This window comes from Panthera pardus, unplaced genomic scaffold (genome assembly GCF_024362965.1).
Source record: "Panthera pardus isolate Hobbes unplaced genomic scaffold, ASM2436296v1 HiC_scaffold_17, whole genome shotgun sequence".
NCBI classification, from domain to species: domain Eukaryota; kingdom Metazoa; phylum Chordata; class Mammalia; order Carnivora; family Felidae; genus Panthera; species Panthera pardus.
Genome location: NW_026526732.1, coordinates 134741370 through 134885548, shown reverse-complemented (window position 1 = coordinate 134885548; position 144179 = coordinate 134741370). Strand labels below are relative to the sequence as shown.

The 144179-nt window shown below is 39.5% G+C and overlaps 1 protein-coding gene and 1 long non-coding RNA gene across 7 annotated transcripts; one reads left to right on the top strand and one right to left on the bottom strand.

The window, feature by feature from the left end:
* Positions 1-57375: 57375 nt before the first annotated feature.
* LOC109249498 (uncharacterized) lies at positions 57376-60769 on the bottom strand. Its single transcript, XR_002072610.2, has 3 exons — positions 60604-60769; positions 59982-60085; positions 57376-57687 (listed from the first exon to the last, which is right to left on the bottom strand). It is a non-coding gene; the product is annotated as an uncharacterized LOC109249498 (long non-coding RNA).
* A 5187-nt stretch (positions 60770-65956) lies between these two features.
* DUSP22 (dual specificity phosphatase 22) lies at positions 65957-138911 on the top strand. 6 transcript variants are annotated; one of them, XR_008423070.1, is made up of 9 exons: positions 66361-66578; positions 80832-80865; positions 89713-89795; positions 113857-113906; positions 123614-123688; positions 126562-126733; positions 127175-127247; positions 129003-129120; positions 129357-138911. XR_008423070.1 is itself a non-coding variant. In XM_053904950.1 (8 exons), the coding sequence occupies exons 1-8, from the start codon at positions 66289-66291 to the stop codon at positions 127544-127546; spliced, it is 666 nt and encodes a 221-aa protein (XP_053760925.1). In that variant the 5' UTR covers positions 65957-66288; the 3' UTR covers positions 127547-128294. The 6 variants fall into 6 exon arrangements, 5 of the variants coding, with proteins under 5 accessions (XP_053760925.1, XP_053760926.1, XP_053760924.1 ...); XM_053904950.1 differs by lacking the exons at positions 66361-66578; positions 129003-129120; positions 129357-138911 and adding exons at positions 65957-66309; positions 127389-128294; XM_053904949.1 differs by lacking the exons at positions 129003-129120; positions 129357-138911 and adding an exon at positions 127389-128294 and having other exon boundaries at positions 66358-66578.
* The last annotated feature ends 5268 nt before the right edge of the window (positions 138912-144179 follow it).

Sequence of the window (144179 nt, the reverse complement as noted above, 5' to 3'; positions counted from 1 at the left end):
TTTTTCTAGTCTTTCTTTCTTTCTTTCTTTCTTTCTTTCTTTTTTGTTTTTTCGCTTGTTTCTAGTTTATTTCTTTGAGATTGGAGATGATACTCTGCATTATTTTAATTTTTAAAAATTTATTAAGACTTATTTTGTGGCCTAATGTATAGTCCATCCCGGGAAATGTTCCATGTGCACTTGAGAAGAATGCAAATTCTAATGTTGCGTGGGGTGTTCTATATATGCATATTAGATCTAGTTGGTTATAATGTTGTTTGAATTATCTATTTATATTCATATTAATATTCTTTCTCTATGTTCTATCCATTATTTAAAATGGTATGTTGAAGTATTCAACTATTATTATGGAACTACTTCTCCCTTCAATTCTGTCAATGTTTGCTCCAGTGCTGTTACATTGCCTGATTTAATTCTCAGACTCCATACATATTCTACACCTCCTTCTGTATTTTCCTTTCTGTCTCTCTGGATTAAGCCATATAGTTTCTCTCTGGTCAATTTAACTTCCCCTTCTTTTTCCCTACCTCCTTCTTTACTTTCCTTATTCTCTCTCTGGATTAAGTTTTATAGTTTCTGTGTCTGGTCAATTCTACTTTCTTTTCTGTCTCCCCACCTACTTTTTTGTTTTCTCTCTTTCTGGATTAAGCCTTATAGTTGCTCTGTCTGGTCAATTTTTATTTTTTTATTTTTCCCCACCCCTGTCATTTCTCTCTTTGTATGTGCTCTTTCATCAGCACTACCTCCACCCTGTTGTTTACTTGTAGCTGGTGTTTATGTTTTTTTGTTTTTGTTTTTTGTTTTTGTTTGTTTGTGTGTTGCTTGTTTTCCTTTCCAGGGCTACTTCAATGTACAAATCAAAGCACACCTGGTAGAGGGTCTAAAGCATTACTACAAGTAAGGAGATAAAGTAACCAAAGTCACAATAACAGAGAGCAAGTAACACTCCCAAAACCACCTCCTGAAGGGCCAGGCCCTGGACAATGTATGACCCCTCTTTAATACAGTAGCTCACAGGTACAGGCTACATAGCAAGCTTTGAAAACACACAAGGGACAGAAAATTAGTCAAAATGATGAAACAGAAGAATTCTCAAAAGAAATTCCAGGAAGAAATAACAGGTAAATAATTGATCAAACAGATATAAACAATATAACTGAACAAGAATTTACAATCATAGTCATAAGATTAATCACTGGGCTTGAAAAAAGCATAGAAGACAGCAGAGGATCTATTGTTGCAGAGATCAAGGAACTAAAAAATAGTCATGATGAACTAAAAAAAATGCTATAAATGAGGTGAAAAATAAACTAGAGGCAGTGACAGTGAGAATTGAGGCAGAGGGGAGAATAGGTGAAATACAGATAAATTTATGGAAAAAGATGAAGCTGAGAAAAATAGAGATAAAAGCATTCTGGATCATGAGGGAAGAATTAGAGAACTAAGTGATTCAATGAAAGGGAACAATATCCATATCATAGGAGTTCCAAAAGAAGAAGAAAGAGAAAGGGGCTGAAGATGTGTTTGAACAAATCATAGCTGATAACTTCCCCAATCTGGGGAAGGAAACAGACATTGAAATCCAAGAGGCAAAGAAAACTCCCTTCAGACATAACTTGAATAGATCTTCTGCATGACATATCAAACTGGCAAAATACAAAGATAAAGAGAGAATTCTGAAAGCAGCCAGGGATAAACGGGCCTTAAACTACAAGGTAGACACATAATGATAGTAGCAGATCTATCTACTGAAACTTGGCAGGCCAGAAAAGAGTGGCAGGAAATTTTCAATGTGCTGGATAGGAAAAATATTCAGCCAATAATCCTTTATCCAGCAAGCCTGTAAGTCAGAATAGAAGGAGAAAGAAAGTTTTACCCAAACAAAAACTGAAAGAATTCATCACCACTAAACCAGCCCTACAAGAGATCCTAAGGGGAACACTGTGAGTGGAATGTTGCAAAGTCCACAAATGAATGGAGACATCACCACAAGCAGGAAACCTACAGATAACACAATGACTCTAAACCCATATCTTTCAATAATAATACTGAATGTAACGGACTAAATGTTCCAACCAAAAGACTTAGGGTATCATAATGGGTAAAAAACAAGACCCATCTATTTGCTGTCTACAAGAGACCCATTTTGGACCTGAGGACACCTTCAGATTGAAAGTGAGGAGATGGAGAATCATCTATCATGCTACTGGAAGTCCAAAGAAAGCTGGCATAGTCACATTCATATCAGACAAACTAGATTTTAAACTGAAGCCTGTAACAAGAAATGGAAAAGGACATTATATCATAATTATTGGGTCTATCCATCGAGAAGAGCTAATAATTATATGCATTTATGCACTGAATTCGGAAGCACCCAAACATATAAAACAATCACAAACATAAACAATCTTATTGGTAAGAATGTGATCATTGCAGGGGACTTTAATACTCCACTTACAACAATGGACAGATAATCTAGACAGAAAATAAAATAAGCAGAAACATAGACAGAAAATAAAGAAACAAGGACCCTAAATGATACACTGGACCAGGTGGACCTGACAGATATATTTAGAACTTTTCTTCCTAAAGCAGCAGAATACACATTCTTCTGAAATGCATATGGAACATTCTCCAATATAGATCACATACTGGGTCAGAAAACAGCCTGCAATAATATAAAATAATTGAGATCATACCATGAACACTTTCAGACCACAATGCTATGAAACTTGAAATCAACCACAGGAATAAGGCTGCAAAACCTCCAAAAGCATGGAGGCTAAAGAACATCTACTAAGAAGCAAATGGGTCAAGCAGGTAATTAAAGAAGAAATTAAAACTTCTATGGGAATGAACAAAAATGAAAACACAAGAATTCAAACCCTTTGGGATACAACAAAGGCAATCCTAAGAGGAAAATAGATTGCAATCCAGGCCTATCTAAAGAAACAAGAAAAATCCCAAATACAAAATCTAACAGCACACTGAAAGGAAGTAGAAGCAGAACGGCAAAGAAACCCCCAAACCCAGCAGAAGAAGAGAAATAAAGATCAGAGCAGAAATAAACAATATAGAATCCAAAAAATCAATAGAATGGACAATTAAACTAAGAGTTGTTTTTTTGAAAAGATAAAAAAAATTGATAACCTCCTAGCCAGACTTCTCAAAAAGAAAAGAGAGAGGACCCAAATAGATAAAATCACAAATGAAGATGAATTTGTCACAACTAATCCTTCAGAAATACAAGCAATTATCAGAGAATACTATGAAAAATTATATGCCAAGAAACTGGACAACCTGGAAGAAATGGAAAAATTCCTAGAAACATATAAACTACCAAAACTGAAACAGGAATAAATAGAAAATTTGAACGGACTGACAAGTGTGAAGAAATTGAATCAGTTATCAAAAATCTCCCAACAAATAAGTCATGGGACAGATGGCTTCCCAGGGGAATTCTACCAGACATTTAAAGCAGAGTTAATACCTATCCTTCTCAAGCTGTTTCAAAAAATAGAAATGGAAGGAAAACTTCCAGACTCATTCTATGAAGCCAGCATTACCTTGATTCCCAAACCAGAGACCCCACAAAAAAGAAGGATTACAGGCCAATATCCCTGATGAATATGGATGCAAAAGTTCTCAACAACATACTAGAAAACCAAATTCAACAATATATTGAAAAGATTATTTACCTGATTTGTTCGTTTTAGCTACTCTGACTGGTGTGAGGTGATATCTGAGTGTCGTTTTGATTTGTATTTCCCTGATGAGAAGTGACATTGAGCATTTTTCATGTGCCTTTTGGCCATCTGAATGTCTTCTTCAGAGAAGTGTCTATTCATGCTTTCTGCCAATTTCTTCACTGGATTATTTGTTTTTTGGGTGTGGAGTTTGGTGAGTTCTTTATAGATTTTGGATACTAGCCCTTTGTCTGATATGTCATTTGCAAATATCTTCTCCCATTCTGTCGGTTGCCTTTTAGTTTCACTCTTATGTGGATCCTGAGAAACTTAACAGAAGACCATGGAGGAGGGGAAGGAAAAAATTAGAGAGGGAGGGAGCCAAACCATAAGAGACTATTAAAAACTAAGAATAAACTGAGGGTTGATGGGGGGGTTGGGAGGGTGGGGAAAGTGGGTGATGAGCATTGAGGAGGGCACCTGTAGAGATGAGCAGTGAGTGTTGTAAGGAAACAAATTTGACAATAAATTTCATATTAAAAAAAAAGAAAAAAGAATTATTTACCATGATCAAGTAGGATTCATTCCTGGACTACAGGGCTGGTTCAATATCCACAAATCAATGTGACACATCACATTAATAAAAGAAAGGATAAGAACCATATGATCCTGTCAATAGATGCAGAAAAAGCATTTGACAAAATACAGCATCTTTTCTTAATAAAAACTCTTAAGAAAGTCAGTATAGAAGGAACATACTTAAACATCATAAAAGCCATATATGAAAGGCCCACAGCTAATACCATCCTCAGTGGGGAAAAAATGAGACCTTCCCCCCTGAGATCAGGAACACAACAGGGATGTCCACCCTCACCACTGTTGTTTAACATAGTGTTGGAAGTCCTAGACTCAACAATCAGACAACAAAATGAAATAAAAGGCATCCAAATTGACAAAGAAGAAGTAAAACTTTCACTTTTTGCAGACAACCTGATACTTTACTTGGAAAACCTGAAAGACTCCACCAAAAGGCTACTAGAACTGATACATGAATTCGGGAAAGTTGCAGGGTACAAAATCAGTGTACATAAATCAGTTACATTTTTATCCACTAATAATGAAGCAACAGAAAGAGAAATCAAGAAACTGGTTCCATTTACAACTGCACCAAAACCATAAAATACCTAGGAACAAACCTAACCAAAGATGTAAAAGATCAGTATGCTGAAAAGTGTAGAAAGCTTATGAAGGAAATTGAAAAAGACACAAAGAAATGGAAAAATATTCCATGCTTATGGATTGGAAAAATAAATACTGTTAAAATGTCAATACTACCCAAAGCAATCTACGCTTTCTATGTAGTCCCAATCAAAATTGTACTGGCATTCTTCTCAAAGCTAGAACAGATTAGCGTAAAGTTTGTATGGAACCACAAAACACCTAGAATAGCCAAAGTAATAATGAAGAAGAACACCAAAGCGGGAGTCATCACAATCCCAGACTTTAGCCTTTATTACAAAGCTGTAATCATCAAGACAGTATGGTATTGGCACAAAAACAGACACTCAGATCAATGGAATAGAATAGACAACCCAGAATTGAACCCGCAAATGTATGGCCAACCAATCTTTGACAAAGCAGGAAAGAATATCCAATGGAAAAAAGACAATCTCTTTAGCAAATGGTGCTAGAAGAGCTGGACAGCAACATGCAGAAGAATGAAACTAGACCACTTTCTTACACCATACACAAAAATAAACTCAAAATGGATGAAAGACATAAATGTGAGACAGGAAACCATCAAAACCCTAGAGGAGAAAGCAGGCAACAATCTCTTTGACCTCAGCTACAGCAATTTGTTTCTCAACACATCTCCAAGGGCAAGGGAATTAAAAGCAAAATGAACCATTGGGACCTCATCAAAATAAAAAGCTCCTGCACTACAAAGGAAACAATCAACAAAACTAAAAGGCAACCGATGGAATGGGAAAAGATGTGCAAATGACATGTCTGATAAAAGGTTAGTATCCAAAATCTATGAAGAACTTCTCAAACTCAACACCCAAAAAACAAATAATCCAGTGAAGAAATGGGTGGAAGACATGAGTAGACAAATTTTCAAAGAAGACATCCAGATGACCAACAGACACATGAAAATATGCTCAATGTCACTCATCATGAGGGAAATACGAATCAAAACCACACTGAGATACCACCTCACACCAGTCAGAGTGGCTAAAATGAACACATCAGCTCTTGCACTGTTTGTGGGAATGAAAACTGGTGCAGCTGCTCTGGAAAACAGTGTGGAGTTTCCTCAAAAAAATGGAACTACCCTACGACCCAGCAATAGAACTACTAAGAATTTGCCCAGGGGATACAGGAGTGCTAATGCATATGGGCACAGGCACCCCAATGTTTATAGCAGCACTTTCAACAATAGCCAAATTATGGAAAGAGCCTAAATGTCCATCAACTGATGAATGAATAAAGAAGATATATATATATATATATATATATATATATATATATATATGCTTATATCTACAATGGAATACTACTTGGCAACCAGAAAGAATGAAATCATGCCATTTGCAGCAATGTGGATGGAACTGGAAGGTATTATGCTGAGTGAAATAAGTCAGTCAGAGGACAGATATATGTTTTCACTCATATATGCATTTTCAGATACTTAACAGAAGACCACGGCGGAAGGGAAGGGGAAAATATAGTTATAAACAGAAAGGGAGGGAGGCAAACCACAAAAGACTCTTTTTTTTTTTAATTTTTTTTTCAACGTTTTTTATTTATTTTTTTTGGGACAGAGAGAGACAGAGCATGAACGGGGGAGGGGCAGAGAGAGGGAGACACAGAATTGGAAACAGGCTCCAGGCTCCCAGCCATCAGCCCAGAGCCTGACGCAGGGCTGGAACTCACAGACCGCGAGATCGTGACCTGGCTGAAGTCGGTCGCTTAACCGACTGCGCCACCCAGGCGCCCCCACAAAAGACTCTTAAATACAGAGAACAAACAGGGTTGAGGGGGGGGCGGGGGAGAGGGAGAGTGAAAATGGGTGATGGGCATTGAGGAGGGCACTTGCTGGGATGAACACTGGGTATTGTATTATAGATCAATTTGACAATAATTTATATTTAAAAAAGACTTGTATCTGGAATATATAAAGAATTCCCAAAGCCCAATAAAAAAACAACACTTCCATTAAAATGGTCCATTTTTATAGATATTTCAACAATGAAAGTTATACTGATGACAAATAAGTGAAGAAAAATGTATTCAACATCATATGTCAGTAAGGAATGAAATACCACTTTCCACCTACAAGAATATCTAAAATTATACAGACTGACCAGGCTTGGTGTTGGATTTGGAAAAACTGGAACTCATATACTTCTGGTGTGGACATAAGTTGAACATATTCAAAATGATCAAGCCATGTTCATACAAATACTTGTACATAAATATTTATGACAGTTTTATGTGTAATAGCCATAAAATAAAAACAACCCAAATATCCATCAACAGGTGAATAGAAAAACAAATTGTGCTATACCCACACAATTGAATACTATTCAATAATATAAAAGGAATCAATTATTGATATATGAATATTATGGATAAACCTCAAAATAACTATGCAGACAGAGTGAAAGTGACAGACAAAAAAATGTGTACAAACTACATGACTTCATTGATGTAAAATTCTGTAAAATACAAACTAATCTTTAGTGATGGAAAGCAGGTTGACTCAGGATGGAAGAGGGGCAGAGTGGGGCAGAAGACAGAGGAATTATGAAAGGGGGAGTGAAAAAACTGAGGAATTGTGGGTAAATTTATTCTTTATTAATCATTCTCCTAATTGTGGGATGGCTGTATGTATAAGCACATACATACATATGTCAAAACAACAAATTGTACACCCAAACATGTGCAATTTATTACCCAATTACCCAATGTCAATTAACACCAATGTCAATAAAGTTGTAAAAATACATATATAAGTTGAGAATTGGTATTTGAGTCTGTATGTTATCAGGGGGACCACTGGAAGGTTTGAAGAGAAAGGTAATGTCCATGGTGCTACATATAATTATCATTCAATTCATGAAACTGATTTTTCTGAAAAAAAAAATTCAAAGTCTTACCCCCTAAAATGAGTTATATGGTATTAGGTTAGAGTCAGAGACATCAGAATGAGCTCATGTTTAGCCTATTACAGATACCAGGTGATACAGAAATAATTATATATAAGTGAGACTACATGGGTTAGTATGTACATATGATATCCTAGTTCTGCCTACTAAGAGGAGCTAGAAACAATGGTACCCCAGTAGCAACAAGCACACCTAGAACCCAGATCTTGATTTCTAATACCATTCTCCAATAAAAGGAACCAGGGCTCTTAGAGAAATGGCTGATTCTAAGGATTGTGACAAGGAAAATAGAAGGTGAGTCTGGAACATTTAGCGGTGCCAACAAGAAAGGAAGTATCCAAGAAACATAATTATTAGAACATATTGAAGGGACATAATAGCTAATTTGAAAGAGCTTCCAATGTCCAAATTTGGAACAATTTGAGCAACAAAAACAATAACATAGTATTGGACTGTAACCCAAAGTGTAAAATAAAAATCCAGGAGTCCATACTGATATAAATAAGTGAATGAATGAATGAACTAATGAATAAATAAATAAATAAATAAATATTAACAAATGTTACATATAGAAGAATTTTAAATAATTTATGTAGAATCTTTGCCCTCCAAGACATGTAGCTTAATTCTTCCTCCCTACCCCAGCCTCCTCCTGTGTAAGGGCTTTGCTTGATGATTTTGTTTGATGACTTGCTTCCAAAGAAAAGGGTATGGACATGGGAGGTGTAAATTTGTAGGTAGGGACACCCGGAAAACACTACTTCACTTATTTAATCAAGGCTATTATTACTAATAAGTCATGTTAATAGCATGTAGCCTTAATATGGTATGATGAGAATGGCACTTCAACTCTGTGGTCTTCCTCCCCAAAACTCATAACCAGAGTCCAACCATGAGCAAACATCAGACAAGCCCAAATTGAGGAACATTTCTACAAAATACCTGACCAACACTGCTCAAAACTGTCAAGATTAACAAAAATGAAGAAATTCTGAAAAACTGCCTCAGACCAGAGGTAGATGACTAAATGTAATGGTGGTATCCTTGATGGGATTCTGGAGCAGAAAAAAAAAAAAAAAGAAAAAAAAAGAAAAGACATTGGAAAAATTAGTGAAATCTAGATAAAATGCAAAGATCAGTTAATAGTAATGTTCCAGGGGAGAGAGGGAAGATGGCAGCATAGGAGGACGCTGGGCTCACCGCGCGTCCTGCTGATCACTTAGATTCCACCTACACCTGCCTAAATAACCAAGAAAACCGCCAGAGGATTAGCAGAATGGAGTCTCTGGAGCCAAGCGCAGATAAGAGGCCCACGGAAGAGGGTAGGAAGGGCGGCGAGGCGGTGTGCGCTCCAAGGACTGGCGGGAGGGAGCCGGGGCGGAGGGGCAGCCCACCGGCCAAGCAGAGCCCCTGAGTCTGGCTGGCAAAAGTGGAGGGGCCGGACGGACTGTGTTCCCACAGCAAGCGCAACTTAGCCTCTGGGAGGTCATAAGTTAACAGCTCTGCTCAGAAAGCGGGAAGGCTGGAGGACAAAGGGAGGGAGAGTTGCTGAGCCCCCGGAAGACAGAGCTCAGCTTGGTGGGGGAACAAAGGCGCTCACCAGCGCCATCTCCCCCCGCCCATCTCCCAGCCAAAATCCCAAAGGGAACCAGTTCCTGCCAGGGAACATGCTCGCTCTGCGCAAACACCCAACTCTGTGCTTCTGTGGAGCCAAACCTCCGGCAGCGGATCTGACTCCCTCCCGCTGCCACAGGGCCCCTCCTGAAGTGGATCACCTAAGGAGAAGCGAGCTAAGCCTGCCCCTCCTGCCCCTGTGCACCTTGCCTACCCACCCCAGCTAATACGCCAGATCCCCAGCACCACAAGCCTGGCAGTGTGCAAGTAGCCCAGACAGCCACGCCACTCCACAGTGAATCCCGCCCCTAGGAGAGGGGAAGAGAAGGCACACACCAGTTCGACTGTGGCCCCAGCGGTGGGCTGGGGGCAGACATCAGGTCGGACTGCAGCCCCGCCCACCAACTCCAGTTATACACCACAGCACAGGGGAAGTGCCCTGCAGGTCCTCACCACTCCAGGGACTATCCAAAATGACCAAACGGAAGAATTCCCCTCAGAAGAATCTCCAGGAAATAACAACAGCCAATGAACTGATCAAAAAGGATTTAAATAATATAACAGAAAGTGACTTTAGAATAATAGTCATAAAATTAATCGCTGGGCTTGAAAACAGTATAGAGGACAGCAGAGAATCTCTTGCTACAGAGATCAAGGGACTAAGGAACAGTCACGAGGAACTGAAAAGCGCTTTAAACGAAATGCAAAACAAAATGGAAATGACGACAGCTCGGATTGAAGAGGCAGAGGAGAGAATAGGTGAACTAGAAGATAAAGTTATGGAAAAAGAGCAAGCTGAGAGAAAGAGAGATAAAAAAATCCAGGAGTATGAGGGAAAAATTAGAGAACTAAGTGATACACTAAAAAGAAATAATATACGCATAATTGGTATCCCAGAGGAGGAAGAGAGAGGGAAAGGTGCTGAAGGGGTACTTGAAGAAATTATAGCTGAGAACTTCCCTGAACTGGGGAAGGAAAAAGGCATTAAATCCAAGAGGCACAGAGAACTCCCTTCAGACATAACTTGAATCGATCTTCTGCATGACATATCATAGTGAAACTGGCAAAATACAAGGATAAAGAGAAAATTCTGAAAGCAGCAAGGGGTAAACATGCCCTCACATATAAAGGGAGACCTATAAGACTCGTGACTGATCTCTCTTTTGAAACTTGGCAGGCAAGAAAGGATTGGCACGATATCTTCAGTGTGCTAAACAGAAAAAATATGCAGCTGAGAATCCTTTATCCAGCAAGTCTGTCATTTAGAATAGAAGGAGAGATAAAGGTCTTCCCAAACAAACAAAAACTGAAGGAATTTGTCACCACTAAACCAGCCCTACAAGAGATCCTAAGGGGGATCCTGTGAGACAAAGTACCAGAGACATCACTACAAGCATAAAACATACAGACATCACAATGACTCTAAACCCGTATCTTTCTATAATAACACTGAATGTAAATGGATTAAATGCACCAACCAAAAGACATAGGGTATCAGAATGGATAAAAAAACAACACCCATCTATTTGCTGTCTACAAGAGACTCATTTTAGATCTGAGGACACCTTTAGATTGAGAGTGAGGGGATGGAGAACTATTTATCATGCTACTGGAAGCCAAAAGAAAGCTGGAGTAGCCATACTTATATCAGACAAACTAGACTTTAAATTAAAGGTTGTAACAAGAGATGAAGAAGGGCATTATATAATAATTACAGGGTCTATCCATCAGGAAGCGCTAACAATTATAAATGTCTATGTGCCGAATACCGGAGCCCCCAGATATATAAAACAATTACTCACAAACTTAAGCAACCTTATTGATAAGAATGTGGTAATTGCAGGGGACTTTAACACCCCACTTACAGAAATGGATAGATCATCTAGACACATGGTCAATAAAGAAACAAGGGCCCTGAATGATACATTGGATCAGATGGACTTGACAGATATATTTAGAACTCTGCATCCCAAAGCAACAGAATATACTTTCTTCTCGAGTGCACATGGAACATTCTCCAAGATAGATCATATACTGGGTCACAAAACAGCACTGCATAAGTTTACAAGAATTGAAATTATACCATACATACTTTCAGACCACAATGCTATGAAGCTTGAACTCAACCACAGGAAAAAGTCTGGAAAACCTCCAAAAGCATGGAGGTTAAAGAACACCCTACTAACGAATGAGTGGGTCAACCAGGCAATTAGAGAAGAAATTAAAAAATATATGGAAACAAATGAAAATGAAAATACAACAATCCAAACGCTTTGGGATGCAGTGAAGGCAGTCCTGAGAGGAAAATACATTGCAATCCAGGCCTCTCTCAAGAAACAAGAAAAATCCCAAATACAAAATCTCACAGCACACCTAAAGGAAATAGAAGCAGAACAGCAAAGGCAGCCTAAACCCAGCAGCAGAAGAGAAATAATAAAGACCAGAGCAGAAATAAACAATATAGAATCTAAAAAAACTGTAGAGCAGATCAACGAAACCAAGAGTTGGTTTTTTGAAAAAATAAACAAAATTGACAAACCTCTAGCCAGGCTTCTCAAAAGGAAAAGGGAGATGACCCAAATAGATAAAATCATGAATGAAAATGGAATTATTACAACCAATCCCTCAGAGATACAAACAATTATCAGGGAATACTATGAAAAATTATATGCCAACAAATTGGACAACCTGGAAGAAATGGACAAATTCCTAAACACCCACACTCTTCCAAAACTCAATCAGGAGGAAATGGAAAGCTTTAACAGACCCATAACCAGGGAAGAAATTGAATCGGTTATCAAAAATCTCCCAACAAATAAGAGTCCAGGACCGGATGGCTTCCCAGGGGAGTTCTACCAGATGTTTAAAGCAGAGATAATACCTATCCTTCTCAAGCTATTCCAAGAAATAGAAAGGGAAGGAAAACTTCCAGACTCATTCTATGAAGCCAGTATTACTTTGATTCCTAAACCAGACAGAGACCCAGTAAAAAAGAGAACTACAGGCCAATATCCCTGATGAATATGGATGCAAAAATTCTTAATAAGATACTAGCAAATCGAATTCAACAGCATATAAAAAGAATTATTCACCATGATCAAGGGGGATTCATTCCTGGGATGCAGGGCTGGTTTAACATTCGCAAATCAATCAACGTGATACATCACATTAATAAAAAAAAAGAGAAGAACCATATGATCCTGTCAATCGATGCAGAAAGGTCTTTGACAAAATCCAGCACCCTTTCTTAATACAAACCCTTGAGAAAGTCGGGATAGAAGGAACATACTTAAACATCATAAAAGCCATTTATGAAAAGCCCACAGCTAACATCATCCTCAATGGGGAAAAACTGAGAGCTTTTTCCCTGAGATCAGGAACACGACAGCGATGTCCACTCTCACCGCTGTTGTTTAACATAGTGTTGGAAGTTCTAGCAACAGCAATCAGACAACAAAAGGAAATCAAAGGCATCAAAATTGGCAAAGATGAAGTCAAGCTTTCGCTTTTTGCAGATGACATGATATTACACATGGAAAATTTGATAGACTCTACCAAAAGTCTGCTAGAACTAATACATGAATTCAGCAAAGTTGCAGGATACAAAATCAATGTACAGAAATCAGTTGCATTCTTATACACTAACAATGAAGCAACAGAAAGACAAATAAAGAAACTGATCCCATTCACAATTGCACCAAAAAGCATAAAATACCTAGGAATAAATCTAACCAAAGATGTAAAAGATCTGTATGCTGAAAACTATAGAAAGCTTATGAAGGAAATTGAAGAAGATATAAAGAAATGGAAAGACATTCCCTGCTCATGGATTGGAAGAATAAATATTGTCAAAATGTCAATACTACCCAAAGCTATCTACACATTCAATGCAATCCCAATCATAATTGCACCAGCATTCTTCTCGAAACTAGAACAAGCCATCCTAAAATTCATATGGAACCACAAAAGGCCCCGAATAGCCAAAGTAATTTTGAAGAAGAAGACCAAAGCAGGAGGCATCACAATCCCAGACTTTAGCCTCTACTACAAAGCTGTCATCATCAAGACAGCATGGTATTGGCATAAAAACAGACACATAGACCAATGGAATAGAATAGAAACCCCAGAACTAGACCCACAAACGTATGGCCAACTCATCTTTGACAAAGCAGGAAAGAACATCCAATGGAAAAAAGACAGTCTCTTTAACAAATGGTGCTGGGAGAACTGGACAGCAACATGCAGAAGGTTGAAACTAGACCACTTTCTCACACCATTCACAAAAATAAACTCAAAATGGAAAAAGGACCTGAATGTGAGACAGGAAACCATCAAAACCCTAGAGGAGAAAGCAGGAAAAGACCTCTCTGACCTCAGCCGTAGCAATCTCTTACTCGACACATCCCAAAGGCAAGGGAATTAAAAGCAAAAATGAATTACTGGGACCTTATGAAGATAAAAAGCTTCTGCACAGCAAAGGAAACAACCAACAAAACTAAAAGGCAACCAACGGAATGGGAAAAGATATTTGCAAATGACACATCGGACAAAGGGCTAGTATCCAAAATCTATAAAGAGCTCACCAAACTCCACACCCGAAAAACAAATAACCCAGCGAAGAAATGGGCAGAAAACATGAATAGACACTTCTCTAAAGAAGACATCTAGATGGCCAACAGGCACATGAAAAGATGTTCAACGTCGCTCCTTATCAGGGAAATACAAATCAAAACCACACTCAGATATCACCTCACGCCAGTCAGAGTGGCCAAAATGAACAAATCAGGAGACTATAGATGCTGGCGAGGATGCAGAGAAACGGGAAACCTCTTGCACTGTTGGTGGGAATGCAAATTGGTGCAGCCACTCTGGAAAACAGTGTGGAGGTTCCTCATAAAATTAAAAATAGACCTACCCTATGACCCAGCAATAGCACTGCTAGGAATTTGCCCAAGGGATACAGGAGTACTGATGCATAGGGGCACTTGTACCCCAATGTTTATAGCAGCACTCTCAACAATAGCCAAATTATGGAAAGAGCCTAAATGTCCATCAACTGATGAATGGATAAAGAAATTGTGGTTTATATACACAATGGAATACTACGTGGCAATGAGAAAGAATGAAATATGGCCTTTTGTAGCAACGTGGATGGAACTGGAGAGTGTGATGCTAAGTGAAATAAGCCATACAGAGACAGACAGATCCCATATGGTTTCACTCTTATGTGGATCCTGAGAGGCTTGACGGAAACCCATGGGGGAGGGGAAGAAAAAAAAAAAAGAGGTTAGAGTGGGAGAGATCAAAGCATAAGAGACTGTTGAAAACTGAGAATAAACTGAGGGTTGATGGGGGGTGGGAGGGAGGGGAGGGTGGGTGAGGGGTATTGAGGAGGGCACCTTTTGGGTTGAGCACTGGGTGTTGTATGGAAACCAATTTGACAATAAATTTCATATATTAAAAAAAATAATAAAAAAAATACCCCCCTCCCACAAAAATAGTAATGTTCCAATATTGGTTTCCTAGTTTTGACAAATTTATTAGGATTATGTACGATGATAACAGTGGAGGCTAGATAGGGCAACTCTCGGTCTCGCCCCTACTCTTCCTCAGCTCAATAAATATTTTGTATTAGTTTCTGTCCTAACATTACCACAAACTTAGTGACTTAAAACAACACAAATTTAATGGCTTACAGTTCTGTAGGTCAGAAGTCAGACATGGGTTTCACTGGGTTAAAATCAAGATGCCAAGAGGCTATATCCCTTTCTGTAAGTTGTAGGGAAAAATCTGTTTCCTTCTCACTTTGTTTGTTGATGGAATTTGGTGATTTGTGGTTGTTGGACCTAGACTTGTGTTTTATTGCTGGCAGTAAGCTGAGGTCTACTCCCAGCTTCCAGGGGCCTCTGGATTTGGCTCATGGTGCCATTCCTCCATTTTTATTTATTTATTTTTAAATTTTATTTTTTAAAATTTACATCCAAAATTAGCCTTTCCTCCATTTTTAAGGAATTGGAAGGTTGAGTCTTTCTCACATTGTATCTTTCCAAAGCATTCTTCTTTTGTCATCTTCCACTTTTAAGGATTGGGCCAGAATAATCTTCCCATCTCAAGGTCCTTAACCTTAATCACATGTTCAAAGTCCCTTTTGCCATGTACGGTAATGTATTAATAGGCACTAAGGATGGGGGACACAACATTATTCTGCTTACCACACATTTATTGAATGAATGTTGAATGAAAGAGTCAAAATTATAGGGTGAGGAGGTTTTTTTTCTTTTTAATACACTATACACTACAGAAACTTTGTTTTGTTTTTACTTCTATACTTTAAAAAAATTTGTTGTTACATCATTCCAGTAAGATTAATTTTGCTGTAATTGGCAGTGGCACCCTTAAAAACAAAAGAAGACAGTGTTCCACTATAGAAAATCAAATGATAAAAAGCACTTACTAAGCACTAAGATGACCCAGAGACTTGGCTAAGAGTTTCAGATGCATCAATTTTATTTAATTATCACAAACCCTAGAAAATGAATATAAGTATAATATCTTCATTTTGCAGATGAGGAAGCCAAGTTTTAAAGATTTAATACATCTCTCAAGTTTGTGCAGCTAGTGACTAGTGGAGGAGCTAATATTAAAAAGAAATTCTGACAAAAGTCCATGGCAGAAATATCTACCCAAGGAGCAACCTTGACTGGCATTAACAATTAGCTGAGTTTAGGAACTAGTAATTCTAAGAGGTGGAATAGATGGTGTCTACAGAGGGGGAAAAAGAGTCCTCGGTGGCCTTATTAAGAAAAAATTAGGAATAAGTGGGGCAAGGTTAAAACTGAGGGTAGATGAGAGGAGATGATCTGAGCCTGAGAAGGGATCCAGATACTGACCTCAGCCACTCTACTGACATTGTATATGGATATAAAATTTATTTTTGTCATTTTTAAACATTCCCAGCATTTTCCCCAACAGCATTATTGAATTATAATTCACATACCATGCTGATCCTTTTAAAGTGTACAATTCAATGGTTTTTAGTATATTTACAGAATTGTAAAATGATAGTAACAATCTAATTGCAGAATATTTTCATGACCTAAAAAGAAAGTACTCATCTGCAGCCACTCTCCATTCCCATCTCTTGTCCCCTATGCTAAGGCAAACACTAATTTACTTTTGGTATGTACAGATTTGCCTATTCTGGACATTTCACATGAATTGAATCATAACAATATTTGGAAGTATATGGAAGTCAATGAAAACAATAACACCACAACCCAAAACCTCTGGGATGCAGGAAAGGTGGTCATAAGAGGAAAGTATATAGAAAACCAGGCTTTCCTAAAGAAGGAAGAAAGATCTCAGATACACAACCTAACCTTAAAGAGCTGGAAAAAGAACAGCAAATAAAACCCAAAACCAACAGGAGACAGGAAATAATAAAGATTAGAGCAGAAATTAATGCTATCAAAACAAAAAAAACACACAAAAAACCCCAAACAACAACAGCAACAACAAAAAACAATAGAAAAGATCAATGAAACCAGAAGCTGGTTCTTTGAAAGAATTAACAAAATTGATAAACCACTAGCCACTTTGATGAAAAATTAAAAGGAAAAGACCCAAATAAATAAAATCAAGAATGAAAGAGGAGAGATCACAACCAACACAGCAGAAATAAAAACAATAATAAGAGAATATTATGAGCAATTATATGCCAATAAAATGGGCAATCTGGAAGAAATGGAAAAATTCCTGGAAACATATACACTATCAAAATTGAAACAGGAAGAAATAGAAAAGTTGAACAGACCCATAACCAGTAAAGGAATTTAATTAATAATCAAAAATCTCCCAAAAAACTAGAGTCCAGGGCCAGGTGGCTCCCTGGGGGAATTCTACCAAACATTTAAGGAAGAGTTTACACCTATTCTCTTGAAGCTGTTCCAAAAAATAGAAATGGAAGGAAAACTTCCAAACTCTATGAAGCCAGCACTACCTTGATTCCAAAACCCGACAGAGACCCCACTAAAAAGGAGAACTATAGACCAATTTCCCTGATGAACATGGATGCAAAAATCCTCAACAAGATTTAAGCCAACCAGATCCAACAATACATTAAAAAAGTATTCACCACGACCAAGTGGGATTTATACCTGGCATTCAGGGCTGCTTCAATATCTGCAAAACAATCAATGTGATTCATCACATCAATAAAGAAAGGACAAGAACCATATGATCCTCTCAATAGATGCAGAGAAAGCATTTGACAAAATACAACATCCTTTCTTGATAAAAACCCTGAATAAAGCAGGGATAGAAGGATTATATCTCAAGATCATAAAAGCCATATATGAAAGATCCAACGCTAATATCATCCTTAATGAGGAAAAACTGGGAGCTTTCCCCCTAAGGAAGGCCAGGAACAAGACAGGGATGTCCACTCTCACCACTATTATTCAACATAGTATTGGAAGTCTTAGCCTCTGTAACCAGACAACACAAAGAAATAAAAGGCATCCAAATCAGCCAAAAGGAGGTCACACTTTCACTCTTCGCAGATGACATAATACCCTATATGGAAAGCCCAAAAGATTCCACCAAAAAACTGCTAGAACTGATTCATGAATTGAGCAAAGTGGCAGGATATAAAATCAATGCACAGAAATCTGTTGCATTCCTATACACCAACAATGAAGCAACAGAAAGAGAAATCAAGGAATTGATCCCATTTACAATTGCACCAAAAACCATAAAATACCTAGGAATAAATCTAACCAAAGAGGTGAAAAATGTATACACTGAAAACTATAGAAAGCTTATGAAAGAACTTGAAGAAGACACAAAAAAAAAATGGAAAAAGATTCTATGCTCCTGGATAGGAAGAACAAATGTTGTTAAAATGTTGATACTATCCAAAGCAATCTACATATTCAATGCAATCCCTATCAAAATAACACGAACGGTCTTCACAGAGCTAGAACAAATAATCCTAAAATTTGTGTGGAACCAGAAAATACCCTAAATAGCCAAAGCAATCTTGAAAAAGAAAACCAAAGCAGGAGGCATCACAATCCCAGACTTCAAGCTATACTACAAAGCTATAATCATTAAGACAGTATGGTACTGTCACAGAAACAGACACTCATATCAATGGAACAGAATAGAGAACCCAGAAATGGACCTACAATCATATGGCCAACTAGTCTTTGACAAAGCAGGAAAGAATATCCATTGGAATAAAGACAGTCTCTTCAGCAAGTGGTGCTGGGGAAACTGGACAGCAACATGCAGAAGAATGAACCTGGACCACTTTCTTACACCATACACAAAAATAAACTCAAAGTGGATGAAAGACCTCAATGTAAGACAGGAAGTCATCAAAATCCTTGAGGAGAAAGCAGGCAGAAACCTCTTTGATCTTGCCCGCAGCAACTTCTTACTCAACACATCTCTGGAGGCAAGGGAAACAAAAGCAAAAATGAACTACTGGGACCTCATCAAAATAAAAACTTCTGCACAGCGAAGGAAACAATCAGCAAAACTAAAAGGCAACCGACAGAATGGGAGAAGATATTTGCAAATGACATATCAGATAAAGGGATAGTATCAAAATCTATAAAGAACTTATCAAACTCAACACCCAAAAAACAAATAATCCAGTGAAGAAATGGGCAAAAGACATGAATAGATACTTCACCAAGGAAGACGTCCAGATGGCCAACTGACATATGAAAAAATGCTCAACATCACTCATCATCAGGAAAATACAAATCAAAACCACAATGAGATATCACCTCACACCTGTCAGAATGACTAACATTAACAACTCAGGGAACAACAGATGTTGGCGAGGATGCAGAGAAAGAGGATCTCTTTTGCATTGTTGGTGGGAATGCAAGCTGTGCAGCCACTCTGGAAAACAGTATGGAGGTTCCTCAAAAAACTAAAAATAGAACTACCCTACAACCCAGCAATTGCAGTGATAGGCATTTTTCCATGGGATACAGGTGTGCTGTTTTGAAGGGACACATGCACCCCCATGTTTATAGCAGCACTATCAACAATAGCCAAAGTATGGAAAGAGCCCAAATGTCCATTGATGGATGAATGGATAAAGAAGATGTGATACACACACACACACACACACACACACACACACACACACACAATGGAATATTACTCAGCAATCAAAAAGAATTAAACCTTGCCATTTGCAACTATGTGGATGGAACTAGAGGGTCCTATGGTAAGTGAAATTAGTCAGAGAAACACAAATATCATATGACTTCACTCACATGAGGACTTTAAGACACAGAGCAGATGAACGTAAGGGAAGGAAAGAAAAAATAATATAAAAACAGGGAGAGGGACAAAACATAAAATACTCTTATGGAGAACAAAGGGTTGCTGGAGGGGATGTGGGAGGGGGAATGGGCTAAATGGGTAAGGGGCATTAAGGAATCTTCTTCTGAAATCATATGCTAACTAATTTGGATTTAAATTAAAAAAATAAAATTTAAATTTAAAAATTCAATTTTTTCCAGTATATATTCATTTAAGAGTTTAATCTATTTTTATTTTTAAACTATTTATTAATAAGTAGAAATTTGTTTCTGCCATTTTGCTTTTGTTTTCTTTAGGGTAATAGCTGTTTTGTCACTCATTTCTTGCATTGCTGTATTATTGTACTGAAGATTACTGTATTGAATCATTATTATTCTTTTCTCATTTCCTTCTGTGTACATACTATAGTTATTTTTTCTTTTTTAAAAGTTTATCTATTTATTTATTTATTTATTTATTTATTTATTTATTTATTTATTTATAAGTAATCTCTACACCCAACATACAGATCAGACTCCCAACCCCGGGATTAAGAGTCACCTAGTCTTCTGACTGAGTTAGTCAGGTGCCCTGTAGCTATTTTCTTTGTGGTTACCATGGGGATTACATTTAACATCCTAAAGTTATAACATTCTAATTTGAATTTATATTAGTTCGAGTTTAATAGCAAACAAATTTCTGCTCCTATACAGCTCCATCCTCACCCTTTCTAGTTATTGATGGCAAAAAATACATATTTATACATAGTGTGCCACAAACCATGACTAGAAATTATTTTTCTATGTATTTATCTTTTAAAATTCATGGAAAATAAAAAGTGGAGTTAAAAACCCAAATTACAATAATACTATGTATTACCATGTATTTACTTTCATTGAAGATTTCAATTTATTCATATGGCTTTGAGTTCCTGTCTAGCATCCTTTCATTTCTACCAGAAGTATTTCCTTTAGTATTTCTTGCAGGGAGGTCTAGTGCTAACAAACTCCTTCTGCTTTTATCTGGGAATGTCTTAATTTTCCCCTCTTTTTCAAACAAATTTGCTAAATATACAATTCTCAGTTGACAGTTTTCTTCTTTTAGCACTTTGAAAATCTCAACTCAGTGCCTTCTGGCCTCCAGGTTTATGGTGAGAAACATGCTGAAATTTTAATGAGGGTCCCTTGTATGTGATGAATAAATTCTCTTTTACTAATTTCAAGATTCTTTGTTTAGCTTTCAACAGTTTGATTATAACATGTTTCAGCGAGGGTCTTTTTGATTTATCCTGCTTGGGGTTTGTTGGGCCTCTTGGATTTCTAGATTTATAGCATGCTTCAAATTTGGGAAGTTTTTAGCCATTATTTTTTCAAATATATCTCTGTTTCATTCTCTCTCTCCACCTTTAGAGACTCCTAAAATGCTTATGTGGATCTTCTTGATGATATCCCCTAGTCATCAAAGCTGTATTTTTTTCTTTAATCTTTTTTTAAAATTTTTGTGCCTCAGACTTGATCATTTCAATTGTCCTTTCTTCAAGTCCTCCTATTACTTCATCATCCTGCCAAAATGTTTTTTTTTTTTTTTACTTTTTTTTAACTATTTATTTTTGAGAGAGAGAGACAGAAAGCTGGGGAGGGGCAGAGAGAGAGAGGGAAAGATGGAATCCCAAGCAGGCTCCATACTGTCATCACAGGGCCCAAATCAGGGCTCAATCTCACAAACCATGAGATCATGATCTGAGCCAAAACCAAGAGACAGACATTTAACTGACCGAGCCACCCAGGCGTTCCACAAAAAAAATCTGTTTCTAAATTGCTTAATGTATTTTTCATTTCATTTGTACTTTTAAAATTCAGAATTAAATTTTGGTCCTTTTATGTTTTCCATGCCTTTATCATTGATATTTCTATTTTGCTCACACATCGTTTTTCTGCCTTTGTCCATGTGTTCCTTTGCTCTTTCAGTATCTTTAAGGAGACTGTTTTAAAGTCTTGGTCTAGAGCTAAGATGGAGGCATATTAGGAGGACCTTAGGCTTGCCTTGTCCCTCAAACATAGCTAGATAACTATCAATCATTCTGAATACCCAATAAATTGACCTGAAGACTTGACCTCTCCCCACCACCTCTGCATAGGTGCAGAGACCTGCTGAGGGTGACTAACCAGAACAAACTGCACAACTAGGGGGAGAGAAGACACCACATTGAGGAAGGTAGGGAATGTGGAGACACGATTTGCAGAGAAACGGATTGTGAGTGTTGCAGAAGGCAGGGAGCCCTAGTCTCAGGGAAATACAAGAGAGAGTGGAGTGCATAGGGATACACACAAGGAGAACACTTCCCCAAAACCATTGACTGTGTAAACAAGAGAGGCTGATTTTTGTTTTTGCAACCATAGGAGCTCAAACACTGGAGTCTTAGAGGTCAGCAGGCTTGGTTGGGATAGAGACCTGAAGGCACTTCCCTACTCCTGGAGAGAAAGCAGGCAAGTAACCCCATGGTAGACAGAGCAATCTGAGGACCCTCTAGGTAGCATGGGGAGAAACTGTTCAATCTTCTTGGAGCACATCTGTGAGAGATGGTGTTTGTAAGACAGGTCTCCCAGACAAAAGAGCTGGTCAGCAGCATTTCTTCCCCCCACCCCAATCTCTGCATAGATGCAGAGACATGCTGAGGGTGACTAACCCAGACACTGGCTGTTTAGCCTGCTTTGCTCCAAATCTCATGCCTCTGTGCTCTGGCATGAGTGCCCTTCTGGGTCAAACTTGCATTCACACCAGCATGGAGACACCCTCCCCCAGAAGACCAGCTCAGGACCCTGCCACAGTATGTCCCTAAAGTCTCAATTCTTAAAATCCAGCAGGCATAACTGGTATAAGGCCAAAGTGCACTGTACTCCAGGAAGGCAAGGAACTGGAAGACAGACAGCATGAAAACAGTTATCTGAAAAATGCCTGGGACACAGGAGGGGAAATTATTCGCTCTTCTGAGTGTGTTTCTCTGAGAGCAGCAAGCACAGAGACCCTCTGCGGACAAAGGAGCTGGCTGACACCATTTCCCTCTCCCACCGTTCATCATAAACCAACCTCAGTAAATAGTGCCAATACTGGCTTCCTAACTTACTTACGCTGAATCCTGCCCCTTGCACTCCGCTAGTGCTGACTTTCCTGAGTAAGTGTGCCTAAGGACTAGCACAGTGGGCCCCTTCCCAAGAAGACCAGCTAAAAATCCCAAATACACCATATCTACTGACCATAGAGTTCTACAAGGCTTCAGTTCTTGTGGAAGTAGCATTAGGCCTCTTTTAACAAGCATACCAGAGCATTTCTAGTAAAAACTTGTCGCGCTCTGGACATCTCCAAGACTACCCAATGCAGGCAAAGAGAGCCTCTGCAGATGACTAACCTGAGGGACAGAACAGCCAAAACATAGCACCAGAGTGCACACACACACACACACACACACAACAAGTGATACTCCCTGACATTATATGATCTCTTCTTCATGAAGCCATTACTCTCAGGAGTAGGAAACATAACAAGATTTCCTAACACACATAAGAAGATAGAGCTCTAGATAAAATGCCAAGACAGAGGACTTCATTCCAAAAAAAAAGAACAAGAAAAGTTCATGGCCAGAGATTTAAGAGAAACAGATATAAATATTATACCCAATGGACAATTTAAAGCAACAATCATAAGGATACTCACTGGGCTTGAGAAAGGCATGGAAGACATCAGGAAGACCCACATCAAGTGATAAAATAGCTTAAAAAGTCAGCCAGAAATGAAAAATGAAATAACTGAGATTCAAATCTGACTGGAGGGGTGCCTGGGTTGCTCAGTCAATTGAGCATCCGACTTTGGCTCAGGTCATGATCTCGTGGTCTGTGAGTTTGAGCCCTGCGCTGGGCTCTGTGCTGACAGCTCAGAGCCTGGAGCCTGCTTTGGATTCTGTGTCTCCCTCTCTCTCTCTGCTTTTCCCCGCTCATGCTCTGTCTCTGTCTCTGTCTCTCTCTTTCTCTGTCAAAAATAAATAAACATTAAAAAAAAAACTGGAAATAACAAAAGCAGGCCACCACCAAGACATTTGTATTTAAAGTGGCAAAATACAATAATAAAGAAAATCATAAAAGCATCAAGACAAAAGAAGTCCCTAAATTACAAGGGAGGATGCACAAGGCTAGCTGCAGATCTCTTCACAGAAACTTGGCAAGCCAGAATACATGATATGTTCAACATGCTGAGTGGGAAAAATCTGCAAGAGATGAAGAAGGGCACTGTATCATAGTAAAGGGAACTATCAAACAAGAAGATCTAACAATTATAAATATTTATGTACCCAAAATGGGAGAACCCAAATATATAAAACAATTAATAACAGTCATAAAGGAACATGTTGATAATAATATAGTAATAGTATGGGACTTTCACACCCCATTTATGTCAATAGATCATCTAAGGAGAAAATCAACAAGGAAACAATGGCTTTAATTACACACTGGGCCAGATGGACCTAACAGATATATTCATAACATTTCATTTTAAAAGAATCTGAGAGATTCTCATCTGAGAGAATACATATTCTTTTCAAGTGCACATGGGTCATCCTCTAGAATAGATCACATACTAGGTCACAAAGTCCTTAAGTACAAAAAGATTGAGATCACACCAGGCATATTCAAGAAGCAATAAAAATATCAAATCAACAACCTAATCTTAAACCTAAAGAAGATAGAAAAGGATCAACAAATAAAGTCTAAAACCAGCAGAAAATGGGAATTAATAAAGTTTAGAGCAGAAATAAATGATATGGAAACAGACAAACAAACAACAACAAAGAACAGGCCAGTGAAGGGGAGCTGGTTCTTTGGAAAAAAAAAAGTCACAAAATTGATGAAACTCTAGCCAGGCTTATCAAAAACAAAAGAGAAAGGACCCAAATATATAAAGATCACAAATGAGCAAGGGGAAATAACAACCAGCATCACAGAAATACAGTTATAACAATGTTATGAAAAAATATATTGCCAACAAATTGGACAACCCAGGAAGAAATGGATAAATTCCTAGAAACATATGAACTACCAAAACTGAAACAGGAGAAATAGAAAACTTGAAGATAGAAATGACAAGCAAAGAAATTGAATCAGCAAACAAAAGTCTCCCAAAAAACAAAATACAGTGCCAGAAGGCTTCACATGTATATTTTACCAAATATTTAAAGAAGAGATAATATCTATTCTTCTCAAACTACCCAAAAAAATGGAAATGGAAGGGAAACTTTCAAATGTATTCTATGAGGTCAACATTACCCTGATATGAAAACCAGGCAAAGACTCCACTAAAAAAGAGAACTATAGGCCAATATCCCTGATGAACATGGATGCAAGAATTTTCAATAAAATACTAATAAATTATATCTAATAGTACATTAAAAGTTTCATTCAGAATAATAGAGTCGGATTTATTCCTGGGCTGCAAGGGTGGTTCAATATTCTCAAATCAATCAACATCATACATCACATTAAAAGAAGAAATAAGAATCATATGATCCACTCAATTGATGCAGAAAAAGCACTTGACAAAGTATACTTGACAAAGTATAACTTCCACTCATGAGAAAAACTCTCAACGAAGTAGGTTTAGAGGAAATATATCTCAACATAATAAAGTTTATATATAAAAACTCCACACTAATATACTCAAAGAGGGGGAAATGAGAGCTTCTCCTCTATAGTCAGGAATAAGACAGGGTGTCCACTCTCAGCACTGTTATTTAACAGAGTACTGAAAGTCCTAGATGCAGCAATCACACAAGAAAAAGAAAACAAAAAGGCATCCAAACCAGCAAGGAAGAAGTCAAACTTTCATTCACTATTTGCAGATAACATGATACTTTATAGAGAAAAACCAAAGGACTCTAATGAAATATTGTTAGAACAGATACACAAATTCAGCAAAGTCGCAGGATACAAAATCAACATGCAGAAATTTCTTGTGTTACTATACACCAATAATGAAGCAGCAGAAAGAGAAATCAAGCAATTGATTCCATTTACAATTGTATCAAAACCATAAGATACATAGGAATAAACCTAACCAAAGAGGTAAAAGATCTGTACTCTGAAAACTATAAAACAGTGATGAAAGAAATTGAAGATGACACAAAGAAATGGAAAAACTTTTCATGCTCATGGATCTCAAGAACAAATATTGTTAAAATGCCATACTACTCATAGCAATCTACACATTTAATGCAATCCCTATCACAATACCACCAGCATTTTCACAGAGCTAAAACTAATAATCTTATAATTTGTATGGAAACACAAAAGACCACAAATTCCAAAGCAATATTGAAAAAGAAAAGGCAAAGCTGCAGTCATCACAATTTCAGACTTTAAGTTACATTACAAAGTTGTAGTGATCAAAACAATATGGTACTGGCACCAAAACAGACACATAGGTCAATGGAACAGAATAGAAAACCCAGAAATGGACCCAAATCCATATGGTCAATTAGTCTTCAAAAAAGCAGGAAAAAATATCCAGTAGAAAAAACACCATTTTATCAACAAATGGTGCTGGAAAAACTGGATAGCAACATGTAGAAGAATGAACCTGGACCACTTTCTTATACCATACACAAAAACAAATTTAAACTGGATGAAATACATAAATGTGAGACAGGAAACCATCAAAATACTAGAGGAGAACACAGGCAGTAACTTCTTGAACATTGACCATAGTAACTTCTTACTAGACACACCAGTGAAGGCAAGGGAAACAAAAGCAAAAATGAACAATTGCAACCTCATCAAAATAAAAGTCTTCTGCACAGCGAAGGAAACAATCAACAAAACTAAAAAGCAACCTTCAAAATAAAAGAAGATATTTGCAAGTGACATAACTGACAAAGGGTTAGTCCCCAAAGTATATAAAGAACTTATAAAAATGAACACCCCCCAAAAAATAATCCAGTTAAAAATGGGCAGAAAAAATAGGCATTTTTTCCAAAGAAGACATACAGATGGCCACCAGATACATGAAAAGATGCTCAACATTATTCATCATCAGGGAAATGAGATATCACCTCACACCTGTCAAAATGGCTAAACTTAACAACATGGGAATTACAGATATTGGCAAAGATGAGGAAAAGGGGAAACCTTCTTACACTGTTGATGGGAACTGTTGTAACCAGTCTGGAAAACAGTACAGAGGTTCCTCAAAATGTTAAAAATAGAACTACCCTACGATCCAGCAATTGCAGTAGTAGATATTTACCGAAAGGATACAAAAATACTGATTCAAAGTGATACATGCACTCTGCTGTTTGTAGCAGCATATCACAATAGCCAAATTATGGAAAGAATGCAAATATCCACTCACTGATGAATGAATAAAGAACATGTGGCATACACACACACACACACACACACACACACACGCATGTGTGTGTGTGTGTGTGTGTGTGTGTAATGGAATATTACTCAGCCATAAAAGAGAATGACATCTTGGGATTTGCAATGAAGTAGATGGAGTTAGAGTGTTATGCTAAGCGAAATAAGTCAGTCAGGAAAGACAAATATATGATTTCGTTCATATGTGGAATTTAAGAAACAAAACAGATGAATGTAGGCAGAAAAAAAAGAGAGAGGCAAACCATAATACAGACTCTTAACTACAGAGAAAAAACTGAGGGTTGCTGGATGGGAGGTGGGTGGGCAGATGGGTTAATTGGGTGATGGGTATTACAAAGGGCACTTGTTGAGATCAGTACTGCGTATTGTATGTAAGTGATGAATCACTAAATTCTACACCTGAAGAAAAAATAAAATAAAATATACTATTGTAGCTATCAAGCAAAAGGAATATTATGTTAAGCAAATAAATCAGAGAAAGATAAAGACCATATGATTTCACTCATGTTTGGAATTTAAGAAACAAAACAGGTGAACATGAGAGAAAAAAAGAGAGGCAAACCAGGAAACAGACTCTTAACTATGAAGAGCAAACTGAGGGTTGCTGGAGAGGAGGTGAGCAGGGGGATGGGTTAAATGGGTGATGGGTATTAAGGAGGGCACTTGTTGTGATGAGCACTGGGTGTGGTATGTAAGTATTGAATCACTAAATTCTACACCTGAAACTAATATTACATTATATGTTAACTAACTGGAATTTAAATAAGAACTTCTTTTTTTTTTTTTTTAATTTTTTTTTTCAACGTTTTTTTATTTTTATTTTTGGGACAGAGAGAGGCAGAGCATGAACGGGGGAGGGGCAGAGAGAGAGGGAGACACAGAATCGGAAACAGGCTCCAGGCTCCGAGCCATCAGCCTGACGCGGGGCTCGAACTCACGGACCGCGAGATCGTGACCTGGCCGAAGTCGGACGCTTAACCAACTGCGCCACCCAGGCGCCCCAATAAGAACTTCTTAAAAAAGTCTTTGTCTAGTAAGTCTCTCATTTGGTCTTTCTCAGTAATCATTTCTGTCAATCATTTGTACCTTTGAATGAGTCAGACTTCCCTGGATTTTTTGTTTTTGTGTGCCTTATGATTTTTTGATTTTTGAAAATTGAACATTTATATCTTTTAATGTGGTAACTCTGGAAATCAGAGGCAAAAGAAAGAAAGGCAGACAGACAAACTTTTGAATTATTGGGTGCATTAGGGCATATGCCACACAGTCTGACACTTTTATGTGACTTTTTATTGCTAGAAACTATTTACGAAGTGGGATAAGACCCTTACCTTATGTTTAAAAAGTGCAATTGTATGATAGATTTCTGATGTTTGCTAGGATATTTTCTGAGACCTTTTCCATTTCCACAAACTTGCAAATATATTTGTACCATAGCAGTTGAGTTTATTTCGAGGCACTTTCACAAAGAACAAAATCAAGTCAGACACTTAATCGACTAAGCCACCCAGGTGCCCCTCCCAATGCTATAAAAACTTAATCTTTATAGGTTTGTTTTCTCTTTTCCCAAGATTTCTTCAGAACATCTTTGGCTGTACTGTGTTGTTTTGTGTAAATGGAAAAATATATCAAGAACTTCATTTTTGTGGCTGAATAATATTCTATTGTATATATATGGTACATCTTCTTTATCCATTTATTTATTGATGGACAGTTGGGCTGCTTCCATCATTTAGCTATTGTAAATAATGCTGCTATAAACATAAGGGTATATGTATCCTGTTGAATTAGTTTTTTTTTTTAATATTTTGGAGGCAAATACCCAGCAGTATGATTAATGGATCATACGGTAGTTTTATTTTTTTATAAGAGCAAATACATTTATTTGAGACCTAAATTGTTTTAAAATTTAAATCCACGTTATTTAACATATAGCGTAATAATGGTTTCAGGAGTGGAATTTAGTGATTCATCACTTACATGTAACACCCAGTGCTCATTCCAACAAGTGCCCTACTTAATGCCCATTACCCATTTAGCCCATCCTCCCGCCTCCCCTGCAACCCTCAGTTTGTTCTCTGTATTTAAGAGTCTCTCCTCGTATGTCTCCGTCTCTCTTTTTATGTCCTTCCCTTCCCCTATGTTCTATTTTTAACTTTTTGAGGAACCTCCATACCTCCATTCCAGAATGGCTGCACCAGTTTGCATTCTCACCAACAGTGCAAGGGAGTTCATTTTCCTCCACATCCTTGCCAACACTTGTTTCTTGTGTTTTTGATTTTAGCCATTTTGACAGGTGTGAGGAGATCTTACTATAGTTTTATTCAGCAATAATTGGAATGAAATCTTGCCATTTGAAATGACATGGATAGAGCTAGAGGGTATAATGCTAAGTGAAATAAGTCAGGGAAAGATAAATACCATATGATTTCAGTCATCTGCAGAATCTAAGAAACAAAACAAATAAGCAAAGAAAAATAAAAGAAAGGGAGAAACAAACCATGATGTGGACTCTTTATTACAGAGAACAAACTGACGGTTACCAGAAGGGAAGTGGGTGGGGGGATGGGTAAAGTAGGTGATGGGGTTTAAGGAGTTCACTTGTCATGATGAGCATTGAGTGATGTTTGGAATTGTTGAATCACTATATTGTACACCTGAAACTAATATAACACTGTATGCTAACTATACTGAAATTTAAATTAAATTTAAATTAAATTAAATTTAAAAAAGAAGTTCATTTTTGTAAACAATTCTAATTTTTGTTTCCTATATTTACCAGCTCCCCTTCCATTTCTCTAATTCTTTTTTTCAGTTTTATTGAAATATAATTAACCCATAACATTATATTAGTTTCAGATGTACCAGATAATGATCTGATATATCTATATGTTGCAAAATGAGCACCATAAAAAGTTTAGCTAACATCTATTACCGCACATAAATACAAAAATGTTTTCTTGTGATAAGAACTTTTAAGATTTACTCTGTTGGCAACTTTCAAATATACAATACAGTATTATTAAATATAATCAACATGGTGTATACTATATATCATATATATATATATATATATATATATACTGTATATCAGAACATATTTATCTTATAACTGGAAGTCTGTACCTTTGACCAACTCTATTCATTTCCACCATCCCCACCACCTGGTATCCATCAATCTGTTTTCTGATTCTACAAGTTCTTTTTTGTGGGTTTTTTTTTTTTTTTTTAGATTCCACATATAAATGAAATCATACAGTATTTATATTTTTCTGTCTGACTTATTTTATTTAGCACAATGCCCTCAAGGTCTATCCACGTAACCACAAATGGCATGAATTTTTATGACTAAATAGTATTCCATCATGTGTATGTGTGTGTATATGTAATATTTCTTTATGATTCATCCATCAATGAACACTTAGGCTGTTTCCATGTCTTGGCTATTTTAATACTACAGTGAACATGGGGGTGCAGCTATCTTTTTGAGATAGTGATTTTATTTTCTTCAGGAGGTGGAATTGCTGAATTATATAGTAGTTCTATTTTTAACTTTTTGATGAGCCTCCATACTGTTTTCTACTGTTTGTAGCAATTTATATTCTCACCAATAGTAAACAAGGGCTCCTTTTCTTTACACCCTTGACAACATTTGTTATGTCTTGTCTTTTTGATAACACCATGTTATCATGTGTGAGATGATAGCTCATTGTGATTTTGATTTGCATTTCCCTGATGATTTAGTGATATTGAGCATCTTCTCATTTGTCTGTTGGTTATCTGTATATCTTCTTTGGAAAATGTCTAGTTCCCATCCCCAATTTTATTCAGATTTTATGCTAGTTATGAGTTCATTGTATGTATTTTAGGTATTAACTTCTTGTCAGACATATGATTTGCAAATGTTTTCTCCCATTTGAAAAGGGTGCCTTTTCATTTTGTTGATAATTTTCTTTGCTGCAAAGATGCTTTTTTAGCTTGATGTACTCCTACTTGTTTATTCTTGTTTTTACTGCCTTTTTTTAAATCAAATTAAAAAAAATCATTGCTAAAACTGATGTCAAGGATCTTACCCCCAGTGTTTTCTTCCAGAAACTATGTGATTTTAGGTCTTATGTTCATTCTTTAATCCATTTTGAGTTTATTTTTGTGGATGGTGTAAGATAAGCATCCAGTTTTGCATATGGCTTGTTCGATTTTCCCAATACCACTTATTCAACAGACTATCTTTTCCCAGTATATATTCTTAGCTCCTTTGTCACAAATTAACTGACCATGTATATATGGATTTATTCCTGGGGTCTCTATTCTGTTCCTTTGATTTATATGTGTTTGTATGTCTTACCTGTAGTGTATTGATTACTATAGCTTTGAGTTATAGTTTGAAATCAGGAAGTGTGATGCCTCTGGCTTTGTTCTTTCTCAAGATTGTCTTGGCTATTCAAGATCTCTGATGGTTCCATATAAATTTAAGATAATTTGTTCTGTTTCTGTGAAAATTGCCATTGAAATTTTGATAGAAGTTGCATTAAATCTATGGATTGCTTTGTGTAGTAATAGACATTTTAACAATATTAATCCTTCCAATTCATGAACATAGTAAATCTTTCCATTTATTTGTGTCTTCTTCAATTTCTTTTATCAACATCTTATAGTTTTCAGTATGCAGGATTTTTACCTCCTTCATAAAATTTATTCATAGGTATTTTGTTCTTTTCAGGCAACTATAAATGGGGTTGTTTTGCTAATTTCTATTTCTGATAACTCATTGTTAATGTGAAAAAATGCAACTGCTTTTGGATATTGATTTTGTATCCTGCAACTTACTTAATTTATTCTAACAGTTTTTTTGGTGAAATCTTTAGGATCTTCTGTATATTATATCATGTCATCTGCTAATAGATGCCATTTTACTCCTTCCTTTCTAATTTGGATGTCTCTTTCTTTTTTTCTTTCTTTCTTTCTTTCTTTCTTTCTTTCTTTCTTTCTTTCTTTCTTTCTTTCTTTCTTCTTTCCTAAAGAAAGGATAAAACAGGCATCCTTATCTTGTTTCTGATCTTAGAAGAAAAACTTTTAGCTTTTCGCCATTGAGTGTGATGTTAACCATAGTTTTTATCATGTTGAGGTGCTATGCTTTGTAAGTGTTGAAGGGTGCTCTGTGCTGGGTATCAGCCTACAGTGTAAAATTAAGGTCTTCTCGGGTCTTTTCTGAACCTGCATCTTTCCCTGGGCATGTGGGGTAACTTTCTAAATTCTCCCATATAAGCAATGCTTTTGAATGTCCTAATTCTTAAAGTCAGCCAAGCCTTTCCCTGAAAGCTGCAGGCCTTCCAGTAGACTTCCAGAGTCCCACAATCTGCCAGTAAAATTATTGTCTAGGTGGAGAAGAGAATTCCTGGAGTTTTCTACTCCATCATCTTTCCTGATCTCTCTACATTGAATTTCAGCATCTCCCTACATTGAATTTTAGATCTCATCATCAACAGTGTGTATATATATATATATATATATATATATATATATGCCTAGTTAAAAAAATTACCATATATTTCATATATTACTCTGAGTTTTATACAATTAAACAAATATTAAAAATAAAAACACTTAAATCAGATTAATTCTTTTCTTAATATGAAATTTATTGTCAAATTGGTTTCCGTACAACACCCAGTGCTCATCCCAACAGGTGCCCTCCTCAATGCCCATTACCCACTTTCCCCTCTCTCCCACCCCCATTCTCAGTTTATTCTCAGTTTTTAAGAGATGGTTATGGTTTGCCTCCTTCCCTCTCTGTAACCTTTTTCCCCCTTCCCCTCCACCATGGTCTTCTGTTAAGTTTCTCAGGATCCACAGAAGAGTGAAAACATGTGGTATCTGTCTTTCTCTGTATGACTTATTTCACTTAGCATAACACTCTCCAGTTCTAACCACGTTGCTACAAAAGGCCATATGTCATTCTTTCTCATTGCCAAGTAGTGTTCCATTGTGTATATAAACCACAACTTCTTTCTCCATTCATCAGTTGATGGACATTTAGGCTCTTTCCATAATTTGACTATTGTTGAAAGTGCTGCTATAAACATTGGGGTACAAGTGCCCCTATGCATCAGCACTCCTGTATCCCTTGGGTAAATTCCTAGCAGTGCTATTGCTGGGTCATAGGGGAGATTTTTTTAATTTTTTTGAGGAACCTCCACACTGTTTTCTAGAGCAGCTGCACCAGTGTGCATTCCCACCAACAGTGCAAGAGGGTTCCCATTTCTCCACATCCACTCCAGCATCTATAGTCTCCAGATTTGTTCATTTTAGCCACTCTGACTGACATGAGGTGATATTTCAGTGTGGTGTTGATTTGTATTTCCCTGATGAGGGGCGACGTTGAGCATCTTTTCATGTGCCTGTTGGCCATCTAGATGTCTTCTTTAGAGAAGTGTCTATTCATGTCTTCTTCCCACTTCCTCACTGGATTATTTGTTTTTCAGGAGTGGAGTTTGGTGAGTTCTTTATAGATTTTGGATACTAGCCCTTTGTCCGATATGTCATTTGCAAATATCTTTTCCCATTCCATCAGTTGCCTTTTAGTTTTGTTGATTGTCTCCTTTGCAGTGTAGAAGCTTTTTATCTTCATGATGTCCCAATAGTTCATTTTTACTTTTAATTCCCTTGCCTTTGGAGATGTGTCAAGTAAGAAATTGCTGTGGTTGAGGTCAGAGAGGTTTTTTTCCTGCTTTCTCCTCTAGGGTTTTGATGGTTTCCTGTCTCACATTCAGGTCCTTTATCCATTTTGAGTTTACTTTTGTGAATGGTGTAAGAAAGTGGTCTAGTTCCATTCTTCTGCATGTTGCTGTTCAGTTCTTCCAGCACCATTTGTTAAAGAGACTGTCTTTTTTCCATTGGATACTCTTCCTTGCTTTGTCAAAGATTAGTTGGCCATACTTTTGTGGGTCCAATTCTGGAGTGTCTATTCTATTCCATTGGTCTATGTGTCTGTTTTTGTGCCAATACCATGCTGTCTTGATGATTACAGCTTTGTAGTAGAGGCTAACGTCTGGGATTGTGATGCCTCCTTCTTTGGTTTTCTTCTTCAATATTGCTTTGGCTATTTGGGGTCTTTTCTGGTTCCATACAAATTTTAGGATTGCTTGTCCTAGCTTCGAGAAGAATGCTGGTGCAATACAGACTGGGATTGCATTGAATTTGTAGATTGCTTTGGGTAGTAGTGACATTTTGACATTTATTCTTCCAATCCATGAGCATGGAATGTTTTTCCATTTCTTTGGATCTTCTTCAATTTCCTTCATAAGCTTTCTATAGTTTTCAGCATACAGATCTTTTACATCTTTGGTTAGGTTTATTCCTAGGTGTTTTATGCATCTTGGTGCAATTGTGAATGGAATCAGTTTCTTTATTTGTCTTTCTGTTGCTTCATTAGTAGTGTATAAGAATGCAACTGATTGCTGTACATTAATTTTGTATCCTGCGACATTGCTGAATTCATGCATCAGTTCTAGCAGACTTTTGGTAGAGTCTAACAGGTTTTCCATGTATAGTATCATGTCATCTGCAAAAAGTGAAAGCTTGACTTCATCTTTGCCAATTTGGATGCCTTTGATTTCCTTTTGTTGTCTGAATGCTGATGCTAGAATCTCCAAAACTATGTTAAACAACATTGGTGAGAGTGGACATCCTGTCGTGTTACTGATCTCAGGGGGAAAGCTCTCAGTTTTCCCCCATTGAGAATGATATTAGCTGTGGCATTTTCATAAATGGCTTTTATGATGCTTAAGTATGTTCCTTGTATCCGGACTTTCTCGAGGGTTTTTATTTAGAAAGGATGCTGTATTTTGTCATATGCTTTTATTCATCAATTAACAGAATCATATGGTTCTTATCTTTTCTTTTATTAATGTGATGTATCACATTGATTGATTTGCAAATATTGAACCAGCCCAGCACCCCAGGAATGAATCCCACTTGATCATGGTGAATAATTCTTTTTATATGCTGTTGAATTCGCTTTGCTAATATTTGGTGAGAATTTTTGCATCCATATTCATCAGGGATATTGGCCTGTAGTTCTCTTTTTTTTTTTTTCTGGGTCTCTGTCTGGTTTCGGAATCAAGGTGATGCTGGCCTCATAGAATTAGTCTGGAAGTTTTCCTTCCCTTTCTATTTTTTGGGACAGCTTGAGAAGGATAGGTACTATCTCTGCTTTAAATGTCTGGTAGAATTCCCCAGGGAAGCTGTCTGGTCCTGGACTCTTATTTGTTGGGAGATTTTTGATAACTGATTCAATTTCTTCGCTGGTTATGGGTCTGTTCAAGTATTTTATTTCTTCCTGTTTGAGTTTAGAAGTGTGACAGATATATTTAGAACTCTGCATCCCAAAGCAACAGAATATACTTTCTTCGGAATTTGTTCATTTCTTGCAGGCTGTCCAGTTTGTTGGCATATAATTTTTCATAGTATTCTCCGATAATTGCTTGTATTTCTGAGTGATTGGTTGTAATAATTCCATTTTCACTCAAGATTTCATCTATTTGGGTCATCTCCCTTTTCTTTTTGAGAAGCCTGGCTAGAGGTTTATCAATTTTGTTTATTTTTTCAAAAAACCAACTCTTGGTTTCATTGATCTGCTCTACAGTTTTTTTCAGATTCTATATTGTTTATTTCTGCTCTGATCTTTGTTATTTCTCTTCTTCTGCTGGGTTTGGGGTGTCTTTGCTGTTCTGCTTCTACTTTCTTTAGGTGTGCCGTTAGATTTTGTATTTGGAATTTTTCTTTTTTCTTGAGTTAGGCCTGGATTGCAATGTATTTTCATCTCAGGACTGCCTTCACTGCATACCAAAGTGTTTGGATTGTTGTATTTTCATTTTAATTTGTTTCCATGTATTTTTTAATTTATTCTCTAATTGCCTGGTGGACCCATTCATTCTTTAGTAGGGTGTTCTTTAACCTCCATGCTTTTGGAGGTTTTCCAGACTTTTTCCTGTGGTTGATTTCAAGCTCCATAGCATTGTGGTCTGAAAGTGTGCATGGTTTTATCTCAATTCTTTTATACTTCTGATGGGCTGTTTTGTGACCCAGTATGTGATCTATCTTGGAGAAGGTTCCATGTGCACTCGAAAGTATATTCTGTTGCTTTGGGATGCAGAGTTCTAAATATATCTGTAAAGTTCATATGATCCAATGTATCATTCATGGCCCTTGTTTCTTTATTGACTGTGTCTAGATATTCTATCCATTGCTATAAGTGGAGGATTAAAGTCCCCTGCAATTACCACATTTTTATCAATAAGGTTGCTTATGTTTGTGATTAATTGTTTTATATATTTGGGGGCTCCCATATTTGGTGCATAGACATTTATAATTGTTAGCTCTTCCGGATGGATAGACCCTGTAATTATGATATAATGCCCTTCTTCATCTCTTGTGACAGCCTTTAATTTAAACTCTAGTTTGTCTGATATAAGTATGGGTACTCCAGCATTCTTTTGACTTCCAATATCATGATAGTTAGTGCTCCATCCCCTCACTTTCAATCTGAAGGTGTCCTCAGGTCTAAAATGAGTCTCTTGTAGACAGCAAATAGTTGGATCTTGTTTTTTTATCCATTCTGATACCCTATGTCTTTTGGTTGTAGCATTCAGTCTATTTACACTCAGTGTTATTATTGAAAGATATGGGTTTAGAGTCATTGTGACTCTAGTAGGTTTCATGCTTGTAGTGGTGTCTCTGGTACTTTGTGGTGCTTGCAACATTTCACCCACAGAATCCCTCTTAGGATCTCTTGTAGGGCTGATTTAGTGGTGATGAATTCCTTCAGTTTTTGTTTGTCTGGGGAAACCTTTATCTCTCCTTCTATTCTGAATGACAGACTTGCTGGATTAAGGATTCTTGGCTGCATATTTTTTCCTTTCATCACATTGAAGATTTCCTGCCATTCCCCTCTGGTCTGCCAAGTTTCAGTAGATAGGGCCGCCACTAGTCTTATGGGTCTCTCTTTATAAGTTAGAGTGTGTTTATCCCTAGCTGCTTTGAGAATTTTCTCTTTATTTTATTTTGTCAGTTTCGCTATGATATGTCATGCAGAAGATTGATTCAAGTTACGTCTGAAGGGAGTTCTCTGTGCCTCTTGGACTTCAGTGCCTTTTTCCTTCCCCAGATCAGGGAAGTTCTCAGCTATGATTTGTTCAAGTACACCTCCAGCCCCTTTCTCTCTCTCTTCCTCTTCTGGAATTCCTATGATATGGATATTGTTCCGTTTGATTGCATCATTTAGTTCTCTAATTCTCCCCTCATACTCCTGGATTTTTTTTATCTTTTTCTCAGCTTCTTTTTTTTCTATAATTTTATCTTCTAATTCACCTATTCTCTCCTCTGCCTATTCAATCTGTGCTATGGCCACCACCATTTTACTTTGCACTTCATTTATAGCATTTTTTAATTCGTCATGACTATTTTTCAGTCCCTTGATCTCTGTAGCAATAGATTCTCTCCTGCCCTCCATGCTTTTTTCAAGCCCAGCAATTAATTTTATGACTATTATTCTAAATTCTTCCGTTATAGTACTTAAATCGTTTTTGATCAATTCATTATCTGTTGCTACTTCCTGGAGTTTCTTCTGAGGAGAATTCTTCCGTTTTATCATTTTGGTTATTTTCTGTCCCTTATGCATTTTAAAATCTTGTGTGCTCTGCACTTGCAAGCACTGCTATATTAAAAAAGAGGGTCATACACTGTCCAGGACCTGGCCCTCCAGGAGGTGTTTTCTCGGGGATTGTTACTTGCTCTCTGTTGTTGTGACTTTGGTAATTTTATTACCATACTCATAGTAATATTTTGTGCCTTCCACCTGGTGTGCTTTGATTTGTTCCTTGGAGTAGCCTTGTAAAGGAAAACAGATAGACAAACAGGAGACGATAACATGCAAACACACAGACAAATAACACAAATAAACAAAAACAAAAACCAAAGGCTAAAAACAAAAAAAACAAAAAGCACCTACTACAAGTAAAGAAGAGGGTGGAGGCAGTGCTGATGGAAGAGCATATACAAAGAGAGAAATGACAGGAGTGGGAGGGGAGGAGGATAAATGTTGATTAGGCAGAGAGACTAAAAGGCTTAATCCAGAAAGAGAGAAAGGAAAATAAAGAAGGAGGTGTGGAAGGAAAAAGAAGATAAAATTACCCAGACAGGGAAACTATATGGCTTGATTATTCCAGAGAGAGAGAAAGGAGTGTAAAGACAGAGGTGTAGAACATGTATCAAGACAATGGATTAAATATGCCTGTTTAGACAGGTCAATAACCAGAGTAACCAGCCTAGGGGAGGGAAGAGATAAGGAGGAGAAATGGGGGTGGGGTAGTGGTGAAGAATATATCTATATATCCAGAATTGACGTAGAGTTAATCCAGGCAGTGCTGCATCACTTGTCAGGAGGAGCTGTCCGCAGGGTCTCTGCTGCTCTGGTGGATAGCTTTTACCCAGTGCAAGGGGGTGTGGTTTGGCTTATTCTGAACCCACCTCCACTATGAGCCCCAGGAGTTGATCCCTGAGTCCCAGCCTTGGTGGTGGCAGTGGTGGCAGAAGCAGGGATGCCGGGGGGGATGGTAATCTCCCAATCTCTTCTCCACAGAGCCAGACCCAGTGGACTCCATTTGAGACATCCTCACTGTACTGCAAGCGCAGACAGGGTGGTCCTTCTTGCTCCACAAACCCTTCCCCCCCCCACCCCCCCCCACCCCCCCCCCCCGCTTGGCTAGGATTCAAAGTCCTGGTCCATGCTCTCTGGCACTGGGGAAGTGCCTCTCATTGTGGCTATATGTGGCCCTGGCTGGCTTTGTCTGTGTCACAGCACTTCAAGAAGGACTGACTTCTCCTATTGTGGAATGAGCCACCGCCCTAGCCATGAGCCCCCAGGGGTGGCAGAAGCAGGCAGGCTTTGTCTTTTCCCACAGCACTCCACAGAAACGGAAACGGCCGCCTTATCCTTCTGCAAACTGAGCCCTCCACCCAGCCACTGTCGGGGGCGGGGGGGGGGGGGGGGGGAGACGCAGACGCAGGCAGGTTCTATGCTATCATGCAGCCCTCCAGGGAGGGAACCACTTTCTCCAGCTGTGGACTGAGCCTCTGACCTACCTCCACACCCAGGGCTGGCTCCCCTTCTCCCCAGGTGCGTGAACAGGGAGGGCCCCAGGCAGAAGGAAGCCCCGCAGTTAGAGATCAGATCCCTCTCAGTCTCAGTCTGAGGTCTTTGTCCTGTCCAGCTATGGTCCTGCACTTCCCTAGCCACTCTTTCTCTTCCCTTTGTCTCTCCGCAGAAGGGGGTCCCTCCCTTCCATGCCAGCATGGCTTTTTTTTTAATCTCCCCCAGTTCGCAGTTACCCACCTATCCTTTTTCCAGCTTTCCTATTTTCTTCCTAGTAGATTCAGTCTCTTTTCCTTCCAGGCTCTGGTGTTCAAAGTCCTTTGGCTTCTACACTTCTTTGAGAGATGTAGGACATATGGATCCCCCTACTTCTCCACCAGGTTGGCCCTCTCTCCCAAAATTAATTCAATTATTTTTTCAACAAAACATCCCAGTGAGAACAGACTGCAATTTGTTATACAAGTTCACATGTCAATAAATGCACTCCACTGATGCCTCACAGCCAACTTACCAACAAATGTCTGCTATAGACCACTATCCAAAATCACCCATATAGGTAAATCATTTCCAGAGGAATAAATAAGCAACAGTAAAGTTATCACTTCTTAATTATTATTGTAAAAATTTATTCTTACACTTTATATTTTTGGTAGAGTCCTCACTAGATATTCTTTGCATTAGCACATTAACTTTAGTCCTCATTACATGAGTTATATAAGATGGTAACATCCATTTGATTTAGTGACTATATTCCAACATCATTTTGAAAAACTTCTGCTACTACATTATGTTGGCCATTATTATCACATAATAAAATCATTACACAGCCATATAGTCAGAATTTTAATTTTTAAGTGTCCTTTATCCATGTTTACTTTGTAAGTATAAGACATCTCTTGGTTAAAGGTCCATCTCATAATGACCATTTCTCTAAGAACAGTCCCCAAACGCAGACAGACTTCTAGGGTTAGGACTCATCTGCATAAATGCCCCTGACCTCAGAGCCATAGTTAATCAACCCAAAGGTGGGCATCTGACCTAACCTGAGTCAAATTGTTTCTCCCAGGGATTTAAAATCTGGAAGTAAGAATCCAGAGATGAGGAGTTGTTGGAGGAAAATCATGTAATTGCAGTATCCAGGGAGTGAAGCCTCATGAGTTCCTACTGATCAAATTCTTGGAGACATGCTGGGTATATCTCTTCTGACTCTTAGTTGCTTTACTTTTCCTTTGATTCTGTAAGATAACCCATTGTTCACTGCCTAGCCAAGAACTCTCCTTTGTTCTTCTTTGCCTAAAAACCCCAGATATTTCCCATGATAGTTTCATGAGATGACTTTCCAGGGTTCCCAGACAACATAGATTATCTTTGCCAGAAACTCTATTTTTCATACTTCCTAGAAAAAAAAGTGGCCATAAAATCCAGTTCTAAGCAAGGACACATAAGAGAAGTTTGAAGGAAGGATTCTAGAATGTGTCTCCCTTTTCTTTCTGGCCTTCAATGCAGACATAGTGTCTAGAACTGCAGCAGCAGCAGCAACAACAGCAGCAGCAAACACATTAAAGATGGTGGAGTAGACAGGGTGTCTAGGTGGCTCAGTTGGTTAAGCCTCCGACTTTGACTCAGGTCATGATCTCATGGTTCGTGAGGTCAAGCCCTGCACTGGGCTGTGTGCTGACAGCTCAGAGCCTGGCGTCTGCTTCACATTTGTGTCTCCCTCTCTTTCTGCCCCTCTCCCCATCCATGCTCTCTCTCTTTCAAAAATAAACATTAAAAAAAAAAGATGGTGGAGTAGAAAGATGAAAGAGAAAAGAAATAAAAGATCCCGATGGACAACCCAACTTTGATCTCACTGCCTCCAGATCTCATTTTATCACAGAAAAAATATATCCCTATTTCTTTAAGTCACTATAGTCAGGTTTTTTATTTGTAGCTGCAAACATTCTTCATCAATGCTTTATAGTAGCCAGAATAATAGTCCTTCAAAGATGCCCACATTCTAATCCCTGGTACTTGTAAATATTTTGCTTTACATGGCAAAAAAAATGACTTTGAAAATGTGATTAAGGTTAAGGACCTTGGAATAAAGAAATTACCCTTGCCCAATGTAAACATGTGAGTCCTTAAAAGTGGAAGATAATTAGGGGTGCCTGGGTGGCTCAGTCAGTTGAACTTCCTACTGTAGCTCAGGTCATGATTTCATGGTTCTTGGGTTTGAGCCCCACATCAGGCTTTGCGCTGGCAGTGCAGAGCCTGCTTCAGATTCTCTGTCTCCCTCTCTCTCTGCCCCTCCCCTCTTTGCTCTCTCTCTTTCAAAAGTAAATAAACATTAAATAAAAAGTGGAAGACAATTAAAGAAGAGCAAGTCAGAAAGATGCAATATGAAAAGGATTCAAGCTGTCAATGCTTTGAAGACAGAAAAAGCACCTAGTGACCTCTAGAAGCTGTAAATGGCCCTCAGCTTACAGCCAGCAAGAAAACATGAACATAGGCCCTACAACTGCAGAAAATGAATTTTGCACACAAACCAATGAGAAGGTAACAGATTTCCCCCTACAATCTCCAGAAAGGAATGCAGCCTACCAATACCTTGATTTTTGCCCTTTGAAACCCATGTCAGATCTCTCACCTACAGAACTGTAAGCTAATAAATGTGTGCTGTTTTAAGCCCCCAGGTTTGTGGTAATTTGTTAAAGCAGGGATAGAAAACTGACACATACATAGTATCAACTTAGTAAATTCAATTTATCTCCTCTAGAATGAAAAGAATCTTCAGTAATTCAATAATTTAGTCTTGTAAAATTAAATCCATATATTCTCTGAATTAAAAATAAAATATGCTCTTCCCAAACTCTCAGATATGTGCCTGGCCTTGCCCAGGTTTATCTTTCATTAGTCCCTACTCTAAGCAGACAAGGATAGTTCTATACTGTTATGTGTTGTTCTTCAGAATTAGATTTGGAGTTGTGGTTCCTCTTTGTTGCTTCCTCCACCAACGTAGATGAACTCAGCCAAAAAAAGGCAAATATTTGGCAGATGTTCTCCTTTTAGCAGAATTAAAATCACAGTAGATGTCTAAAAATGTAAGTGCATGAAATTTAAAAAAAAAAACAAAAGGTTCTAAATCTGTGATTCTGTTAGTTCAACATATAAGAACTCTGTTAATATTATTAAAAATTTAAAATAAGTTTATTATTAAAAAATAGTTGTTAGAATTCCATATGGGATTGTATGTGATTATCTATAATGAAATACAAATAGTAGGTAAGTATCCATACTGTAGAAAGAGTTCACATTAGAGTAATGGTCAAGTGCTATTGCTCTGAAGCCACACTGCCTGGATACAAATAACACTCCTTCCACTTACTCAGCACATGATGATGAAGATTTACCTTCTCTTAACTTCTCTTAGCTCTTAATTCCCAATTAAAATGGGCTTATAGTACCCAAATCATAGAATCATAAGTATTAAATCATTTAATATATTTAAGGCATGTAGAAGAGTGCTGGCCTACAACAAATAATTAACAAATATTATTATTTATTGAACATCTTATGAAGAATATATTATAAATGAATATTTCAAGTATCTTTAATGAGATTTATCATCCTGAATTGGCAAGACTATTTTATTTTACATCTGGGCATCATTAAGAAATATTATTGCCAAAACAATTGCTTTCTTATTGGCTATGATGCTTTTAGCTGCAACAAATAAAACTCAACTAAATGTGCTTAAATCATAAAGAAATTTATTGCTTATCCAATAATTCTAGTTCCCTTGGCTTTTCATATAAATTTTAGAACCAGCTTATTGATTTTTACAAGTAATCTTTCAGGGACTATAAATGGGATTTATACTGAATCTATAGAAAAACTTTGGGGACATTTTACATTTAACAATGTTGAGTTTTTCAATTCATGAACATGGTATACCCTTACATTTATTAGATATTCTTTAATTTCTCTCATCAGTGTTTTGTTAATTTTAAACACACAGACCTTACACATATTATATTTACATTGAAGTATTTCATGTTTATTGGTGCTATTATAAATGGTAGGTGCGTAGGGGGATGGTTTAAATAAGGTCATGGGGATTGAGAAGTGCACTTGTGATGAGTACCAACTGTTTTATGTTGAATTACTAAATTGTACATCTGAAACTAATATTACACTTGTATATTAACTAACGGAACTTAAAAAATATAAAAATAAAATACTTAAAAAAAGAAAATTAATGGCACTATTCTTTAAAATTTAAATATCCTGGGGCACCTGAGTGGTTCAGTCGGTTGAGTGTCCAACTTTGGCTCAGGTCATGACCTCACAGTTCGTGAGTTCAAGCCCCATGTCAGGCTCTGTGCTGAAAACTCAGAGCCTGGAGCCTGCTTTCTATTCTGTGTCTCCCTCTCTCACTACCCCTACCCCACTCTCTCTCTCTCTTTCAAAAATAAATAAACATTTAAAAAAAATAAAATAAAATTTAAATATCCAAACCGAGGGTTGATGGGGGGTGGGAGGGAGGGGAAAGTGGGTGATGGGCATTGAGGAGGGCACCTGTTGGGATGAGGACTGGGTGTTGTATGGAAACCAATTTGACAATAAATTTCATATTAAAAAATAAAATTAAAAAAATTTAAATATTCATTATTTCATTCCTATTTTATTTAAAAAATGATATTTTTATATTGATCTTGTAAGCTGTGGATTTGTTAAATTCACTTACTAGCTCTAGTGATTTTTTTGTATATTTTTAAAGATTCTCTATGTAATAATTATGTAATGTACAAACAGAAGCAGCTGTATTTCTTCCTTCTCAATCTCTATTATTTCTCCCCCTGCCCTTCTTTAGTGCTTTGTCTAGGATCTCTAGTATGATGCTGAATAGGAGCGGTGAGAGTGGACATATTGGCATTGTTCTTGATTGTAAAGGGACAGCATTTAGTCTTTCACCATTAAGTAAGTTTTTTTGTGTTTTTTTTTTAACAGAAATACCCTTTCTCAGGTTGAGAAAGTTCCCTTGTATTCCACGTTTGCTGAGAGTTTTGTTGGGAATGGATGTGGGATTGTGTCAGATGTTTTTGGTTTCTTTTTCTTTTCTTTTTTTTAATCTGTTCAAATGGTCATTTTTTTTCTGTAGTATATTGATATGGTGAATTACATTGTTTGATTTTCCGATATTGAATCAACATTGCATTCATAGAATAAGTCTCACTTGGTCATAATCTGTTATATTTTTATATATCAGTAAATTTGATTTGCTAACATTTTGTTTGGGATTTTCACACCTAAATTCCTGATAAATTTGGCCTGTGGTTTTCTTTTCTCATATTGTCTTTTCTGATTGTGATGCCAAGGCAATACTGGCCTCACAGAATGTGTTGAGGAATATTCTTTCTCTATTTTCTGGGGGATTCTGTGTAAGATAGTACTGTTTATTCATTAAATGTTTGGGATATCTAACTGTGAAGCCACCTAACCCTTGGAGTAATCTGAAGTTATTTATCAATTTTAAATTTTGTGGTAAAATATACATAACATACAATATGTCATTTTAACCACATTTAAATGCACAATTTAGTAGTGTTAAATATACTCACAACGTTGTGCCACCAAAACCACTGTCCATTTCCATAACACTGGCTTTTAAGGTTTTATTAAATTCCAGTTAAGTTAACATACTGTATAAACATTAGTGTCAGGTCTACAATATAGGGAGTAAACAGTTATATACAACACATGGTGCTTACCACAACAAGTGCCCTCCTTAATACCTACCGCCTATTTAGCCCATCCCCCCCTGCTCACATCCCTCTGATAGCCATCAGTTTGTTCTCTATTAAGTTAAGAGTCTGTTTCTGGTTTTCCACTCTTTTTAACCCTATATTCATTTTGTTTTGTTTCTTAAATTTCACATATGAGAGAAATCATATGGTTTTGTCTTTCTCTGACTGAATTATTTTGCTTAGCATAATACTCTCTAGCTCCATCCATGTCCTTACAAGGGACAAGATCTCATTTTTATAACTGAATTAATATTCTGTTTGTGTATATGGAATTATAACTGAATTAATATTCAATTTTGTGTATATGGAATTATAACTGAATATCCCATTTTGTGTATATATATATATCCTATTCCATTTTGTGTATATGTGTGTATATATATATTCCATTCTACTAGTATATATATATACATATATATATATATGTATATATATATTCCATTTTGTGTATGTGTGTATACATATATATACACATATACATACATACACAAATATATATATATACACACACACATATACACAAAATGGAATATACATATATATATATATACATATATATACTAGTGGAATGGAATATATATATACATATATATGTATACATATGTATATTATATATGTATATATTCCGTTGTATACATTGTATACATTGAATATACATGTATACATGTGTATATGTATATATATGTATATATTCCATTCCACTTATATATATATATATATATATATATATATATATATATATATTCTATTGTAAGTGTGTGTAGATATATATTTATATATTTGAATCATAGGATAGGTCTGTTTTTAGCTTTTTGAAGAACATCCATACTATTTTCCAGAGTAGCTGCACCACTTTGCAGTGCAAGAGAGTTCTTCTTTCTCTATATCCTCACCAACACCTCTTGTTTCTTGTGTTGTTGATTTTATCCATTCTTATAGGTGTGAGGTAATATCTCATTGTAGTTTTGATTTGTATTTCCCTGATGATGAGTAGTATTGAGAATCTTTTCATGTGTCTGCTGGCCATTTATATGTCTTTGGAAAAAATGTCTATTCATGTCTTCTGCCATTTTATAATTGGATTATTTGGTTTTTTGAATGTTGAGTTTTATAAGTTCTTTATATATTTTGGATATTAACCCTTTATCAGGTATATCATTTGCAATTATCTTTTCCAATTCTGTAGATTGACTTTCTGTTTTTGATTATTTCCTTCACTGTGCAGAAGCTTTTTCTTTTAATAAAGTCCTAATAGTTTGTTTTTACTTCTGTTTCCCTTGCCTCAGGAGACATCTAGAAAGAAATTGTTATGGACGGTGTCAAAGAGATTACCACCTGTGTTCTCCTCTAGGACTTTTATGGTTTCAGATCTAATATTTAGGTCTTTAATCCATTTGGAATTTGGTTTTGTGTATGTTGTAAAAGGAAGTTGTCGAATTCATCATTTTGCATGTTGCTGCCAGTTTTCCCAACACCATTTGTTGAAGAGGCTGTCTTTTTCCCACTGGATATTATTTCTTGACTTGGTGAAGATTATTTGATTCATTTGTGGATTCATTTCTGGGTTTTTTATTCTGTTCCAGTGATCTCTGTGTCTATTTTGCACCAGTACCATACTGTTTTGATCACTCTATCTTTGTAATATAACTTAAAGTCTGGAATTGTGATGCCACCAGCTTCGTTTTTCTTTTTCAAGGTTGTTTTGGGTTCTTGGGATCTTTTGTGGCTTTACACAAATTTTAGGATTGTTTGTTCTAGCACTGAGAAAACTCCTGTTGATATTTTGATAGGGATTTTTTTTTAATGTGTAGGTTGCTATGGGTAGTATAGGCATTTTAACAATATTTGTTCTTCTGCTCCATGAGCATGGAACATCTCTATTTCTTTGTGTTACCTTCAATTTCTTTTATCAGTGATTTATAGTTTTCAGAGTACATCTCTACCCCTTTGGTTAGGTTTATTCCTAGGCATCTTATGGTTTTGGGTGCAATTGTAAGTGGGATTGATCTCTTAATTTCTCTTTCTGTTGCTTTATTATTGGTGTATAAAAACGCCACAGAATTCTGTACATTGATTTTGAAGCTGGGGACATTACTGAATTTCTATATCAGTTCTAGCAGTTTCTGGTGGAATCTTTGGGTTTTCTCTATAGAGTATCATGTCATCTGCAAATAGTGAAAGTTTGATGTCTTTTATTGGATTTGATGTCTCTGATTTGGATGTCTTTGATTTCTTTTTGTTGCCTGATTGCTGTCAGTAGGACTTTCAGTACTCTGTCAAGTAACTGGTGACAGTGGCATCTCTGTCTTATTCTTGACCATACAGGAAAAGCTGTTTTTCTCCATTGAGGATGATATTAGATGTGGGTTTTTGTATGTGGCCTTTATTATATTGAGATGTGTTTCCTCTAAATGTATTTTGTTGAGGGTTTTTATCATGAGTGGATGTTTTACTTTATCAAATGCTTTTTCTGCATCTATTGAAATGATCATATGGTTCTTATCTTTTCTTTTATTAATGTGCTGTATCACTTTGATTGATTGTGAATACTGAACCATTCTTGCAACTGTGGAATAAATCCCACTTGATTGTGATGAATAATTTTTTTAATCTACTGTTAGATTTGATTTGCTAGTATTTTATTGAGAATTCTCGCATCCATGTTCATCAGGGATATTGGCCCATAGTTGTTTTTTTGGTGGGGCCTTTATCTGGTTTTGGTATCAGGATAATGGTGTCCTCATAGAATGAATTTGGAAGCTTTCCTTCCATTTCTATTTTTGGGTACAGTTTGAGAAAAATAGGTATTTTCTCTTCTTTAAATATTTGGTAGAATATATCTGTGATGCCATCTGGTCCTGGGCTTTTGTTTGTGGGAGTTTTTTGATCGCTGATTCAATGTCGTTGCAGGTTATTTACCAGTCTGTTAAAGTTTTCTATTTCTTTCTGTTTCAGTTTTGGTAGTTTATACTTTTTAGGGATTTTTCCATTTCTTCCAGATTGTCCAATTTGTTGAAATACAGTTTTTAATAATATTCTCTTATAATTGTTTGCATTTCTATGGTGTTGGTTGTTATTTCCCCTCTCTCATTTGTGATTTTATTTATCTGGGTCCTTTCTCTTTTCTTTTTGTTAAGTCTGGTTTATCAGTATTTTTTAAAGAATCAGTTTCTGGTTTGATTCATTGATCTGTTGTGTGTGTGTGTTGGTTGGGGGGGTTGTTTGTGTGTGTGTGTGTGTGAGTGTGTATGTTTTAGTTTCTATATCATTTATTTCTGCTCTAATCTTTATTCATTCCCATTTTATGCTGACTTTAGGCTTTGTTTTTTGTTCTTTTTCTAGCTCTTTTAGTTGTAAGATCAGGTTGTTTATTTAAGATTTTTCTTGCTTCTTGAGGTAGGCTCGTATCATTACATACTTCCCACTTGGGATTGCTTTTGCTGCATTCCCAAAGTTTTGGACCATTGTTTTTTATTATTGTCATTTGTTTCCATGTATTTTTAAAAATTTCTTCTTTGATGTCCTGGTTGACCCACTCACTGCTTAGAAACACGTTTAACTACCATGTATTTGTGGTCTTTCCAGATTTTTTCCTAAGGTCATTTCTAGTTTCATAGCCTTGTGGTCAGAAATGGTGCCTGACCATGATTTCAAACTTTTTGTATTCACTGAGACCTGTTTTGTGACTTAATATGTGATCTATTCTGGAGAATATTCCATGTGCACATGAAAAGAATATGAATTCCGCTGATTTAAAGTGGAATGTTCTGAGTCTATCTGTTAACTCCATCTGGTCCAGTGTGTCATTCAAAGCCATTGTTCCTTGTTCCATTGTTTCTGTTTAGATCATCTATCCATTGATGCCTATAGTAAGTCCCCTACTATTATTGTATTATCAGTTTGTTCCTTTATATTTGTTATTAGTTGTTTTATATATTTGGGTGCTTTCAAGCTGGGTGCATAAATATTTACAATTGTTGTATTTTCTTGTTGTATTGCCTCCTTTATGATTATATAGTGTCTTCTGTCTAGTGTTATTGTCTATGTTTTAAAGTCTAGTTTGTCTGATATAAGTATTGCTACTGGGGCATCCCTCACTTTCAATCTGCTGAAGTCCTTAGGTCTAAAATGATTTTCTTGTAGGCAGCATATAGATGGGCGGGTTTTTTTAAAATCCATTCTATCACCGTATGTGTTTTGATTAGGGCATTTAGTCCTTTCACATTCAAAGTAATTATTGGTAGATATGTATTGCTATTGTATTATTTCTTTTCTTGTTTCTGGAGATTTCTCTGATCTTTTATTGTCTTTGTCACTTTTGGTCTTTCTACTCAAAGAATCCTCCTTAAAATTTCATGCAGGGCTGGTCCAGTGGTCACAATCTCCTTTAATTTTTCTTTTATTTTGTTGGGGAAAATTTACTTTGCAAATTTAATTACAATATATCTTGATGTTGGCCTGCTTTTGCTGATTTTGGTAGGAGTTCTGTGTGGCTCCTCGATCTGGATGTCTGTTTTCTTCCCCAGATTAGGGAAGTTTTCAACTATTATTTCTTCAAATAAATTTTCTGCCTCTTTTCTCTCTTCTTCTTCTTCTGGGTCTTCTATCATATGAATGTTATTATGTTTGTTGGAGTCACTGGGTTCCCTAATTCTATTCTCGTGTTTCATAATTATTCTTTCTCTCTTCTGTTCAGCTTCATTACTTTCCATTATTTTGTCTTCTAGGTCACTAACTCATTCTTTTGCTACTTTCATTTTTTTCTTTTCATTGCATCAAGACTGTTTCCAGTCTCATTTATTTCATTCTTCATCTCTGATTGATTCTTTTTCAATTCCTTTATCCCTGTGGTAATGGTCTCCCTGATGTCTTCTATACTTTTCTTAACCCCAGTGAGTATTCTTATGATTGTTGTTTTAAATTCTCCATCAGGCTTGTTACTTATGTGTTTTGCTTAGATCTATGACTGTGACCTTATCTCATTCTTTCATTTGGGATAAATGCCACATTGGGATAAATGTCATTGCATTTTGTCTAAGTCTCTACCTTCTTAGTGTTACAAAATTAGTTATGTCTCCTGATTCTGAGTATAATGGTCTTATAAAGACAATGCCATGTAGCACCCAGGGCTTGGTTCTTCAGGGAGTGTCTCTGGTATATGCTGTGTGCACTCTGTTGTTGGGTTTTTGCTGCTATATCCTTCAAGCCAGTCATATGCAGAGTTTCTCTTGCCTGCTATGAGCAATGTTTGGTCCTTGGCTGAATGTGATGAGTTTTAACCAGGTGTGCTCTTGTATGCTTGTGAAATGAGACCTGACACTACTTCCACCAGAACTGAGGCCCTGCAGAACTCTCTGGTTGGGAGACATGATGTGGGCTAGGGTTTGTGCTGGTCTTCTGGGGAAGGAGCCCACCCTCCTGAGATTAAGGCTACCTTGACTGAGAAGAGCAATCCCACCAGGACACAGGGGGTTGGGGCCTACTGTATGCAAGTTAGGCATACAGTGTTGGTGTGTGCTGCTTCCCACAGGTGACACTATGTTTACGCTGAGGGGCATGGAAATAAAATGGCACCAGCCAGCTCTTTTTGTTCTCAGAGAGGTATCTTAGTGAACTCAGCCTCTCAGGGACATGCTCTGAGAAGAGTGAATAATCTCCCCATTATGTGTCCAACGTGTTCTTCAGATCTCTATTTCCACACTGTCTGCCCCTGGGTTGTTTTCCTGCCTTCTCTCCAGTAGTAGCATAATGCCCTCTAGGCTCTATCCCAGCCAAGCTTTTTGACCTTTAAAACTCCTTGCTTTAAGACCCTCTGGTTGCAAGAACTCTCAGAATTCATCCTCTCTCATTTCCCAAGTCCATGGGTTTGGGGAAACATTATCTTTGTATATTCCCGTGTATTTCTCTCTCTCTCTCTCTCTCTCTCTCTCTCTCTCTCTCTCTCTCTCTCCCTCTATCTCTCTCTCTTCCTACTCTGTGACCATGCCTCCCTCCCCTCCCTAGCACCTGTGATCCATTTCTCCCATAAATGACATCTCCACACTTCTTACCTTCTTCACTGTAGTCTCTACTCTCCCTTTAGCTGTGGAATTTGTTCTTTCAGTCTTCAGGTCTATTTCTGTGGTATTTAGGATGATATGATTGTTATCTAGTTGTGTTCATGGGACAAGGTGAGACTAGGGTTCTTCTACTCCACTGCCATCTTCCTCACCCAACCCATTTCCATAACTTTTTATCATTCCCAAACAGTAACTCCCCATTACTTCCTGCTCCCAGCCCTGGTAACCTCTATTATACTATCTCTATGAATTTGCCTATTCTAGATACCTTTTATACATGGAATCATACAGCATTTATACTTCTTTTCTGGTTTATTTTACTTAGTATAATGTTTTTAAGGTTCATCCTTGTATGAAAATTGCCTTCCTTTTAAGGTTGAACAATATCCCGTTGTATGTATAGACTACAGTTTGTCTCTCTATTCATCTTTGTTTTTCTACTTTTTTTAATGTTTATTTATTGTTGAGAGAGAGAGAGATAGAGAAACAGGTTGCAAGCTGGGAAGGAGCAGAGAGAGAGGGAGACACAGAATCCGAAGCAGGCTCCAGGTTCTGAGCTGTCAGCATAGAGCCTGATGCAGGGCATGAACTCACGACCCATGAGATCATGACCTGAGCTGAAGCTGGACGCTTAACCAACTGAGCCACCCAGGTGCCCAACTCTATTCATCTTTGATTTCATTTGAGTTGTTCTATGTTTGGGCTGTTGTGAATAATGCTGCAATAAACATTGGGGTACAAGTTCGAGTGCATACTTTCAATTCTTTTGTATATACACTCAGACATATAGTATCTATCCCTAGAAATGGGATGACTCTTCAAAGTATTTAATTCAGGAAGTTGAGTCAATCTGGTCAGGAGTTGAGTTGAATTTGGGCTTTGGTTATCTTCAGTACACCACTGGCTTCAAATTCCTCTGGTATTACATTGTGCTTAGGGTAGAATCTCAGGTCCTAGAGAGTTTTCTTTAATGTTTCTGCTCCATTCTCAGCTTTGGCATTCCCTGGGATCCCACACCACACACATATTCTCCATGCTTGCCACTTCCCAGTGGTAGACTAAGGCAGGCCTAAGCGTGAAAGCTGGCTTTAGCCATTTTTTAAATTTCTTTGAGCCTAATTTTCTTATCTATAAAAAGAGAAGAATAACACCAAACTTCCAGGATTGTTAGGAGGAACTAGAAACAGTAAATTTAAGAAATCTGGTGGTGAAAACAATAACTACAGTAACATATATCTATTACTATGGGCCAACTAGAATTCTAATTGCTTTATTAATACTAACTCACTTGTTATTCCAGACTTAGTTTGAGTCACCTCCACTAGGTCACCTTTCTTGATTTCTCAAGACTTCATTAAATGTCTTTGCTGATTATTTCTATTTGTGTCTCCAGATCTTACCATTCTCTGTCTTACAAGTGCCCTGAGAGACTGTACATATGGAACACATCTCTTGGGCACCTTTTCTGGCTTCCATGAGGGTTTGACTTTTAAGTGAGATCAACTAGCAGTTGGAGAGCAAGGCCAGGATGTTTCTTCCCCATGGGCTTACTGATTGAGTTATGTTTCTAGCAATTGCTGTTTCCTTCTCTGTATTAGTTTGCTAGGGCTGCAGCTGTAACAAAGTACTACAGAATGGGCCAAAAACATCTCTTATTTCTTTAAACAACAGAAACTTATTGTCTCACAGTTCTGGAGGCTGAAAGTCCAAGACCAAGGTGTCAGCAAGTTCGGTTCTTTGTGAGGCCGCTCTCCTGCGCTTGTAGATGCCACCTTCTCCCTGTGTCCTTATAAGGTCTTCTGTGTGTCTGTATCCTAATATTCTCTTCTTTTAAGGACACCACTCATATTAGGGCCACCTCAATGACCTCATTTTACCTTAATTACCTCTGTAAAGATCCTCTTTCCAAGTGCAGTCACATTCTGAGGTACTGGGGAGTTAGGCCATCAACATATGAATTTTGGAGAACACAATTTAACTCATAAAACTCCTCAACTACAGCTCCAGTCAAGGGGCCTTTGTCAACCTCCTTCCATGGCTGCAGCTTCTAGTAGGCTCCAATCAATCTAGTCTTCCTTTCCTTAATTCAGGCCTAGGGATTACAACAGCTTCCCACTGTACTGGTCTCCTACTACCTTAGCAGTTATCTTGGGTTCTGTTAACCTTGAAACCTTTCACTAAGAAATTCTTCATTGCAGTTACTTGCACAATCTGACTGGATTCCATTTCTTCCTGAGATACTATTGTAGTGCCTTCCCTGTGGATCCCCTTATCAACTTTCCTCTCCTGCTCCCAATACCTAGCACATTATGTGGCAACTGTCCAATTCCTTGTCCATGTGCCCTATGGAACTGCAAATTCCTTGGGGGTAAAATATGTGTATTTTCATTTTTATATATTTAGGGCCTAGTCTGGTATATGGTGTATAGTAGGTGCTAAATGTTTGTTGTACAATTAGTCACTGACTAATGACTCATTTCCCCCTCCCCCACCATCACTCTCTTTCCAGCATTACATTTATAGAACCCTAATACAACATCTCTAGACTATGAAAACAGCTTCCTAGTGGGCCTCTGTTCCATCTTCAGAACTAATGACAGATTAATCTTCCTAATAAATTATTCTCAGAGAGATGTACTATTCATTTAAGGCATCCAACTCAATCTTAACCTACCTTCAATTTCTCATTCTCCTACTATGCCCCTAACTGCCAACCACTTTCCAGATGCCAGCCTTTGTGCTACTGCTCACACAAAGCAGTTGTTACTCTCTTTGTCTTCAGCTGGAATCTCATCAAGCCTCTAAGGGGTGGATGTTCATAATATCCTTATATTGGTTCATAATATCCTATATGGTATTGTAGAAATTGCATAAGCAGCTCGGAGTAGGAGCAGGGCTTAAAGTCCTAAAGTCTTTAAGTTTAGGGTACCATGGGTAAATCTAGTTTCTAGGTAGTGGGAAGGTTAGGGTATCCCAGAGGAGGGGCCTGGGTAATGAGAGGGGAACCTGGAACAGCAAATAATTTCTGCTACTGCTTATCTGTGTAGCCCTAAGAAAATCATTTAATGTTTTGATACCTGAGTTGCCAAATGTCTTAGACTAGAATCTGATGATATTCAAAGGCCCTTTGAGTTCTACAATTCAATTTTCTTTAGTATATACCAAATATGATTTGCTGATTTGGCTCATTGTCAACCGTCTATCTCTTGAGGCCAGGTTTCCCTCAAAACGTATAGGAGAAAAGGCTTCCCTTCACAAGGCTGAATATTTCCCAAACCTACATACCTGTATTTATGTATGTATGTATGTATGCAAATATATATATATATATATATATAATTATGTATGTATGTATTTATAATTATGTATGTATGCAAATATATATATATATATATATATATATATATATATATATATAATTAAGCTGCTTTTATTTATTTGCAAATTCTATGAAGTTCAAAGTCTTCCCTTAAAGATGTTACCTGTAAGAATATGATAAAGGACAAGGTGAGAAGGTGGGAATTGGTGAGAGGTGGGAAGCCACTATAATCAGTTTGGCTTCGAAGGAAGAGCACATTTTGACACTGCCCTTATTATGTTTAGACATAAAGCATATGCATCACTTCCTATAATATCACTTTTGGAAATGACACCTTATGAACCAAGAATTTCAGAATGTGGCATTAAGACAGGTCAATCTTATATTGCTGGCTCTAAATAACCAAAATCATTGTGCTTGAAACATGCAAGAATGTATGTATTTGTAAAGAACCTGCATACCAGAAATAAGGAAATGTAAGAGCCAGCTAAGACAGTTCCATCAGTCCTTTCTGTAAGGTCCCAAAGCAAATTTTACAAACTCCATTATACCACATTACACGGAAATTATTTACATGTAAGACCTTTCCCATGGGCTTAGTGAATAAATGTGAGTTAAGCATGGGGGCAGTTTTGGGGTGCCTGCGTGGCTCAGTCAGTTAAGCATCCGACTTTGGCTCAGGTCATGATCTCACAGCTCGTGAGTTCAAGCCCTGTGTCGGGTTCTGTGCTGACATCTCAGAGCCTGCAGCCTGCTTCCAATTCTGTGTCTCCCTCTCTCTCTGTCCCTTCCTTGCTCGTGCTCTCTCTCTGTCTCAAAATTAAATAAACATTAAAAAAAAACACATTTAAGTGTGGGGAAGTTTTGTTTATATTTCTGTATCCTGAGCATCTAACACAATGCCTAGAATATAAGTTTTCAATAAATGTTGGTTGAATAAATAAATAAGCCACCTCAATTCTTGGATGGGGAACGTGCATGAGGACATCCAAGACCATGTTACCTGGAGAGCATTAATTGGACTCAGGGACAGTAGGAAGTGAGGGGATTTAAGAAGTGGAAGAAGATGATTCGTTAATGGATTTATGTACCCAAACCCTCCACTTTATGAAAATATAACCACTTTTAGAAGACTGTCCGTTTCCTTTGAAATAATTACTCATTCTTTCAAGCATTGTGATATCTTCAATTTAATATCATGAGGAAAATATATTAGGCTCTCATAGTTATTCTGAAATAGTTTCTAGGAAAATATTCAAATGGAACCTAACACAACTCTTGACTTATTTGGGGAAAAATAAAAATATATTTTTCTCCAGGGAGAAATACTAACATTGACTTCTCTTCAGCCAATATTTCCCTCTGGAAAGTATTGATCGCCCATTACAAACCTTTAGGAAATCCCAGTTCTTGCCTTTTGTGCAGCTTTCAGAGCTAAAAACAGCCTGGCCCTGCTTAGTGATGGGAGGCAGCTGCTCCTTTTCAACATAAAACACATAGAACTATTTTTAAATAAAGAAGAAGATGCTTAAATGATAAGTATTTGTTCTCATTTCAAATGAATTCATATTTCCCTGAAATACATCATAGCTGTAGGGTAACTGGCTGTTCTGGGTTGCCCAGGACTTAAAGGGCTTCTGGGGACACAAGACTTTCAGTCTTAAAAGCTGCAAAATCCGGGGGAAACTGGGACAAGTTGGTCACCTCACATGACAGATGCTTTATACCTACTCAGAGAACCAAATTTTCCCTTCTTTTTATGTGATGACTAAATATATTAGAAATAAGAAATTCTATAAATTTAAAAAGAACAGAAAGTGACTGATACAAACAAAAACCATATATTTCTTTAGGAAATAGGTAAAGAGGGCTAAGGGATTATTATCTTAAGTCCACAAAACGAGTACATTTAATAACTGGAAGCAAGCATGGTCTGTTTCAAGGTAGTTCTGCAATCAATTAATTAGACATTTTACCTCTGAAGCCCTAAGACAGACAGCTATGCAATTCTGGCAATTAGAATCAACACTTAGACTCATCCTGAAGTTCTAGAGTTGCTATTACTCAAGAAAAGAAAAACCCACAAACATACTTTTATCCAAAAAGAGTGTTCATACCATGGTTTGAATAAAATAACCACAATGAGGAAAGCGTCCTCCCCATTTGCTTGGTTATTATGACTTGAACAAAACCAGATTTTAAAAGCAAAAGTTCATTTTAAATTGGCCATATCTTAAAAATTATTGCAGTGAGGATGTATTGAAAATATCCACATAACAATATTTATTCTTCCAATCCATGAGCATGGAATGTTTTTCCATTTCTTTGTATCTTCTTCAATTTCCTTCATAAGTTTTCTATAGTTTCAGCATACAGATCTTTTACATCTTTGGTTAGGTTTATTCCTAGGTATTTCATGATTCTTGGTGCAATTGTGAATGGGATCAGTTTCTTTATTTGCCTTTCTGTTGCTTCATTATTAGCATATAAGAATGCAACTGATTTCTGTACATCGATTTTGTATCCTGAGACTTTGCTGAATTCATGTATCAGTACTAGCAGACTTTTGGTGGAGTCTGTCGGGTTTCCATGTATAGTATCATGTCATCTGCAAAAAGTGAAAGCTTGACTTCATCTTTGCCAATTTGGATGCCTTTGATTTCCTTTTGTTGTCTGAATGCTGATGCTAGCACTTCCAACACTATGTTAAACAACATCGGTGAGAGTGGACATCCCTGTCGTGTTACTGATCTCAGGGGGAAAGCTCTCAGTTTTTCCCCATTGAGGATGATATTAGCCGTGGGCTTTTCATAAATGGTGTTATGATGTTTAAGTATTTTACTTCCATCCCAACTTTCTTGAGGGTTTTAATTAAGAAAGGATGTTGAATTTTGTCAAATGCTTTTTCTGCATGGATTGACAGGATCATATGGATCTTATCTTTTATTAATGTGATGTATCACGTTGATTGATTTGCAAATATTGAACCAGCCCTGCAGTCCAGGAATGAATCCCACTTGATCATGGTGAATAATTCTTTTTATATGCTGTTGAATTCGCTTTGCTAATATCTTGGTGAGAATTTTTGCATCCATATTCATCAGGGTTATTGGCCTGTAGTTTTCTTTTTTTCTGAGTCTCTGTCTGGTTTGGGAATCAAAGTAATGTTGGCTTCACAGAATGGGTCTGGAAGTTTTCCTTTCCTTTCTATTTTTTGGAACAGCTTGAAAAAGATAGGTATTATCTCTGCTTTAAATATCTGGTAGAATTCCCCAGGGAAGCCATCTGTTCCTGGACTCTTATTTGTTGGGAGATTTTTGATAACTGATTCAATTTCTTCACTGGTTATGGGTCTGTTCAAATTTTCTATTTCTTCCTGTTTGAGTTTTGGAAGGGTGTGGGTGCTTAGGCAATCTACACATTCAATGCAATCCCAATCAAAATTGCACCAGCATTCTTCTCGAAGCTAGAACAAGCAATCCTAAAATTTGTATGGAACCATAAAAGACCCCGAATAGCCAAAGCAATATTGAAGAAAACCAAAGCAGGAGGCATCACAATCCCAGACGTTAGCCTCTACTACAAAGCTGTAATCATCAAGACAGCATGGTATTGGCACAAAAACAGACACATAGACCAATGGAATAGAATAGACACTCCAGAATTGGACCCACAAAAGTATGGCCAACTAATCTTTGACAAAGCAGGGAAGAGTATCCAATGGAAAAAAGACAGTCTCTTTAACAAATGGTGCTGGGAGAACTGAACAGCAACATGCAGAAGAATGGAACTAGACCACTTTCTTACACCATTCACAAAAGTAAACTCAAAATGGATAAAGGACCTGAATGTGAGACAGGAAACCATCAAAACCCTAGAGGAGAAAGCAGGAAAAAAACCTCTCTGACCTCAGCCACAGCAATTTCTTACTTGACACATTTCCAAAGGCAAGGGAATTAAAAGCAAAAATGAACTATTGGGACATCATGAAGATAAAAAGCTTCTGCACTGCAAAGGAGACAATCAACAAAACTAAAAGGCAACTGATGGAATGGGAAAAGATATTTGCAAATGACATATCGGACAAAGGGCTAGTATCCAAAATCTATAAAGAACTCACCAAACTCCACTCCTGAAAAACAAATAATCCAGTGAAGAAGTGGGAAGGAGACATGAATAGACACTTCTCTAAAGAAGACATCTAGATGGCCAACAGGCACATGAAAAGATGCTCAATGTCACTCCTCACCAGGGAAATACAAATCAACACCACACTGAGATATAGCCTCATGCCAGTTAGAGTGGCTAAAATTAACAAATTAGGAGACTATGGATGCTGGAGAGGATGTGGAGAAATCAGAACCCTCTTGCACTGTTGGTGGGAATGCACTGGTGCAGCTGCTCTGGAAAACAGTGTGGAGGTTCCTCAAAAAATTAAAAAAATCTACCCTATGACCCAGCAATAGCACTGCTAGGAATTTACCCAAGGAATACAGGAGTGCTGATGCATAGGGGCACTTTTACCCCAATGTTTATAGCAGCACTTTCAACAATAGCCAAATTATGGAAAGAGCCTAAATGTCCATCAACTGATGAATGGAGAAAGAAATTGTGGTTTATTTACACAATGGAATACTACTTGGCAATGAGAAAGAATGAAATATGGCCTTTTGTAGCAACACAGATGGAACTGGAAAGTGTTATGCTAAGTGAAATAGGTCATACAGAGAAAGACAGATACCATATGTTTTCACTCTTCTGTGAATCTTGAGAAACTTAACAGAAGACCATGGTGGAGGCGAAGGGGGAAAAAAAAGTTACAGAGAGGGAGGGAGCCAAACCATAAGAGACTCTTAAAAACTGAGAATAAACTGAGGGTTGATGGGGGAGGTGGGAGGGAGGGGAAAGTGGGTGATGGGCATGGAGGAGGGCACCTGTTGGGATGAGCACTGGGTGTTGTATGCAAACCAATTTGACAATAAATTTCATATTAAACAAAGAAAATACCCACATATCACACTGTCTTATATATCAGTTTTCTAGCTATCTTTCTACCCATCACTGTATTTGTCCACCTGTTGGGCTGCCCACAAAAACCTTACGAAGCAGAAAGAGGAACTGCCATTTAAAAGTCACAAAGTAGAGACCGATTTCATATCACCTTCGAGATGAACTATGCCTTTAATAGGGAAAAAGCACCATCACGGACCCTTTAATTACAAGAGAGGTAAAATAAGTACTTCCCTATATTTTGGAGCAGAATAGGGAATGAACTGATGTCATTATAAAGCCAAATATAAATGTTTTCAGATTGTGACATTGTTCTAGTATGTACAGTATGCAAGTTGTGTATCAGTGAAGCAGGGGTCGCTTTGCCTTTGACTTTTTTGCCCTTTTTAGGGGTTACTGGATGTATGAGTAGTCAAAGAGAAATATACCTTAACTTCCTCTGAACTGAATGTTCCCCATGCTATGACAGCTTGAACCTCTCTGCAGCTGTGGTTCTTGTGTTAGTCATTTGCACAGATCTGAAGTTGAAACTCTGCATAGAAAAGGCACACAGGTGTGACCAGCACTTGAAAAGTAATGGTCTTTGAATAACACAATGTGGCTCTAGGTGAGATCTTCTTGGCTGGGGGTTGGGGGTAGTTTGGGTGGTGAAGAGGAAGGTAGTCTCCTGGAGAACAGGTTTTCAGTGAGAAAACATCCTCACTTTGGTGTGGATAAGAAAGAAGATAATCCTGGTCTGTAGTCTAGCCTGAGCAGCTCTTTATGTATGACGGTTTTCTCATAATTCATAGGGTTTTAATGATGAATGACTAATCAAAATAATGATCAATGTTATCTAATGTAAAATCCAATAGAGTGTTAAATAATGACACCATTGTGTCATATGAAATGGACTTCCCCTCTCATGATAAGTGAAATTTCTTTTGGGACATTCCATTCTCTGAGGAAACCCCCTCCTCTCTCCAGCCCCCTACCCAGACATTTTAAGTATCTTCAGATATAGTTCAATTTCTGTTTCACACAAAAGGGTAAAAAACAAACAAAACTTACCAACACACAGCTTTTCACTGGAGAAAAACTCTAAAGGAACATTTAGCAGATGGATGTTATGTTTGCTAAGGAGGGCTGCTCTTGCCCAATCATTCCTCAGAGCTGGGGCTTCCCTTGCCATCTTCCTTTATATCTTCACTTCTGGGCTGCCCTAGGGCCCTTCAGGCATATTAAGAAGCAGAAGTGTGCCTTTAAGAGGGTGGCTGCCCATGCAGGTGTCATAAATGTGGACAGATGGGAACTCTGACCAGCGACATTTAGGGACCATCCCACTCCCCACTAGATATAAGGGTATGTGGTCACTTTGAATCAGGTTTTATGAAGATTTAGAATCCATTAACATAGTACTACATAGAAGGTAACTGATCAGAGCTCCTGGTGTATCTCTTCATGCCCAGGTGAGTTAGGGTAAGAAAGCAAGGCCCAAGCTATATTTTAGACCAGTACTGTCAGGCAAATTAAGAAGATGAATATTCTAGTGAATCTAAAAAGACATTAGTAGTTCAGATTTTAGTAGCTTTGGGCTTGGATCATCAACCATGAAAAAGCTTTCTTTTTTAAATCATGCAAATTATTTTTTTAATGTTTATTTATTTTGAGAGAGAAAGAGGCACAGAGAGAGGGAGAGAGAGAATCCCAAGTAAGCTTCATGTTGTTAGCACAGAGCCTGATATGCGGGGCTTAATCTTATGAACCGTGAGGCCATGGCCTTAGCTGAAATCAAGAGTTGGATTAACTGACTGAGACACCCAGGATCCCCTAGACCATGGAAGATTTTAAAGAACCTGTTTGTTGTCTCAGATAGACCTTTCTTGGCAGATATAGGGAAGAACATAGGTCAATTGCACACAAGGAAAATAACCATAGCCAACCTGAAAGATGGATATTCATAAACCAGGAATGGTTTCTTAACCAAAGCTCAAAGAACAACATGATATCAAGGGAAAAACTACAGAAAGTACTGGGCTCCACCAACTACAGCTATGGCTGCAACTCAAGCAACAGAGTACAAGAGTACAGAGTACAAAGAGCTATGCCACATGGAAACTATTCTAAAAAAGGAAAAACAGGTAGATGAGGTATTGATAGAGTATCTAGCATATAAAAGAATGAATTATTCTTGAGCCTCACATGACAAATGCAAAAACGTCCCAGCTGTTTTCTCTCTTTAGTTAAAAAAAAATCTGACAGTTTCCCCACATACTAGGAGCTATTATAGGTACTAGATACAAAGATTGATGACAACAAGTCCCTGCCCTCATGAAGCTTAGAATTTTGGAAGTTAGGTGTACTCACAATACACATGCATCCATGTTATGAGTTGTAAGCTGACAATAGTGTCACCTTCTACTTGATTTTTAGGAACCAGGGCTCTTATTTCCTCCTTTGCCTGATAGTCCACTCTATAAACTCCTTGATAACCCCATTCCTCCAACACTGGCCTTACCTCTGCCACCCCTCCCAAGAACTCTACATGTAGCAGATTTTATTGGCTCCCAACTATGTCTGATAGCATCTCTCCACTGGCCTCCTCCCATATTCTCCAACCCCATCTCTCTGCCCTGCTTACCTACCTGCACGCCCATTCCTCTGTTCTTCCCTGATCTCACCAAATGCTTGTGCTCTGAGGTCTGGTCTCTCTGAACCTCATAAGGGGAAGGAGGACACCAAGTTCACAATCAGAAGACTACTTGGAGGGCTGGAAATTGGTGGCCTTTTAAAGGTTGAAGTCATTGAGGAGCCTATCCTTATGGTCAGGATGAGGTTGACCCCAGTCAACTGGGTACCCTCTTTCTGGACGGTTTTGGAGAAACAAAGAAAATGTTTTGTGCTCTTGCTTAGTAGTCCTAGGCTCCAACTTTCTTCTCTCCACAATTTCTTAGCTTGCTTTTACTTTCAGTAATGCTTTGGTTATATTAGTTCTTCATCTCAACTTCTTGTTCTTAGATTGTTCTTGTTTTACAGCATAGCCTAAGAATTCTGTGGAGGATTAACATTATCTAATAGTATAGATTTAACTTGTTATAAAGTGAGAGAAAGAGAGAGAGGAAGAGTGACAGAAAGAGATTTCATCTCTAAAAGATCTCATCCTTGTGGCCCCATCATTCAGATGATAATGGCAGAAAGTGCCTTTTGCTCTCCAAGGACTAGAGATATTTCTCATTGTCACAACTGAGGGAATGCTACTGACATATAGTAATAGAGACCAGGGGTATTCCTAAATAGCCTACAATGCACAGGATAGCCCCAAAAGCAAAAAAAAAAAAAAAAAAAAAAAAATCCAACCCCAAATATCAGCAGTGCTGAGGTTGAGAAAGTCTGGACCAAGGAAGACCAAGGAAGATTACATAATTCCTTTTCACTTGGGCAGAGGTTTATCTCAATTCTCTGAAAATATCAGTAACACTCCTAATGATTTGGTTGACTATAATGATTGAGCTTCTGCTTGTGGGCTTTTGCATACTACTACCTTAATGTTCAGTTATTACTCACTAAATAACACCATTAACTGGTTGTCCTTCACCACATGTGTACAGACTCAGCTTAATAGACTACTCCTCTCTTGTGCACATGTGAAGGCTTTACTTATTTGGAGTCATTACCAAAATTTGTGGTTTTGATTGTGTTGAGAGACAGGAAAATGGCAAGAAGGAAAGTGGAAGTAAAAATCTTACTTGGAATGAAATTCCTCTAGGCTTATGATGACTTAAAAATTTTATGAGAGAGAATGTAAATGAATAGTTTCTACTTTAGATGTGAAACTTGCCAGCTTCATCTAGGAGTCTTCTATCTTCCCTTCTTTCTATAATCAGGAACTATAAAGAATAAAAGAAGACAGGAAGGCACTTGGAAATGGGAAGGTCACCTGTTAAGCATGAAAACTGAATCTGAAAATCTCTGAAGTGTTGCTATGAAAATGAAAAGAGAGAAAACCAGGATGTGTGGCCAAATTGGATAAGACTTTCCCTTTTCCATTTCTTTAGCCCCAAACTTGCAAGATATGACAAACTGTTAATTATTGTGTGCTGATGAAGAAAAGTAGGGTTAGGTTCTATGGTAGGATGGGGGAGTGCAGGCAGATAGTCTCCCCTCCCCGCTCACAAACGCACAAGAATATATTTTAAAAATCTGATTCTTCTGATTTCTGATGTTAATGGTCTCCTCTTTTCTCATTTAACCAAAAATAAAAACTTGCAATTGTGAAATGAGTTCTGGGCATGTGGATCTTGTGGGGCCACACTGAATGCAGGGCAGTGCACCCTTTTTGACTGTTAGGAGATAATCATTGCAGGTTCTGAGCCTAGGAGAGGTTGTAAGAAATGAATAAGAGAAAGGAAATATTCCAAATAGATTATAGAAGAAGAACTGGGTATGGATCTGCCATTTATGGGAAAATACTAACTTATGAACTTGTTGTGTTCTTCAAAGTTCATCTGACTCCCGGAACAACATCAGTAAAGTAGAGGGAAAAAGCAGTAGTTCATTTATTGCTAGATAGTATCTTCAAAAATTCAGTCAAATGCTCTCATTTTAAGGAGAAATAAAATGGTTCAGAAAAGTTGATTATCTTGCCCAAGATCACTCTGAGATTTAGGAACAAAGGTTGTTCTTGGGATTCCCCAGGCAGTCCGTTAACCATGCTTTGTTATTGATGAGCAGGAAGTCAGTAAAAATAGCGATTGTGAGGAGCAGAGGGATAGGAGTGACTTCCAAGTGACTGGAAGGTGGAGAGGAGAGGTGGACTGGAAGGTGGTAGAGAAGGAAAACTCCAGAAGCAAGGGTTAGGAAGGATGATGCCTGATCTGGGTTCTATCCAACCTATGGGAGCCAGTTTGGGTGTACACTGAGTGGGGGTTTCCTACATGTGGGGTTCTGGTCCCTGCTATTGCCCAGAAGATATGGAATATAAGGAGAGAAGTGGCTCAGATGGAATCTGGAAGTTCTTTTCAAAGTATCAGCATCCCTCAGAATATAACGGCTGTCTTCTCAGTCCCCTAGAATTCATTAATTTATTCAGCAAATATCTATGGAATCCCAATTTCTTGCCAGGTATTGTCTCAGGCCACATGACTATAGTAATGAATGACACCAAGTCCTTTTCATCTGGAAGCTGCTTTCTAGTGAGACAGATAAAATGTAAGAAAACAAATATGATAATGTCCAATTATGTTCAGTGCTGTGAAGAAAATAATACAAGGTAATATGACAGTGACTTGAAAGATCTACTTTAGATTGGGTGGTCAGGAAAAGCCTCTTTGAGAAGGTGACATTTAGGCTGAGACCAGAGCCAGCTTTGCAAAGAGCTAGGTCTGTGTAGGGGGCACAGTCCATATAGAGTGCAAGGTTCAGCCTGGCAAGTTCAAGAAGCACACAGAAAGCCAGTGTGGCTGTAACTTTGTGAGCAAGAAGGAGCAGCTGAAATGAGGTCATCAGGGGTGAGCCTGGCCATATTAGATTGATGCACATGCTCATTTAACAAACATTTAAGCTCATATTGTGTGCAGAGCATTGCTGAAGATATACAAATAAAACTGAGAAACCTCTACCTCAAGGATTTCATCCCCAGGGAAGAAAATTAAGAGTTTAGTAGGGGGTGACAGAATTCTCAAAACAATTCTGCCACAGCTTAGAAAGTGTTCCACTCTAGACAGAATCATAATGCAGACATTACTACGTTGCATAGCAAGGACAGGGGCTTTCCAGAAGCAATTATATTAACACAACTATGCACCTACTACAGTTTACAATCTGAAGATGGGCACACACTAGTCGTCCAAAGCCACGGTAAGAGGTCTGAGATCCCGCCATCTGCTCCCCCAGGGTAGGGAGGTTAAGTCATCCCAGAGATGAGTCATTGAGCCCACCTTTTCCCACCGGGTGAGCCTTCTCGGTCTCCGTGGGTGGGGCAGGGCCATAGGAATCCCCCAACCCGGGCCTAAATCTGTCGCACTCAGAAAACCCAGGCAGGGGAGCCGCGAAGACCAAGGTTAGCACCTGATTCACCGAGGGAATCGAGGCAGGGTGGTGACTACTGGTAACAGGCCCCCCGAGTCGCCCCAGGGGAAAAGGTCTGCGGGAGTTTTGGTGACCCCGATCTCGGGGGACCTGGCCTAGAGACGCGCTGCGGCCGGGTAGAGGCGGTGCCTGCGCGACCACCAGACCCCGCCCCCGCCCCCGCCCCCGCCCTTCAGTCTACCTCCCGGAACGCGCGCCCCAGCAGTCCCCGAGGCTTGCGCTGCGCGTGCGCTTTGGGTTTCGGCTCCCGCCGCCAAGGAGCTATGGGCCGCGCGGGGCGGGGCGAGCGGTTGCAGCTGCCGGGAGCCAGACTACAAGTCCCAGGGAGCCGGTCCGGCCAGGGAGGGGCGCTGGGGCGCACACGGGGCGTGCACAGGCAAAGCAAGACCATTTCCCGGCAAGGGCGCCAGTGCCTCTGCTCTGCTCGTCCGGGAAGTCCGGGTCGGACGAGCGGAAAGCCTTAGAGTCCAGGCCGGCTCCCTGGAGCAAACCCAGTGGCCTGGATGTCCCTGATTATTATTATTGTTGTTTATACTGCGAGCACGAAATTCTTCCCCAGGGCCTCCTCCCCCGCCCGCCCCACCTGCTCCCTCCTCCTCGTGTTGTAATATGCCTTTATTGAGCCTGCGACCTCATTACCAAGGGTGCTAGAGTTCGCATTCAGCCACCATGGGGAATGGGATGAACAAGGTAACGTGTCTTTCTTTCATTTGTTCTGGTTTTGCTTACACTTTTCAGCCTTCCCCGAGGCTGGTGTTTGCTGGGCAAGGAGAGAGCCTTCGACGAGTGCCCTGCTCTCGCTCCGACCTGTCTGGCCAGGTTCCGTTCCACAGCGACTTTGACACCTGGTGCGCTTTCCCCTGGTGGGAGCGGGAGGGCGGGGCGGCGCGCCTGTAGTGGTGCTCGCGATGTTTTTGTTTTTGAGGTGCCCCCGTCTCCAGCTTCCTGCGGGCTTCTGGGTAAGCAGTCTTCCGCACCTACCCTGCCATCCTGTGTGCTCTGCGACTGAGAGCAAGCCGTGCTCTTTAAAAGCGTTGACACTTGTTCCGCGGAGACCTCAGCTGAGCTCAGAGGGGTTGTGGTTTCTTTTTCTCCCTTCCCCTTCTCTCCCAGAGTCGACTCTTGAAGCATCACCACCCACATTATTAGTAAACTAGAGTAGCTATTTAATTCCTGTTTCTCCCATATTCTTCTTCTTCTTCTTCTTCTTCTTCTTCTTCTTCTTCTTCTTCTTCTTCTTCTTTTTTTCTTCATGTAGACAAAGAAGTTGACAGAGACCTAAGTCCTGAGGTGTTACCTGGCAGGGGAAGGAGTTGTTGAGAAAACAGATTCAGATTTGGTTTATCCTGGATTATATGGCTCCTGCAGCAAGGGCAACCTGTCTGACTGGCTGTTTGTGCTGATTTTGCCTCACAGAAAATCCATATTGGTCTCTTCTTTTTGTCTCTGTTTTGCCCCCCACCCTCTACTCTCCAGTGTCCCCAGAACCCCCTTCTCAGGTTGTGTTTTTCCTGACAATGGAAGATACCAGGTTTAGCCCTGTAGTTGAGAGTTGCCTGGGGTTCATGTCACCCACAAGGTTAAGGATTTTGTGATCTGGTACTAACTGGTTTCAAGGAGAGACTTAGAAAACTTTTAAAAGTCCTCACCAAAGATAAGTACCTCTTCATAGGCCTTTAAATGATCTGCCTCCATTGTATTCCACACACCTACATCTCCACACAGACTCAGCTTTCATAGTTGGTGGGTATAACAATGTGGCTGTCTTTCTTTTCTTTTTTTCTTTGTGCACTGCGGTCAGCAGTGGCTTGGTTCTTTCAGCTAGAGTGTGAAGTGGGATGGGGGAGTATTAGAACTCAAGGTTGGGAAGAAGAGTTCAGTTAGGCATAATCCTGTGTACCCAGTTAAGTTTTTTTCACCTGCCTGTTTCATGTTTATTGTGTTCTGCAGACACAGTTTATGGAAGAACTACTGTATGATTTAGGCCTGCATATCTGAGGCTTTTGGCAACCAGAATTGTATTCCTTGTGTGTACGTATGTGTATGTGTGTGTGTGTGTGTGTGTGTGTGTGTGTGTGTGTGTTGGGGGAGGGGGGCAGTGATCAAGATTAGAAACAGACTATTTCTCTCTTGGGTAAATACTTGCATTATGTCCCCATTAGCACTGAAATCCATCAGCACCATGAGCCTTCTGCTTGTTAAATGAAAACAACAATAAAGGTGCTTCCATAAATTTGTGGTCTCTTTTTGCCTTCCCACTAGTTGTAGTCATACCTTAGCTTTCCTTTAGTTCTTTCTACTTTTTTTCCACTTGACTTCTTCACTCTCCACCTTTTTCAGCATTTAATTTGTAGTATTTTAATATTATAAGTCAAAGAACATAATACCAATGATTGCCTGAATGTTCAAAATTAATTTAAGGCTTTTCAGCAAAAACAGTCATAGTCATGATTTTTATCTTTTGAAGAAGTAATACATTTCTTGTTATTATCTTAACCATCTTGTATTGTAAACAGAGCCATTATATCTAACGTGCTGTGCTGTGCTAGTTGTAAGGGCAGAGGGAGAGTATAGTGGTAAATGACACAAAGGTTTTTCATAGAACCTTTGGTATAGACTAGCAATTGAACCAACGGAGGTGTTTGCCTCCATTGTCACAAGTGAGTTTCCTATGAAATCCATGGACAGCTTGATTTCCACAAGGCAGGATGCTTTTGGAGGACACAGAGCAGTGAGGAAAAAAGGGGCAATCAGCTTGGGCCGCTGGGTTCTGAATGAAGTAAACCAACCCTGGCAGTCAGTCAGGGGTTAAGGTGTCAGAACCAGAGGGTCCTCACATCCTACCTATAATGGTAGTGCTTTCTTTATCCCACGTTTAGGTGAGTAATTCAGGTTGACCGAGATAAAAACATGCACTTGGAGAAGCATTTAGAGTGGATTTCTCTGACATACTGCTCAGAGAGACTAGATTTTTGTTTGTAGTGGGACATTATAGTACTTAAAATTAATAAGACAGTATAGGAGTTTCCGTTATAGGTCCTCACCCAAAAGCGTAGGAGGTTCAGACCCTTGAAAGAGCTTTGCATCAACTGGGAATTTTCAAAGACTCTACAGAAACATGACATTTTCATGCAATATCCTATTTAGTTTAACTCTAATCTCACTATAGATGTTTACTAGATTGATCTTTAGCATCTTAGTGAGGCACTCTGCATTGTAGCTATGAGCCAGACACCTGTCTTTGAGTCCAGGCTCTTCCACTTACCAGCTGGGTGATTTTGAGTAGGTGATTTATCCTCCGTGCACCTCATCTATAAAACAGGGATGAAAACAATAGCACTTCATGGGGTTATGGTGAAGATCAGATGAGTTGCTCTGTATGGTAAAGTCTTGAAATAGGGCCTGACACATCATAAACTTATTAGTGATTACAGTTTTGGCCAATTCAGAGAATCTATTTGGGAATTGTTTTAGTTGCCTGCCTTTCTCTCCTCCTTTTATGAATCTCAAACATGAAGGAAAAGAAAAGATGGCTTTTCCTATTTTGCAATTAATTTGGAGCTCTGGGGAGCTTTATCAAGTTATTTTTCAGAGTCTTTAGAATTCACTCGGGATAAACTGCCATCCTAGCACAAAGAAAAGACCTCCACTAACTACCTTCACAATCAATGGAAACTAGGTTCCAAACCTAGCATTAGGAATTTAGTCATGTTACTTAATCTCTCTGATGGTCCATTTCCCACAAAGAGGAAAAGACAGACCTCCCGGGGTTATAGTCAGGGTTAGACTTTTTATGCTAGAGGCACATGACATGAGGCTCAAAACTAATAGATCACAAATGCTGTGTTCTCTTTCTCTACATCCTCACATCTTTAACTGGCCAGAACACAGAAGCCTCATTCCCTTAAATTGCCTGTGTTATATGCTCTGTCCACCTAACTGAGACATGATGTTTACCACACAAGAGACAGGAAAGTATTGATGAGAACATCTTCCATGAGGACATGGAATATAAGTAAAAACTGCTATTCTTGGAGCAGTCGTAAGAAAATCTACATTGTTTAGTTCCTAAGTTTTCTTTTGCTTTGCTCTCAGCACAGAGCCTGCTTGGATCCTCTGTCTCCCTCTTTCTCTGTCCCTCCTCCAGCTTGCATGCATGCACTCTCTCTTTCTCTCTCTCTCTCTCTCTCAAAATAAATAGATAAATATATTTTTAAAAGATTTAAAAAAATAAAATGTGGCTAACTGCAAATGAGATGTGATTTAAGTTTAAAATACACACCAGACAGTACAAAAATTGTAAACCATTCTATGAATAATTTTACATATTGGTTACAGAAATAAGTTTGTATGTTGTGTATTATAAATATTATGAATATATATTCTGAATATATTCTGAATATATTTCAGTTAAGTAAAATATATTTTTAAAATTGATTTCATCTGCTGCTTTTTACATTTTATGTGACTACTAGAAAATTTTAAATAACATGTGTGGCTCACATTGTATTTCCATTGGGCCACCACCGTGGTAAAAGACAGAGGGGTAGGGCTATCACAAAGCCTGATTTGGGGTATCTCTACCACTCTGCTGTTTCATGAGTGTGATCTTGAACAAGTCACTTACTGTTTCTGAGCTTCAATTTTTTTACCTCCTTCAATTCATAGAGACGGTGGTTAGCTTATCTAGTTTTCTTTGCTCTAAAACAAATATGATGATACCTCCTCCAGATACTACCAAGATTCTTGAGAGAAGCAAATGAGAATTTATTAGAAGACATTCCTGCAAACTGTAAAGTACAAATATGCACTGCTATCAGTGTTCTTAGATTTGTCCCATTAATTGTTATAGTGATAACATTGGTTTAGGATAGCTGTGTTCTGCTTAGGAGGATAAGGGAATATAGTTGAGAAAGGAGTTTAGTTCAAGGGGAAAAGATCAAAGACATGAATATGCCTCCTTAAGCATATGGCAGGGTTCCTCAACTTCTACACTATTAACATTTTGGACAGGATCAATTTTTGTTGTGGGGGCTGTCCTATGCATTGTAGGAGGTTTACCAACATTCCAGGCCTCTACCCACTTGGTGCCAGTTGCCCCCTTCCCCCATTGTGACAACCAAAAATGTCTTCAGGTATTTCCAGGTGTCTCCTGGAGGGCAAAATCATCCCCCATTGAGAGCCACTGGCCTAGGCTTCTCCACTCAGAGGAGAAGGTGTGTGTGACTTAGGACTAGATTGTTATCAAAAGGTGTAATAGGGCCTTAAAAGTTGAGAAGCTCTGTTTTTGTATAGTAAGGGGCTGGAAGGTTAGACATCCTTGTGCTATGAATGCCACTGTTTCCATGTGACAGCACCTGACTTGGCCACCTTCATAATTTATTCATCTGTTCATCCCCCTGTTTATCATATTATATTATTGAACACCTGCTATTGTCAAAGCACTGTGCTAGAGCCTGTACTGGGCTTCTTGTCAAAGACAAGAAGACCCTGCCACCTGGCCCCAGGCAGCTTACAAGAGGAGTACTTCTGCAGGAGGTGAATATACCATGTACACAGCTGTACAGATAAAAACTGCTCTATGCTGGTAATCTCTGTCTTTGGTCCTCTGTACTACCTTCTGGATATTTTTTCTTTTCAACATTATATTTTTATTTTGTATTGAAGGAAAGATGCTTAAGGCAATGTTCTAAGTGCATACGAGAGTATTCTCAGTTTCTTCCTTTTGTAAATGCAAACTGGTTAAGTCCATGGCCAAATGGCATTAAGAAAGTGTGTGAAATTTAACCCTTCTGAGAGTCCACCAGATTCTTTGAAACCCAGAAATTTCTGACTTGGGAAGAATTAAGATTCTCCTACCCCCCACAACCTTGTACTGCTGCCTGATCGGGAATTTTATCTCTTAAATCTGTTTGGGTGATGTTCTTAGACTCCATGGCATCCTGAAACACTAAGAGAAATGTTTAAAAAATAAACTCAAAATATTTACTGCCTTAGAAGTAGAATTCTTTTGTTCATAAGTGCTTTTTTTGTGGCTAAGGATTTGGTTTTATGTATTTCTGTATGGCCAGTGTTAGTATAGTGTGGGTGTGAACAATATTGATGAAGAGGATCCATTAACCATGGAAAATATTTAGCATGGTCTCAAAGTATTTCTTCAAGAGTCTGCCTTCATTTTCTATTTGCATACAGTCTTTTATCAGAAAACAAGAATCTTTTTTGACTAGTGTAGTGCCAGAGAGCATCTTCTCTTGCAGTTCATGCTATGCTCCATCACCTTTTATTATCTCTTCATGTACCAGACTCTGTGGCAGGCTTTTGAGACAGAGTAGGGAACACAATAGAGACCTCCTTCAAGGTCAATCAAAAAAGCAAGCAAATAATAAAATAATTTTAAGTTCTGATAAATAAGATGAAGAAAATAACAGAGTGGTGTGATGAAGGGTGTCAGGGAGTTTAGTGGTCAGGAAAGCTGACCATCTCAGGAACTGTCATCTCATGGAGTATCTAAATGACAAGGAGCCACCCAGGTGAACAATGGAGGAAGACCATTCTCAGCAGAGGGAAAGAACAATTATTTTCCAGAAGGCCCAAAAATGATTAGGACCAATCTGGTTCTTATTTTAGAGTCATAGAACATTCCCAAATGCATATACACACTTCTTTCCTTGGTCTATGCTTTTCTTTCCTTCCAGGTGGTAATGATTTTCATGTGCTTTGCGTTCTTGCTTCTGGCTTGAGCTCAGACTTCATGAATTGACTGATTGATCAGCCACTTTGTCCCAGATGAACATTCTGCTCCTCCATGATCTCCTCTACAAGTCATCTTTATGCTGGAAAATGATTGTATTTCATTTTTCTCTTTCTCTGTACTTAAGGATTACCAGCAACAAGTGGATGGGTCAAATGTTTTGAGTTTCAAGTTTGAATTACGAAGCTGACTGGAGTAAAAGTTTAAATATTCATGGGGTTTTTATTTTTCTTGAAAACAAAACTGTAATTTCTCTTTCTGCCAATGGCCAGTCGTGTAGCCTTCCTTTATCTTGTTGTGTAATTCTATATGGAAGAAACTAAAGAAACTGGGATTGAGCTATTCACTTTCTTCTTTTTTAAAATTTTTTTTTTTATTTAACGTTTATTTATTTTTGAGACAGAGAGAGACAGAACATGAATGGGGGAGGGTCAGAGAGAGGGAGACACAGAATCTGAAACAGGCTCCGGGCTCTGAGCTGTCAGCACAGGGGCCCGATGCGGGGCTCGAACTCACGGACCGAGAGATCGTGACTTGAGCCGAAGTCGGCGCTCAACCGACTGAGCCACCCAGGCACCCCAGAGCTATTCACTTTCTATTTACAGCCCTTGAAACACTAGTTTACTCTCCTGGTCTTGAAAATGGAGTTAAAAGTTGACTGAAATAGCTCTGTCACCTCTTTGCATATGTGGAATTTAAGAAACAAAACAGATGAACATGGAGGGGGGTGGGAAAGGAGGCAGACCAGCAAACGGACTCTTAACTCTAGTGAACAAACTGAGGATTGCTGGAAAGGAGGTGGGCAGGGGGATGGGTTAAACAGGTGATGGATATTAAGGAGAGCACTTATTGTGATGAGCACCAGGAGTTGTATATAAGTGATGAATCACTAAATTCTACACCTGAAACTAATATTATGCTGTATGTTAACTGAAATTTAAAGTTTTTTTTTTTCAACGTTTTTTATTTATTTTTGGGACAGAGAGAGACAGAGCATGAACGGGGGAGGGGCAGAGAGAGAGGGAGACACAGAATCGGAAACAGGCTCCAGGCTCTGAGCCATCAGCCCAGAGCCTGACGCGGGGCTCGAACTCACGGACCGCGAGATCGTGACCTGGCTGAAGTCGGACGCTTAACCGACTGCGCCACCCAGGCGCCCCTGTTAACTGAAATTTAAAAACTTGAAAAAATTAAATCATAAAAGTTTAAATGCATGCAAAAAAAGTGCATCTTAAATTATTTTTAGTAAATTGGCTGTTTGATTTTGGTAAATTTAAGCCTTCCTCTGCCAGCACTCTGCTCTGGCATCCCAAAGGGATGCCACTCTCCTCCAACACTGGCCCCTGTGCTTCTCCCTCCCAATATTTAAGGTGTTTTTTTTTTTTTATGTAGTTGATAACAGTTGAAAATTGGGCTGTTTCCCTTAAAACCTGGATGCTGGAATTGGGGGTCCCGCTCTGCATCTTTGTGTGGTCACAAAGCTATGGGGAAGTTTGGGTAAAAAGCAGGCATGGGGCTGTGGCTGAAGACATAGCAACCTGAGTTCGTGAAGGTCTCTCTTGAAGTGCCAGATTTAGGCTTCATGGTGATAGATACTTGGAACCCTGAGAAGGTTTTAATCTGAAGAGTTACATACTCAACTTTGCACCTTAGAGGGGAGTTTGAGGATTCCTTTTGAGGGACAAGTCCAGAGGTAGGGAGATCTTTAGGCGGCTGTTACAATAAGCTAGAGGAAGTTGAACAAATGTAGTAAACAGAAGTTTCAAGAGGCAAATAAATTGGGGAGCTATTAAGGAGTAGAAGTAAGTGTTTAATGGGGTGCTAATAGAGTCCAGAGAAGGGAGGAATCTCTTGTCAGAGTGATCTCTAACTGATTCTGGGAGTGCCAATGGTGCTGCTGTTTACAGGGTGGATAGGACTTTGCTAGTCTGTGACTTGCCTGAAGGTCTGTGCAGCTCATTTGCATTTGTGTATTTTGTCTGGGTTGAAAGGCCTACATCAGGGGCTGTGGTTGTAAGCAACAAAAGCCAAATGTGGTTGCTTTGGGTATAATAGGTAGGATGGCCAGGAAGGCTGGAGAACCAAATTAAGGCTACCCTGCCAGAAGCAGATCCTAGAACTTGTCTGGGGAGAGCATTTCTGAGGCTACCCAAAGATACTGCTGCTGCTATTGTTAGGCTCCAGATGTGCCACCAGCCCTGCTGCCCCTAGTGTAGGAGAGAATGCTCTGGGTTATCTCTGGTTTCCAGTCTGGAGCAGCTGTGGAGACCTCTTGCACTTAGGTCACATTTCCATGTCACAGCAGCAAAGACAAATGAAAGTAGATATCTGGGTATTTGCAGCTTCTGTAGTAAAAGCTAGGCTGTGCTTCCCACCACTCTAAAGTGGGTGGTCGGGGGGATTCCTCAAACATAAGAAAGGGCTTCCGTGGCTAAGAAACCAATAAAATAAAATAATTGTCCATTAGAGTGTTTATAATTTTTTTAGTATAGCCAAGGGGGATGAGGGACCCCAAATAGTGGGGACTATTTCTCTGTTTATGTTTACAATTTTTTTAACGTTTATTTATTTTTGAGACAGAGAGAGACAGAGCATGAACGGGGAGGGTCATAGAGAGAGGGAGACACAGAATCCGAAACAGGCTCCAGGCTCTGAGCGGTCAGCCCAGAGCCCGACGCGGGGCTCGAACTCACGGACCGTGAGATCATGACCTGAGCCGAAGTCGGACGCCCAACTGACCGAGCCACCCAGGCGCCCCTATTTCTCTGTTTAAAGAGAATATTGAGAACAAAGAAATGTGACATTGCAAGGTAGGACCAGTAAGGGGTAATAGGAAAATAGGGGTTACTTGACTTGGCTGCATGTTAGAGAGAAATAGGGAAAATCCTTCAGGGGTAAGTTGGAACCATCCTGTGGAAGCCAAGTTGAAATTTTCAGTTAAAATTCAGTTTTGGAATAGAAATACCACATGAGCCAAGAATTCTACTATTGGGTATTTACCCAAAGAAAATGAAGACACTAATTTGAAAAGATATATGCACTCCTATGTTTACTGAAGTATTAGTCACAGTAGCCAAGATATGGAAGCAACCCAAGAGTCATAATAGACAAGTGGATAAAAATGATGTGAGATCTATCTATCTATCTCATGGAATATTACTCAGCCATAAAAAGGAACAAGATCTTGCCATTTGCAACAGCATGGATGGACTTAGAGGGTATTTTGCCAATTAAAATAAGTCAGAGAAAGGCAAATACCATACGATTTCACTTATATGTGGAATCTAAAAAGCAAAACAAGTGAATAAGCAAACGAAAAGCAGAATCACACCTATAAATACAGAGAAAACACTGGTGGATGTCAGAAGGGAGGCGGTGGGGGGGGGGGATGGGCAAAAATGGGTGAAGGGGTGTGGGGAGTACAGGTTTCCAGTTATGGAATGTGTAAGTCATGGGGATGAAAGGTACAGCATAGGCAGTATAGTCAAGGGTATTGTAATGGTGTCATGTGGTGACAGATGTTAGTTACACTTGTGAGTGTAGTATAATGTATAGAATTGCCAAATCACTATTTTATACACATGAAACTAATGTTACAGTGTGTATCAACTATAATCAAATAAACATATTTTAAAAAATAAAAATAAAATTCAGTTTTGACTTTCTTTTTTCTAGAAAATAAAGGGTTTGCTATGAAACATCTAGAAAATGACCCAGTGAGAATATGACATTTAAAAATTAATTTGATGGGACAGAGAAGTTAGTTCAATGGATACTACTCTAGCCCATATATGAACTGAGGCTCTAATCTGGGGTGGTGGCTTTGGGCCAAGGAGCCAGGACTGTTCTGGGAATTTGTAACTCACTGGGGAGAGAGAGGCACTAAGGAAGAGAGAGGGAGGTACTGTGGTGGGAGTAGCCTCCAGGTTTTCACTCTGGGTGACTGGGAGAAGGTGACATCATCAGGAGACTTGAATTGATAATGTGGGTGGGAAGATAATGTTTGGTTTTAGATAGCCTTGCAGGGAGTGGAAGCCAGACTGGCGTTGGCTTCTAAAGGATGGATTTAGGAATCATAAAACTGGGGCACCTGGGTGGCCCAGTCAGTTAAGAATCTGACTCTTGATTTCAGCTCAGAGCGTGATCTTGCAGTTTGTGGGTTCGAGCTCCACATTGGGCTCTGTGCTGACAGTGCAGAGCCAGCTTGGGATTCTTTCTCTGCCCTCTCCTGATTGTGCTCTCTCTCTCTCAAAATAAATAAATAAACTTAAAAAAAAGCAATCATAAAACCATGGCTCTTAGAGCAAGGAAGAGAGGTGATCTCAAGTTCTTGCTTTATTTTATTTAAAGAATAATATGAAACATATTTATTTTAAAAGAGAAAGTAGTAGAAGTACAAAAAAGAAAAGAAAAACTGGGCCATAATCTTTTCCCCAAATAACCCCTCTTGACTTAAAAAAGTAGGGGCACCTGGGTGGCTCAGTCAGTTAAGTGTCCAACTCTTGATTTCGGCTCAGGTTGTGATCTCATGTTTCATGGGATGGAACCCCATGTTTGGGTTGTGCTGTTAGCACAGAGCCTGCTTGGGATTCTCTGCCTCTCTCTCTGCTCCTCCTCTGCACATGCTTATGTGCACTCTCTCTCTCTCTCACTCTCTCTCAAAATAAATACACTTAAAAAGAAAAGTAAATTGAAGTAATGTTCGCATGAAGTTAGACCATCTAAACCATATAGAAAAGTGCAAACAGCAATACAAAGTGGCCCTACCTGGACCCTCCCCACAGCCCCCCGTGTTCCCTTTACAGAGGTGAACATGATAATGAATACATTGACTACATATACAACTTTACCTTTCCTGTATTTTTATCATGACATTTCCAAGATATGTTAAATAAAAATATATGAAAAGATATTGCTAATGGCTACACACATCTTAATCATTTTAGTGGTACTTAATCTAGAGCCCAGAAAGCTTTCCATGGCTGTCTGTGTCTGCTGCATGCAGCCTGGTCCACAATCTGGACCACAGCCTCCTGTTCTGCCTTCTCTGTCTCTGCCTCCCTCATGTTCTCTCCTGGTAGATATTGGCCTTCTTTCTCTCTACTGGCAGTTTCTGTTGCTCCCCTGCCTGTCCTTCCCTCTCTCCTGGCCCACTACCCTTGAGCTGCAGGTCTCCTAAGTGTTGCTGCCTCCTGGAAATCTTTGGCGATCCCAGAGTGGTCAAGTCACCTCCTCTTTCCCTAGGCAAGGAGTTCCACAAGGGAAGTAGGCCTTTGGCAGGACCATGTCTCTCTCCATCACCCCTATATCCTGAGTGCCAAGCATGCTGCCCACATGTGACCAGAAATCAGTAAACATTCATCTACTGTTATATGTTCTGTGATTTTTGGCAAATACACATGCTTACATTATAGTTCATTATAATTGTCCATTTTATGAATCTGGAGCCATTTGTGGTCAATGTTATAAAAGAAAAATTATTCTGACACTTATTAAAAGTGGTAAAGAAGACCTTATTTGACGCTATTGAAATAGGGGGAGGTACTATTGCAGGTGACAGAACTCAACTCCCAATACAACAGGAAAAAGTGGGGATTTCTAGCCAACAGGCAAGTTGAGGGAAGGATGGAAAATTACTGAAAAGAACTTGATTAAGTATAAAAGGTATGAAATGAGCTTGACTGGATATCAAGAGTGGGAGGATTCTTACTAAACAGGCTTAGCAGGATTCTTTGCCAAAACTGGCAGGCCACAGATGAGGCCTAGTCAAGAGGAAGGCTCAAAGGAGCCTAACTGAAGTTTGGTCAAGGAGGAAGTCATTGTTACTATCAGCCAAGAGAGCCATGTGACGATTATACCCTTTAGTATCTAATGTTACCTCCTAATAAAGATAGGAGAGACCCTGTACAACAGGAGATTGCATATGAAAAAGCTCTATGCAGCCAAGAGCTGCCAGAGACTATCAGTTTGATCTATCTCTAAGATGAACTTGTATTGTTCTTATATTTTAAAATAGGAATAATGCAGTATTTTCTCCACCCTTCCTCCCAGGAGAATCCCAAAGACTGATTATGTTTCAAGAAAGACCTGTCAAATGTTTTAGCTCCTTGGCAATGGATGCTGGTGTTTTCCCCTGAGATACTGTTTCACATGTTCCTGGTTACAGATCTAACCTGGCTTGCCTCAGTGCTGCGACTTCAGTCATGAATATAACTGACCTCTCAGTCCCCAAGGGAACTCTCCAAACTCAGTTAGCCATGGTGATCACACATCCCCATGCCCTGCTCACTTCTGGGTCTTGCCTATTGTCCTGGAGTACTGTTAATCCTTGAACAACACAAGTTTGAAATACAAGGGTCAACTTGTACAAGGATTTTTTTTTTTTTACAGTACTGTAAATGTATTTCCTCTTCTTTATTATTTTCTCAACATTTTCTTTCCTTTAGCTTACTTTATTGTAAGAATACAGTTTAATATACGTATAACATGCAAAATATGCATTTATAGGCTATTGGTCAGGCTCCCAGTCAAAAGTAGGCTAAATTAATAGTTAAGTTTTGGATAAGTCAAAAGTTATTCATGGATTTTCAACTTTGTGGATGGGGTTGATGCCCAATATCTTCATTGTTCAAGGGTCAGCTATAGTAATAAATTCTTTTTTCCTTCTCACAAGTATCCCTATTTGGTCGCTATGTTCTGTGGCCCCTCAGCTTGGCAACCTCTGTACCCCGGCACAGAAGCTAACCCTAGACCTGTATTGCTGTGTTCCAGCAGGCTGCCTTGACAGTGACACAGTACCTTCTGCCTGCAGTGACTTGCACAGATGCTATCAATTTTTAGCAAGGTAACTGGTTGTCAGGAAGATGCTCAAAGAAATCCAGGCATGTGAAGAATATTACCACATGCTGCTTTCAGCTTTCTTGGTGGGAGTGGATAAAAATAGGGAGTGTGAAGCAAATGGAGCTGAGGGATGGTGGAGCAAATGGAGCTAGGGTGTGGGGTGGTAGTACTGACAGGAGGGTGTCACCAGGGCACCAAGGGTCTGCAGTGGCCAGTATTCTGTATGCATTTGAAAATCATGTCAGCTTCCAAAAGCAGTGTCTGTATTTGGATTTCGAACTCTTTATACAAAGTAATGCCAGATAAGAATTAGCTTTGTATTTTGCAAAGTGGGGAGTTGCGTGTGAAAAACCCTGCCCTGGTTCTTATCTCAGATTTACTGAATCATTCTATATGGCAGCTGGGGCTGGGGCTTGTTCATAAATCTGAATTTTTAACACCTTCTGGTGATTCTGATGGATTGTCTTGTTTGAGAACCACTGCCTTAGGAGAAGTAGACATTTTGGAGCAAACATATGCTTTTATTAACCTGTGCATTTCTTTTTTTTTTTTTTTAATTTTTTCTTTTTAACGTTTATTTATTTTTGAGACAGAGAGAGACAGAGCATGAACAGGGGAGGGGCAGAGAGAGAGGGAGACACAGAATCTGAAACAGGCTCCAGGCTCTGAGCTGTCAGCACAGAGCCCGACGCGGGGCTCGAACTCACGGACCGCGAGATCGTGACCTGAGCCGAAGTCGGCCGCTTAACCGACTGAGCCACCCAGGCGCCCCTAACCTGTGCATTTCTAAATGCACAGTTGATTCATTCATTTAGTAATTCTTTATTGAATAGTAATCATGAACCAAGCCCTGGGCCAGGAGCTGGATATACAGCAGTGAGTGAGAGGATGTGTTTGCTGTCCAAAGAGCTTTCTAGCCTAGCAGAGGAAACAGACCTTCACCTAGCAATACCCCTGTGACATCATCACTATAAGGGGAATACCAAGGACTGTGGGTGCTGAAACTGGGGCCTACCCCAGACTCTGGACTCAGGAAAGGCCTCCCCAGGGTGTGAGTCAGAGCTGAGACCTGAGGGATGAGGAGAGTAGGAGTATAGCTTCCAGACTTGGAAAGAGCATGCACCAAGATCTCAGCAAAGGGAGGTTTTCTGGAGCTATGAGATAAGTTGGGGGGGGGGGGTATTTACGGTGTTATGAGAAAAGGAGGAGTAGAGGGGGAAGGGTAGGGAGGAGTGGTAGATGGCTTGGACTTGGGCCCCTTTGGTTTGGGGCTGTACTCTCAGAATGCTAAGGAGCATTGCAGGGCTTAAGTGAGGGAGAACATGTGGCTCTCTGTGAGGATCTGTGGGGGGATCTTGGTCTTTAAAGTCCCATGAGCTGATGGGTACCAACATGCAGCTATTCACAAGCTATTTGAGCAGGCTTTCTAGTGGCTGTGGGCAGGGCCAGAGCCCTGGAAACAAGGATGCCCAGTCATCTGTGCTGTCCATATAGGAAGGTGCTGGGAAGTGGGCATGGGAGGCAACAGGCCTGGGCTGTGCTCCCACTGCTATGGTGAAGGCCCAGCCTCTGTGTGCTTCAAGTCTGTAACACTCACATTTGATCTGTGTCTCTCTCCTAGATCCTGCCTGGCCTATACATTGGCAACTTCAAAGGTGAGTTATCTTTTATTATTGTGGTAACATACACATAATATAAAATGTGCCGTTTATACCATTTTTAAGTATAGACTTCAGGTGACATTAAGTACATTCATATTGCTCTGCAACCATCCGTCTCCAGAACTCTTTTCATCTTCCCAAACTGAAACTCTGTGCCCATTAGGCACTATTTCCCCCACCCTCAGCCCCGTAGAAACCACCATTCTACTTTTTGTCTCTTTGAATTGTACTGCTTTAGTGTTTGCAGTGTTTGTCCTTTTGTGTCTGGTTTATTTCACTGATCATAATGTTGATTCATATGGTAATATGTGTCAGAATTTATTTCCTCTTTAAGGCTACATATACATATATAGCCTTAAATATATATATGTATACATATGTATATATTTTTTATCTATACATATATGTACATATGTATGTATACATATATGTATATATGTGTGTATGTATATGTCTGTATATATATATATTACCTTTCATCTATTGATGAACATTTTGGGCTGCTTCCACCAAAGGTGAGCTTATTTCTTAAAAGATCAGCTTGAAGCTTCTCAAGCATGATTGAGTCAAGGTGTCGACTCAGTTTATACAAAATCTGATCTGGACATAGCCACCACTTTTGTCCAGGCCCCTTGCTGGGACCTCATACTTGTGCTCAACCCCTTAACCAATGGCTGACAGAGTGGTATGGGGCCACATAGGTTCCAGCTTACCTTTGATCTTCATTTTAATTCTGCATGCTTGCTGGAACATTATTATCAAAAGAAGATGGCTAAAAGGCACATTTAGCAGCCATGTAACTTATCTATAATCTTTTATCACTTTTGTTTTCTGGTTATTGTTAATACATTTTCAGAAACCTGGGAAAAATAAGTGGTAATTTTATCTCTGGTAGATTATCCTCTTCTTGTGTTGACTTTTCTTCTTACATATTTCTCTGCATCTTGTTCTATGTGTATTGATTCACTGTTAGCTACTGACTTTTTTTATTTTTAGTTCATCTGTCTCAAAATGCTCTTTAGCAGTAGAAGGGTGAACAGGCTTTTGTTAGTTTCCAGGGAGGGGCCTAGTTCCCCTTCCATGTGATGTTCTGAGTGTGTTTAAGTGAAGACACTGGTTCCTTACCACTGGAGATATGTATACTTAATAGAATGGAGTAGACCTAGGAAACTTGCAAAAACAAGCCTGCCTGTTGGAGAGAGCCTAATCTCCTCAGAGGGCTCTGAAGTTCCTCCCCCCTGGAGCAAACCAGAATACATTCCTGTCTGCTTTGAAGTTGTTGCTTAAATTTGGGTTCAAGTTCAAAATGACTGTTAAAACAATGTTTTTTTTCCCCAATATATTTTAAATTACTTTAATGTCATAGGAAATTAACCATTAAGATAATTACTGAAAATATGCATAAAGGAACACCTATCTTTCATAGCCATATGATGACTATATCCACAAATCACTTAACTGTGAGATCCCATTACTGTATATCTATTTCCCTGTGAATCTGTATCAGGTTTTCTCCCCCCAAACAATTCTGCATTAGTAAAAAAAAATGCTATAGCATGCTATATTTACTCACCAAAACCATCAAAAAAGACTTACCTCTGTAAAGTAAATCTTGCTAAAGTGGTATATGAGAAACCAATAAAACACACATAAGGACAACCCAGAAAATTTTAGGTTCTGTACCCACTGATTAATAAAAATGCCTCAGGAGAAACCACATTGAATGAGAAAATGCATAATGCTGCTCTTTTTTAATTCTCTGCATAATGTTTATTTCCTTCTCTTCTCCTGCCAACCACCCCTTTTGGCTCCTAGTGCTGTTAATTGCCCTCAAAGAGAATTGAGCATAGGGAGCTGACAGCTGCTAATTGCTACTAGAACATTTTAAAAATAGTACTGGAGTTCCTAAATTAGTAAGCTTTGTAGTTCTGAAAAAGCAGCAAGTACTTTGTGGTAGGTAGGCGGTAGTACTGGAATACATTAAGAAGCAACTATCTTTTGGGGTTACTTAGGGAGTTATTAACTACTTTCATGAAGAGAGGGGAATGTCTTTGTGTTTGAGAACAGAGTTTAGGATAAATTCTTAGAAGTAGAATTGCTATGTGAAAGTGTTTACAAATTACAAATTGTAATGAATACCAACCCAATTAAGTATGTCTGCCAACAGTTTATGATATTTTTATCCTTATTCATAGTGGGTTACTTTCTTCTAGAAGGTCATGGGCGCATAATTACAGGGAACATTTAAAACTCTTTGTACTATGGGGTGCCTGGGTGGCTCAGTCGTTTGAGCATAAGACTTCGGCTCAGATCATGATCTCATGGTGCCTGAGTTTGGGCCCCACCTCGGGCTCTGCACTGACAGCTTGGAGCCTGGACCCTGCTTCAGATTCTGTCTCCCTCTCTCTCTGCCCCTCCCCCATTCACGCTCACGCGCACGCTCTGTCTGTGTCAAAAATAAATAAACATTAAAAAAATTTAAGCTCTTTGTACTAAAATCTATACCTATTTTCTAAGTATTCAGTGTCACGGGAATCCCTCACAGTTCCTGGATTCTTGCTGTGGGTTTTACCCATTAGAGATGTCTACACCAGCCCATACCTCTCCTGTTCAGATGGTTGATATTTTTTCATTGTCTTCATTTATTCTGACATTAGTATGTGGCCGTTTTTTATTCACTCATTAATTCACCAAACATTTATTTAACACTTACCAAGTGTAAGGCTTATCTAAAACAAAGGAATAATGATACAGTGAATGGACAAGAGGCTGGAAGGAAGTGTTGCTCTCCATACAGTTGCCTGTGAATTAATTCATTAATTTCATAAACATTTTGCAAGTGCCACTGTGCTGGGAGTCTGACGTGAATGTACATTTTGGTCCTCAGTGGTTCAAAGTCAAGAGGAGCAAGTACAGAACAGGGGAGCAGGTCCTACCATGGAGAGAAGCAGTGAGGCAGTCTGCCTTGGAATCTGGTTACCCCCCCACCACACACGAGCCAGATGTTACCCTAAGACACATTACACAGCCTGGACACCAAGGGGGCTGTGATAAGGATGAACTAGACAGTGCAGCTGATACACTCCATTCAGTGTCTGGCACATAACTGGTCAGCAAGTGTCAGGCTGTTCTTGCCCTCTCTATCTGTGGAATAGGAACCACACACTTATTTCAGGATGTTGTGGAAAGGAGATAGAGCTCATACAGCACCCATGCCATGGTAGGTGCACAGTAGGCATTGATCATTGTTAGCTAGTAAGGGTGGAAGACCAAGGTGAAAGGATCATGACTGCTCCTGGAAAGTGAATCCAGCTGTCATAGGTGCTTTAGCATGATGTCTCATTTGTCGTTTTCTTCTCTTTTTAAACTACAAATAACACATGCCTACTGTAACACAGCAACCAATACAAAAATGTATAAAGAAAAATTAATGGAATTTTTTTTTTTTTTTTTTTTTTTTTTGCCTTTCTGAGAGATCTTCATTGTTTTACAGCATGGATTGGCACTGCTATTCAGGTCTTGGTTCTAATGGCTGTGGTCTCTTCAATCCAATCATTGAATGGTCTCCTGTCCTGGCTCCTTCCTCCCCTCCTTCACTCCCCCATCTCTTTTGCCTCTCTTCTCTTCCTTTCCTTCCTTCCTTCCTTCCTTCCTTCCTTCCTTCCTTCCTTCCAGTGTGATCCTTTACATGTCACCCAGAAACTTCCTCCTTTTTCTTTTTTAACTTTGCAATGAATCACAAATGGTTTTCCAACACCTGGTGATTTTTCTACCTAGAGAAAAACCCACAAACCAACCCAGCTTCTGGAGTCTGGTCTTTGATGAGGTTCTCTCAGTTGAGGTGTCTTAGCTGAAAGCTGGCTCTGCCTAGAAGCTAAGAGGGAAGGCAGGAGTGGAAGCTTGACGAGGAGCTCCAGGACAAGAGGCTAGGGTTATCTGCCACTTCACAATTTGGCAGATCCCAAAGTGGATGTGAACTGACAGAGGACATGTCCTTGTTTGAAGGTGTCCACAAACTTCTAGAAATGTGGGAAATAAGCTCACACCTTATGTGTGTGCTGGTTATGTACATAGAGACATGCTTGAGGTCTCAGAGCCTTTGTTCTTCTGCATCTGCCAGTGAGAATGGCCATGGTTCCCAGTGGTAGTTCCCCAGTTGTTCAGATAAGGCTGACCTGGTGAACACTGATCTTTGGTAATCTGCTGTTAACTGAGCCTAAGAGAATCAGATGGTGAGTGATGAGCATCAGGTGGTAGAGCAAGAGCTGGAATTCAGATGTCTTCAAAATAAGCATGTATTTGGAAACATTCAGTGGTAATGGAGATTGAAGCCCATACTGCAGCCTTGAAACTTAATCTGGTCCTAATGATAATAATAATGATGGCAATGATGACATTTACTACATGTCAGCCAAACACTATTCTAAGCATATCATTTAGTATTTCCAGCAGCCCTTTGAGGTGGTACTCTAACCATTTTCCCACTTTAAAGGTGACAAAAGTGAGGCATAGAAAAACTTGCCCAAGGTCAACACCAATAAATGTTACAGCCCACATTTAGTAAAGAAGGGAATAGGTAGGAACTGCCCCATTTTGGCCCTCAGCCCAGGTTGGAAATGTATCCACTTAAAAGTTGAACTCACTAACAGCTAATTTATAACTCTAGAAGGTATTGTGACATACAATAATTTGTAACTCTAGAATTCATTAAATTTCACAGTGGGAAGTAGAACTACAAAACAGATCAGAATCACTTACCCACCACTGAGCAGATCTCAACTTGGAAGGCAAAAGTTGTTTGGGAAATGACTCAGAACATGGCTTGGGGATCAGGGTCAGAGCAGAGGGAATTGGGCCCTTCTAAAACAGAGACCTTCGTTCTCCTCTTCGCTCACTCATCCTGCATGGCCATGCTTTTAAGTCCACAAATCAGTGTAGCAGGTACTCTGAGTATTGGAAAGGCATTATCAAAGAAGTTCTTTCCTGCCAAATATCTGTTTCTCTAGAGTGCTTGTGATAATGGTGTTATTTTCTAGTGCTTCTTCCAATATATTTTTGTTAATTTTTAAATAAAATCAAAGACAATTAGAGACAATTCTGCTTGACTTTGATGGACTAGCTTATTTCCCATGGCCACTCTGGCATTTTTCACATCTTAGGACTGGTTACCCCTGTTCATCTTCTGTATCAGTATAAGATCTAGAGCACTAATTCCCCTTCCTTAAGGAAGCATGTGGCTGCCACTTTACCTTTTGAAGACAGCATCTTTCAGGAATCCACATGTTCCCTTAGCAAGGTCTTACCAGTGATAGATGGGATCTTCTGCTGAGGGAATGTGCAACACCAAAGGAGAAAGATCAGGTAGGTGTTTCTATTTCAGTGCTCCCACTATGTAAAAATGACATTTGCTTCTTCTGAAGTCCACATGAAGCCTCAGGGGGGTAAACAGAAGCAGGTAGCAAGAGTGGGCAAGAGTCCAGGGGTCAGGGGAGATGTTGAGAGAGAGAGAGGAAAAGAACATAGTTAGCTGTTTTACCAATGAAGGATTGACTATTTGTTTTACTTATTAATGTAATTTATGTTGAATTTTGTGAGTAGTGTGTTTTTTAAGTTTTCTTTTCCTGATTATAAAAGTAATGTAGGCTCATCAGTCAAAATAAAATAAAAACTTTAAAAATCCAAATGTGATAGAAATATGTTAAATAGAGTGAAAACTTCCCCAAACTCTACATCCCAGGGTAACCATGGTCAGTGTATATTCTTCTAGATTTTTTTCCATGGGAATTCTAACTTGTAATCATCCAGTTGGCATTATTAATGCTATTGCATTAATAATGTTACATTTGTGATTGCAAGTGGCTGTGAGTTGTTTTCTGGCTTAGAAATGGCATTAAAATGGCATGCTACAGTGGGGAAGGGACATCATTGGCACCAAGTCATAGCTCACTCCCTGGAGGCCCTGCAAAGCTCCATATGTACAGGGCACACAGTCTTCTGGGGTTCTTATTCAGATGCATGTTCTGATCATGTAGTTAGGTAGTGGGCCTGGGAGTCTGCACTTCCAGCAGGTTCCCAGGTGATGCCATGTTGCTGCTTGACAGACTCTGGTTTGAGCAGCAAAGGACTAAGTTCCACTCTTTTGATTTTGTGCCCAAGGAGAGCTGGTGTGAAACTTCATATGCATGTGAGTGGGCTGATAACCCCATGGTCATGTCTTACAGCTGCATTCACAGCTTGTTACCACAGTGCCTATGGTTGTAAGTAGTCATCCAGAACCATCAATAATTTGTAGTCCTAAAGAGTAAGAGTTCCGATGTCATCATCCAAAAGTATTGGTTAGGCACTTTATGTACTCTCAAATAGTTAGAGCATGTGCTTATGGAATAAGGTAATCCCAGAGTGGTGTATCAGTACAGACGGCACTCTAATAAAACAGAAAGGAGCACAAAACAAAAGGAACATTATTGTCTAAGAGTTGCTTCTCCTTTCTTTAGAGCCCAACAATCTGTTGTCTCATATGTGGTGTCAAGTGGTTCTCTGTATTCAAAACAGCATACTTTTATTACCAAACCACATTTTTTGTTTATTTTAATTTGTGTTATAAAAGTATATTTATGAGGTAATGAAAATGTTTTAAAGTTAGATTGCAGAGGCATCTGGGTGGCTTAGTTGGTTAAGTGTCCGACTCTTGATTTGGGCTCAGGTCATGACCTCACAGCTTATGAGTTTGAGCCCTGCATCAGGCTCTATGTCGTCAGTGAGGAGCCTGCTTGGGATTCTCTCTCTCCCTCTTTGCCCCTCCCCTGCTCTTATTCACTCTCTCTCAAAACAAAGAAATAATCTTTAAAAAAATGTCTAAAAAAAAGTTAGATTGCAGTGATGGTTCAAAAACTCTGAATATACTAAAAACCATTGAATCATATACTTTAAAAGGGTGAATTTGTAGCATGTGAATTATGTCAAGGAAAGCTATTTTTTAAAAAAGGAAAAAGTATATTTAAACAAATATTTAAAATTCAAATTCTGGGCAGAATCAGAATCCAGAAGATCCTGCCCTAGAGTGTCAGGAGGCTGCTTTGAAGCACTCCACCAGCTGCTCTGTATTGTCCCACCCTGTATTGTCCCACCTTGTCTGGGCTCTTCTGTGAGCACCCAAAGCTCTAGCTTGATCTTGCTTTACCACTTGGCTAAAACATACATACTGGTGGTGATTAGAAAAATTGCATGTTGGTGAGAATGTGGAAGCTGACTGCCAGTGAGATCTTAAATGATTCTAGTTCCTATTTAATTCAAACTCACTGATGCCAAAACTTGTGATAGTTGGGGGCAGAGTGGGGGATGGTGTTTGGAATTGAATCCCCCAATGTTTGGTGTAGATGGCTGCTGTGTAAATCTGAATTTGAAACTGGAGATGGTTGATTGATGAAGAAAACCTTAAAACCAACATTTTAGTATTACTTTTAAAGATTTCTTGTCTGACTTTATAAAGTGGTGCATGTTTATGAAAGTGCAAAATGTTTATGAAAGTGTTTCAGTCTCTACATAATCATCAAGGCTTATTAAAACTGCAGATTCCTCAGCCTTGCCATAGACCTTGAACTAAATTGGAGCCCCGAACAAGCCCCCCAGATAGTTCATAGACATGTTAAGTTTTCAGAACCAGTTATGTTGAGTATACCAAAAAAAAACCCCAAAAAAACCCAAAAAAATATAAAAAAAATATTAAAACACGTAATTCCATCTTTTCAAGATTATCAGTATTAGAGCTAATTCCTTGTAGCAATTTTTCCATATATGTGTTTGTCTTTATTATGCTTTTATAAATTGAGCTCATATTCTACTTATTGTTTGGTACCTGCATTTACAGTCTGCTTAACATTATATCCAAAGCATTTTCCCATATCATTAATATTTTCCAGAAACATGAAAAACATTTGACTTTCAGTCTTTTTTAACTTTCTATCATTTTACCCTGTGTCATTTAAAAAAGCTTGTCCCAGATCAGGACATGGGCATAGGGGGAGCTGTTTCTTGGTGGACCCGTTTTGTAGGTTAGCAGAAGGGTTCCAACTTGAGGATATTCATTCAGTCTTTCTTGTACAGTATTAGACAGGAGCATTAGAAGAGAATGTAATTTGGTGTTTCCCTAGTTTCATACGCAAATAATTTAATAACCAACTGGTAACTTATGGACAATTCTGTTTGAGATTTCCAGAAAATGTTCCATTTTTACTTTGGCCCTGAAGTGAATTGTAGGTGTAAAACACAGTCTTATCTGCATTTAAACCCATCCCTGCCTTTAACATCAGGGTAAAGTCATCCCTAGCAGATTCCTATATGTTACATAGCAAGTGGCTCTTTTGTATTTGATTGTAACTTAGATTATTAATTATTAAGAGGTAATTTTTTAATATTAATACATATTAAACAACTTTATAGTTAATATTTCATATAAGACTAACCTGAGGGTCTACAATTTAACAAATGGCAACTATGAAATGACCTCATAGTTTCACTTCCCTTAAACAGCAACAATCATGATTACATGATTCTAAATATAAATATAAATCTACATAAATCTAAATATATTTCAAGTTTTAGGTGACCACTTTGTATCAAAAAAAATCTGCCAATCACAAATAAATTTAGTTATCTGCAAAATACATTAAAGCAATAGTCCTAAATTTTCCTAGATATAGATTATTCTAGATTGGGTATGGCCAATTATGAAGTTTCAAGAAAGAAATATGCAGGTCATATTGTATTTTTTCCTGGCTAAACTTTAGGATTAATTCATTTGCAGAGAAGAATAAAATGCTCATGTTCTTTCTTCTACGACAGATGCCAGAGATGCAGAGCAATTGAGCAAGAACAAGGTGACACATATTCTGTCTGTCCACGATAGTGCCAGGCCTATGTTGGAGGTAAGGGAGAGCTACATGCATTTATCTTTATTTGTGTTTCCTGGGAGTGCATAGGACATTAGTGAAGGCAACTACCTTCTCTCTGACTCAATGTGCCCCTATTCATGTTGTGTACCTGCGGGCATATTAATTTTGTTTCCAGGCCATATTTGTGTCTATGCCCTGTCTGTGGCATGGCAGAAGAATGTATTCTTTTTCTGATTATACTCCTGCTACATTGCTAGCTTGGCTTTCTTCGCTAAGTACCAAAGAATAAGTTGATGCCGCATTTACCTCTAGATGTTAAAGACATTTAAAACTCATTTGCATTCTTTAAAAAAATTTTTTTTTAAATGTTTATTTATTTTTGAGAGAGAGAGCATGTGTGCGCAAGCAAGCGGGGGAGGGGCAGAGAGAGAGAGACACAGAATCTGAAGCAGGCTCCAGACTCTGAGCTGTCAGCACAGAGCCTGACGTGGGGCTCAAACTCACGAACCATGAGATCATGACCTGAGCTGAAGTCAGACGCTCAACCGACTGAGCCACCCAGGCGCCCCTGTTTACTTTGTTTTCAATAATATCCTTAGCTTTAGAATCCAAAAAAATTCAGCCTGCTCATTTCCTGATTTTTTTTTTTTTTCCCCATTTGAGCTCAATTATCTACCATTTACATTTAAGGACAAAAGACAATGGAAGATAAATTGTCACTGGAGATTTTCCGGGGCTTCTGGTACAGGGACTATCAGTGTAGAAGCTCTTGTTATGGCTTAGGTTTTCGAGTAAACAGGGTGTGTCTGCCTGTACACTAATTCCAAAAGCACCTTCACGTCTTCAATTTTACCCTAATGGATGGTTTGAGCTGTTGGCCAGGAGTAAAATCTACTTCTATTTTTTAGCCTTGACAGAGCCCAAGTTACCTTTTTTTTTTTTTTAGAAAATAATACATGTGTGGTTGTGACCCATAGGTGTTCTTCTATTTTAGGATGGGGTATTGGAAGGGGAGGGGTTACTTGTTCTGGAAGAAATAATCCTAGTTCAAGCTGTTTTCATTTAAATTCACATTATGCAAGAGCAGGTAACATACTTTTATTTTAAATTTATTTTCCTTATCCATTAGAGCTGCCAGATTTCAGTTAGTGTAAAGACATGAGAACATAGTGTAATAAGTAATTCTATTAAATGTTATAGTACCAGAGAACCATTGATGGTGAACAAACCTCTGTTCACTTCTCCAGATCTGTGAGTTCATACTTCCTTCTGTTGTTTCAGCTCTGGTTTTTTGTTAAGGTGCTATAATTTGTGTTGCAGCATGATTTTATTGAAAACAATAACAACAGCACATCATTTTTTGGAGATTAACAGTTCCTTTGAAAATAGCTACTCTGTTTCTTCATCTGTCAACAATAGTTTTATATTTAAAATATAGCCAAGCTATGGTCAAGATAATAAGTTAAACACAAACTGGTCATGATTGACTTCCTCTTAAATCACAAGATGAGGCTTGAGGTTTCCTTTATTTTAATAAATTACATAGATGTTCTTTCCACTCTCATCCTCCGGGCCTGCCTCACTACTTTATACTCCATATAATGGAACACATTGCCATGCATGAACACGGCCCTTAAATCTGTTCACATTGTAACTTCTGTCCAGAACCAAGACCCGCACATTAGAAATAAAAAAGCTCTGGACCTTTTTTGTCCAATCTCCCCCACGTTACATGTGGGAAACAAAGGGCTAGAAAGTAAAACAGGTTGGATTATAACCCAATATAAAGAGACACTCTTTGTGTAAAAACCTCAGAGCTGTGGAAAAACTGTGTTTCCCCATCAGTATTCTTTTTCATTCCCTTACCTCAGTCTATAAGGACTGCCTTGGGAAAAAAAAAAAAAGAGAAATTCTGTGCCTTTTCTTTAGAGGTGGCTTGTATTTAGCAACATCCTGTTGTAGTCTTTGAATGCTGTTATTTACCTCAGCTTGATAATAAGTACTTTCCAAAGTTGCCTTTAAAAAATGGTGAAATAAAGACATGCCAGTCAAACTCAAAAAAAAAAAAAAAAAGTACTTTCCTGTGATTTAATATTCATTAAGAGTTAGACCATCATTTTATAGCATAATATACTTTAATGTTTCTCCTCTTATTTTGTTCAGTTTTAACTTCACAGGTAATTAATAAATACATTCCTATAAAAAAATTAAAACAGTAGTCTCTCTGTACAAGTGGGAAAACTCAGTCACCAAAAGTTATTTCAACTCATGTGCTCACATTAAGTTACTGGGATACAGGAGATTCACTAGGGTCCCAGAAGTTGCAGAACTTTGTTTAGCTCTCTGCCTGGTGCATAAAGGGACTCTTGTGTCTTAAATTGTAAATTCAGTTCCAGAAGCCATGATCTTACCCAGCCTGCGATGAATCAGGGAAATTGTTTGGAGTTGGTAGATTGAGGGATGGATTTTATTCTTCAGCAGCTCTGTGTTATGCTAGCCTTGATCACTGGAGAGAAGTAGAGCAGGGATGAAAGTGAGAGGGCAGGTTGTGTGCAGAGCCAAGCAACTGCAATAAGTTGAACCCCAAACTGGTAAGAAGCCCTAATATAAGGTGAAGGGATAAGGCATAGGAGACGAGATAGCTGGGACCTCCTTCGTGATCTGAAATCTTCAAAGCCATGCATGTTTATTGAATGGCCTCTAACTTACTCTGGGCAACACTAGTCTGGAGCTGGTCTGGGAGTGGCAAGGTTGTTATTATTGAAAATCGGAAGGGTTTCAGTGCTACTAATTCCATGCAGGAGTTTCCAAGCCCTGCTGCCATGTAGCCACTACACTGTAAATACTTCTTTTGTTCATTTCCAACAAATATTTGAATGGGTTTAAAAGCAATGGGTGCTTAGCATCAAATATCAAAGGCTTTTATAATCTTTACGTACGCTCTTATTGTAATGGAAGCTAGGTGAAGGAGGGTAGTCATATTGTGCAATATGGTTTCTAGTACAGAGCTCATAGGTCAAGGGCTTTGTGAAGATTCTAAAAGGGTAGATTGTTGAACAATAGCCCTGGGATGTGATACTTTGCAAAAAATAAAGAAGTTTAGGGAATTTAGCACACTATTGGCTCCTCTGGAAGATCCACATATTTATTAAAAGTTCTCAAGTTCTGCATTGAAGATACACACTTATCAATCTTTCTAAACAGGGAACCAGTTTGTGTGTGTGTGTGTGTGTGTGTGTGTGTGTGTTGCTTATGTAACACACTATCTAATAACATCCCATGGCACTATTTTCTGCTGAATAGAGTCATGGACATTTAGATTAAGGAGGACTCAGGAAAGGGGTCTGCTGGCCATTAGAGTCCAGGGTGAGCTTTCTGGGTGAGCACTTGTTCAGAGGGATACTTACACAGCTAGTAAGCTAAGGTGACTGTGATCAGGGAAAGGGTGCTAAACCCGATCTTATTACCAAATGGGGCTGCCTTAATATAGATTGTTGTGAGAACCTAATATTGGTAGGATGGAAAATTGCATAGTTTTTGTGCTTGTTACATCTTCCGTGGTCATAATGATTTGTAACCTGTTGTAACACCTGACCAGTGACCATTCTGGTGCATCTGCCATGAAAAGCCTCATGAATATGCTAAAGACATCTTTAGTTATGCATTTATTGATTTTACTTTAGGAAGGACTTTTAAGGAACTTGTGATTTGGTTGATTTCAGTTAAATTAGATGTGATTCTCTATTATTTAGGTACTTTTTAGAAGGGTTTCCCAATATAATGTTAGGGTGTTGTACTCTTTCTAACAATCCAAAGGCAGAAAAGAAATGAAAGAATAAAAGGTGCTGTTCTCAGGGTGGAGGGGCTGGGCCTCACCTCACCTCTGGTCATCTAGTAAAGCCAGGTGGTCTTTGGTGCTTCTTCAGTGGATGAGACAAGGTTTATTTATCTTTTGAATCATGAGGCAAGGTGGTCAGCCAAGATAAAGAGGTCCAAAGCCCCAATTTCTTTTTCTCCAGAAGAGTATCTGAGGAGTAGATTTTCTGGGATGATGATTCTAAGAAATAGTAGAAACTTGGGGGCCTATATATTCACTTGAGTCAGCCCTAAATTAACATCTACAATTCTGAAGAGCTCTGACTCCATTTCTATGCCTACTTTTTCTGTGTTTGACATAGGAATTCCAGATGAACAGGGTCCCAGAGATCACTTACTTTGATTCTACATTGTGTAGACAAAGAAGCTAAAGTTCAGAGACATGAAGGGACTTGCCCACAATCCCATAGTTGATCTGTGTAGCTTAATAGGAACCTGGATCTTCTTTCCCAAGCCAGAGATTTCCCCAGAGTGCCTTACTGCCTTGGTCCTCTCCTTGCAGGACTGATGCTTCTGAATCTGCAAGCAATATTAGTAGATATTGCCACATATGCTTTGGAAAGGGTTATACCATTTGTGCCTTTGCTGGCAATGTATGAAAGTTCCTGTTTTCCAATACTGCCACCAGCACAGAGTTCTATTCTTCATTACTTTTAATTGGCAATATTTTTTTTTGTTTGTTTTATTTGTTGTGAATGCTGTCCTCACACTGTTGAGTTTCTTTTCCAAACCGTTCTTGCCTTTGAAGGCAGGGAGTGATTGATTGATTGACTGATTGATTCAACTCCTGCTACGTGCCAGGCCCTGGGACAGATGCTGGAGATAACAGAAGGAATTAATCCCAGTATTTTCCCCAATGAAGCCCTTAGAGTGTAAACAAGATATATATTATGGGTATTTTATAAATACCAGTAATAATTAAGTCCAGTGCAGGAAGAGCTCTGGCTCAGGGTAGGCCCTTAGTACTAGGAATCAAGTAGGAACAGAGGCCAATGAAGATCAGAGAACAAGGTTTTTCCTCTGCCACATGAATCTGGAGACATTTGCAGTTGACCAGGCATTTGACTGGGTTTTTGGAGATGATAAGAATTTGAAAAATCTGGTCTGTTGCATTCCAGCCAGGAGGAAGCTGGTAGTCCCAAGACATGACTTTTGGTAGAGCTCTGATTCCATGACAGTCATACCAACCTCTTTCAATCCTCCAAAAAGACTGAGAGCCCAGCAAGGCGGATGGCAGTGTTCTGGTTCCTTCATAGCATAATCAGACCTGGTGACTTGCTCACATCACCTGTTAGCAAGTGGCAGGGCCAGGGGGAAAATCATTGCCACATTCATTAATTTCAAACAGAAGTTAAGTCCAGACCTGTAATTTAAATATTGAAGGCGGAAAAACCCCTTTGTCTATTTCTATGTGTAGGACTTGGTTGGGGAGTTGATTGCTTTTTCTGGAGTGTTTCCTTATCAGTGAGCTGTGTCTTCAGTGTCTACTGATTGCTCTAGATTTGAGGGGTAGTGAAAACTCCTGTCACAAAGATGGTGTTTTTTTCATATCAGGAACCCCATATTGTTTGTAGGTGCTAAGGAAGTAATATTGAGCAATGAAAGATTTCTCCCTTCCCCTGAAAAAAGAAACAGAACTCTATCTTTCTAATGTAAAAATTTCAGAGGTTGTTTCATTTTTCATTCTGTGTACTTAACCAGAGCACCTGCAGGAAACAAAACTATTTTTTGCTATTAACAAAAATGCTTTAAAAAGTATTCTCATTCCTTTGCTGAACTAATCCTCCAAATAATTTTAATTTTTAAATTATTTATATTTTAGGATTACTAGAAAAAAAACCAGTAGTTTATATGCAGATAGTCAAACCAGGGTATTTTATGTATACCAGGTAGGTTTTTTGAGCTTGAGTTCAGCATGGATATGTATTCTTTCCATTTTAAGTTTTGGCTTTTATACTTTGAACCACTTAAGTTTTTTTTTTTTTTAAGAATAAGATGTTTTCATAAAAGACATTTATTCTTGGTGGTTCTGTTTTATATTTCCTTTAACACTAAAGACATATTTTGAGGTGCCCATGCTCACAATTTCATTTTGTTAGTTTTGTTTATAGTTGGCCACATCTTCTGGTTCTGATACTTATTGTTATCTATATGTCTGTACTGCTGTCTTCATTACCCACTTATTTTGAGGAAACTCTCACCAAGGTGAGATATTCAGTCTACTTGGACAGTGGTGTTGGCAGACTGAGGGGCTCCTTGATGTACTTTGGTTGTCTGCTACATGTCTGTCTGGTGACCCTCCTCATTTCACTACCTCAAAAGTTAAGTTGGTTTCCCAAGTGTAAATCAAACCAGAAACAAGGTGTTAAGTGGCATTTAAAGTTTAAGAAACTTCTATATGCTCTTCTTTCTTCTACCCTATTGCCTGCTCAAGCCCTACCCTTCCTCACAGCTTGGCCCCAGCTCTCCTTCTGAGAAGGACACTCCCAGTTTCCTCCAACCTCAGGACTTCTTCCCTTTTTTCTGTAATATTTGTAGTTTGTACTCTGAGCTGGGTTGTGAATTGTATACACTCTGTGACAGCCTCTGTAGTCTATCAAATGGCTATTTAATCTCTGTTTGATATCTAACTCTTTACTGTGTCCAGGCTCCTCAACTGGCTTCAGGCCTACTGCAGGCAAGTACTACACTGAGATTTCTTTGGGGTCTCCAGTACTCAACCTGGGTCTGGTACACAGGAGTCCCTCTGCAGACACTTACTGATGAACTGAGAGCCACATGCATTTTCAACTCCATTCCAAAGTGGGAAATCAGGTCTTTGACCATTTGTAGTTCATTGAGAGGTGTGAAAGAAGAGCTGTGCCAAGAATGATTTATTAACCATGAGTTATAAGTGAAGCCAGAGGATCTGTTTAATACAGTGTAGCCTCATTTATGTGGTTTGTTTGTTGTGTTCCTCACTTGTCAGTAAGTGATAGCAAAACTTGATGTACTGTTTTGTGGAGTTCTTATGGACTCTAGTTCAGAATTATCTTTTGCTAAGTTATTATAACCAAGAATTCCCTGTGATACTTCTATGATGTTCTGATTGATCTCTTAAGGATCCTTTAGCCACCTTTGGTTTGAATTAGAAGCTTTGTCTTACAAGGAGGAAAGTACATTTTAAGACACAGACAGTGAATGATCAATTAGAAGGTTTGCCATACCCAAGGCAGTATGCTTGAAGTACAGGCAGAGTTGGTTGAGGCATTGTCTCAGACTTCAAGGACTTAATAGCCAGATCATGAAAAGCTGAGAGAACATTCAAGCATAGGGGCTTGTGTTCTGGCTCCTGAGAAAGATCCTGTGGTCTTCCTTTGGCAGCCACATAAGCACACTTGCAGGGTGTCACCCCCAGCTCTGCCTTTCTACCTGGTATCCATGTTGGTCCTCAGCTTTCAGGACCCAAGGGCCCACCCTGCCCATGACCTTCAAGTCACAGGAGCTATAGGACACATTTCCCCTAGGAGGATAGGTAATTAATGAAAGCCACATGTTTTATCTTGTACTCACAGAGGTATGGGCAACGATGTTCACTGCAGCTCTGTTTGTAATGGCAAAAAATTGGAGCCAACCCACACATTCAGCAGAAGGGTAGTAATCAATTATGATACAACCATGTTAAGAAATACTCTGCAGCAATTCAAAAAGAGAAAGGTTTATAGGTATACACAGGAAAAAGTTAATTGTTAAGAAAAATAAGCAAGTTGTAAAATAATATCTACAATATAATCCCATTTATATAAAATTAAATATCAATTATATATTTCTGTGTGTACATTTATATGCATGTAAATGTACAGGTAAGGGTTTGGAAGGACCATGCCAGATTCTTCAGAATGGTAAGTGGGGTAGGATGGGAAAAGAGGGTAGGAAGGATGAATTTCACTTTTGTGTCTAGTTTTATTTTTTTCACAGTGGGAGTCTCTTCATAGTTTCTTTTTGAATGAAGAAAGGTAGGGAAGGGAGGTAGGCAGGTGGGTGGCCATACCCCTGGTCTCTGTAGTAGTGACAAGTGGATATTGAGGCTTGGCCAGAATGGGTTCTGTGGTAAAAGTGTTCCCTATGGATTCATGTGTGCATGTTGGACATCAGACACATTACATCCTTGTTGTCCATGATCAGGGGATATAAACCATTCATTTCAGTTATCTTAATCTTGAAAGGGAGAAGGTAGCCCGAGACAAACCTTTCAACTGTCTAGATTTTATTTTTGGTATCAATTAACTTCTATTTGATTGTTTCAGTTAAATGAATTTATGTCCTTTCTTAAGATTCACAAATCCCCTAGTGCAGCTTGAAGCATTGGGTGAGATTTCCTATGTAGATTGGCCAGTGTATCCAATGTGGATGATTTTAGTTAGTTTATTGGCATTGCAGAACCTTCACACTATCAAATTGCTAATGAGGTCCTGGGCCTTTGAAAACAAATCATTGTTTGACCATGGTTTTCAGATTGACAATTGTTTCCAGTGAACCCCCATTGTTTTCACCTCTCTAGGAAAGTCTTTGATGCCACCCAAGTATCAGTGGCACCTACCATACCAAAGGCTTGCAGCAGCTTTCATGTGTTGAGGTAAATTTGTTTGAAGCCAACCCCAGACTTAAATAGAAATGACTCAAATAGAAATGATTATGGTAGGTATCGAAAACTGTCTAGTAATCGCTCTTTCTTGAATCAAGCTGTATCTGAGTTCCGTGTGTGTGGGCAGTCAAGTGCGTAAGAAAGTTCCATCTGGCTGCTGACCCCTCTGTGACAAGCTCACTTGCAAATGGAGTTATAAAACCAGAATTCCAGCATGAATGGACTAAAAGGGGCTTGAAATCTTTATTTCTTCTAGAGAGGAAACGGTGCTTTTTTGTCTTTAAGTGAAACAGATCTATGTTAACCTTTCTTTTCTCTGGCTTTCTAGAGCACCCTGCATTTCAGATGTGAACCTTCTCTTTAGTACTCATATTTATTGTGCAGCCTCTCCACATAACTGAAGACTTTTACAAAGCACTCTTCCTAAACTTTTCTCTAAATCAAGTCCCAGTTTTTTTAGTATTTCTTGCTGAGTGCCCTTTTTTGTCTTTCCTGTCCTGACTCCCCTGTGTGTTCAAGTACTGAGCACACTGTGTGTTGAGTGTTTCTGAAGTGGGTTTGCCTTGTTTGCATCCCTCCTTTTCTTCAATGGGGAATATATCCCATTGATCTGTCAATATCTCCAAACCATGGTCTCAGGAGAAGTATGTAACTTGTGGTCTCCCCTGTGTGCTTCAGCTGGAGTGATAGTATGCATTGATACAACTACATAAATTGCCTATAAATGCTGAAGCACATGGTAGAAATTCTGTCTATTTATGCAAAATATTCAGACTCATGGGCTGGGAAGTTTGGGGAAGACTTTGTAAAGAGGGGTGTTGAGGCAACCTTGTAGAACCAGTATGGTTTGGTTCAGTGGGGAGGTATGTCTCGACTAGGAGCAGCCCTTCGCAGCCCTTCCGGACTGGTCAGGAAGGGGGAAATAAGCCCTGGAGCCATAAGAGATGTGTGGAGATTGGCTGATTATAGAGTGGAGAAGGTGGTCAACATGGTGGGGTAAGGGTGGGGCCATACTCAGTTCTCCTTTTGGCTAAATTAGGAGTTATTCCTTCAGATTCAGCAGATGTTTACTTACCTTGTAACAAGGATTGGGGATAAAATACAAAGAAGTAAGATGGGGCCCAGCATTAAGAAGAGACAGGCACAGAAATCCTTGTAACAGTGCAAAGTTGTGAATGCATAACAGAGGTGAGGGGCTCTGGGGCACTTGTGAAAATGGCTAACCCAGCCAGGTCAGCCATGATTTGCCAAGGAGTTGACAATTTGGTGTGGTCTCAAGAGATAACAAAAGTTTTTTAGGTACTGATGGTGAACACAGACAGGGTGGGGGAATGAGATTTCTCTAGGCATGCAGAGGCACCAGATGTGCAAAGGCAAGGCATGTTCTGTGACTTGTGAAAGGCTCATCAGGGCAGAGTGGCCAGGCTGCAGAGACAGGCTCAGAGCAGATTGGAAAGTTTTTATTTGTCAAGTTGAGGAGTCTGAGCTTTATCTGTGAAGCAGAGACTCAGCAAAGATTTATGAACCAAGTCAGGTGACACATTCAGGTTCCTTTTCCAGGGTATTGACTAGGGAATGGGATGAATGAGGGTAATGGATATCAAGGAAACTTTAGGAAGCTCTTACAATAATCCTGGTCAGAAATGGTGACGGTTTGAACTGGGATGCTGAGAGTGGATTTTTCTGTAGAAGTGGAAGAGTCATTTCCACAACGTGACACAGCAAGGTTAAAAATCAAAGGATGAGCAAAGATTTTTCAGCATAAATGAACCAAAAGAAATGTGGCATAGGAATATTTTTATCAGACAAAATAGAATTGAAAGCAAAAGAATAAAATTGGATTAAGGAGGAACTATATAAATGAAACAAAGGAACAATCTGTCAAGAAATTTTAACAGCCATGAACTTGTAGGTACTTCATAAAACGGCTTCATAATACAGAAAGCCATTTCTAAGAATTGTTTATAATTAGATATGGGGAGTGAAGCAAGGGAGAAGCCAGGGATGTCTGAGGCCACAGCATGATGGGCTAAAAGACAGATGTACCACCAATGGATGGATGTGAGCATTCGGGGAGGCAGAGCTGGAATTGAAGAAGCAGCAAGATAAGTTCTGGGTGAAATGCTCATGTGATATTCCCAAATGAATAGAAATATATGTCCAGGGCTCAGGAGAGAGATCTAGGCTGGAGATGAAGGTTTAGCATCATCATTGTAGACTTGTAGCTAAGCCATTGAGATTGAATAAAACCATGCAAGAAAATGCTTCAACAGGATGAATAGGAGGCTAGAGAATGAACAGAATCCTGGGAGCATGGAAGCGTCTGACTTTTATGTGGTGTTAATAACATTGAAAGCATATAAACACATGCTCCCATCAGTCACGTGTCAGGTGAGGTAGATGAATCTTGATTATTATTCCTAAATTCACACCCCTTGATGGGTGCTAGTTAGTCTCAACTTTTTTGAGTACAGTCCTTGAGGTACTCTTTAGGGGCACCCCAGAGCACAGAGGGGTTAGAGAGAAAAGAGCTCTGGTGCAGATATAATGCAGTTCTGCAGTTCTTTGGCCATCAACCCTTAACAAGAAATTCTTGTGCATGGTTGTGCTAGATGCTAGCACTAGAAGGCAGGAGAACAAGTGACATAGGAGCAAACTCTGGAAAGCTTTTAATAGGGGCCCAATTTTACTAAGGAGTTTAAAAGGGAAGAGCAGCTTAATTTGGAAGATACAACCAAAGTAAGTATCCTCAGAAGGAAATATGTTTTTGGTTCCAGGTTAGGACAGCACAGCATGTAGCTGGCAGACCTTCAGGAAATCTGAGCATCATGGTGGTAATGGCAGAGGATGTCTAGCCCAAGGGAATTGGACAAATTGCAGGCTCCTTGGGTGAGGGGACTTTGAGTCTGTAGTCAGAAATTGGAATCAGAAGTTAAAGGTTATATTGGTTGGTTGGTTGGTTGGTTGGTTGATTAAGATCCAAAGCAGGGTATAATGGCTCTGTAGGCACTATTGTTTTTAGCCATAAGATAAAAAATATTTAAATGTAGTCTGGTTTACTGAAGATGGTTTAAGCAAATTTGCCATTTTTAGGTGCTCCTAGTAATTCATTGCTGGTAGGCACTGCAGGTGGACCTTGTGTCTGCCACAGCTGCAAGGGAAGTGATCCAAACTGACTTTAAAAGCCCAAGAGTAAACCAATGGCACCTAGCTAAGAGTCATCATCTCAGTTCAGGCTAAGTGGACAGGTCATGCCCATACTACTCTTTGAAATGTTTCCTCCTCTCTGTGGTCTGACTCCTGAGGTGTTTTACAGACCTTTATGTGTATGCTGGGGCAGAGAATTGTGTCAAACCCTGGGTTTGAATTGAGAAATTATTTCTCCTTTCAGTTATCACCACAACTAGTACAGATGTTGAGTTTCAACATGCATTACTTAGAAGCATCTTCAACTAGCTCTTATCTGCTTTTCTAATGGGAAAGCAAATGAAATACATGGTGAAAGTTTGAACTAGTCAAGCCATACCTGCTTATAGCACTGGTGAGGGAAAAGTAGTAGATGCATCCAAGATCTGAATTAGAGCCTTCTTCTCTTGAGGGCCAATATGGACATACTTATTTGCTTCTCAGATTTTTCCTAACTAAAGGGAAATGATCCATAATATTCCTTTGGTGGGAACCGTAGCCAGCTTCCAGAGAATGGAGAGGACATGGGAAAGCTGCCATCAGGCTATGCCTTTACCCTTTAAATGGCTGCAAAGAGACAGCTTTTCTAATATTGTGTGAGCATGGGGTAAGGCATCACAGACAAACAGAGCTGATCCCAGACCTCAAATTGAACCATGGAAACTATTCCTAAGCAGAGTAGTTTAGAAATCATCTCAGAATTTACAGATCTTTAAAGCATTTGGGGCTTCAAAATGGTGGAACTGGTCCAACTTGACTTTACCTATTTAGTGAAATACCTTGTCAAGGAGACCATCCCCACAGCTACCCAAGCAGAAGGTAATTTCAAAGCTACTATAAATGATTAATTTAAGCTGCATTATAGAATGCTCTGATACTATGCCCTAAAGAACAAAAATTATCAGGGCACCTGATCAGGGCATCAGTCAGTTAAGTGTCTGACTCTTGATTTCAGCTCAGGTCATGATCTCACAGTAATGAGATGGAGTCCCACATCTCTCCCTCTCTCTGCTCCAGCCCCGCTTGTGCATGCATGCACACACATGTTCATTCTCATTCTCTCTCTCTCTCTCTCTCTCCCTTTCTCCCTCTCCCTCTCCCAAAATAAATAAATAAACTTCTTTAAAAAAATAACAAAAATTATGTCATAGCTAACAAAGAATAACATTTCTAAGTATTTGGTTTTTTTTAAATGTTCCTTTACACTGAGGCTAGCCAGCTTTTCCAATGGAAACCTCTCTTGCTGTTGCTCCTGTATGTGTGGTGGCATTGTGGTTGAATAGTTCCAAACAGTAATCCTGAAGTCCTGCTGACCCCAATGAAGGAGGGACCTTTGACCTCCTTGGTGGCCAGTGCTCGATCTCTCCTTGTGAGTCCTACATGGGCTCTAATAAAAGTGGTCTGGGACTTCCTTCTGTGCCTAGTGCAAGAGGATGCAGCTGTCAAAATAAAAATAGCCCATCAGATTTCTTTCAATGGCAGCAGTGGGGGAGGGAAGATTTGGTAAAATGCTGCCCTTTCAAAGGAAGGCCATGAAACATTGGCCAGCCGATCCTTAAAACAGAGCAAGGAAAATGCACCCCCCCCATTATGTTTGGGTAATAGGACACCCCTTATCTGTTGTACATGAATGTTACATGAAACAGAAATTTAATGCAGTCTCTAATCCACATTTACCTTCATTGTAGAGGGATACTCTTCCTTATATTCAGGAGAAATGGGAGAGGTTCTGTTCTCTGCCCTACTCCTCTCTACCCTTCAGCCCATAGCTCTTTCTTACTGTTCTGAGTTCCATGGCCCTTCTTGTGTGGCTCGTGCACTGGCCTTTACCACCTGTAGCCTTTGCATGTCATAAACATTAGCCCTACCCATGTATGACTGGACAGCTCATAGGGTCAGTTTTGTTTCAAGAATGAAACCTGCTTGTTTTCATTCTTGAAACAAACCACTTCGAGGTCTGATCCCACATAGAGGAGGTGATGTTAGGCCCAAGAGATTGAGTGCTCTTTAGAAAAAGCTTCTTAGCTTTTTCAAAGCTGCAGATTGTATCCAAGACTGAAGACAAGTGGCAATCTACAAAGTCAGTAACTCAGTGTTCAGTGAATTTATTATTCTATCATAAGTGAGAGAGTCTGAGAATTCATTTGTTTAGTAATCTCCAAAAGAGGACACAAATAATGTTTGAAACAATGCTATGTTCCTCCCTGAGTAGAGAGATGTATTTAAGAAGGGAAACAGTCACCTTCTTGCTGAAAAGGTGAGGATGACTCAGGCAGGTGTGCTCATCCAGGCCTAGTAGACAAACAAGAGTGAATGTGGCTCTTCCCACTGGTTCTAGTGAGCTGTCTGCTAACAGCATTCTGAAGCCTGGTCTGTGTGACACTGAATTTGCTGGTAACCTGGGGCTGCAATCAAGATAGAGATGACTGACAACAAACTTGCCTTTTCCAGTTATTGAGCACCTACTAGCAGCACTTAGTGTGTTTCACATATTGCATCTAATTTCTTTGTTAAAAATGTCCTATATTAGAGGAAGATTCCTCTGTCCCCCTCTTTTGCAGAGAAAGAAGAGAACTGAGCACAACTAATGATTTAGAATATTGCAATTCTAAGAAGTTGCTGTGCTGTATCAGGAGCACCTGGGTGGCTCAGTTGGTTAAGCATCCAACTTCAGCTCAGGTCATGATCTCGCAGTTCATGAATTCAAGCTTGCATTGGGCTCTCTGCTGTCAGTGCAAGCCTGCTTTGGATCCTCTGCCTCCCTCTCTCTGCCCCTGCCACATTCACTCCCCACGTCTCAAAAGTAAATAAACATTTTTTTTTTAAAGAAGGTGCTATTCTGTATCGGATATCATTTAAATATAGAAGAAAAATTTGACATGCAAGATGAACTTGAAGCCATGAAAATGACTGTGAAATGTCATTGACTAGACCAGGGCTCGGCACACATTTTTATCAAGGGCCAGATAGTAAATATTTTGATCTCTGTGGGCCCTAAGTTTCCTGTTACAGTACAGTACTGTCTCCTGTACCATGAAAGGAGCTATTGACAATGTATAGATGAACAGGCATGACTGTGTCCCAATAAACACAGGCCTGTTTGCAAATCCTGCCAGCGTCATCCAGGAGCCTGTGTTGGGTCTAAAGCCTGGGGCCATTTATTCCCCAATTTAATGCAGTCCTGAAGATATCTGAGCATTTTTCCTGCCCTCACCTTAGTTATTATTTCCCATTGTTAGTGAGACTGTTCACAAGATTCTGCTGAGACCATTTAGAGCTGAGACCATTTAGAGCATGTAGTAAACTAAATATGGAGACCTAGACCTTAAAGACCATTTGTGCCTGGCCTGTCTGCACTGGGTCATGACTTTGGAGCCAACTGCAAGTGCCTCTGGCCAGCCTAGGGCAGTGCTCAAGGACATATATGGGCCATTCTAGTAATTTTTTAAATATAATTTATTGTCAAATTGGCTTACATTCAACACCCAGTACTCATCCCAACAAGTGCCCTCCTCAATGCCCATCACCCACTTTCCCCTCTCCCCCACCACCCATCAACCCTCAGTTTGTTCTCTGTATTTAAGAGTCTATTATGGTTTGCTTCCCTCCCTCTCTGTTTGTAACTAATTTTTTCCCCTTCCCTTTCCCATGGTCTTCCGTTAAGTTTCTCAAGATCCACATATGAGTGAAAACATATGATATCTGTCTTTCTCTGACTGACTTATTTTAGAATTAAAATTGTGAAAATGGATCTTCTTTCCCATGCATTTCTTCCTTCACTTAGCAACCATTCTTTGAAGAGAAGGGTACTGGGATACCGAAAGAAAGATGACTAAGATAGGATTAGGCATTTAAAGAATTTAGGGTCTATTGTGAGAGACCATTCATAAGACAGTTATGGTCCTCTATTCTGTGGTCTTGATGCCTGTGTGCCAGCCATGTTGTGTGTTGTCAGGGCACTTGGAACAGGGAGGTGGAGTCAGCCTGAGGTGGAGGGAGATGATGTCAGGGAAGGTTCTGGGCATGCGGCTGGTAGGTTACATCAGGGGAGGTTCCACCAAGGAAGTACCCCTGGGAGGAGTCCTGAAAGAGAAGGGTATTCCAGATATGAAAAAAAAAATACTGGAGAGAAGAAGGAAGCCTGGGGAGAAGTGGGCAGGAAAGTACAGAACATTTGGAGAGACTCTCAAGCAGCCCAGATACCGGGAGTTTGGTGAGCTGGGGGAGGTGAGCTTAGGAGGTAAGTTGTAGAGAAGTACTGAAGGATTTTGAAGTGGATCTTCTTTACTTTACAGATATAATAAGGAGCCACTGAATGTGTTTTAGCAGCTGAGGCATATGATCGGATAAAAATTTATCTTTGTATCTTTTACAAGTGGTATTAGAGAATGCTCCTAAAATATCTACTGCTGATTTCTCCTGATTTACAAGCATCCATTTTCAGTCATGGTAATTTTTTGATATGGTCATTTATCATTAACATTCGTTAAGTAATACTGCAGAATTACTTGGTTTAGAGAGTTTTCATGAGTCACACTGGGTACATCAGCAGTGCTCAGACACAACTGAAATCACAGAAAACGGCTTTCAGTGGTGGGTTAGAGCTGGCATGAATCTCCCTCACTACCTTCCCATAACCCACCCATGTTGGCTCACTATGTGTGATGTGCTGACTATGCCCACTTTAGCCTTCATTGAAATAGCTCGAGCAAAAATAAGCATTTGGGTCCTCATCGGTTGATCTGACGAGTCAGATGTATGTCGTTTTTTGACTAACCTGAAAGAAGCCAACAGGTGTTGGAGGTTTCTCATTTGCATTTTTTCTCACAAAATCAAACCAAGGGCTAAATCTTGTTTCTCCACTCTGACCTTCCCACCCCTCCCCACCCCATCAAGTACCACAGAGTTCTTGGAAGTTGTTATTTGTAGTAGTGTTTCCTAAATTTAGCTGGTGCAGGAAGAATCAGTGGCAAATGGGTGCCTGAAGAAAATGCATCTTCAGTTTAGAATCTAGACTCAAAACATTTATTATATAGCACAACAAAAGGATTGCATTTATTTTCTGTGGTGATTTTCTACAGTAATTCCTATGAGATTTTGGTTACGGTACAAACAAAAAGAGAGATGGCTGAGAATCTCATCCCCGGACCTTATCTGTTCATGTTTTTTTATGCCGACTTCCAGTTCTTAGTCCACAGACATACATAAGTTTTTCCATATGTAATCTTTCTGTGGATATAATTTTGTATTCTACTTTTTGCCCTTAAAATGCTATTGGCCATATGAAAATTATTAAATTGAGGAGAAATAATATTCAAAATGTGTGTGCCAGCTACTGGGTTTGGCATCCACATACACAAACTGGATGAAAATCTTCATATGCTTTCTCTGGAGTGAGACACTCTGTGAAGAGGTGGCTTTATAAAGGAGAATAAGGTTGTCAAACCTGTGTACATCTGAAAACAATTTCAAGTCAGCAATTGCCATCTCTTGGGTCTGTGACCTTCCTAGCGTGGCTAGACTAATTTTTTCAGAGTTTACTTTAGGTTTATATGAAAGTGCAGAAGCAGTCAAATTCATAGAGACGGAAAGAGAGTGGGGGTTACCAAGGACTGGGGGAAGGGTTAATGGGGAGTTAGTGTTTAATTGACATAGAGTTTCCATTTGGGAAGATAAAAAGTTCTAGAGATGGATGGTGGTGATGAGAATGTGAATATACATGATGCCACTGAACCATTTAAAATGGTTAAAATGGCAAATTTTATGTATATTTTACTACAATCAAAAAAAAAAAGCAGAATGTGACTTTCTCGAGTGGGAGAGACCTTTGTTTTTCACAGTGGTGTACAAACTGTGCTCTTCTGATCAGGTGTGGTACAATCTAAACTTAAATCTTTTAAAATTTTGTTTCTTTTTTGGAGTCAGATTTTTTGATAATTGGGTGAAATTAGGTCTTAATAGGGCCCCCAACTTATTTTGCTCAATTCAGTCATGGGTGTTAGATGATCAGTGTTAATAGAGTTCTGTGTGTAAGAATTACAGAGTCCGATGTCAGTGTGCCACACTGATATCTTGTAAATGTGATTGTCAAAGAAAAAACTGTCATCTCCTTCAGAGGACAACTCCATATTGCTACTAGTATTTGGATGGGATGAGATAAGAAACCAGGGTTTCTAATAAGGTCATTTTTATTAGCAGCTAAAATAACTTTTCCATCACATGGATTTCCTGATTCTGGCCCCTTAGTGAACTTCATTTCCTATTATGTTTCCTCTTAGTTTGTGAATAAGTCCTTACAGAAAATAGTTATATTCTATAACTGGTTTTTATTAGTTTTCCTGGGAAAGAGAGAACAGATTCTGAAGGGCTTGATCTTTCTTTAAAAAAGTAGAATGTCAGCTAGGTTCTTCAAAAGCCTCTTATGTTTCAGAAACAAAAGAACAGTGAATTTTAGAAATTGTACTTGAAACAAGCGAGAGTTTGATCTCTTACTAGTCCTGAAATCAGAATCTTGGCCCTGCTTTCCAAGTACTTGTCTATGTATCGTTTTAAGTGTAATCTTTAGTTTCAGCCCCAAAGAAAGGCAAAAACCTTACTTTTGGTGGTTACTATGCTTGTTGAAACAGAAAACAGAAAAATATTAGAACTTTTGAGAATATGGACTTAGAAAGCTTTAAACTTTGCTCAAAAAGAATATTCTGGAATACTTTCTAAACTTTCTTTTCAGTGAATTGATGTCTGCGGTGTCTTTCAAAACCTAACACAAAAGCTTTACCCAAAAAGCTTTCTTTCGATGATCTCATTGAAATGTAACCTCTTTCCTGTATTTTCCTAATTTTTTTTCCATACTATGTAATATTAATTGATGTGTTGCTTGTTATGAATATTCAGTATGTATGTGGTCAGTGTAAATATGAGGATTTTTCTTAATTCTTTGCATTCTTCCTCCCTCTAGTCCCCATCTTATCAGTATTAATAGCGTTCGCAGGATGTGTTAAGCCATTCAAAATGCCATGTAGTCAAAAGAAATTATCTGCTCTTTCTTTGTACCTCCTAGAAATCATGACAGTCTTAAAGCATATACTGAGCCCCTTTCCCTTAACTGAACTGTTTTTGTATTCGTGGGCCAGGAACCTAACTTGAAAATCTGCAACTTGATGCTTACTAACTCCATAAAAGTTTAATGGTAATTGGCTTTCCACCAATCACTTTTTTAAAACATTATGGAAAATACTGAATTTTTATTTATTTAATAATAATTTTATTTCAAAGGTAATAAACTTCAGTTTTATTTGTTTTTCTTTTAGCTTTAGAGGTAATATGTAGGAGTAGGAGTAAATATCACACAGTAAGTGCTATACTAATGAAAACATTACTGTTATTTTTTTTATTCCTTTATAGTTAACATACAGTGTCATATTAGTTTTAGGTATATAATATAGTGATTCAAGAATTCTATACACATTACTCAGTGCTCATCATGATAAATGCACTTTTAATCCACTTCTCCTATTTTACCCATCCTCCCACCCACGTCCCCTCTGTGTTATTTTTATTACTTATGAATTTTTCAGATTGTTCTAGAATTTTGTTCTAGAGTAAGATTTTTATTACTTTGTTTTGTTTGCTATGCTTTCCATAATTTATCTAAACACATTGTGCCCCTTTTCTCTGTCTGACCTCAACATTAGAGAATGGTCTTTTGGGGTTCTATTAATACTAGGATAATTTTAAGTCTATCCAGCCTTCTTGTAGCACTGAGTTCCTTAATGGTGTCAGCACTCTTGCTGCTTTCTGAATTAGTAATTAACTGCCATGAATTGTACACATGTGCAGGCATCTGAAGGCTTTTTTCAGGTACTTCATGTTCTGCAGTCTGTGGCCTCCAAGAGAGATACTTTTCGTGCTTTGTTAATGACTAAGCCAAGATAAATAGATGTTCTTGGGTGGTGAGCAGCTGAACCTTTTTGACAGTTTTGACTCCTTTCTTTATAGTATTTGCATAGTTTGTTCACTGTGTGGACAGGCAGGAGACATCTGATGTCTGGAGCTTGTGCAGGGAACATGCCCTTCCGTGGCATAGCTAAAAGTTCAGCTCCCTTGTTTTAGTGGTCACCAGGTTAAGGCACGGTCACTTTACAATATTTTTCTCACTTGTAGTATTCTTATAGTATGATCTTCATGTTAATTGATTTTCACCTTGTTCAACAGATATTTAGTGAGTGTTTACTATGTGCCAAGGTAGGTTATTGTTCTGTTTTTGAGAGAATATGATCTTGTGTTATATATTTTTTCTGTCCTTCCTTAAGAGTAGGGGATCCCCAAACTTGTGGCTGAGAGCTACTTTGTTCCTCCTTAGAGCTTCACAGATGGGAAGCTGTAGCTGCCACATGCCCATCCCAGTTAGTGAGGGTGAGGGGCCTAGCATGGCTGAAAGTCACCTCCTCATCATCTGTGGGCATGGAGGGAAGGATATCCTTTGCCATCTTCGTGCAGTTTTCTCCTGCTTTATAGGGCCAGTATCCTTTTCTTTTTTGCATTAGGCACCAAAAAGGGGAATGTGACCCCACTCATGGAACACCTAAAGGAAGTGAAGTACTTTCCAGTCACACTGATGTTGGCATTTATAGTAAATGCTCTTAATAAGCTAAGACCTATTTAGCCTCCTCTTCTGTCCATTCTCTTTATTTTTTTTTTCTTTCCTCCCATCATATGGGCTGGGCTGATTTTAGATTCTGTTAGAATTAAGTGGCTGTCAGCATGTGTGACAGGCATTTTTATATCTTATGTTAGAAGGAATCCACCTCAGCATCCTTGATTGATTGAAGGTACTCAGGCTATGACAGTCACAGTGGAAGGGAGCATGGAAACCTGAAAATCCTTCACATCCCTCTGGAAGTATTGGTCTGAAAGAGGTTGGAGGAAGTGTGTGGGAGGAAAGAATTTCATAAGCTTCTGGGCCCGATCCATGGCCAACTCTCACTTAAGAGTAAAAGAAAAGAGTAAATGAGTCATTTCAATGACGGGTGTATGAAATGACCAGCATGTGTATCTATACTAATAAGCTTTTTGACCTTGATGGAGGGAAGGAGTGAAATCACTTATTTTTACAGTATCATTTCCTTTTCCATTTTTTCCTTTTAAATTACTTCTTTAATACCTCTTTGGGTTTGGAGGTGCTTTAGAACTTCAAACAACTGCCTTAATATTTCCAGCAGAGCACAGTGCCCAGAGTCCAGGGAAAAATGAGGATAGAGAGAAAAGGAGGCAATTAGGGATAACAAAGCAAAAGTTAAATGAGGGAGAAACTGCTGCTTCACCATCCTCTAGCGCTGATCCTTAAACCTTACCCTTGACATGTTTAATTGTGTTTGGTCTCATGCTGAAGTGTTCTCATATGTATTAACAGTGGTAAAACTCATCTTCTTTAAGAGTCTTTGCTGGAAGATGTAATGATTGACTCAAAGCTGGAAAAACATGAATGTGTATATGAATTAAACAGGAAAAAAGGGTTTTTCTGACTTCTCATAATAGTGGGAGACAGGGAGGGGAATTTTAGGGCTCAGGTCTTAGTTACAGACAGCTGATTCTACTCTGAGCCAGTTTAAGCAGGAAGGGGTTTATTAAGAAGTTGTTGAGAGCTTATGGTCTCCTCAGAAGAGCTGGAGAAACAGGCTTTCAGCTGAAGTTAAAGGAACAACACTCAGACCACATCACACAACTGGCCCAGTAAGATCTGCTGCCACGTCTCCCCACCCACCCCCAGTACCACCTGCCTCTGCTGCCACCTGCACCTGCCAAGCAGGTGCTCTTTACCCATCTAATTCTTCCCATGTCTTGTTTCCAAATCCACTTCAAGTAGGTGTGTCAGGTGATGCAACTAAATCCTGAGTCTACACCCTAATAGCAAAGGAGATTGAGAAACATAATTTATGTGGATTCTGTATTGGAATAGTGGGATTCACAATGTTGGGAAGTATTGAAATGTGGAAGTCTGGAAGGGTTTGGGGTGGCTGCAAATTTAGATGTTCCTTATAAGACTACATTAGCAAATACAACACAGAAATGCCTCATAATATGAATTAACAGTAAAATTTTATGATCAACTGCAAAAAAAATGCAACTCTAGAAGACAAGTTCCTTTATGGCTTTATTTGCTGAGGGACTTTTGGTAGTCTATATCATGATTCTACATATTTCTCCTTCATTTACTCTCTTAGGTTGGTTATTTTTCTAGTGTTTGATGTGTTTCTTCTCCTATTTATTATCCTTGACATGGCAAGATCCCATCAGATTAGGCTATCAAAGGAGGAAGGATTTAAAAATCATTCATTTAAGTCCTCACAGAACCATATTCTTTTGAAGAAGTTGCTGAGATTTCTAGATTTTGTACTTCTACTTGACATTGAAGACCTTTGGAACTATACTTTCAATCCCCCTGAAGAAGAAACAACTAGGTTTTTAATAAAACAAATTTAGCTTGAGTTTTTGTAGCATGAATTTACACAGACACTTTTTTTACTCATATAATCCATTTCAGATCTTTATTTTACTTAAGTCACTAAAGATAGACTTTCCCTCTTCCTCATTATTTTTTATTTTTTTTAATATATGAAATTTATTGTCAAATTAGTTTCCATACAACACCCAGTGCTCATCCCAAAAGATGCCCTCTTCAATGCCCATCACCTACCCTCCCCTCCCTCCACCACCCATCAACCCTCAGACTCCCAGACCTACCCTCCCCTCCCTCCCACCACCCATCAACTCCTCAGTTTTTAGGAGTCTCTTATGCTTTGGCTCTCTCTCCCACTCTAACCTCTTTTTTTTTTTTTTCCTTCCCTTCCCCCATGGGTTTCTGTTAAGTTTCTCAGGATCCACAAACGAGTGAAAACATATGGTATCTGTCTTTCTCTGTATGGCTTATTTCACTTAGCATCACACTCTCTAGTTCCATCCACGTTGCTACAAAGGGCCATATTTCATTCTTTCTCATTGCCATGTAGTACTCCATTGTGTATATAAACCACAATTTCTTTATCCATTCATCAGTTGATGGACATTTAGGCTTTTTCCATAATTTGGCTATTGTTGAGAGTGCTGCTATAAACATTGGGGTAAAAGTGCCCCTATGCATCAGTACTCCTGTATCCCTTGGGTAAATTCCTAGCAGTGCTACTGCTGGGTCATAGGGTAGGTCCACTTGTAATTTTTTGAGGAACCTCCACACTGTTTTCCAGAGTGGCTGCACCAGTTTGCATTCCCATCAACAGTGCAAGAGGATTCCTGTTTCTCCACAATCTCTCCAGCATCTATAGTCTCCTGATTTGTTCATTTTGACCACTCTGACTGGCGTGAGGTGATATCTGAGTGTGGTTTTGATTTGTATTTCCCTGATGAGGAGCAATGTTGAGCATCTTTTCATGTGCCTGTTGGCCATCTGGATGTCTTCTTTAGAGAAGTGTCTATTCATGTTTTCTGCCCATTTCTTCACTGGATTATTTTTTGGGTTACACAGACATTTTTAATAGATTTTTATGGAGACCTATGTGAAGTTTTTGGTTTTTTTTTTCAAATTGGGCCATTCTTTTCTTTTTTTAAAAATTTTTTTTAACATTTATTCATTTTTGAGAGACAGAGCCAGATAGAGCGTGAGTGGGGGAGGGGCAGAGAGAGGTGGGGACACAGAATCCAAAGCAGTCTCCAGACTCTGAGCTGTCAGCACAGAGCCCAACGTGGGGCTCAAACTCACAGACTGCAAGATCATGACCTGAGCCAAAGTTGGACATTTACAACTGAGCCACCCAAGCACCCCAGGGGCCATTCTTTTTAAAAAATGTATTAGTTTGGTACATAAACTTTTACTCTTTTGAAAAGCAAGCAAAATATATCAAAATATTTTGCATGTGTAAAGTTCCTACTAATGCATCAGTGAAATTGTAACTCTCTGATTACTAAAATATGATATAGAAAACTCTGTAACATAACATTACAATTTTTACTTAGCATGTTAAAGTTTTTACTAACAGTGCTTCTTTTTTGGCTACTCAAGATCTTAAATGAAATAGATTTTAAAAATGCTAAATATGTAAACAAGCATTTGAAATCATAGTTTTGAAACTTGTTGACACTTACTGGGAAGCCCTCAATTATTTCACTTTTTTGATAAACCCTGTCTAAACCTACAAGCTGTTTGCAAACTAGAGCATAAATATTTGTATGTATGGTCGCGGAAAATAACCAGGAACCTTAATTAAAGAGTTTTTCCCTGGTTCCTTGGCAACAAAAGATGAGTGAAAAACTTCTCCTTTTTACTTTTTATTTTTTGACCTGAGTAAATAGTTCCTTTAAATATTTTTCTCCACTAAGTATCGTCTTTTTACTTAAATTTTTTATATCATTCTACAGGGAGTTAAATACCTGTGCATTCCAGCAGCGGATTCGCCATCTCAAAACCTGTAAGTTGGTTTTTTCCTATATTTTTTGGAGATATTAAAAACAAATAAAGGACAGTAAAGTAAAGGACTGTGAAATCATTGGAGCCAATGGGATGCTTCATGCCATGCGTAGCTGCTGCTCTGCAGGGGAGGTAACAAGGCCCATAGGAGGTCTGTGCTGCCAAGTTAGGCAGAGCTGTAGCTGGAGGCATGCTTCTTGTTTGCCAGTCCTTCAACTACACAACACTGACTGATGGGATGTCTATAAGAGCCTAATTTTTAAAAAGGATGCCTTAAACCAAACCTTGAGCATGTTCATCTCTTCTCTAGAAGTAAACCCTTAAGGAAGCTATTGGGTTTTGTCTAAAAGCAGCACTGTCCAATAGAAATAGAATGTGGACCACAAATGTAAGCTGTGTAGGTAATGTTAAATTTTCTAGGAGTCAAATTAAAAAGAGTAAAAAAGAGGGGCACCTGGGTGGCTCAGTCAGTTAAGCATCTGACTCTTGGTTTTGGCTCAGGTCATTGTCTCATGGTTTGTGAGACTGAGTCCCAAGCAGGCTCTGCTTGGGATTCTCATGCTCCCTCTTTCTCTCTATGCCCCATCTCCCTCCCTCCCTCTCTCCCTCCCTCCCTCTCTCTCTGTCTCTTTCTCTCTCTCTTTCTCTCTCTCTTTCTCACTCTCAAAATAAATAAATAAACTTAAAGAAGACCATGATATGGAGTAAAATTTTACTGAAGCATGAATTTGAACCTTGCAGGCTAAGACACTGGGGCAGAAATAAAGTACTTAACCACTCATTGCCTCCAGTAGATACCAGCCCCTGCTTCCAAGGCTGGCCTTGTGCTTACATTGCAGGTCAAACACAACCATGCTAGAATTATAGGTTACTGCATCTTATCTGGGAAGTTACAAGCTATGGTGATGTTTGTGAATTTGGGAGCCCACAGGCTTGTTGGGATTCATCCTTCGTGATTCTTAAGCTCTATTGCCTACAAATCCTGCATATTGGAGTTACAGACCATATAATCTTATGTTTAGTATCCCAGTTGTTCATCTTTTCTGAAAGCTATCAAATACTGGAACATTCACAAATCTTGATTTTTGATTGCTAGAGAGCAGTGAAATCCCAGGTTACACAATAATTTTGTGAGATCTACCTGTTTGAAAAAAAAATGGGGCTAGAGTCAGATGGATTGATGTAGGGAAGGGTGGGGGGTGGTATAGGACAGGGGATAGGTGGCATAGGATTAGATGAGATAAGGGTAAGGGTAGATTTGAAGCAGGGACAAATATGTTCTTGCATAAGGCCTTTTTTTTTACACTAACTCTCCATATTTCACAGAAAAAGTCAGTCTTTAAGGCTGAGGATGACAGAGGAAAGATTTTACTAGGATCACTAGGAAAACAGTAGTAGCTTGGGTCTAGGAGGAGAAGAAGCACCAGAGAACTTCCTTGGTTACTAGTCGTGTCAAGAAACAGAAGTGGTTGGAAGGGCATGGTGTATACGGAAGGAAGTGAGCCACTGCCTTTCTCTGGAGACCACAGCAATCTTCTGCCCATGTTTTGGTGGCTATTTTTAAAATGGTTGCTTTGTTCTTATCTCAAACTGAGATTCTAATATACTGCTGAACTTGTCAATACCTGATTGGCAATATGACTCTTTGGAGGAATCAGATTATAACACATCCTGGGCATTTGTTGTGAGGTAAGGTGGCCACCTGTACTTGATTGCCCTCAGGACATTTCAGCTTTGCTAGGAGCCAAGCATTGTGCTTGATGTCCAGGACAATAACTGACTTACCAAATGAAGATTGAGCATTGAGCAGTCCTGCACTATATAGACAAGTAAGCAGTAGACCTTGATGTTAGATATCTTAAATTTAAAACTAGTTGTATCTACCTTGGGCAAGTCATTTAAACCCATCTGAACTTCAGTTCCCTCATGTAAAAAATACCTGCCTTGAGGATTTTTGGAGATCAGATCACGTATGAAAGTGTTCTCTATGAACTCTAAGCACTTTTGAGAATAAGAATACACTTTTACTCTCTTAAAAGTGTATTCATATATCTTGAGAGTTATAAAAGAAGATAGTTGAAATAACAAGTTTTGGTGCTCAGGAGACCCACTTTAGTGGGAGATTTGGAAGATATGCTTACATGGAAAGACCAGAGTGACAGAAAATGTAGCAGAAGCTTCTCCAAGTTCCAGGGTCTCATGGGTCAGTTCAGGTCTTCTGGCAAAACCAGCCCAAACACAGTCACCTTGGGTCCAGAGGACTAACCTGTAAGATTTGAATTTGTTCTCTCCTGTCCCAAATATGTGCAGAGGTCTTGTTAAGCTGTGTGATTTGCCTTCTTAACTCTTTCCTTACATCTTGGTGAAAGTGTAGGGTGGGACACCAGGTTTCAATAGGTAGTTACCATAGCATCCATGGTTGGGGCTAATGACAGAATGACTTCAAGAGGACGTGCCATTGCTGCTATGTTGAGGGAAGTCCTACAGCTGTACAACCTCTGTTTCAATTGGAAAAGAAAGTTAAGGCCGTAACTCATCGAAAGGCAGAAAAGCTGGCACTCGCCTGTTAAAAGTTATGTTCATAGGCATTTATGTGATTCTTTGGGAAAACTTTTATTTGTAATCCATTAGTAATCGCAAATCTTATGCATAAGTAAGACTTTGGGCACATCAATGTCCATGAGTTTATAAATATTTCTTGCTCTACTGAAGTTACATGGAAATTGTGGAGTTAAGTTTGTAATTTGAGTGTACTGTGTATGTTAAGAGACAGCCTATGAAATAGCTTGAGTTTCTCTTTCCGTGTTACAAATGTTTCTTTGGGAGCATAACATACCTTTTAACAGCAAGCATGCTTTCATGATATAATTAGACTATTAACCATTGGCAAATGGAATACTTGACTTTTTATATGGCCTGTTCACTTCAGGTAGCCTGTGGTCACCAAATATTAGGAACATATAGCTGACAGTGAACCTTCACTTTTTGTACCCTCAACTAATGCAGATAGGAGATAAATACTCTGGTTAACAAAAGCAAGAGAAATCAAGTCCATCACTTGGAAAATATGCTCTGGCTAACTCAGACAATTATAACTAGTAGTTCTTTAGTCTAGCCACTTTTAATTACTGATGCCTGAAAAGTCTTATATTTAATGACAAAATAAATTCTAGAAAACTGTATCACTTATTGTTTTAAACCTACAGATTTTTTAAATTGTTTAACTTTAGATGTAATTTAAAGTTTTATATCCTAAATATTACCCCACAAACCCCTATACCAACAGGAATTCTTCTTGCTAATTATGCTTAGTAAGAGGTTTGTGACCTTTTGAAACTAACTGCTTTCACTTGGCATTCAGTGGTTGTAAGCTGCCCAGAAAGGTCAATTTTCTGTCTTGGCTTTAATCCTCACAAACTCCCCCATGATCTCCAGGAACTTAAAATGCAGAAACCTGGTTAAGATAACATTAACACATTAAAATTTTACCTCAGTTCCCTAACCACCTTGCCTTTCAAAGTCAGGAAATGTGAAAGTTCAAGTTCTCATAGTTGTAATACCCCCACAGACCCAGGCTGGGGTGTTTTGCATGATTTGTCACAATTAGAGGCATCCTAGAGCTTATATCACATGCATACACTACATGATCTCTGAGTGGCTGATGTGGGGTGGGTGGTGAATTGAGGCTTTTAGAAATACTTGCTTTTGCTTTCTCTGTGTACTTTCTTATGCAAGTCACTTTAACCTCACTTCTCATCTGTAAAATACCTATCTCACACAATTCTTGTAGTATTAGGTTAGATAAGTGAAAGTATTTTTTATGAACTGTAAGCAATTCCAGAAATAAGATTATATTTGCTATCCAAGTAAGGAGTATTAATGTATTTCAAGAGTGAATTATTGGATATATGGTAGATAATTTATTCATTCTTATTTTAATATTTATTAAATTGGTATTTTTTATTTAGATATTGTTAAGGGAATACTTTTTTTAAATCTTCTAATGTCAAGTACAGGAGAGTTTGGTCTGTGCTGTGGAGTTGGTGGCATTGCATCATTGCAGTAGAACTTTTGTGACATTCAGTGGTTTGAGTATCGAGCAGGTCTCTAAATTTCTTGAGGTTTTTGTGGGGAGAAGAGGTAATTAGCAATACAGAAAGCTTATATTTAAAGTACCAGTAAAACTTCCTTGCCTTATTCTACCTCCCTTTTTGTGTATGTTTTCTTTAATTTAGCTGATGTCTTCTGTACATCCAACTCTTTCGTCCTCTTATAGTTTTTCTGTGTTGTAATTATTAAAAAGAAGTTTTGCAAAATCAAAGCTAGGTGGGCCCTTGGAGTGCTGTGGTTCTGTTTCCAGACAGATGCATACATACTTGAGCATACATGTGCACACACACACACACACACACACACACACATGATCACACATGACTCCTGAGGACTTTGCAGCCCATAGGAATGAGAAATACACAGAAAATGGATATTGAGTTTTTTCTATAAGACTTCACTTATTGAACTTAACTGTATTTTAGTCTTAAACTTTCTTCTCCTAGTTTTTCTAGTGTTCGATTATTCTTTGTGAAATAATGTTATAGTAGATGGTAGAGAGGTTTTTGTTTTGTTTTTAAAATGACCTTATGTAGCAAAATGAAAAGCATGATAAAAATCCCCCCCCCCCCAATTAAAAAAATGTTTAAGTGCAGGAAATATAAAAGTTGGGGAATCATTGATGTAAATATGAGTTAGTTGTATGTGTTAAATTCTGTGCACTGATAGAGCAGCTCTGCCAGTGTCTGTACTGGTGGAGAATGTTCCTGCTTGCTTCTGGGTGGGGTGAGAGTGTTCCAGCTGAGGGAGCCTACATGGTTTCTGCCCCAGGAGGAAACAGCTCTCCTATCTGAGCTCACCTTCCAGAGCACAGGCTCACTCAGATAGAACATTCCACCCATTTACTTTTTGCTTTATCTTTTTAAGTATTCCTTTTCCAGGAAAAAAAATCTAAGAGTGCTTACCTTTCCTGTTTTTTTTTTTTTCCTCTTTTGCTTTCATATACAACATACATGCACAGACGTGTACACGTGTCTGTGTGTACACATATGTGGGAAGGAAAAGTGTCCTCAGTCGCATGGCTTTGCTGTCAATACAGCCTAGTCTGATACTGCTGGCTTTGGAGTGAGCCCAGCTCCCTGAGCTCCTGCTCATATAAGCAGAGTCTTCAGCAGGACAGAGCTGCCTCAGATCCCACAATGGGGATCACAGCCTTAAAATCTTGCAGTGTTGGAGTGAGCACACATTGTTCAGCCTCAAAAGATGATCATCATGTGGTGTAGTTTTGCTAGATCTCATCCACCAGTCTTTTTGTATACTCTCTGAAGGTCAGGAAAACCTGGCTGATCCTGGCTTTTGGCCTCTGGACAGAGAGAGAGAGGAAGCTGTTCAAGAAGGACAGCCAGCACAGACTGAGGAAGTGGAGGAAGGGCAACAGTGGCTGCTGCAGGGCTGTTTGCTGAGTGCTCATGGAGGACATGTCTCCTTGAGGGCCTACCAAAGGCCTGCCCCTCTGCCCTACCCAAGGTGTTCTCTTCAGATTATTGGCAGCAGCAACCACTGTTACGTGACTTTGTGACACACATGTAGGTCAGTGAGCCTCACTGGCTTTCCTCCAACAGACCTTACTCCATGTGTGGGTATGCAAGTGAAGGTACAAAATGAAGAGCAGGAATAGGGAACCTGTGTTCATTGAAACAGTCTGTGTTGGAATGGTGTTTGAGATATGTGCTTCTGCTTCACATCAGAGAATTGGGCAACAAGGGCCAGAGTTGTGGGTATTTCCCGCTGTGGAGGAGGGAGTTTAATGACCAGTGCTAGAGCTTATGTCATCAGCTTCCCTGGAAATAACCCCCACTCCTGCAACACACCAAAGCAGTAGTGAATGCGCATGCCTCCTGGCTTTACTTGGAAAAGGCATTTCTAGGAATGTCTGCTTGGCGTGGCCTCCTGCCTAATTGTGTTTATGACTCAAGTTTTGTGGTGGGGCTTTAAGCCATCCCTTCACTAGCATCATTACACTCTCAGGCTGGGCTGTGAGCCACCCTCTCTCTCACAGATGCCTGCTGTGGGGTTCCTCAGCTCTTGCCCCAACTCAGTGGTGGACAGGTGCTGTTTGTGGGTTTGTCTTAGGCTTAAGATTGATGCAGTTAGAACTAAGAGAAAAGAGCTGGCAGGGAGCAGAGTAGGAGCACCTCCTCATGACTTCCTTGCCCCCACAGCTCTTTCATATGCTCTCTCTGGTCTCTGACAGGTCTGCATGTTACCCTGCTGACCCCACTCCACCCCACACTCTTATTCTGAGAAGAGGCAAAACTGACTTTAGAACCCAGATACACCCGACAATATTTAAGACCCAGGTTTCATCATGCATGTGGTTTGGGACATGCAGGTATAAAATCCAGATATAAGCAGTTGTTCCCACTTTCAGGTTTCAGTAAAGGGATTCATTTGTTGTCACTTGAATTTTTCAAGTTCTTGATGAGCTCCATAGCACTGACCGTGTTCCCGTAAAACACTAAGTTCTACCCACTTAGAGTGGCATAGTTAACTTTCATGGCACTCGGGCTTTGCAGTGGGTTCTGGGGCAGTCTGTGACTTCTTCACTAAACTGGCAACTGTCATTCATTTCTAGATTTATTTTTCCTTTTCTGGTTACTGTATTCTTCTCTGCCTCTCTTATCTCAGATGCAGCTCTGCACGATTAGAAAGAGACCCATTAAATAGGCATGAGCATGGGCTGCAGGCATGGAGAGGACTCTCAGAACTCTTGGATATCCCAGCATGGCTACTTAGTGGACAAATATGTGTGCCCTCTAGCCACACCCCTCAGCTGCCAGGCTGCAGTCAGGGGTGAGCCTTGGGTTCTGGGCAGCCTGTCCTGGTCCTGGGATCTATAGTCAGACCCACCCCACCCTCTGGCGTGTCTGCCACATGCAGTGACCTACAGAGGAGGACAGGCTGCACTGTGCAAACCATGAAGCAGATGGCAGAAGGGCAGCCTGTAGCCGCTCCTAGGCCAGATGAGTTGGCTCAGTGTTGTTAAAACTATTGAATTGGTTGCTGATACTGGGTAGATTGTATTTGGCTGTAAGTAGCAGAGTGTCTGATTGATAATGTTTTAAGTTATAAAGAAATTTAGTTCAAGCCTTGACCAAGAAACCTGGTGATGGTTGCTCCCAGGCCAGGGCATCCCCTGAGGTCCCTCTTTGTATCCTTGCTGCCTTTCCACCCCAGGGGCTTATCACCAGTGGTTACAGAGCAGCTGATGTAGCTGTAAGCATGACACTCACTTCTAGTTTCCTAACAGAAATCTGAGGCAGAGATAGATAGCTTCCCTTTCATCAGGAAGGGAAAACTTTTCCAGAAGTCCCCACCTCACCCCACAACTTTTTCTTTAGTTCTCCATGGCTGGAGTCAGAGGTAGGATGGAGTATTCTGACAAACTAGTGCCCCAAACAAAATCAGAGTGATTCAAGATGTCTGCCACAGTTTTAATACTTCAAAATCAGAAAACTTCACTGCAGACTATTTTTGCTTGAGAGATGGGAAGCTCTAACAGCACCGAGCCTTCACTCTCGCCTACAGTGCCTTGCCCTTGGGCCAGGATTCTGCCAGTCACATCACAGTGCCCGCATCCCTTCATCCTTCTGTGTGCTCTGCTACACTGCCTGGCTTCCATGGGCTTCTGCTTTACGGTCCTGTCTGAGGTCTGTTTCAGTGTTGACACTTCAAATTTCAGGAATTACAGCAGGAATCTTTTCTTGCCTGCTTTATACCAAGCAGTGTTTGCAATTAGAGTTGCAATGTCTTGAGTCATTTTATAAGTTTATGTCTGGGAGCATTTGTGCCTGGGAATGTTAGCAAAAGCATGTCTTTCAATATTCTGGTAATTAGAAATTTTAGGTAAGAATATGGAGCCCTTGGGTTAGACGCCTAGGACCTTCCATGTTTAGTGACATCATGCCTTATGGTGGGTTATGGAATATGTACAAGTATGCATGTGCATTGAGTTTCCTGTATTGCTTCTCTGTCTTAATCTAGCTGGGCAGCTACACTTAGGTTGCTAAGTTTCTTCTGGATTTGATACCTGGATGAGTTTGTTATGCCACACCTGAATTTCCCAATCTTTTTACATTCATTTGTCTTGTCATCCTTCATAGAACAATGGACCTAGCTTATGTGGTTAGAAACTACATCTCATTCTTCTCTGAATCTCCTGCAGCACAGTTCCTGGTAAATAGTCAGCACTCAGTTGGTGTTTAAAAGAAGATGAATTTATTCCATGGGCAACTTCAGGTGTTTTACTGCTTTACAAGTCATTCAGATGTAGAAGACCTCAAAAAGCATGTGCTCTGTAGGTTCCCTTGGAATATTTATAGTTAACCCACTAGGCAGTCCAGAATGTGCTCTAAGTGGTTGGTGCTGCCACACATATGTAGGAGAAAGGGTTTTTAAAAAGCTAAGGATCAGAAGAAATAAGGATCATGGTTTCATCATTATATAGGACTTTATGGTTTGCAAAGCATATTGGCATATATTACCTCATTCCACCCTGTAAGACATTATTTCCACTTTTTAAGTGAGGTTGAGGGAAACTAAGTGACTCTCCCAAGGTCACACAGCCAGTAAGCCACTGAGCAGGGATTGAAGCTGCACTTACCATTTTCCCACAGCTCTCTGGTGACATGCTGACAGGACCTACCAAAGTCAAGGGAGACCAATATGGGAGAATATGATTAACTTTTTCAAATCATCAGAAGTAAACTACTTTTTTTTAATGTTCATTTTTATTTTTGAGACAGAGATACAGAGCATGAGTGAGGGAGGGGCAGAGAGAGAGGGAGATAGAATCCAAAGCATGCTCCAGGCTTTGAGCTGTCAGCACAGAGCCCGACTTGGGGCTTGAACTCACAAACTATGAGACGCTCAACTGACTGAGCCACCCAGGTGTCCCAGAAGTAAACTACCTTTTATTTATTTATTTTTTAATGTTTATTTATTTTTGAGACAGAGAGAGACAGAGCATGAATGGGGGAGGGTCAGAGAGAGGGAGACACAGAATCTGAAATAGGCTCCAGGCTCTGAGCTGTCAGCACGGAGCCCGACACGGGGCTCGAACTCACGGACCGCAAGATCATGACCTGAGCCGAAGTTGGCCGCTTAACTGACTGAGCCACCCAGGCGCCCCGTAAACTACCTTTTAAAACTGGGAAGCCTGAATGATAAGGACACCTTCTTCACCTGAACATCTGTGAATGTGCACAACTGGTGTGCAGATCATCAGTGTGGTGTCACTGCTATGGTCCTGAGTGTTCAGAGGCACCAATGACCAATGGGATAGGCAGAAGCCTCCCCCCCCCCCCACCCCCGACACACACACACACACACACTGGTGAGTGGCAACTGTGTGTTTCAGGGATTCCTTGCAGAGAAATTCTGAAAATCCCAGAAGATGGGCAGCCCTTCCCAAGCCTCAGCATTGTGTATGAAAGGTTCTAAAGCTGAGGCAGCTCCAGACCCAGACAATGTGACCACGGTTTTGAAGCTGTGGGACTCTGAGACCTTTTCAAGAAACCTCAGATGGATTTTTTCTTTTCATCATATGTTGAGTAAAGTAGAGAGATGTCACTTCTCTCTTTTTTTCTCCCCCTACAGGACAAGACATTTCAAAGAAAGTATTAAATTCATTCACGAGTGCCGACTCAGGGGTGAGGGTTGTCTTGTACACTGGTATGTATGCCTCTACCTAATTAATAATAGCTTAGCATTGCTTCTCAACCTGATTTCTGTCAAGTGTTTTTCTGTGTGTGATTAATTATTTCAGCTCTTAATAGTTCGTCTACCATCTGAATCTTGAACATACACCCCATCTGACCCCTGCCATTTGTTAGTCATCATTAGTTTTTGATGACAGAGAACCCTATGTTTTTTTTTTTATTTTCATTTTCACAGTAGGATTTCTGTAGTGACTGTCAAGGTTACTGGACAACAGAAAACTCTTTTCTAGCCTATGTCTATCATTCCCTCAAAACAGCCTCCTGTGGAGGGTACAGATTTTGTGGGCTCATCCCTGAAACTTCAATGACCTTCCAAAACACCATTTCTTTCTGGAGAGTTTTGATCACATATGTGGGTGTTTAGCATTGTATTAGTGTAACACCAAAATAACCATTTCTTCTACATATGCAGATTGGGGCTTTTATGTATGTTTAGCTTAGTACTTTGAAAAGATAATAGATTCTTAGAAATAAATAGTTTATATATAGCTCTCTACCGCATTCAGCTATACTTTGTGTGGATATGTATATACATACACGAGTACGTACACACTACAGAGAAAGCTGTTAAAACGCACATAATCCAAGGACAATGTACATAAAGTTCTTAGCACTGTACCTGGCACATGGTAAGCTCTCAGTGAGTGTTGGCTCTCATATTTTATTTTTTTATTTTTAATTTAAATATAGTTGACATTAGTTTCAGGTGTACAATGTAGTGATTTGACAATTATATATATTATGAAATGCTTGTTACCACTAGTATTCATACTAATCACATAACTAATATGTCAAAGGAACCAGTAGCCAACATCCTAGAGCTGGAACTCTGCTGTTCATTAAAGTGCAGGCTGAGCATTTCCCTCTTTATATTGAATGAGGCTCCATATTGAATACTCTTCAGCCACAGAAAAAGATAAGATCTTGCTATTTACAGCAACATGGATAGATCTAGAGGGTATTATGCTAAGTGAAATATGTCAGAGGAAGCAAATACCATAAGATTTTACTTATATGTGGAATCTAAAAAACAAAACACATGAATGAACAAACAAACAAAAAACAAGCAAAAGGCAGAACCAGACCTGTAAATACAGAGAACAAACTGATGGTTGCTGGAGGGGAGGAGGTAGGAGGATGGGCAAAATGGGTGAAGGGGAGTAGGAGATACAAGGTTCCAGTTTTGGAATGAATAAGTCATGGGTATAAAAGGTACAGCGTAGGGAATACAGTCAATGGTATTAGCATTGAATGGTGACAGATGGGAACTACACTTGTGGTGAGCACGGCATAATGTAAAACTTGTAGAATCACCTGGAATTAATGTAACGTTGTATGTCAACTATACACAGTTTTTTAAAAAAGAGACAATATTATATTGTAAAATATAGATATTTTTAAAAAGCTTAACAGTCCTTTGAGTTTCCCCAAAGAAGTTGCTGTTGTAGTGAAAGCTCTTTGGAAATGTGAAGTGATGTCTCCTGGGCTGCGTTGCTGCTGAGATTGGTGATAAACTTGTCTTGACCAAGGAGATCCATTGCTTGATATCCAGGAGAGCCATCAATGAAAACTAAACTGTTCAAAGGACCTGTAACCCGTAATAGGAGAGCAGGGATAGTAGATCATTTGATTGCTTTAGAAAAAAATAGCATTCTGCAGTTTTATGCAGTTCTTGAAATAGTGTGATTTACTTTTTTTACTTTTAAAAAGAGTAGGACATGTAACACATTGTGGGTTTTGTAATGGTAATCTACATTTGATTAAAAGCACTTTGAGGAGTGCAGCTGGGACCATATAAGGGGAGTTCTGAAATCTTGTGCCTGTGCTTCTATGGCTCCTGGTGAATTAGAATCTCTAGGTTTGTACCCCAAGAGGATGTATTTTTTTAAAAGCTCTCAGTATTTCTGAAATAAAACCCTAAGAAAGAGCCACTACTTGAGAGTCATTGTTTTATTATTATTATTATTATTATTATCATCATCATCATCATCATCATCATTTGAATATGTATAGATATGATATTCTAGGAATTTGTATTTCATATGGTTGTATAAATCTGAAGATAGGCTTTTCTAAAAATGAGAAATTTTCTAAACTTCCCCATATTAAACCGTTGCTAGAACACTCTAAATCTGATGCAGCACAGCCTTCTGTGACCACCTTAATTTGCATATGCATTTAAAATTGGTCCCTTACTCAGCCTGCCTGATATAATTAACCGTTCTTGACCCATACATCCCAGAGCACATGGAATGTGTCCTCTCTTGTACTCTGCTTAGTTGTGTCAAGAAGAATAAATATTTCCTAAGAGCTTCTGTATTTAATGGGTTTTTCAGTTATAGATTGAGTTTTCATTTATCTAAGAAAACCAGACTTAAAAAAAATGAAGTCTTCTAAACTGCTGCAGTTTATGAATAGATTTATTGCATAGATCCAAGACCTTCAAGTTCCTTTGATGTGCTTTGGTTAGGTTTTTTTTTTCTGTCCTGGGAAATGGGGAATATGTGAAGGAAGAGGGGCTAGGGAACATAGAAAATCATAAAACTGAAGTGTCCAAAGCCATAGCCAGTAGGAAATCTACAAAAAAATGAGGCTAACACAGATACTGAATGCCTGAGATTCTAGTGTATAATAAAGTAGAAGCGTATAATAAAGTAGAAGCTTATATGTTTCTGAATAATTTCATACTGGCTTGGTGTCCACTCATAATCCAAGGCAGGACGACTTTCTCAAACGAGATCCACAGACTCTCCTGCTCTCAGTGAATCATAGGATAGACTTCTGGACTGAAACCCTTTGCCCATGTGGGTTCTTTTGGCCCTACAGCCTGGCTGGCGTCTCCAGGAGCGTGACTCTGGTGATCGCATACATCATGACTGTCACCGACTTTGGCTGGGAGGATGCCCTGCACACTGTGCGTGCAGGGAGGTCCTGTGCCAACCCCAACCTGGGCTTCCAGAGACAGCTCCAGGAGTTTGAGAAGCATGAAGTCCACCAGGTAACCATGTTCAGGAGACTTTGGTGATGTAAACAGCAGCCCCTGGGAAGATGCCACAGTCTTTCTGTACATCATGGAGGTTGGAGTTAGAAAGGCCCACAGAAGACATCTAGTCCAAGAATGCCCCACCTGCATCCCCATTAAAGTCATCAGCTTAGAACATATCTTTTACCATCAGACCCCATATTAGCTTCTGTTTATCTCCCTTTGGGTCAAGTACCATTTTCTTGGTTTGGCTTGCTTTCATGTCCTCAGGCCACAATCTGGAAGAAGCAGTTATTTCTCTTGCTTGACACTGGCTGGCCAACCACAGACCCATGATCACCCAATGCCTATTTATTCCTTGTTTATATGTGGCAAAATCTGTACCGTTAAGTAATAGGTAAAATCTATGTGAATGCAGGTGTGTGTGTGACATTTTGGTTTTTTTAACTTCTCCAGTACCGACAGTGGCTGAAGGAAGAATATGGAGAGAGCCCTTTGCGGGATGCAGAAGAAGCCAAAAACATTCTGGGTAAATATAAAGAGCAAGGGCGTGTGGAGTCCCAGCCTGGTACGAGGCGGTGGAGCAGCTTTCAGACCCTGCCTCCTCTGGCCTACAGCAACTATACGACAGAGACCTAATAGAGTGATCTGGTGCCTGCCTTTCCTTCAGTGCATTTCTGCTGGGTGCCCTGGAATACTGACTGCCCCCATGGAGGACAGGAGAGGGAGGGTGGCGAAGGTGGATCCAGGCTTCTTCTCCATGAACCCACCCCAGGCCCCTTCACTCAGCCAACTTCTGCCCTGCCTGAGCTTGGGGAGTCTGCTTGATTGCCCCGTACCAACTCATGTGTGCACCTGTGTGCAGGCAAGTGTGCATGTGTGCCCATGAGCGTGAATGTTCATATTGCAGCAACAGTAACAAAATCCATGCTGACAGCCTTGGTATCACCACCCTTCCTTTTTCCAAGACTCCACATGGAAGTCATTTGAAGTTAACATTTTAAAAGCTTCTCAGCCGGAAGCAGCCTGTGGCTGTGAGCAAACAGAATCCAGGGTGGTCACGGTGAGAGCAGCAGGAGTCCAGACTCCCTCCTGAGTGTTGTTCCAGGGGCCCTGGAAGACAGAGAAGGGGTGCTCTGAGCATTGCCTCAATCTTTCAGTGAAAGTGTCCCAGGCTGTGGCTCCTACCACCTCAAGTCAAGACCCCCTTCTCAGCCCATCATATCCCTGAGTTCTACTTAGTGTTTGTTCTTGGTGGCACTGACTATATTTAAGTTCCATGGGGAGACCAACCACTTCAACCCAGGCTGTATGCCCAGAGCGCCCTTCCTTTCTACTCCTGTCCAGCTTCACTTGCTCTCAACCTCTTGTTCTCTTGCTGTTACCACTCTGCAAGGGCCTCTTTGCAACATTTGCATGCATCTTCAGGAATTGGGAAGAGCATTTATTAGGCACTGTAGCAAGTTTGCATTTAAAAATACATTTTAAAATGCCTGAGCACTTATTAAGCACTTTTGTGTATGCTGTGGATTTGATATTCGACCTCAGCTACCTCATTAAATGTTTTTTGAAAAGGTGTTTTCGTTACTGTAATCAACTCATCGTTGAAAATGTTTGGTCATGATTGCTTTTGAAGCCAAAGTACAAAAGCATCAGTATCAATGGGCTATTTAAAATTTTTGACTGGAGCTCCAATGATGCTTTCTAGTGGGTAAAATTTCACATTCAGGCCGAGGCCAGCAGGCCTGGAGGACGTCTGCAGTTTGCAGCATGGGGCAGCAGGAATCTTGGAATGCTGCGAGCAATCTCGTGGTTCAGTCTTTTATACCACCTCAAATTGTTTAAACACACAAAGCCACAAGAATGAAAAAGTATGCTTGGCCTCTCCCAGAAAAGATGTTGCAACCCAGTTTCTCCAAATTCCACCAACAAAAGAGTCCCTGAATAAGAAGAGCAGTTTTCCTGTGCATATAGAAGGTATGTCACAGGTGAGCTCTTTGGGGACCAGAGAAAACTCTACACACCCACATAGGCCCCTGATATACACTGGGAAAGGGAAGCGTGGCCATGGACTTTTCCATCTACAGCTGAAATAATTTGTCTATAAGGTACATTTTTTTTTCTTAAACCAAAAGGAAATGTAAATATGTTCACAGAAATAATATTTAGGATATCAACTGGAATCCTTAAATATGTGTGTACATTTATGAACATCTAAATGTATTCTTATAGGTCTTAAAATGTTGCTTTAATATTTGTTGCCAGTAATATTCTTTCTCCACAGCCACTCCAGGAATTCTGAAGTATTGGGCCTTTCTCAGAAGACTGTAATGTACCTGAAGTTTCTGAAATATTGCAAAGCCACAGAGCTTAAGGCTGGTGCTGCCAAAAAGAAAAGCAACCTAGGGGCGCCTGGGTGGCTCAGTCGGTTAAGCGGCCGACTTCGGCTCAGGTCATGATCTCACGGTCCGTGAGTTCGAGCCCCGCGTCGGGCTCTGTGCTGACGGCTCAGAGCCTGGAGCCTGTTTCAGATTCTGTGTCTCCCTCTCTCTGACCCTCCCCTGTTCATGCTCTGTCTCTCCCTGTCTCAAAAAATGTTAAAAAAAAAAAAATTAAAAAAAAAAAAAAGAAAAGCAACCTAGAGTTTATTTTTAAGTATCCAGAAGTGATTTGTAAACTTGGTTTTCATTTTAAATTGACTACATGTACGATGGTGGTGATATATGTTGAGAACTAAGGGTACTCTTTTAGCAAGAGAAAATATTTTTACCTTAATTCCACTGCTGCATCAATTTCTTTAACCTTAACTTTGATGTTTAAGCAATTTTTTTAAATGTTTATTTATTTTTGAGAGAGATGGAGACAGAATGTGAGTGGGTTAAGGGCAGAGAGAGAGGGAGACGCAGAATCCGAAGCAGGCTCCAGGCTCCAGGCTCCGAGCTGTCAGCACAGAGACTGATGCGGGGCTCAAACTCATGAGCTGTGAGATCATGACCTGAGCAAAGTTGGACAATCAACCGACTGAGCCACCCAGGTGCCCCATGTTTAAGCAATCTGAAGAGCCCTGCTGCACTGCTTTGGTTACTATTTAGTAATCATGATTGTTTCTCATGAGAATTACGCTGTGTAAACTCTGCCTGTATGTTCTTCAATTCCCCAGCTTGGGACATATCTCTTGGTGTGTGTTTCACCCATGGTTTGCGTTCTCCATGGTGGAATTTACCAAGAGCTACACATTTTTGTTAATGAAGGGCAACCTAGCATTTAACTTCATGGGCAATGCATTCTTCCTGAGGTGAGGGGTGGACACTGTATGTGTTTCTGCCTATGAGGGTCATGATACAGGATTGGAGCCTGCTCTCATAGCAGTAATGCTGGTTTAATTGCAGAGGCAATGAAAAGTAAATTAATTTCACCATGAGAGAAAAATTGATCTTCAATGTAGAAAGAAATTCATAAATTGGACTTATAGTTTGTTTGCACACGTGTGAAAACTGAATATTTGGCACCCCTGGAATTATTGCACTTATCTCAGGGGTGTGCAGCCCAGGTACTCCATGATCATTTGCTGCACATTGTTGAATGCATTTTATTCTGATTCCATATTCAGCTTTTAATTTGAAGAAACACACACTGGCCTAAAGAGCAATTTAAGTCAATTTCCTAAATTTTCCATTTCTAAATCCGGGGGAGAAGGAAGGAAATTTGACTTTTTAGTCTAAGGATAGGGTTGGCTTGAACTAAGGGCAGGTGAACACAGGAGCTAATGTACCTGGACCCTTTAACTGTAGGTGGCAGGCTTGACCTGTGTTCTAAGTTTCTGCTTCAACCAGGGAGGGGCTCAGGGAAGGGGCTGGGAGCTGTGTGTTGGGATGAAGAGGACCCTCTGTACTGGCAACAGCCCCTGATGGGTGTGAGATGATACACACTGATCAGTTTGGGTCATTAAAATGCTTATTCTGACTCAGCAGGCCTGCCTGAATGTAGTACGGGTAATCTAGTTGTAGGAACCTTTGAGTACTCCCATGTGTCATACTTAAAAGCCCCAAGATGTTTCCACTTCCCACTTGTGAGGATATGCCAGAGCCTTGTCTCTGGAAAACTCAGGGGAAATGGCCAAGGCTGAACACAGAGCCTTAGGAAGACCTCTGTTCTGTGTGTAGGACATGAGGTGGCAGAATTAGGAAAACAGGTTTGCTGGCAATGGCCCCAGTCCAGTAGGGTCACCCACCCCTTGCAGCCTGACATCCTTTCCTGTCCACTTCTTCTTGCTATAGGACGAGATCTGGCACCAACAATAATCATCTAATAATTGGTGTTCTGTGGATTACAAACTATCACTGCAAAGCTTTATAAACCCGCAGACAGGGTTATTCATTTGAGTCTCAAAAAGGCTAAGAAATACACTGGAAAGTGAAAATGTTAGTGCTTCTTTGCCTGAATCTGGATCTTTTGATCCCAAATCAGTGGGTAAAGTGAGAGGGAGGGGCTGAGCCACCTCTGGGCTTTGCACTTAGAAGTTTGTGAGCCTCTAATGAGGGCTAAGGGAGAACAAGCACCCCTGTAGCAAAGCTGTATGGCTTTTGAAGCCAGAACCTCTTATTTGCTTCTCCCCTTTTCTCCCTAGGGAGTTTGTTTTGATCCCCATTAATGGTGTTGACAGGAAAATTGACAATTACAGAGTAAGTCCTAAGGACTAGTATAGGTGCTCCCAAAATGTGTGGGAAAGGGAAAGAGAAACACCATTCCAGTTTTGGGGTGAGTTAGGCAGTGTTCAGGGAAGGCATCTTGGAAAAAGTGATACTTAATTTGAGACTTGAAGCTTAAGTGCTAGAATTAGCTGGGCATAGTGGGAGGAAAGGGAGTCCAGGCCCAGGCTCAGCATGCATGTTAAGTTGGTGGCATGAGGGAACACAGTGCACTGGGGTGACCCCAAGTCATTGCGTAAACTAAAGCAAGAACCAAGGGGTGGGCATTGGTGGTAAGTGGTACAGACAAAGCTGCACACACAAGCAAAGACTCAGCTGGCCAAGGTGATACCATTGCTTAGTGTCTGTTGTATAATAACTGGTTTACTTCTTATACCAGCCCTTGGAGCTGATCAAGCTCAGAGGTCAGGTGCCCTGCCAGCTTTCCACAGGCTGATTCTTGAGCTTGGAACCTCATGAGCAGCATGAGTACCATTATGCAGATATAATGGATATAATGGGTGGGGGCTCATTGAATGTGCTGGAGCAAGCAGGAACCATGGTTGGTGTGTAGGTGGAGAATTAAGGGTGGGGGGTGGCAGTCAGGGGGCAGCTGTTATGTCATCCAGGTGATTGAAACTAGTGCCCTGAACAGGGTCATGTTGATAGAGATGAAAAGGGACAAAGGAAGCAAATAGATTTGGGATTGAGGGAGGTTGGGGAGGGAGAAGCAAATTCTCTTAGTATTGGGATGAACATGGGGGACTATGGGTTTTGTGGCCTTGCCACTCTGGAATCTTCCAACACAATGGTTCTTTGTACCAGTATCCTCCTTCCCCATGATGATTGTTTGTAGGCTCTGAAATGTCAAGGTTAGATTTAAGGGGGCTGCCAGACCTAGGACCTCCAAAGGCAGTCATCCCAGCTTTGCAGATTAGGGCCTCAAGTTTATCCGCGTACACAGGACAGACTCCCTGGAATAGACTCATGACAATTAATGTGGAATTCAAATGTCCAGTTTCATAATTTATCATGAAAAATAAAAGAAAGTAGCTTTATGAAAACCAATTTTATTCACTAGACTATCTTTCATTATCAGATTTGTGGGGGAAGCCAAATTAGTCATTAGGCATTGTCTTGTAAGATGGACATGGAGCTAAGAGCCTTAGTGGTGTGCAGGGAGTAATCCTGATCTGGCATTCCCCCATGATTGGAGTGCTTTTCCCATAACATGCTTGAGTGGTGTTTCTGCCAGGCTCCTGCTTTGCTTCCTGAAGTCACTTTTCCAGGGTCTAGCAGACTACCCAGTTTATATACTTTTTTTTTTCCCCAAGGTGATCTTTGGTTTAAATCATGTTTTTTAGAGCACCTTCATTAACCTTGGGTATTCTCGTGTGTCTTCAAAAGCATTTATGCTTTTCCGTGAAGATGAGTTCCCACTAGTGGCTTTTTTTATTTATTAGGTGCTTGTTCTTTCTAGTTTCTGTCTCAGCAGGGAACCCCATTTACAACTTCTGGGGCTTCTTTGTGTTACTCATGCACAGAGACAGCCTATAAATTCTGGTGATTTGTGTGCATATGTGTGTGCACATACACCTGTGTTTTTTTGGTTTTTAGTTTTTAGAGAAATCTTTAACTTTCAGGAGAGTCATGCGTACAACAACAAAGGTACCTTGAACTCAGGTAACCTAGATGGCAGGTACCTGGAACACCCAGGGAAATGTCAGAGCTCATGTTGCACAACCAGAGCTCGTCACGAAGGGCTGCTCTTTACACCAGTATCTAGTCATAAAAATAGGGAACACACTAAAATTCAAAACCCTGTGATCCCACACTAGATGACTCCTCCCATCCTGGCCCTAAGTTATTAATAATTTTATTAAGAATGTGCTTTCAACACACTTATATTTATATATGTACTTAACAAGAAATCACCAAGACTTCAGAGGGAAGTTCCTCTTCCCTTTCCTTTTTATTGCCCAGAGAAAGGGAGAAACTGAGAAGCAAAAAAAAAAAAAGAAAAAAAAAAAAAGCTGCCTTTGATTTGTAACTGAAGGCTTGAGCATGTCAGTCATTACCTTAGGATTTAGTAGGGTCTCCTTAAACCTTGGGCTCATCAAGACTGTCATGGACTTGGATTCGTATAACACAATGGCCACATTTCATCATGCAGAGAGATCTTGACACTTTGCTCTTAGTTTCCTACCCCTGCTATAGATCTTGAGACCTGTCACTGCAATAACAGTACATAATTAGTTCAGCCAGTACCAAAATTAGTAATCAAAATTAGTATCTATTTTGCAGCTTAGGCTTAACCACCTAATAAGCATCTGACTAAAGGTTACAAGTGCTGTGTCTGTGTCTCTTTCCATCTGGGGAAAGAATTGCCAGTACGTTTTTGAACATCTGCAAGTTTGGGTTTATTTTGACTCTGGATATCTTATGCAAACTGTTGATCAAGAGTTAGTAATTTGCAGTTAATTTTCCTGAAGCTTCTAGTTCAGTTATTAGAGTCTGGTGTCAAAAGAGCTATTTTAGCAGGTGACTGAAATTACTAGGCAGTTCAACATTCTGAGTGTGGCGTTCACTGTTTATTTAGAAGTAGGGTTAAGAGATGTTTTAGATAGGATTATACCTGATCACAGCCTTTACACAAAGGCCTATTTAAGAAAACCAGAGAGAGGGGGAAAAATAAAACTGATTTTTACAGGGTTAACAATTCCTTCTAGGAATAATGTCACTTGCAACAATTTTGGGAAACAACACTGATCATGCCATTTCACCATTTGTCCAACTTGACCCAAGGAGGCCCCATTACAGGGGCCTTTCCACTCAGCTGCTCAGTCCTCCGGGGCCCACATCAGTGACAAGTGAAAATATAAATAAGAAGTTGCCATCGACATTATGTTGGCCTCTCTCTCCCCTCAGAGTCCATTTATCATCAAGTACCCTCAGTTTCTTGTGCTCTTCCCAGAAGTGGCCAAATCAGCACAAACAGGAACCATACTTTCTAGTGAGCAGGTTTGCCTTTTGTTGGTTGGCTGTGGGATTCCCCAAGGCACTGATATGGAGCCTTTTGGGAAAATAAAAATCAAAAGGCCTCTACATTGTGCACTAAAGAAATGTCACCTTCTGCTTTGCAAAGGGTGTGCCCTTCAAGGCAAGAGACCCAAGTGGCACTGAGCTTCCTCAGAATGGGAGTCCCTAGAGAAACTTGTCATGTGCCAGGAGTCAAATGTTTGGATGCTCCTTGGTTTGTATTAAGCCACACTGATGTGGTGACAGACAGAAAGTCAAGAAGGTGTGAGAGGAGAGGACCATTTCTTGACTGTTTGCAGAGGCCTTCACGGATCTCCCAAAATCAGGTGCATCCCAGAGGTGTATTGCAGGCGTGGGCTAAAACCCACATTTCATGCCTTGATATTCACTGCCCCACAGCACACAGCCCTGTTCTCTGCTTTGCCAGAGCTCCTTCCTATCATCTTCCACCTTCCAGGAGGAGGAAGGCACAGGTCCTCATTAAGCAGGTTGGGGGATAGAGGTGGTACTTAGTAAATGAGAGGCCAGGGCCCTGGACTGGTGACCAGGAAGCCAAGATAGTCACATGTCAGGCAGGCCTGACTCAGGTCCAGTTTCATCCTGGTTCTCTGGAATACCTTGGGGAAGTCCCAGAGGAGGCAGCCCACTCATGTGGGGAACTTCTTCTAAGACAGGAGTGAAAGAAGCTCCCTAGGAGGGATGAGCAGTGCTAGAGGGTACCCTGTGTCATGGCACAGTGATGTGGCCAGAGGCAGCCTCACAGCCTTCCTGGGTGGCATTTTATGTGTCTATAAAGGCCCTTCTAATCCTGAGGAGCTCACATCTGGATAACAAGACAATCAATCTTGTGATAGTCAACAATTATTGAGTACATAATGTGGGAGAGAAGCTGGCATTGAGATTTTTCCTTGAAATCACTTCTGGCAACAATCCTGTTGGATAGATTTTACTATTATCACCATTTTTCAGATGAAGAAACCAAGTTCTAGAGAACTTGAGCATTTCCCAGTCTCAGGGCCAGAAAGTGGCCAAGTGAGAATTAGAATCCAAGCAATCTGACTGAGGTGTGCATAAATGTCATCACTCCTTTCAAAATGCCACTACCTCTCAGAGGCTAAGCTAATGAAATACTAACAGTCATGTGCTTTCATGTTCAAGTTTTTTTCTGAAGGTGGGTTTACATTAGATCACAGGAATAGTGGGGAGATTAAGGTGGAAGATAGGTAGATCTATGTAAGTAGGCACATGAGAAAGACTTTTTTTTTCTTTTCATCAAAGCCTGCCCATTGTGCATACACTATGGCTACCACACATACTTCTGACTGGGCATTTCTGACTTAGCCTAGAGTAGCAGGCAGAGTACGGAGGTGTCCTGGGGCTCCAGGAAGTGCTTTGCAAGAATACAGAATGGCCCATGTTTGTATGGGAAGGGGGACGGGGCTAGTGCCTGGTACTTTAAGCAGATGGTATTTTGTACTTGATGTACCCTCATTACATAAATGGAGGAACTTCTGTGAGGGTTTTGCAAGAAGCTTAGGGATTTGCTGTCATTCAAGTCAAATAACTCAAATGAAGACACTCATTGAGGACAGAGACATGGGAAGCAACAGTGGATGTCAAAGCAACCAGAGACTGACAGGACCTCCTTCCAACCCCTGGGGCTGAGGGCCAGGGCTGGGAGATAGAGTTACTATAGCCAAGTAAGAAGTGGGCCGTGCAGGGCTGCCCAGAAGGACCTGGGCAAGGAAGGTCTTTAAGAAGTATGGGAGGTTGGGAGGGAGCAGAGTAGAAATTTCCCATCTGATTTCCTCCTGTCCTATCTCCCTGAACCTAATGGGAAGCTGGCCAGCAGAGGATTCTGAATGCTGTGATCTTGGGGGACAGAACAGGATGATTGCCATACAACAGGCAGACCTGGAACTCAGCCTTGGGTAGGGCGGAGATTCAGCGATAGGATGGAGGAAGTGCCACAAGCTTCCAAGAAGCATCTGAGTGTCAGCAAGCTGATACTAAAAGTGGGTCTGAGTGGGGAGTCTGGTTCTCCTACACACTTTGTCCTGAAGTGTGCTATGTGGAGCTTGGCCTGTGACTCACTGCTTTCATCTGTAGAGAGCATTTAGAATCATCCATGCCTGCCAATGTGCCCTCACTGATCTGTGCTTTCCTATGGCTGGTGAAATGGCATCCCCTGAGAGAAGACCACCAGGGTCAGGTGGCATCTGAGCATCTGCTACAAACTTTGCCCTTGTGGGAGTCCCCCCTCCCCTGGACCACAGCCCATGAAGAGCAGGGGAGGATATTCTGCAGTGCCTCAATCATGCTACAGTGCCCACAGCTCACCGGGAGAACCACTTCATGAGATGTTTATAGAGCTAGCACCGTTCAGACTGCCATGAGGGAAAGGAAAATGAGGCAGGGCAGCCTTGTCTTCAGATTTTGAGTTGGGGATAGAAGAGAGTCACTCCCAAATGTTCTGTGAACAAATGCTGAGCATAGAAGCATGAATGCAGGCCAAGTGGACCACGGATGCTTCACGGAGAGTGTCCTGCTAGGAAAACTTGGAAGAAGAATCAAGTGCATCCAGGGAAGAGGGTGATATGCAGGTAAAGGCACAGGCAAGAGTGAACATGGTGTACTTGGAAGTCCAAGACCTTAGAGAAGGTGATTGTGAGGGAGGTGAGGGATGGAAAGTAGAGTGCTTAATCCCGTCCTGTCGTATAAACTGTAGGCAGCCGTGGATTGATTTGGGTCCACCAGGATGGGCTAGAGTCAGGAAGTTTGAGCAGTTAGGAGACAGACAGGCTCACTGGATGCCCCATGGGACCTCTCCAATGACAAATCTACCAAGTGAGGCAACATATATAGTTACCACCTTGAAGCAATTATAGGCAGTGCTGGTTTGCTTTCTCCAGAAGCAGAAACAGAGTTAGGGGTACAAAGGATTATTGGCAGATAGCATCTGTGACAGGAGGGCAGTGGGGCTGTCAGGAAGACAGTCCCACCTCCCCATCAGAGGAGCCTAGGGGCAGGCATGACTGGTTGCCTCAGAAGAATGGCCTGTGCTGCCAGAGAAGGCACCCCTGAGAGGCCAGAGCTCAGGGATACTTACCATTCTCACACAGTAGGACAGCCTGATGCTCTCCAGGGACACCTGGTACCAAAGTGCAGCCTTGCAGAGATTTGTCTCCACAGTGTCTCATACAGCAGGACTTCCCAAAATGCTTTGCCCAAACTCCAGTGCTGGATTCTTCAATGTGGCTTGGTCATTTGGGTGCCTCTGGCAACTGAAAGTCCTCTCCCCTCTTCTCTCCTTCTCCCCTTGTCCCCCCTCTGTCCTCCTGCCCCTTCTCCCTCCTCACTCCTTCCTCCTCCTTCACTCCCACTCCTCCCCTCTTCCCCCCAGTTCTCAGATTAGAACTGGGTGTAGAGAAGGTTGAAAGCAATACCAGGGTTTAGCGGATTCCAACCATTCTCCTCACAATAATTGCAGCCTCAGCTGCCACCAGGGATGCAGCAGGACCTCTCCACTCCTGGGGCAGGAGATGTACAGACACACTGTTTATATAGCATTTATTAAAAACAAACTTTAGTAACAAGTAAAAGGGAATCTTTTATTACCAGCCAGAGCCACAATCCTAAACCATTCCAGTGATAAAATATGTCTCCCCTCAAAACTTACTTTGTTGATCTAAGTTCTAAGTTTAAACAATGGCTGTCTAGAGTTTTAATAATATATACATAAGGTTAAAATGTACATGTTTTTATTATATCCTTTAATTAACAATATGTTCTATATGGAAGAAGTGAGTGTGGAGAACTCCCAGTTAATGGGCATGACTGGGACATAGGAAATCAGCTGGTCGGTTGTGTTGTTTTGTTTTTATTTTCTTTTCCAGTAAATTCAGAGTGATTTGGAATCCAAGCTCCAAGGGGCAAGTTTGGTCTCCAGTCTCTGCGAGATTACATTTCTGCACTTGCAGAGTAGATTTGAAATAACCAAGGGTTTTATACTCAGCTCCTTTAATCTGGCATTCTGAGTGACCACTTGAATGTTTACTTGTCTAAATATTTTTGGCTGCAGACATATTAGAAAACCCCAAGAATTGGTCCCAAAGAAACCTAGACATGCTATTTATAGAATTTGATGTGGAATGGGATTTTTATGCATCTTGCCCTATCTTATCTTTTTATTTAACACTTTTTCTACCTACTTGTGTATCTGTTGTTCAACATGAAATAAATTTTTCAAAGTAAACTAAGTGTTCTATGACCAATGATGAGTGAAGATCAACTGACAAATCTCACATAAAGGGAAGTTCAGTTTTGACAAAATCATTGACAAATTCATAGAAGTTATGGCTTAAAAATTGTAATTGTTCATTAATGTGGCAGACCAACATCTAGGTATATGTTCCTCCCGTTTTTCAACATATGCATTACTGTAATTAAAGAGTATTCATACATGACTTTTTCCTTTTTACTGTGATTTTTTTATTTATTATGATAATACAAAATTCAATAAAAGAACATTTTTACAGCATGTGTAAAATGGCCCCTATTATTCTTTACTTCATGACCATTACTGATTGTCACATAGAGGATCCAGGTGTGAAATGCACAGGTATGATTCTGGGTTCGCAAGGTCCTTCAGTGAAAAACAAAACACATTTTTATGTGCTTCACTTTCTTCTTTCTGTATCAGTCCTCTTTCCTGAGGCAATATTGGAGGCCCTGAAAGCCTGTCTGATTTCACTGTAGCCTGCATTAGTGGGTGCCCTGTGCCCCTATTCTAATTTGGTTTTATCACATTTCCTAACATGTAAGATTTGGCTGTTTCCATTCTCTATAGAGACAACAGTGAAAAGATAATGAAAATTCTCCAGCTTTTCACATGTTTCTTTCATTTTTTCTGGTTCTTTCTTCAAAGATAATTAAAGATTACTTTGGTTATTTTTGAGGACGGTGGGTGGGAAAGCTGCTTTATTTTCCCTGTGCTGTGTTCTCCTGTGGGTATACCTTCCATTAAGAAGCTCATTATAAGAGGGGCGCCTCGGTTGCTCAGTTGGTTGAACGTCAGACTCTTGATTTCAGCTCAGGTCATGATCCCAGGGTCATGGTATCAAACTCCATGTCAGATTCCATGCTGAGCATGGAGCCTGCTTAAGATTCTCTCTCTCTCCCTCTGCTACTCTCACTCTATCTCTAAAATTAAAAAAAAAGGTAAAATTTAAATAAAAGAGGCTCATTATACGAAATTCTACATTTCATAAGAGGTCAATGGAGGCTGAAATTTCCCTTTTCTCTTTGTTAAAGAATTCCCATTAGTGTACCATCTCCCTTAATATATTTCATAGAGTCAGATATAAAATTGCTCCATGTATATATAACTTATTAAGACTACTTCTTCTATTGAAAACATCACAGTACACCTCTGGTGATGGGACCTAATTAAAATATTTGTGCAGTTTTGATGACTCCCAGTCATAAAACATATCCTTCCTCTGTGCCAAAAATCACCAAGTCTTTTGGTCTAACAGAAGTATAGGCTTCTACCAGTAGACCATTAGCTTCTTGAAGACAGGACCTGGTGCACAATAGGTGCTTACATTCTTTTCTACCATGAACTCTTGTCCTGTGGTTTTCTTTGCTCCTGCCAGCCTTTCCTGCTGTCAGAGCCTCTTATGGTCTTGCTCTGTTTAGGTGGTCGCTGCACCCTTTGGGCCAGCAAGCATGGATGCAGGACCCCCTAGTAATTAACACTTTTTTAACACCAGGTGCCTTGGTTCCCCTCTCTGCCCTCCAGCACCAGAACTCCAGGGCACAAAATCTGTGCTTTTACTACTACAACTTCTCTCCTGTTTCCTTGCCAATGTGAGTGCTTGGAGCCACATGTTTTCTATCTCTTGTGTGCTGGCCAAACAATCTACCAATGAAGAAAAAGCCCCTCTTGTTCACTGACTCCTTCCTGCCCACCAGTTAGCACTTTGGGAATTGTAGAAACATGAGCACCGTGGAATGGGTAGGACCTGGTTTAGCACCTGGAGCTTCATTATCTTCCTTATATGCTGACGTCATTTGTTTCTGAGCCTTTCTTTAAAAAAATAGTCAAATGTTTGAGAATTCAATTTTAGCTTCTTAAACTTTCTTATCAAGGCCTTCCTACTAGCATCCTAATCTTGTTTTATTTTGCTTTTTCAGCAAATAAGAGGCTAATGTGTTCATTTCCTTTTTCTGTGTTTGAGACAACCCAAATTATTGGCAACCCCACCATGCATTCAGCAATGGGTTAGACCCCTGTCCAGCTGAGCCCACATGTCCACTCAAGAGGGTTGAGGACTGCATTTGGGTGCAGAGGAAAGGCCTTTACCAGAGTCTCCTGTGAATTGCTTCTGCAGCCCCAACCAGAGCCCATCCACCCTCTTCTGGCTTCACATATCTTCTTGTGGCTTTGATTTTTAAACTATTATATATTTCTTACAATATCATTGACCTTGTCACCTTTCACTCAAATCCATGCAGTTACTATCTGATAGCCTTGTTCTGTTTCCTGGATTTCTTCATTCACTGCCTTTCTCACAATTTACACTCATTTCTCAGAAGAGTTTGATGCTGATTGTTTGCTGTGAAATTAGCTCTGAACAAAGTTCATGGTACCAGCTGAAATAGCTGTTTAAAGCAACTTTTCTTTTAGAGATACACAGCGTCTGTTACTGGAATCCCACACCTCTCTAGAAAAGAACTGAGCTAACATCAAGCAATGTGAGCGATAAGCCCTAAGCCAACATGTTGATGGCCAAGACCCCCATGAAGAATCTTGATTCAGATCTGAAGTGTCTTTGGTATACTGCCATACACAAACAGTATCCAAGTATATAACTGTTTTAATTTACAACATCTTTTCTTCAGGTTTCTTTGGGGAAATATTAGACTCTCAAGATTTTCTGTCTAACAGCTTCTTTCTGAGATCATGAAAATTTCTCCCCACCAGCACCTAAATAAAAGTAGTCTACAATAAAATTCTGAAAATTACTTTTATTTGGCCAATTTTGTAATGCTTTATGTTTTCCACTTTCACATATATTAATTCATTTTACCCACAAACCTACGCATCCATATTTAGGGGCTAACTAGAAGGACCAGATCTAGATAGATGTCCGTTCTGACTCTTAGTCCAGTGCTCTTTGCACTACACCATGTTGGAGCCAATAGACAGCAAGCTCTTAATCTGAACAAAACACAAATATAACCTGCCAAAAGGATTTAGAAACAAATATTGAGGCAACTTTATCATGTGACATAGTTCTCAATGGATTGATTTATGAATTAATGAAGCAGAAATGAATAACAAGAGAGGCCACAGTTGACCATGAGGGAGTGTTGTCTGTACAAGATACATTTATGCTAGAAAATTCCTTTCTTCAAGGATAACTTTAATATGATATTGTCTTTGAGGCTTATGGACTTGAATTGGTTGTGCCTGGGATCCACTGAAGAAATCTGAATAAGCCAGTGGGTGGCATCTAGATTAGGAGGGGCAGCAGACAGAAATGGGGTCTTTCTGGGAGGGACACTGCTGGAAGAGCCAAGAAAAACCACGCTAGAAGAACTAAGAAAGACAAAGTTGCAGAAAAGAAGAAAGGGGCAAGGCAGAGGCTGTACAGGAGAGGGAGTGGAGGGTGGGGACCAAGAACTGAGCAAACAGCAGGGAATTTGATCTAGGTTAGGAAGAGTCTTGCAGGAGCAGGTGCTCACACAGAAGGAGTACCCATGTGCTCCTGGGAATCTGTGAGGGGCAGTGAAATGATGCTCACCATCTATAGTTGGACAGGTCAAGTGTGTACTTACACTTTTTAAGAAATACAATTCTGGACCAATGACATATTCAGTCTAATACCAGATCATCAGATGTAAGTTAATAAACCTTTAAGACCATAGAGTCAATCTTCTTTTGCCCAAAGGTAAGAATTGTTTTGCCCTAACCTTCCCCCCCCCCCAAAAAAAAACCCACACAACTCTGAAGTTCATAGAAAAGAATCCACTTTTTCCAAAGAAAATTTTGAGTAGGAAAAGAAGCAACGGGACAACTGAAAAGTAGTTATGACAACCATTTTAGAGAGACAATGAGTAAATATTTAAAAGGACAATGATTAAGTATCATAGTGAATATATCTCTTTCTTAACTAGAGTAAACCTAGTCAAGATGTTGAATCAGTACTCCCCACACACACTTTGGTTTCTGTAAGTTTAAAACTCTAAAGTGAAAAAGCAGAAAACCATGATGTTCTTTGGAAGCAAAATACAACTTAGTATTTCAGAAAATAGCCTAACTTACACCACTTAGGTAGTAAGGATTTTATTTTGTCCAACCCATATGTTTTTCAACCTGATTATGGAGCATGACAATTGTCAATACATGGAAAGAAAACTTTTCAAAATTATTTATTGACAAAAAAATAGGTAAGTAACATTTAAGGTAAAAAAAAATCTTTGGATCTTCTCCAGCAATGTCACCTTTTTCTTATTTCTATATTTTAGGAAATGCTTATTTTTTAAATGTGTTTGTTTCCTGAATCCTGCTCAGCAAAAATGGTGTGTATATATTTCACAAAATATGCATGGGACAAATACTGTTGTCTTGATAATCTTTCAGTGCATATTGTCCTAGTTGATCAGCAAAAATCAAAGAAAATGTTCTACATGACATTTTCTAGGAAATTGGTGGGATTTAATCAGGTAGATCAGCATCCTTCCTGTTCTCAGCCTCCAGTTTGCAAACTGGGCCTAATCAGAGTTATTTATTGCTTCAAATATTTTTCTTGTAATGTTGGCAGGCATCTTTATTGGGTGTATTGCCATCCTGGCTGCCTTCTTGCTCAAGTTGAATATGATTTCTCTGGTACTTAGTTTACTAGGCCTGAAAATAAAATAGGGGCAGAATTTCTCAGAATTATAATGTTCTTAACATATCAAATGTAGACTTGTTAAAAGAAGAAAGTATCTTTCATGTGTGTGGCTTTTGGGAAAAATTTAAATGATTGAAATGATCTCTTTCACACAGTTTCCAGCTGAATGGCGCAGGGGGAAGGGATGCAGAGGATGACTTTACTATCAATACCTTCCTTTACCCAAAACTTTGCCAGATAAAAGTCTTGGTATAACTTACCGAAAACGCCCCATTTCTAACCCATTTCTCTCTTTTCTTAGCTCCATCAGAGCTGAAGATTCTAGAAATTTCAAGTGCTGCCTCACTTAGGGTTGTGTATTCAGCCAAATTAGTGTTAATAACTTGACCAGGGAAGGCTCCTCCACCCCCTTTGCTTACACCCCAGACAGGCCATGAACCCCCTGAAAATGTGTAGGCCTCTAAGCAAAGAGTACATATTTTGGGCAGTAAATAATTTAAACAGCAGCTGGGCATTCTCCAAGAAGACATGTGCTGTCCCGTTTACAATAAGAGAGTCCCCAGAATTTCTGTGAATAGCAACAACAGCTGTCATTTAATGCACACCAAATAAGACAATTTTTTTTTCACCATGGCAGAAGTTTAAGTGGGTAATGGGGATTCTGGGTGATTTCAGATCTTTTTCCCCTTCACATATCATGTCACACTAGGCATGTTTCATATTAATGGGAATTATTTTATATGTTAACAGAAAACATAGAATGTCTTACAAGACAAACCCCTGATAATCACCCTGTCTTCTTTGCCATGTTGAACATGGGTGACCATGCAT

Excerpts from the sequence above, each read along its gene's own strand:
- DUSP22 (XM_053904949.1), top strand. The coding sequence starts at position 66,528 with ATGTTTTTGTTTTTGAGGTGCCCCCGTCTCCAGCTTCCTGCGGGCTTC. Across the intron at positions 126,734-127,174 it reads AGAAGCATGAAGTCCACCAG|TACCGACAGTGGCTGAAGGA; the intron begins GTAACCATGTTC and ends TAACTTCTCCAG. Across the intron at positions 127,248-127,388 it reads AGAAGCCAAAAACATTCTGG|TGCATTTCTGCTGGGTGCCC; the intron begins GTAAATATAAAG and ends CCTTTCCTTCAG.